At 43.9% G+C, this 117,691-nt stretch overlaps 2 protein-coding genes and 1 pseudogene across 2 annotated transcripts; 1 reads left to right on the top strand and 2 right to left on the bottom strand.

The window, feature by feature from the left end:
- The first annotated feature begins 23,049 nt into the window (after positions 1–23,049).
- LOC117040466 lies at positions 23,050–26,425 on the top strand (annotated as a pseudogene).
- A 6,317-nt stretch (positions 26,426–32,742) lies between these two features.
- LOC117039961 (MICOS complex subunit MIC10-like) lies at positions 32,743–33,024 on the bottom strand. Its single transcript, XM_033137424.1, has one exon. It carries the CDS (start codon positions 33,002–33,004, stop codon positions 32,771–32,773), a length of 234 nt encoding a protein of 77 aa, XP_032993315.1. The 5' UTR covers positions 33,005–33,024; the 3' UTR covers positions 32,743–32,770.
- A 16,939-nt stretch (positions 33,025–49,963) lies between these two features.
- On the bottom strand, positions 49,964–94,197 carry CHRDL1 (chordin like 1). The gene is made up of 12 exons (XM_033137654.1): positions 93,614–94,197; positions 88,610–88,711; positions 82,057–82,169; positions 81,103–81,196; positions 70,644–70,789; positions 68,860–68,953; positions 67,709–67,776; positions 64,391–64,565; positions 57,464–57,658; positions 57,037–57,204; positions 55,925–56,014; positions 49,964–50,776 (listed from the first exon to the last, which is right to left on the bottom strand). The coding sequence occupies exons 2-12, from the start codon at positions 88,704–88,706 to the stop codon at positions 50,646–50,648; spliced, it is 1,371 nt and encodes a 456-aa protein (XP_032993545.1). The 5' UTR covers positions 88,707–88,711; positions 93,614–94,197; the 3' UTR covers positions 49,964–50,645.
- Positions 94,198–117,691: the final 23,494 nt, after the last annotated feature.

Raw genomic sequence — 117,691 nt, 5'->3', positions numbered from 1 at the left:
TTAGCTGAGATTCCTGCGTTGCAGGGGGTTGGACTGGATGACCCTTGGGTACCTTCCAATTCTAAGATTCCTATTATTAGAATTATTAGATTCTAAGATTCTAATGTCCCCACATGTGTGAGCTCCTCTCAGAGACCTTCATGCACTGCATGCAAAAGTCTGAATGGATTTGACTGAATGTGCTTTGAAGCTTCTGTGTGATTAGGAATCTCGGTAAGGATCATGTGCAGGCTTGTAAGCATATTCAGCTGAACATGTAAACCACATAATAGGCAGGACTTATTTTCCAGCCGGAACTCACAGGAACTCAGTTCTAAGCACCTCTCAGGTGGGCGCCATTGGCATTCTAAGGGAACAAGGGAGATGTCCATGGTGAGTTCCGGCACCTCTTTTTCTAGAAAAATAGCATTGGATAGGCTTTCTAAAACAAACAAACAAACAAACAAACAAACAAAAAACCCAAACAGTGTATAAATCTTGTTAAATAATGAACAAACAAACAAATGAAACCCATGTAAAAGTCCCCTTCAGCTCTTCATGCTCACCCATGTGGGGACATTGGTGGTGAGGCTTGTCTGCATGTGTCTGCCATTCTATACACATTTAGTGTTCATGAAATGTGGTGGTGGAACTCATTGGGTTCTAGCCAAAGTCACATCATGTGCTGCTGCACTAAAGGGCACATAAGCAGGTTTGCTGGTGACTTTGTTGCACAACAGATTGCACAATTGGCTTTCCAATGAGTTTCTGCAAATGCAACAGTTGCAAATGCAACAGTTGCATTGGATTTCACCTCTCTATTCGTGCATGAGCCCTTGTGGCAGCAGACAGAGAACACTGGATGCAGACCATTGTGAACTCATTTGGAATAGATTTTTATTTTATTTTATTTTATTTTATTTTATTTTATTTTATTTTATTTTATTTTATTTTATTTTATTTTATTTTATTTTATTTTATTTTATTTTATTTTATTTTATTTTATTTATTTTCCCCCAGAAGCTTTGGAAAGACCAAGTTGCACACTGTGTTGAGGGTTGTGTCATTTTTTCTGCCTTAAGCACTCAAATGATTCAAGCCACCCCTCCTTTATGAACTTAACAAACAGCCGAAACCTTAATTAAGTTCTGTTACATCAAAAGGAACCTGGACACCTAATACCTTTTAATTTGTTTTCTAAAATTCCTGTTTGCTTGACAGACCAAAGTGTGGGGGAATTTTAATGAACAATACATCATGGAAGGGATACGATATGTTACAAGGGACAGATGTTAATAGCTAGTTTTTATCTTCCCTGCCTTACTCATTATTCCACACTTGCTCCTTGGAAACTTGATTAACTGGCTTGGGAAACTTGATTAACTGCTGCCCTTGCTAGTTTATTGATGCAAAGGAGCTCTCCCTACATTCTCCCATATCTTATCATCAGCATGGTCTTGTTTAGACAGTGCATGTTAGTTCAAGTATGAAGACATTTCCCTGCCTCCCCAAAGGTGCAATTAGCCAAAGGCTGGAAGGAGAAGGGGGAGTGTTGTTGCACACACTCCAGTTGCCTTATTCTGCTCTTAATCAGGGCGACACAGAAGGCAATACATACTTTTCATTTAAAAATGTGTTCCCAAAAGTTCTGGTAGCCAGATTGAGGCCAACATGACCTCGGGGTTCAACTTCCCCACTTGTGGGGACAAGACTGTGGTTTCTTTTACACAGGGTGGAGGGTGATCTTCCTGGAGAATGCAGCTGAAGAGGGAAGGACGAACCCAGGAATATTACTTAGGAAGATTACCTACCCTCCAGAAATTTATGCTTGAATAGAAGCTGAAAGGGAGGTGTGTGTGTGCATGTGTATGCATGTGTACTGCTGGGTGTCTCTGAGTGCCATACTAACTTTTGACTTGGCATAGCCTTGGTGGGCATTGTCTTTTGTTTTAGTGATCATGCCCACCATAGCGTGCAGCCTCCCAAAGGTTGGCTAAGAAGAAATGTGGCTCTTGGGCAGGGACTGTGGTGACTTCAGCTCCCCCCCCCAACGTATTTGATGGGGCTGAGTCCCCCTAAAGTTGATGTGCAGCCTCTTGCTGCCACCTCCATGAGGCATGTCAGGCCACTGGTGTGAGACCTGAAGTGTGCTTCTGGAAGTACATTGGATCCTCCTCCTCCTGCTGCTACGGAGAGGAAGCAACCCCTAGCTTGTGGCTGCGGTGGTGGCAGGAGCAGGAGGAGGAGCCACCAGCCATGGAAATGGCATTGTTGCATCTGGGCATTGTGTCTAATGTTTGGGTAGCACACACAATGTCGTGACGTTGTGCGTGATGCCGAGATGCAACACTGTGACATCTTGTACGATGTCAGCCCCCCACCCCAATCAGTGCACACTCACTTGGGTCAAAAATGGTCCCCACTCAGATCTTGTGTTGCTTAGGATGGGGCATGTGTGTGTGTGTGTGTGTGTGTGTGTTGTAGGGATGAAATGAGGGTGAGAACCATGTAGCCACCTAGAGTAAGGTGGGCTATAAAAGCTCAAATTTAAATACCGCACAGTACATACATCACGTAAAAACTGGTATTGACAGTTGGGGGAATGCCTGGCCTGAAAGGTACATTTTAAATAAGTTACAGAAAATCACCACTTTGGGTTCTTCTGTATTGCAACGGGAATTCATTCCATAAAGTAGACTAGCAAGGCTACCCATTTGGAATCTGATTTTCCCATCTCATCTACTGCCCCCAAGAATAATAATAATAAAAAACTTCTAAGGAAAATATTTAGCCTTCCCCCTGATGAACAGTTATAGGGCTGGCATTTGATTTAGAGTTTGCTGATAACTAGTGGAGAAACAGCATAAAATAGATTCCCGTGGGAGCCCATCTGACATTTGCACGAATAACAGATGAGTCCATTATGATCCTTGCTTATGAAAAGAATGGTGAGTGAATTCATAATGATTAGACATTTAAAATAACATAATATCTAAAAAAATATGTGTGGTCTGGCATTAAATAACCAGTTGCAGGACTCTGAAGAGAATGAAATGAAATGGCAGGGAGACCAAATAATGCACTGTGTATCAGATCATTTATCACAGCTCCTTTAACTTCTTACTAAACACACTGGCAAAATTTGTGCAAGCAAGTCTCTGGAATGTCCATATATTCAATGCTTTTTAAATAAATAAATAAAAAGGGGGCACTCAAGGGTATGCAGTACCAGCACCTCTTTTTTCAGGATTAAAAAGTGTGGCACTTATTGTAACAACTTCATGGTGCGTACCGGCACCTATTTTTCTAGAAAAAAAAGCACAGCATATATTTATTTTTACCTCAATAGAGGAGTTGCCTGGTGGAAAGAAAGAAGGCTTACATGGAACATAAAGGCACTAATGTTCAGGGAGTCAATGGCCTGGCTTGCACGTCATAGTAGGCCAAACTATGGCTTACTGAGACTGCTAAAATGTTCTGGCTTCTGGAAAGGAGCTTTACTCCTTCCTGGTCCTTTTAGCACAACATGGCATTGTACCTAAGCCAATGTTTGGCTTAGCATATGAGCTGGATCTGCATTGATCTTCTAAACGTTATAGAACATAACGTTGTAAAACGTTTAATGGCGGTTACCCTTTGCCGGTGGCTTGCTGCTCTTCCTGGTGTCACGTTTTAATTAACGTTATAAATGAAGTTTATAGTATGAACCAAGGTTTGCAGTTCAGGTGTCTGTTCAGGTGTGTCAGTTTACAAATTATTATTATTCGTGAGTGAGGGTAGAAACTAGCCTACTGTGCAAATGCAAAATTTACATTAATTGCTCTGTCCAGTTTTGCCCCTGGCCCTGTCTGCAACCAGCATGTGGACCCTGGAAGGTTGCTCAGATAAGAATGTGGCCCCAAGGCTGAAAAGGGTTCATTACTTGCCATTCCTAGAGACTGGTATCCAGAGGCATATCACCACTGACAGTGGAGGAAGAAGAGAGGCATCACTGCCACTGATAGCCCCATCCTCTATGCATTTACCAGATTCCATAAGCTTGCATTGAGATGGCTATTAAGTGTGGTAGTGACATTTGCTCTGGATTGTAGCAGCAAGAACACTGTCTTCAATTTACCACTCCATAACTCTTTTGCTATGTACAGTATTACATAAATGCATGCCTATTGCAAATGACTTTCTGCAGTCCCATGTTGGGCCAAGCAAGGTCTGTGATGCACTTCCTGAAGGTACCAAAGGGGAGTCCTTGGAATATTTCCATTAGTAAATAGCTTTTCCTCCTGTGAGGAAATGGATGAAATAGCCAGAGGTACTGGGATTCCTGTGGATTCCATGTCAGTCGTAGGGTATGGAAATAGCAGTTAATGATGACACCATTTGATTCCATGCAGATTCCCTACGTGTGACAGTCCTGGCCCTATGGAAAGTATGTTTTTAAATGCTTCAGGGAGTGACATATGATCACTTCTATTTAAAAACTTTGCCTCTGCAACTTGTCTGCAGGGGAAACATCAACTGTCTGCAGTGAAAGCTTTGACCAAAAATAATGCAATAAAATACAATGAACACAAATTATAAATGTCATTTGTAGAAGTCCAGACCTATAAAATATCCAGTGGGAGATAACAGGATAAGATGGAGTCTTGCTGAGAAGTATTTAAGGGAAAGTATTTGGGTAATAATTGTCAGAAGACGAATGGGTTGCTGTTGGAGAAACAGATAAAGGCAGTTTGGAGGTAGCATTAACAGATTGTGTCAAATGCCAGTCACTGGAGATAAGAAGAAGAGGAAGAAGAGTTTGGATTTGATATCCCGCTTTTCACTACCCAAAGGAGTCTCAAAGCGGCTAACATTCTCCTTTCCCTTCCTCCCCCACAACAAACACTCTGTGAGGTGAGTGGGGCTGAGAGACTTCAGAGAAGTGTGACTAGCCCAAGGTCACCCAGCAGCTGCATGTGGAGGAGCAGAGCCACGAACCCGGTTCCCCAGATTACGAGTCTATCACTCTTAACCACTACACCACACTGGCATACAGTTCTCTTCATGTATGAGGTCCAGTGTCCTCATCACCTTTTCAATACAGAGGAAGGAATGGGCAGATCTGCCAATCTCTCTTACCATCAGTTTCACATTTTTCAAATATTAAGTTCAGTTCTCCACATTTCCACATCAGCTTGTGATAATGCAAAGTTCACCTAACATACACATTTGCACGGAATTTGGCCTAATATGCACATTTTTACTAAACAATTTCCCCCTAACAGAGCACATTTTCATACGTTGTTTTCACTAATATACACATTTATATGCACACTTTAGTATGCATGTTTGTACACATTACTTGGCTGCATTGCATACTTCAGAGAAGTGTGAATTGCACACCCTGTTGGTGAGGGCTACTGGTACTAGGGATGTGGCCTTTTCATTGGGGGCCCCCACAATTATGGAATTCACTTTCCCATGCCAAGCTCCCTCTCTGCCAGCCATTAGACACACTTAAAAAACAAACAACCACAAAGCCCTTGAAGATTTATTGGCATTAGGGTGACTTATATCAGTGCATGGCTTTAATATGGCTTTTATCGTTATTTTATTCCATTGAACGCTGCCTTTTCGATTGTTCTACAAGGCAAGAAATAAGTAACTGAAATAAACAAATGAATGTGAATGGATGTAGGTCAGGAGGATGGAGCCCCCTCCTCAAACATTTAAAATGTGTGAACATAAAAATAAGAAGAGAATAACATCATCTGAATAGGGCTGGAGATAGCAAGTAGGCAACATGGGATGCACAGGAGTATTTTCAGTTAAGAACAGATGGGCTTGGTTTCAGTGGGAGACAGGGACTAACAGAGCAACCCAAACATCCGTTTGGATTGGGTGTAGGTGACCCTCTGCCCAGTTCTTCCAGCTAAGCTAGTCCATACCAGCTGCCACATTTTGGGGGAGTAGGTAGCGGTTTGCTGGTGAAATCTTTGCTTTTGGGAGCCTGTGGAAAGCCTGAAAACAGAGTGTTCCAAGGTGTGCTGGGCAGCCACCTGAGGAGCTGCTAGATCCCGAGCTGGCCTCACCACTGTTGCACAATGGCACCAGGCCCATCCCAAGACAGATCTCAGTGCCAGTCTAATCCTCCTGCCCGCAACTCCCTCTGCCGCTGTCGCAAGCAGTAGGGCTGAGAATGTGGTTGTGGCCCCCAACGCTCTGCAAAACCCCACACCAGGGTAAGTGAGAAAAGCCAGGTTTGTGCCCTAAAGGGATAAGCCAAAGACTTCTTAGAAAAGAAGGTTCTGAGAAGGGGTTTAAAAGAAGACAGAGAGAAGGCACCATATAAGTGCTCAGGGAAGGAGCCGCAGTCATACAGGACCACAAAGCAGAACTAGATGCAGTAGCCAGGCCAGGTTAATTATAAACGAGGTGTGACAATTTCTTTATGTTTGAGAGTGCAAGATGATATGTACCCAACCTGGGAGTGAGTCCAATTGAGATCAGTGGGATTTACTTCTGAGTAAACAAGCGTAGGAGATTCACCCCCTTGATCTGGTGATTATCTTCGCCTCTCTCTCACACCCACACTCAGTCACACCCTCTGACAAGATGTGCTACTCGTGCCTTCAAACAATATTTGCCAAATTCTGATGCACTAGGGACTGCAATGTTTATAATGGAGTTTAAAACTGGCCAACAATGCTGGATGGAAGAATTGCTGCTTTAATAACTCCAGAGCTTCCAATACCACTAACCTAAGAAGTATCAAAGCCTGCCTCATATTCATGGGATCCTTTTGGCTCTTTATAGTAATCAAGACATTTGTCTATCAGGCTACAATTTGACTTTGTCTCATGGGATGGTAATCAGGCCATGTGCCCCAAATCTGAAATGGTGCTGGATTAGGTAATGCTTTGGCACCCTCTAGTGGTGTGAAATGGCAAGGCTTGGCTTAGCTTCCCTGAAACCCGTCAAACTTCAAGCAGTCAATTTGGTAGATGCTCATTCATTTATGTGTATAATAATCACGGGCATGGATTTCATTTTAAGCTTTGTAAAAAAATTTTTTTAGTTTTTTTGCAATTCACACCAGTATAAAATAGTGAGCGATTCAACTGTCAGCCTGAATTTTGTGTTTGGAAGTTAACCAAAGGTTAGCCTGGCTAAGGATCCTGGGTAAAATTCCATGCCTGCACCATATTTGCCACAATACTTACCCCTTGATGCCTTACCCTCTTGCTGGCAAGGCCACTGAATGACAGGAACCTCACTGACTAAATCACCAGAAATGCTGAGTTGCAATAAAGATAACAAGGTAAAATAACAGGCAAACAAAAGATGATGAGATTCAAGTTTTGGAACCTTAAAACTCCTGCATCAGACTGGAAGCCCTGCTGAAATACAGATAGAGACCAGTGTCCCAATGCAGCTGCTCTGTCAAAACAAGAAGCCACATGCCACAGCAATTGTCCCCAACAAGGCAATCTATTCAAGAGCACCATCTTTGTTGATGGCATCCCATTCCACCTGTAAACATGCCCCTTCTGTGCATGCCCCATCCCTCCCCTAACTGCTCCCTCTTGTGTCATAATGTTCTTCCACTCAAATCTCGAACTCCTGTGAATTCCAAAATATGTATGTAAGACAAGAGCTAAGCATTGCTGTTCTGCTCTGTTCCTCTGCTCCCATTACCTTTCCATTCTCAAGGAACGTTGTAAACTTGCCACGGGATCAAAGGCTTGGTGGAGGGTCCATGCCTGTGATCCTGAAAGGCAGTTAAAAAAACCCCATTCAATATTTTATTCATTCGCTGCTGCTATTCTAAAATGTGTGTGTTGTTTTATGTGTTTTTAAAAAATGTTTTACTATTTTAAAGCGCCTTGGGTGGATAATTCCTTCTGAAATGCAACACATTCAATAGACAACAAAGAATTTTTTTTGTCTTGTTAATGTCAAGCTGACCTCCAGCGTTCTGACTAGTATATGTACATCCTTGCTCAAGCACAGACTTCACCCTCCTTCTTTCAGAGTGAAATCAAGCTCACCCCCTGATTTGCTAATGAGAGCTTTTTTAACTGAGCAGCCAAGACTGGTGTGCGATCCATGCCTCTGGCCCAGCTGCTGCTTGTAAATGGATGCCCTTGATAGGCCACACTGCTGAGGCCAGGTATGACCACCTTGCAGTTCCAGGGCTGGCCCAATACATTTTGGCACCTGAGGCAAACCACAAAATGGCACCCTCCCTCCCTGCCAGGGAAGAAGGGGTGAGGGAAGATCTACATCAGAAACCGGGGTGGGGGGTGGGAATCATCACCAAGATCTGCTGCCCCTGTGGATTCTACTGCCTGGGGGGGGGGTCGCCTCACCTTGCCTCATGGGTGGACTGGCCAAATGTAGGCCAAGTGCTGTGATCTCTCGCAAATAAGTGGGCTAGCTTTTCGTGTGCTTGTTTGGAATTAGCTGCCAAGTTGCCTCTTAGAATCTCACACCAGCAGGAAGGCAAATACCACAGTGAGAAGCTTTTAGCACCAAGGTCACCCTTCCAATACAAATACTGAAATTGATAGATTGCTTTCTGAAGTGCCAGCATTAAATGATCTCCTTACATGCTGCAGCATCTGCATAAGGATTCCCAAATATTTTGCAGCAGCTATTAAAACCCTACCCCAGCAATGGTTTTGCTGCGTAGCCTTGCAGAGATTTGGCTTTAGAGTAAATTTATACTCCAGATTGAAGCTGGTTCAATTGACCAAGAATTCCCAATTTATTCTACTGCACCCTAGGCACTTTAAGGTTCCCAGGCAAACTCATAACAGCTTAGAGAAATCAAAGCTGCTTTATCAAGTACCTGCAGGTGCTGCCCTGGGCTGGTCATAGTGGCAAATGAAAAAGTTTATGGAAAATAATCTTGGAGGGAATGGCTTGGTGAGAAATGTCTTGGACATAGTTTGAGTTAGTTATCCACTATCCCAAGAATCAGGAAAACAGTTGGACGGAAAGGATCTGATGGTGGCTTGGGGTAGAAATATATAGCCTGGGTCGTCTTCTGTATATAACTGACAGTGAAAGTCCTTTTGATTTGATAAAGTCATACCAGTGCTGTGTGCAAAGAATGAACAGTCTTTTTTGAGGATACTTTGATGTTTGTGCTAAATGTCCATGAGTGGAAAGGCAGCATAGGCTTTTCCAAAGGGCATCATCGCATAGTCTGGGTTCCAGTCCTCAGCCTGTTTTTTCCAACCTGTTTTTTCCACAAGGGAACACTCTTTCTCTGTTTTCCTCATATTTGTGGGCCTCTCAAGGATTCATCTGTAGTCTTCTGTTCTTCTTTGTCTGCACCCTGATCTTGCATGGTGTGGTCAAATCTCATGCCTTTTCGTGAGAGCTGCCAGCACCCAACTCTATCTCTCTGTGATTATAGCTAATGCCCTCCATCCAATCCCCGCATGTCCAACTGATTGTCTGATATCTCGACTTGGATATTTCATCACTGCATCCTCATATTCTCTCAATATTACCATTCACCATGTTCTTCAGGCATGAAGTCATTGGCTTCTTCATTATCTCTCTCTTCTTTGCTCCCCATATTGAATCTGTTGTAAAACCTTGCTGCTTTGAATAATATTGCAAAACATGACCTTCCCCTTTCCCTCCTCTGTTCCATGTTCTCACCTTCTTTTGCTTTGACTATTGCAACTTTCTCATCTCTGGCCTTAACTTTGACAACTCCATCTTTGCCATCATTATCATAATAATCCTGAAATCAGCCACCAAAACTGTTCACCATTTGTTAAGCACCCTTAAGTATACAAAACTTTGGGAGGTTTGCAGAAATATACAAATACAAATTTATGCAAAAGTTTACCAATGAAATACCAAAAATACCAGTCATAAAAACTAATGCATTGATAATCTATTTGAAACCAGTGCAGCAGCTAAAATATTAAAATACCTAGCCAATCACTGTGCTCTGCAGCAGAGGGTCTCCTTTAGCTATCGTCTAATCCTGAGCCCTGTTCTGTACAATGTTTGAAGTGCTCCTTTCATGTGGTGGTATCTGTCCTTAGGAACTGCCCCCCCATTACTTATCAGACAAGTGCCATCTCTGTTGTTGTTGTTGTTGTTGTTGTTGTTGTTGTTGTTGTTGTTGTTGTTGTTGTTGTTGTTGTTGTTGTTGTTGTTGTTGTTCCTATTGAAGGTCTTCCTTTTTCAACAAGGCTTTAAAGTGGAGATTATTATTTTAATTGAGTAGTTGTTGTGTTGCATTGGTGCAAATATCTAATGCACCAGATATATTTGCCCATTCCAGTTAAACTGGTTTGGAGAACAAAAAGCACCTAAAAAGCCATCTCATAGGCACCAGGTGAACCTTTCTAGGAAGTGCATTCCATAAATGAGCACCATCGCTGAAAAGGCCCTTTTCCTGGTAGCCATCAACCTCACTTCCTTAGGCAGTAGAACCTGGAGATGAATTTCTGTTCTGATGCTCCACCCCCAAACTCCTACACTCACTAGTGATATGCTGAAACATGCTCTTCAGTTATTCTAAAGTTTTCTTTCTCTGAAAAGAGGCTCTCAGGGTACTTTAGAATTCTTCCAAAATCTTGGTTGGTGTAGGGTTGAGCTTACCATATCATTGTGAATTGGCTGTGGGTGTTGGGTGTCCCCCCCCTTTCCATTAAACATTTCTCCAGCACCATGCAGCCTCCCCAGCTCCCTAATCTAAAAAAGGCCCATTGGGAAGAGTTACATCATGAGGTCTTCTGTGGGTTTTAGTGGAAGCTGGGGGAGTTAACTATCATCATCATCATCATCCTCTGATTTTTATTTTTATTTATTTTTAAAAGAAGAAAGAACTAACAATTCTTCACTTAAAGAAATAACTATGAACAGCTGTCATGGTAGGCAAATTTCCTGGTTCCCCATGCATACAGGAAAGCCCAGCTGAAGATGTCTTTGGGTTTCAGAAAGTGTGGGCACTTAGGAGAGGATGATGATTTGTGGGCAGAAAGGACGAACACTCAAAACCCACCCTTGGCCATCTTAGCCATAAGGAAAGCCTGGGGAAAAAATTCTGTATGCCAACCACTATATTTTCTCTTTCTTTTGCTAATTGCTGAATGAAGGTTCTTTTCTCATTAATTGATAGAGGATAAGAAAAACAAAACAAGATGCAGGGGAAATTTTCAGCAGTGAGCACACCAACACCGATTGGCCTTGGCACAAACTAGTTGAGCTTACCTTCAAAGTACCTGCAATGAATGACCTTATCTCAGTGCCAGGTCCACAGTTTGATGGGCCCTTGGCATGAGGCTGACAATGCACCCCACTCTCCTCCCCCCCCCCCGATTATCCCCTGACCAGGATGGGTATGGCTCTGCCTGCAACATGCATCTATGGAATCAATGCATTTTATAGATGTATAGGGTAGGGCATTATATTTTGGGTAACTTAAGATGGCAGCCAGGCACCATGGACAGTGAATGGCAACATAGCTGGGCTATGCTGGGCTAGTGAGGGGTCCTTTCAAGATTCTGGGTGCCCTTGGCCAATAGCTGACGCCATTTGACCAATAGCTGACGCCAGGCCTGCTTTATCTCTCCACCCTCATATCCTAATACCAGAGATGGGGGAGAAATTTGTTCTGTTTGCAAATCTACCCAATTCACACTTTCTGAAACTATACAATACATGAACCAAAACACAACCATTCTTAAAAATTCACATTTCCCTGAATCGTGTATTGCAGTTCTGCAGCCAATCAGTGTGTACAAAATTGAATTCACTAGCATAAACTGTAAAATGTATAAAGTAATAACAAATTGCATTATATTGGGAAGATTGTGAAAATGAGTATGTTAGATGAAATTGCATGTTAAAAGAAATCCACATTAAAATGATGATGAATTTTCCTGAGGTCTTTTTATACCCCCCCTTTGTTGCAAACTGATGTGGAAATGTGGAGGATTGAAATTAAGATTAGAAAAATATGAAACTGAGAGGAAGTGAGGCTGACATCCATCCATCTCTACTTACCAGTGATGGGACAAAGAGCACAGTCTCTGAGCTTCATATTTTTTTCTTAATTAGTTTTTTATTAAAGATTTTCTTGTGTTACAAATAAACATGGAAAAATATGCTTGATATTAAAGGCCTGGACAGATTCATATGGATATAAGTGATCCTTCGAACATTAATATCAGTGTTCTATACTGAGCAAAGAAATGAAATAATAAATAGCCAATTAACTGGTACAGAATCAATGTAATATGTGCTGGCCATTTTGCCACTACCAGATCATAGAATCATAGAGTTGGAAGAGACCCTGAGGATCATTTAGTCCAACCCCATGCAAAGCAGGAATATGCAGGCCCATATGGGGGATCAAACCTGCCACCTTGGTGTTATCTGCACCACTCTCTAACCAAGCGAGCTATCCAGACTAGTAACCTTGCAATTCCTAATTGTTTGGCAGGCTTAATACAGCATGGCTATGCTCTGAGTGGGCAGCTGGAAAATTATAGGAAGTCTAAATAAATGATCGTTTTAGTTACATAAGCCTTCCTTGGGCAAAGAAGCAAAGAAACACCAATAAAGTCAGATAGCACCATAATCATCCAACATCTTTCTTATCCTGGACTGCAGGTAATGTCTTGTATGTGGGATTGCTTTTGAAGATGGTTCAGGAACTTGAACTGGTGAAGACCATGGCTGCCTCAATACTCAAGCAACGCAAATCCTAAACTCGTTGTAAGTTTATCATGCAAACCAGGGCATTTCTGGGCCTAAGTTAAAGTGCTGGTTTTCTGTTGTAAAGCCCTAAAGTTTTGGATCAGGTTATCTGAAGAAATGCCTACACCCATCCAAGGATGGAATAATCTGTCAATTTTGGTTTCCCAAAGTTGTTATTTTCCCTGGCTCTCCTTCTCAATGCAAATCATGATTTCGCCTAATACAATGTATTTCTGTATGTAACTTCATGCATCTCTGTACAAATTATTTTGGTTGGTGGTCTGTATCGCAAAATCCAAAGAAATGCAGATGTTGAAGGATAGCTGGAATATAGCTCCGACCATCCCTTACCAGGAGCCATGCCGGCTAGAGCTGATTGAAGTTGTGCTCAAGCAACATCTGGAATGCCAAAGGCTCTCCACCTCTGCCGCAAAACAAGTTAAAGCAATTACATTGTGTGTATTTGCTGCTTTAGAAACATGTGAAGTAAATGATCAGCACTTAAAAATTTTGTGAAGCTGCTGTCTGGATTTTCTTGTTTCAAACATTTTGTGTGTGTTTCATGATTATGTAAGCTGTCTTGTAAGGGCAATGCCCTAGAGGGCACCCTGTAAACAAACAAATCGTCAAACAAGGCCTCCTAATTCCCTTTCTTCTTGTAGAGCTGCAATTCCCAATCCATTTGGGAATTGTTGTTCCATGAGGCAACAATAGGAGTCTCCTAGCAACTCTCAGCACCCTGAACAAACTACATTTCCCAGGATTCCTTGGGGGAGCCATGGCCGTTTAAATGATATGACACTGTTTTTAATGTGCAGTGCTGCTGGGACCCCACTAGCAGCAATTCTCCAGGGTTTCTGCACGAGTCCTTCCAAGACCTACCTGGAGAAACCAGGGATTGAACCTGGGGCCATTCGATCGATGCTCGACAACTGAGTTACAGTATGTGTAATAGGGAAATGCCAAAGAAAACCCTTTGCATCTGCCATATAAGGGCCTCTGCACATTTCACCTCAAATGTATAATGTTTCATATGTACACACAGCCCCCAGCTCAGAATGTGTGAATGTGACAATGACATCTTTCCAAACACTCATCTTGGCACAACGTCCTGCTGTATGTACACTCATGGGCAAACATGGGTTTGCTGCTGAGTAATGTGTGAAACAGCCCTGAAGCGTTGTTACTGCATTTGTGTTTTTTTTAGTTAGTTAAGACATCTATTTAAATCCAGCAAGAAGGCATCCAAACGCTGGAAGAAAAGCTTCTGGATAAGGTTGGCGACAGAAACACCACCCCAACGAAAGCGGTGGGTTGTGTTCCAGAAACACTTCTTCAGATATATCAAAGCACGAATAAAATGAGCCTTCTTTAATATCTAAAGCAATCCAGGCAAGCAAAGCAACTAGGATTCCATAAGGTTTTAGACAGAACGACGATGACGACGACAGCAAAACCCCGACATGCTTTTTTTCTGGGTAAGCTGAATGGAACTGAACAGCATCGGCGATGTGCGTCGTCAGTTTCCAGAATGAGGAGAGAGAGGAACGGCGAATCTAAATGTGTTACTTAAGGCTGGAAGATTTCAGAGGATGAAAATGGAGATTGGGACTGCCAGGGGCTACCTGCCATGCCGACAAATCTGATCTGGAAATGATGGATGCAAACGGGGTGGGTGGGTAGGTGGGAAGAACCACATTCAGTAAGCTCCATCAAACTGCCATGCAAAACTAGCCAAAAGTGCCCATGTCCTTACCGTGCTGTGGCTGACAGGCAATCCGTGTCTGGGAGCCTTCGGTCCCGCTAACTAGGCTCTGGGGATTTTGTTTGCAAGAGAGATTGTCCTTTATGGGATCGGAGCAGGAAAATGGAGATATAAAGAGAAATGAACACAACGTGCAAGGCAAATAGCTGCAGTTCTTTAACATGCTTCCTGCGTTATTGTTAAGCTGCATCCGCAGTCGAGGAGGCTACGTTCCCCAAAATAGGACAGGCTGCTGTCAGTGGCTTGCTTGAAACCTGAGCAAGAATTTGCGGAACGGTGGAGAATCTGGGTTGCTGGAGTGTACGACCACAGCAAGAAATTGCTGGCAGTAGGGAGCAAGGATGCTCAGAAAGGGAGTGAAATTGCGAATTCGCCACTGACAGGACATGAGCCGGCCTGTGCGTCCACCAACGCTTCCCTCCTCGCCTTAACCCTTAAGAGCCCAGCCTAAAAGGAGGAGGCGAACGCGCTCGAAGAACCACTATACTGTACTTGCCCTCATCATCCTTCTCTTTTTGGGTTGGGTGACGCGCTGAATTATGGCAGCGTCCCTGCTTCTGAGAATTCACAGTGCTCCAGTGTCCTGACATTGTGCAGAGGTCTGCACATTTTTAACCCATCAGTAGCAGGGCTTCCTTTTCATACTGGCTGGTTCTCCCTTGGCCTCTGGGCAGCTGGATAACGAAAAGACACTCTGATGCTGAGTCTGGAAAAAGTCTGCAGGGGCCAGGACCAGGTATTAAGTTCCCCCGTCGCTAGCGTTACTGAGGATATGGGATGGTCCAAACGAAAATAGACTGCATAAAAGAATTGATTCTTATTGGTAGCTGCCACTGCCAGGGCCGGGTTTTTTTTTAAAAGGGAGTGGAAGGTTGGTAATAAAATGTATCTTTTCTGACTGACGGTCGAATAAAGAATGATGATGGTGGTGGTGGTGGTGGTAATAAAATGGAAATGTTTAGAGGGCTAAAATAAGGATTTATGGAACAGTCAAATCTGGTTCACAGCTATTGCTGAAGAATTCATTCAGAACGTATGGCATAGCAGAGAGCAATGTTTGTTTTCAACTATGTGGCAGAAAGTTATTTTATATATAGATGAGGACAACAATATTAATACTGGTGCCTCCAGTGAGATACACCACTGTTTGGAATTTTTTAAAGCAACTCTTCATCTTTAAGTGAGAAAATTGTACAATCTGAGGACCACTACCTGATACCTACTTCAGTGTGTGTGGCCTGTATCTTTAAAGAGAAGTGCCTAGCCTGCGATAGAAACTCCCTCCCCTGTTTGGGTGTGGTTCCCTACATAGTTTCCCCGGGAACTAAGTTGGGAGTCTTAGGCTGTGAATACACCATAGCTTTAAAGCACATTCAAAGCACATAGACCCCCCCCCCTCAAAATAATTCATGGAATTACAATTCCCAGCAACCTTTAACAAATGACAATGGCCAGAATTATTAATATTTTATTGGGGTGGTGTGGTGTGTATGCAGCCACAGCCTTGCCTGCATAAGCAAGTCTTAGCTGCTATACTGAGTGTATTTGCTGTTCACCCTGTTGTACTTATCCTGATTCCTGCTGCTTTGTGGTATTAGGCAGGGCTGGCCCAATACATTTTGACACCTGGGATAGACCCCTCGCCACCAGGGAAGAGCAGGTGAGGGAAGTTCTACATCAAGAACAAGGGGCAAGAAAGATCCACAAAGGGATATACTGCCTAAAGTGGATCCTGCTGCCTAAGGCAATTGACTCATCTTGCTTGGTGGATGACCCCTGGTATTAGAGTAGACCCATTGGAAGGTTTTCTCACACAGTGAGTACCCTGCCAAAACCCATGGGATACTACATGGGGTCAGAAGTGGGACTACACCATCACTAAAGCAGACATATTTATACCAGAAAAAGAACCTTCCAGTGCCGATAGTTATACTTCCCAGGGACTGTGAATACAATTACCCAAAATATATGTTTAATTTCAATTTCTGTTCAATTATATATATTTTTTCTTTGTTGCTTTTTGTGCTACATGTTATTGAAATATATATATATATATGTGTGTGTGTGTGTGTGTGTGTGTGTGTGTTTGGTTAAATAGATAAAAAGGGAGGAGCTTTCTTCTTTGATCAGCTGTGGGCTCATGATGTTGCTTATCATTAGAACAATGGCAATGCAGGGAGAGTATAGATACGAGGGGCAAAATAAAAAATAAACAAAAATACCCCTGAAGGTGAATTCTAAACAGGGTATTGACTATTTATTATCTTATTTATTTATTTATTTATTTATTTTCATTTATGAATTTCTTCCCATGTTGCATCTCAGAGCAATTTACAGCATGGTAAAAATATGTGCAAGTACAACAGCATACATTAAACTTTTTTTTTTTTAATTTAAAAAAGCTGTTTTTTGTTTGTTTGCTATGCATTTGGACACCACTTAAGGTATCCTCACCAAATTTTGCAGAATGGTTCCTGAGATTAAGAAGCAGGTTTTCATCTGTGTTTGGATAAAACTGGGTGCCATTTTGATTCAAGATGTCACACTGAACCTTTCAATACAACACTGATTTCAACCACTGATTTCAACAGTAACAACAACAACAATGACTGTTACAAGTGGCACGCAGGAAGCCTGAGCTCTTGAACTACAACTCCCATCACCCCTGACCATTGGCCTTGTTAGCTGGGGATCATAGGGGTTGTATTCCAACAACAACTGGAGACCCAATTATGGGCATCCATAGGAATTTTTCCAGGGTGGTGATGCTGGAGGAGGAGAATTCCAGATTAAAACACACACAACCCCAAAAGGCAGCAGCAGGTGAGTTACTCACAAAACAAATGAGGATAATAGTGCCTGCACATTTTGCCTTGTATCTCAGCTTCTCCAAATGCTAGAAACATACCCTCCCCCATTTTTTTTTAATGAAAGCTAGTAATTAGGGCATTATTGTTCATCTGGGGCAGGGGGGAAGCTGCTCTTTTTGCCATGCTCCTGTGGATGCCCATGGAACCAAGATTTGTGCAGGCTGATCTAGACTAATGTGGCCCCTTGTCTCCTCTTCTAGCAACTGTTCTCCAAGGTCACAGGTAAGGGATTGTTCCAGGTGCTGATCTTTGATTTCCTTTTAGCCAGAGATGCTGTGGGAACTGTTTATGGGGCTTTCTGGATGCAAAGCATGTGCTGTGCCATTGAACTATGCACCCTTCCAAATCATTGGTGGGAAATAGAGTATGAGACTCTGCGTGTTATCAGAGAGCAGCGTCTGTGCTGAGGTGACAGGTTATGCAGAAATTGGAATGAGTATGAGCTGATTAAGGCAAGTCTCTTACTGTCTCCTTCACTGTTAAAAGGGTTGGCTTGCAGCAACCACTCAGCAATTTCTGACCTTGAGGAAGGACCGGATATTCTGTTAACCCCCTATACTGCCCTAGAAATGCTGCTTTCAGCAATATACTCAGAGAGCCTTGACTATCCATGCAGTCCCATGAAATAAAAATAACAGAAAATACTTGAGTGCAGACTCTGAAGAACCTGGTGCTCAGATTACATGGTGGGAGGGCAGCCCCCTTACCTGTGATGTCACCTTCTCTTAAGTACTGGTCCATTTTTGGAGATGGAGCTTGTAGATTTCATTAAGTGACCTCACCCACAACCTGCATCTGAGGGAAGGGGGGGGGACATTATACCACACTCTGGCTGGAACCAATTGCTATTTGGGCTCTCCTATCCTAGAGCCTCCTATCCTGGAGGAGACTCTTGAGAGTCCCATGGACTGCAAGAAGATCAAACCTATCCATTCTCAAAGAAATCAGCCCTGAGTGCTCACTAGAAGGACAGATCCTGAAGTTGAGGCTCCAGTACTTTGGCCACCTCATGAGAAGAGAAGACTCCCTAGAAAAGACCCTGATGTTGGGAAAGATGGAGGGCACAGGGAGAAGGGGACGACAGAGGATGAGATGGTTGGACAGTGTTCTCAAAGCTACTAACATGAGTTTGGCCAAACTGCGAGTGGCAGTGAAGGATAGGCGTGCCTGGCGTGCTCTGGTCCATGGGGTCACGAAGAGTCGGACACGACTGAACGACTGAACAACAACAACAACAACAACAACATCCTAGAGCCAACCCCTCACCCTAGAGTCATCCATCTAATCCCCTCCTCCTCCTCCTCCTCCTCCTCCTCCTCCTCCTCCTCCTCTTGGATCATGAGCCTGTGGGTAGGGTCTGCCATGTTTGTCTTAAATCCCTGCACAGTGCCCAGAACAGCTTCTGCCAACTTCGTGCGCTTCAGATGTTTTGGACTACAGCTGGGGTTGAAGGAAGTTCCAGCAGCAGAAGGGAGTTAACAGTAGCGCTTTGGGGGGGGGAAGGGGAGGGTTCTTGCCACCTGCACAGGGTTCTAAATTGCAGCAGGTCCCTGCTTCGGACTCCCTCCCTCCCCAACATGTAAATAGTACAATGGGCAGGAATGGTGAACTCCTTCACATGCGGGGAAAATGCCCCCCCAAAGGGGTAACAACAATTCCTCATCAGAATCCAAGTACTAATACACACTTACACTGTCTGTCCTTCCTTCCCTCATAAGGCTGTGCTGTGCCCAGTGCCACATTTACGTATAAGCTAAACAAGCTATAACTGAGGGCCCCATTCTCTTGGGGGGCCCCAAAAAAAATTAAGGGGGAAAAACTGGATGTACATTTCCAAAATATAAGATAAAAAACAAATAAAATAAAACCTACATACAGCAACAGTGTTTTGTGTTGTGTAGGCTCCTATGATGTAAGTAATGAGCCCTGCCTGCTAGCCTGCTCCCTAAAATATCACTGGTTTGCTCATTTCTATATACAGTGGTACCTTGGTTCTCAAACTTAATCTGTTCCAGAAGTCTGTTCCAAAACCAAAGCGTTCCAAAACTAGACTAGATTATGAGTCTTTGTAAATTGTGTTTCTAAAGGAACTTTTGTTATTGCCAAATGCCAATATGTTCGCATTATTAAGTTTATTATAAATAAAAAATCATTTTAAGTTAGAGCTTAATAATTATTTCACTATTAATATACATCTTCTTAATTGTATTTTACTATTAATATACTTCTTAATTGTATTTCAGTTCAACAATTACTTTGATAAAATACATATTTTGTTATGTGCAAATGGCTTTAGATTCCTATTAGGTGCATAAATTACCATATAGCATACATTCAACACAAAAAACAGCGACAATTTGTTGTTGACAAAGGACAGCTGGACATATAAAGGGCCCCATTACCTTCAGTAGCTTAGGGCCTCATCAAACCTAAATCCAGCCTTGGCTGTGCCACTTTTTAAATAGGATGTACCCCTCTCCTTTCAGGAAATAAGAGGTCACCCCCCAGAAGCTTTCCTGTTGTCCCAAAAGATTCTGAGGTGACCTGGCATTCCACAAAGAAAGGGGCACTTGCCAGATTTAAAGGGACGGGCAATTCTCTCCCACTTGCTCTGCTTTTGGCTTGGTCGCTTGCAGATGACCCATCTATTGAGTACTCTCCCCATTTGTGCCCCACAGCAGCTGCTTGTAGCAGGTGTTTGCAAGGGAGAGAGGTGACCCCATCCAGAATGCTGCAACTACCAGGCTCATAGCCAGCTTGACATGGGAGATGCACAGTGGGAAATACGGCAAGGGGAAGGGTGGGGGGGGGGGAGGAATGGGATGAGGAAGACTAGTTTGAAGCAGAAGGTGCATGTTGTGGGAGTACATTTCATTTAAAAAAATGCTTTGAATTTGCAGAACAAAGGGGTGGGGAAGGATTGGTGTGGTGAATTTTTCTACTTATGGTGGCACCTAAATTTTGGACTGACATTTTCGAAGAAGTAGCAACTATTATTATTTTAAATCCTTATCCAAGCCTCCCCACAACTTGTCCTTCTGAACTTGTGGGATGGTTAAACAGCAACTTTCCGATCTAAGAAACCTCTTATGTGGATGGTGGTGGCTGCAGAGAGAACTTCATTGATTCAGAAATGGAAAACACCGCAGGACTTCAACCTCTCATTGCGGTACAAGAATATGTGGAGTCTGGATTCATGTTTTATGGTAAGAAAGACCTGTAACATTTCTGCGCCGTTTGGTGGGATTTTATTTCTTATATGTCAAATTCAGATATAGAAAATTCTCTTGCCCAACCAGATCGGAACATTTGACTTTCATGACGTGTTTTCCTTTATTTTTCTTCATTGGCTGTTCTCCATTTATTTGGAAAATACAGCCTCTGTACTGCTCTTGTGCTTTGTAACTTTATTTGTTTTGTTTTGCTTATGGTTTTGATTTTACGTTAATAAAAACTTTATTTAAAAATAAACATAGAAAGCCCTCTAGCTCCAAATGGCTGTTTCACATTAAAGGCTAATTTTATGATGCCTCCCCTGCCACACAGGTGCTTTGCACATAGCCAAACCAGTTCCTTTGTTAAGGTAAAGGTAAAGGTACCCCTGACCATTAGGTCCAGTTGTGGACGACTCTGGGGTTGCGGCGCTCATTTCGCTCTATAGGCCGAAGGAGTCGGCGTTTGTCCGCAGACAGCTTCCGGGTCATGTGGCCAGCATGACTAAACCGCTTCTGGCGAACCAGAGCAGCACACAGAAACGCCGTTTATCTTCCTGCCAGAGCAGTACCTATTTATCTACTTGCACTTTGATGTGCTTTCGAACTGCTAGGTGGGCAGGAGCTGGGACCGAGCAAATACAAAGAACCCATCCACACCTCAGTTTAATGTGGAATATGTATCCCCTGTGCACCCTTTAATTCCCCTACCCCCGTCCATGCAATGGTCAACAGAAACTGCTGCTGTCCCCCATTTCTGCCAGCAAAATCCATAGCTTGCATACCACCAGAAAATACGAAAAGGATTTAAAAGTGCTCCTACCAGACTTCTTTGTCTCTCTCTGTGTTGCTGTTTTTTAAATGTGGGTAATTTTGGGGGGATTTTTTTTTTTTTTTAATGTGGAACAGCTTTTACAGAGGCAGGGTTTCCTGAAATGACAAATAGTGGATAATGGGGAGAATGAACATAGAGACTCCAGGTTAAAAATCACATCCAAATATATGTAGTTACAGGTAGGTAGCCGTGTTGGTCTGCCATAGTCAAAACAAAATAAAAAATAAAAAAAATATTTCCAGTAGCACCTTAGAGACCAACTAAGTTTGTTCTTGGTATGAGCTTTTGTGTGCATGCACACTTCTTCAGATGAAATAGGTATCTGAAGAAGTGTGCATGCACATGAAAGCTCATACCAAGAACAAACTTAGTTGGTCTCTAAGGATCCAAATATATGCTTGGGTATGGAATGTCAAAGGGGCAAATTGATTACATAAAATGTGGAATTTATGGGCAAGTCTGGATGGGCCCAAGGTTGGGGAGGGAAAAAGTACATAGAAATGAATAAAACTGCTTTTAGATGAATGCTAAATCATCCAAGCCCTGTTCTGGAAATCAGTTGCTAGGTGGCAGCATTGCATAAACAAAGATGAGAAGAAGCCGGTTGCTGACTTTCTTGTACTGGGTGGCTCCTAGTTTCAGCTGCATTTAAGGAAGCCAGCAGCTTTGACCCGATCAGTTTGCTGCCTCAGGAAAGGGAAAATGCTCCCTGTTAGCCCTGGAATTGTTAGAATAGAGTATGGTGTGCAGCCTTAATTTTTCTAGTTGGGGCAAGTCTGCCCCCCTCTCCTTTTAGAGTACTGTATTTATCATTATGTTATGTACTGAGTTGAATAGGATCCAAACTGCAGCAGGCTGATTGGTCCTAGAACAATAGGATTGAGATTGCAGCAGTCTGACTGGTCCCAGAACAATAGGATTGAGATTGCAGCAGTCTGACTGGTCCCAGAACAATAGGATTGAGATTGCAGCAGTCTGATTGGTCTGCAGGAGCCACCCAATCCAGCTCCAGGTGGAAGTGAATCCGCATTCCGATTGGCATACAGGAGTATCCCGGAATTAGCCAATCATGTGGGGCCCATTGTGTAAATAGTGTATATAAAGCAAACATTTTGGGGGAACTGCATTCCTCACTACTATGAGCTGAATAAAGAGCATGAAAATCACACTGGACTCCGAGTATCTTTCACTGGCGACGAAGGTGGGATCCCGCTGAGCTGACTGCCACACACAGCACCGCAGCAACGCCACCTGCCGCACAGCTGCCTCGCACCGTGTATCCAGGCTTCAGCTCCGGGTCCCAAGGAACTCAAGATGGCAACGGACAGCAGCTTCTCGCCGTTCAACCCAGCATCAGGAGACTGGGAAGGATACGCCACCCGTTTCACCTTTCTTCTAGAAGCTAAAGGGGTCACCAACGATGCCAAGAAGAGGGCGATATTCTTCAGCGTCTGCGGAGAGGAGACATTCGAAATCGCCCGGGCTCTCCTTGCGCCTGATGATGTCGCTACTGTTCCTTACAAAACAGTAATGGAACGGCTGAAGGGGCACTTCTCGCCACAGCCCTCGGTGGTGGCTCGTCGAAATGCCTTCTATGCAAAGCGGCAAGCCCCTGGGGAAACCATAACGGGGTTTGTGACCTCCCTCCGCCAAGCCGCTCGGTTCTGCAACTTCTCAGAGTTGGAGAACATGCTGCGTGACCGCCTCGTCGGTGGCCTGAGGGACGAGAAGCTGCAACGACGCCTCTATGCCAAGAAGGACCTAACGTTCCAGGTCGCTCTGGAGGAGGCCCTGGCAACAGAAGCCGCCGAGAGGTCGATGCAAGAGGCACGGCCGAGCGTGCCGTCCCAACCAAGGGTCCACCACGAGGACCTCATCGACGATTCAGGATCAGACAGGGAGGAGGTGCACAGAGTACAGCAGCGCACTCAAGCCGTGCACACACCACAGCTGCCTCGACCAGAAGGAGGGAACTGTGCAAGCTGCGGGGAGAATCACGAGAGGAGGACCTGCCGTTTCCGCAATGCCGAGTGCAGGCAGTGCAGAAAATCAGGCCACATCGCCCGGGTGTGTCAGGCTCGGCCCATCCGACGCCAGGCACCAGATGACCGCCCCAAGAGCCCCAGGTCCCGGGGCCCAACGCACCAAGGCAACTCGACGGAGACCACGGACTACCAGGTATACCAGTTGCCCCACCCCAACATAGAGAAAATCTATGTAGAGGTACAGATAGAGGGGGCCCCGTGCCGCATGGAGCTGGACACAGGTTCAACCCTATCCATAATCTCGGCACGGACTTTAAGGAAACTGTGCCCTAGTGGGGGTCCCAAACTCAGGCCAGCCCCATTCACCCTCCGGGACTTCCAGAAACGTAAGGTCCCCACAATGGGGGTGGGGACCTTCAGGGTGCAATATCGAGGGCGGACGCGGCAACTGGACTTGCTCGTGGTCAAGGGCTCCTACGTTAGCTTACTGGGATTGGCATGGTTTGGACCACTGGGGCTAGCCGTCACCGGGGTGAACCGCACTAGCTTACAAGTGGATGTGGACACCATATGCAAGGAGTTTCCGGCAGTTTTCGATGGGAAATTGGGACAGTATACGGGCCCCCCTATTGCCCTACAGCTGGACCCTGCAGTACGACCTATCAGGCTCAAGGCCCGCCGGGTCCCGTTCGCCCTGAAACCCCGTATAGACGAGGAATTGGACCGGCTCGTGGAGCAAGGAGTGCTGGAGCCTGTGCCTAATGCCACCTGGGAAACCCCGATCGTCACACCCGTCAAGCCTAATGGTTCGGTCCGCATCTGCGCAGACTACAAATGTACCATAAACAAGGCCCTCATGGCCCACGCATACCCAGTGCCAGTGGTCAGCCATGTCCTCGCCACCCTGGCTGGGTCAAAAAAATTTGGCAAGCTGGACTTGGCCCAAGCCTATCAACAGCTGCCAGTAGATGAAGCCACAGCAGAGGCACAGACAATTGTGACGCACAGGGGAGCTTTCAAGGTAAAGCGGCTGCAATTCGGTGTCAGCGTGGCACCAGGCATATTCCAGAATCTAATGGACTCGCTGCTTAAAGGGATTCCTGGCGTCACCCCCTTCTTCGATGATGTGTTGATTGCCGGGCCCACAGCAGAGGAGTTTGAGGACCGCCTTCGCACCGTTCTGCACCGTTTCCAGACGGCGGGTCTCAAGGTGAAGCGGGAAAAGTGTCTACTAGGAGTGCCTCAGGTGGACTTTCTGGGATTTATGGTGGATGCAGAAGGGGTCCACCCGACTGGGGACAAGGTACGGGCCATTTGTGATGCCCCAGCGCCCAAGGGCAAGACTGAACTTCAGGCCTTCTTGGGGCTATTGAACTTTTACCATGCCTTCCTTCCCCATAAGGCAGCAGTAGCAGAGCCCCTACACAGACTCCTGGACAAGCGGGCCCCTTGGGTGTGGGGCCAGCGCCAGGAGGCCGCATTCCAGGCAGTCAAGGACTTGCTCGTCTCAAACTCTGTCTTGGCACACTTCGATGAGAGGCTGCCGGTGGTGCTAGCATGCGACGCCTCACCCTACGGCATCGGCGCTGTCCTTGGACACCAACTCCCAGATGGAAGAGAGGTGCCAGTGGCATACTTTTCCCAGACACTCACCGCAGCCGAGCGGAACTACTCGCAAATCGACAAGGAAGGTCTGGCAATCGTGAAGGGAGTAAAAAAATTCCATGATTTCTTGTATGGGCGGCCCTTTACCGTGGTGACTGATCACAAGCCGTTGCTTGGTTTGTTTGCCCCCGAAAAGCAGACCCCCCAAGTGCTGTCTCCTCGCGTTCTCAGGTGGTCAATTTTCCTTGCCGGCTACCAGTATGCACTGATTCACCGCCCTGGGAAGGCGATGGGCCACGCAGACGCCCTCAGCAGGCTACCACTACCAGAAACAGGCCCCGACCCAGCACCCGCACAAGAGGTTATGAGCCTGGAGCTGCTTCCCGACTGCCCTATTCAGGCACAAGAAGTTGCACACCATTCCAAGAAAGATAGGGTCATCTCCCGGGTCCTGGACTGGGTGTGGAGGGGATGGCCCAGCAGCAGCCCCGGGCCAGAATTTGCTGGCTACAGAACCCGTAAACATGAACTGTCGGCCCACAAGGGGTGCCTGTTATGGGGAAGCAGGGTCGTCGTTCCTGAGCCCCTTCGCAAAAGGGTCCTTATAGCCCTACACGAGACACACCCAGGGGTAGTGAGAATGAAGGCCCTCGCCAGGAGTTATGTATGGTGGCCAGGAATTGACGGAGAGATAGAGACCTGGGTCAAACACTGCCAGGCCTGCCAAGAATCCCGCCCAGATCCCCCAAGGGCCCCAGTCCAGTCGTGGGAGTCCGCCCGAGCACCATGGTCACGCCTGCACATGGACTTCGCGGGCCCCTTCCAGGGGAAAACATTCTTCATAGTGGTGGACTCCTACACCAAATGGCTGGAAGTCGCACTGGTACCATCCACTTCTACGTCTGCAGCCATCCGGGTACTACGCAGGCTGTTTGCAACCCATGGACTCCCTGACACTCTCGTCTCAGACAATGGAACCGCATTTACGTCAGAAGAATTCCAGACCTTCACAGCGCAGAATGCCATCCGCCACATCCGCTCAGCACCATTCCACCCTGCCACCAATGGCCAAGCAGAGCGCATGGTGCGGACCACCAAGGACACCCTACGCCGCATGACGCAAGGGGACTGGGAGTACCGCCTTGCCACATTCCTTCTAGCACAGCACAGCACCCCTAGCTCAACGACTGGCCGGAGCCCCGCGGAACTACTAATGGGCCGGCGCCTCGCAATCAGACTGGACCGCCTCCACCCCGACAGAGCTCAGGATGAGGTAGTGGTGGGTGAAGGCAGGAACCCCCGGACCTTTGTGGCCCAGGATCCAGTGTATGCAAAGAATTTTGGGGCAGGCCCGGCATGGGTACCCGCCACAGTCACCAGGGTGACTGGCCCCGTGTCATACGAGGTGCTAACAGAGGGGGGGGCAATGCTGGCGCCGCCACTGCGACCAGCTACGGCGACGATTCCCAGGAAAAAACCAGGAGGAGGACAGGTCAGAGGAGTCCCAAGGGAACAGTGGGGCATTGAGACCCGTAGAGCAGGAGGGGCTGGCAGGGGAGGCAGAATCAGTAAATACTGAGAGGACCCGCGAGGCCGAAAGGGCACCGGAACCAGAGCCACGACAGAGCGAGCTGGTTGCGCCAGACCAAACAGTCCCATCACAACCAGCAGCCTCGGAACACGAGCCAGAACCAGAACCCCTGACCAGGGAACAGCCCAGGCCGCAACGCACACGTAGGCGACCAGCGTACCTTGAGGACTATGGATGCAACCTCCCAGGCACTACTGGAACTTAGAGGGGAGGGGTGTTATGTACTGAGTTGAATAGGATCCAAACTGCAGCAGGCTGATTGGTCCTAGAACAATAGGATTGAGATTGCAGCAGTCTGACTGGTCCCAGAACAATAGGATTGAGATTGCAGCAGTCTGACTGGTCCCAGAACAATAGGATTGAGATTGCAGCAGTCTGATTGGTCTGCAGGAGCCACCCAATCCAGCTCCAGGTGGAAGTGAATCCGCATTCCGATTGGCATACAGGAGTATCCCGGAATTAGCCAATCATGTGGGGCCCATTGTGTAAATAGTGTATATAAAGCAAACATTTTGGGGGAACTGCATTCCTCACTACTATGAGCTGAATAAAGAGCATGAAAATCACACTGGACTCCGAGTATCTTTCACATTACATGTTCATATTTCTAGTCCCTAAGCATGTGATACAGGGTTGGTGAGAGTGCCCTTTAATCCCCTAGTTTGGGAAGGCTCTTCTCTGGTCCTTCTATGTTGTGATTTTCCCATCTTTTCCTTGCTGGTTAATCTTTGGCACTTTATTGTACTGTCAGAATGGCATTAACATGAGGGAATTGCAGGGGAACAGAAGCACACACGTGAATAAAAGGGTGGGTTTCAGTGTGGCGTGCCCGATGACATCCACTGTTGTGTCACAGTCAGCATAGCATGGCAGTATAATTCCCATGTCTGAATTTTCCATTGGTCACGTCAGAGGGTCTTGTATGGACAGGACTCCTGATTGGCTATGACTCCCACATTCACTTTCACAGAGAAGAAAACATCTCTGTAAACATTGGGTTGTAGCCAATATTAGTCATACTCAGAGTAGACCCTTTGAAATTAATGGACATGACTAGCTCAGGTCCATTAATTTCAGTGGGTCTTTTCTCAGTGGAACTTAGTTGAATGGAACTCAATGCTTTCTCCATTGTAGCCCATAAAAGATTCTGGATTAACTACCCATATTACCCTGATGCATTATCATTATGGGATGTTTAAAGCAATTTAAAGCTGTCAGGTGCTGTGGAGACTTCTTTGGTTCTCTGAAGGAATCGAGAAAATTGGAGGGGGTGTGGATTGGTGAGCCAGGATCTCTTGTTTAGGTTGGTTAATGCTGGAGGGAGGATGGGAAGTTCCATTTGGGACAAGGATTGGGAACAGGATGGAATTTGTTTGGTCTGCTTTCTGAAGTGGTCCAACTCAATTTAAAAGCCCTGAACTTGCTAGTAGATAGAAATACAACTTCTAATCAGATCATGCACTTCTCTCAATTTTTCAATGTGGTTCTGGTGTGCAAAAATAAATATTTTATGGTGAAAATGCATATTTGACAGAAAAGTACATTGAATCCCCAGTTTATTCCTCATTAGCCAATCAACTGATCTGCATACACAAAAAATAAAACCAAAGCAAAATGGCTCTCTATGAAATACATTAAGGCATACTATATTAGGATTTAAATCCCATGGACTGCAAAAAGATCAAACCTATCCACCCTTAAAGAAATCAGCCCCGATTGCTCACTTGAAGGACAGATCCTGAAGTTGAGGCTCCAGTACTTTGGCCACCTCATGAGAAGAGAAGACTCCCTAGAAAAAACCCTGGTGTTGGGAAAGATGGAGGGCACAAGGAGAAGGGGACTACAGAGGATGAGATGGTTGGACAGTGTTCTCGAAGTGACTAGCATGAGTTTGGCCAAACTGCGGGAGGCAGTGAAAGATAGGCATGCCTGGCGTGCTCTGGTCCATGGGGTCACGAAGAGTTGGACATGACTGAATGACTGAACAACATAAATATTAGGATTAAAACTTGTATCATTGACATATCATAATCTAAAACGGTAAGGAACTTTAGCATCCCTAAAGCTAATGTAAGAAACTTAACAGTCGTATATGTCACATGGCAACAGAACAATGTTAGATGATTATATATGCTAATAATTGTCAATGAATGATTGTAATGGTATAATTTTGTAAACATATGTTAGTGTGTTGATAAAATACATATTTTGAGGGGATTGAGTGCAAAAATGCATATAATGCATGCAATTTATATGAGAACTCATAATGCATTTTCTCAAAAAACCTGCAGAAAATGGGATGAAATGGATTGATGACTGAGTGCCAGAGAAAATAAAATGGGACAGCCTTAGGCTGCTCTGTCTAACCCTAACTAGGGACCAACAAAGTGATCTCTACAGCCAACTCTCAGGCTGTTTTCATCCATTAGTGTTAGTATTTTAAAATGTTGCCTTTTTATTCTTTTCTTTCTTTCTTTCTTTCTTTCTTTCTTTCTTTCTTTCTTTCTTTCTTTCTTTCTTTCTTCTTTTTTTGCTGACTCTCAGCATGTAAGTTCTTCTGTTTGCTTTTATAGCCATATCTTCAGAAACAAAAGAAAACAAAATTTTAAACCCCCACGCATCTAGACCTTTTCCCTTTCCTTTTTTTTGCTGCCTTATTTTGTCATTCCCCCAAGAAGCATAAATGCAGATACACAATACTGAGTAAGTCCAATTATGCTTCATTTTTTCCAGCAAAAAGCAACTGAACATCAACATGGGAGAGCCAAATTAAATATGTACTTTTGTTTAGTGTAAGAGGAGCTGATGTTCTGGAATGTACAAGAGTGTTTCGGAAAGGAACAGCAGTTCTCAACATGCAGCCCTGCTGGCCAAAACCTCTGTTGTTTCTGTCTGAAATGCCTTTGTAAAGTCAGGATTTTTAATTTGGTGTTCTTTCTTTATTATTATTATTATTATTATTATTATTAGCCAGGAATTCCTAAAATGAAGCAAGGTGCAAAAATGAATGGTGTTCAGTGTTGTGACATAAAAATGCCCCAATTGCCAGGGAAAGAGTTCAGGGTGATGTGAATAGGTGATGTGCAACTAAACACCGGTAGATCCATTAGTGCAAGGATTTTCACAGGTGCAGCTGAACTTCCCCTTCCTCTCCACTGGGAGACCTTGGAGAACTGCTGCCAGTCAAAGTGAACAGCACTAGGCTAGATGGACAAATAGTCTGACATAGAGACATAGAATTATAGAGTTGGAAGGGACCACAAGGGTCATCTAGTCCAACCCCCTGATGTGTAAGGCATTGCTTTGCATTTCCATTTTTCTTGTTAGCAGAGGTTTCATTCATTAAAACTATGCTGCAAGGGATTGTGAACATACCTGCTTATTCACTAATCTGCCTGTTTCACAAGGGTTCTTCTGCTTCCCGCTTTTAGCCCATGCTGCCAACCTCAGCGAAGTTAGCACTATAAAAAGGGATGTACCTGCCCTACGTGCAATTAGATAGACACACGAAACCATGTTCAAAAAGTGCAAATGCCAAACTGTTTGAGACACTGGAGGAGGAAGAAGCTCTGGTTTTGTACAGCAAGCTGTAAATAAAAAAAGAAGCAATATGCTAGAAAACAAAATGCTAAGCATTTAAGCAGTGCATTTGAACAGCACATTTAGTACAAACCAACAATACATATTTCTGTCCTGAAGCAAGCACTGAAAAACGCAGCAATGTAATGTTTCAGTATGTTTTGCTTTGAACTGGGGAGAGGAGAGAATGGTGGTGGAGGGTGCCTATTGTCTAGCAGCTGTGACATCAAGAACACATCACCTCCTAATCCCTGGTACAGTTTTGCAACTGCTTTGAAAGTGTGTGTGTATGTAAACCCTACATGCATATATGCTTCTTATCATTTTTTTCTAGGGTGGACAGCATGCCTGAAATAAGGATGGTGCAAGATGGTTTGCTGAACCAGACTTGGCAGCAAATATATGTGGACAAGGCAAGCTGTGAAGCTGGGATAGCACCGCAGGTGAAAGAGTTACTCTACCCACTGTTAAAATCTCTCTTCCCAGAAAAACGAGATACCCACCACTGGATGTGTGAAGTTTTTTTCCATTGCATAAAAATGAGCACGGCATGAAAGGAATGTAGATGTTTAGATAAACATCTGTGCCACTGGAGGATCTCACAACTCTCCCAATTTTGTGTTTAGACAAAACAAATCTGATCTTCCTATCCCTCCTTTTTGGAATCTACTCTGTGAAACTAATTGGAAATAATGTCAAATGCTGCACTGAATAAATGTGTAGAAATGCAGGAGCAGAGAAATAGTGAAAATGGCGCTTTCTGGGCGCAACCCATGGAGCTCTGCTTCTTTGCAAATACCATTAAATGAATGTGGGACAGAGCAGAGGGAAGAAGGGCTTTCATTTTGGTGCACTGCATTTTCTCAATGTCTTCTCTCTCTCTCTCTCTCTCTCTCTCTCTCTCTCTCTCTCTCTCTCTCTCTTTCTCACTCTGTGTGTGTGTGCGTGCTTGTGTGTGTCTTCCAGTTGTCAAGAAGCAAAATACACATCCCATAAATATATAAAATGCACCTTTGAAATTCCATTTTTTGTTGCCCTAGTCTTGTGGTCTATGCGTGCAATTCAGTCCAGCCAGGCAACTACAGCTAAAGTCATAATTCCACTTAACCTCCACTTATCTAGGGAGGGAGCCCCATTTAATCCAACAGAACCAACTTCTGAGTAGACATTTCAAGGTCTAATAATAGTTGTCTAAGGTGTTCTGCTTGTTTGTTTTTTTAAGTAAGAAGAGCCCTCATCAATGAGTTTCTTCCAGTTGTTTAATGGTAGCTCAGCGAGGCAATGCTTTGGGGGAATGAAAAGTTCTTAGATTTCAAACTACTGTATATCCATTACTACCTGTATGTAGACTATTAAATATGTTAAACAATTTCTATCTTCCCAATCTGCATGAAGGATGTTGAGAATGTGGATATATAGGTAGGAATTCAGTGTTGTGCTATTCTGACCATTCCATCAGCAAATGTGTTTATGCTCACTAGGGCTGGAGAAAGATGATGGTAAGAGAGGCTTCACTTCCCATTATAAATGCCAAGAGAGATACCCAATTGCAGTCAAACTCAGAGTAGACCCACTGAAAGTAATGGACCTAAGTTAGTGATGACAATTAGTTTCAATGGGTCTAATATGAGTAGAGCTAACATTGGATATTTTCCATTTATTTCATTTGCCCAATCACTGCTGCTAGTCGGTGAAAATGGATTTAAAAACAACAACAACACCCTTCTAATTTAGTAGAGGCTAAAATGGGATGAGGAAGACATGTCAGGAGCAATCCTGAACTCAGCTCTCTGCAGAAACTGTTGTTGGTCTCCAGCACATACTGCAAAAAGGGAATGGAAAGTTTTACTCTTCTGTTTTGGTACAGAGCAACCTGATCTGCACAGGCTTGGCTATTTTTGTTCTCCTTTGTTTACATTCTCAGTGCCTTTTCCTTTTTTTTTTTAAAAAGACATGCAAGCACTTATCCTCACATTTACCCTGATCATAATGAATACATCATAGCCAAGCACATTCAAAGGTACATAAATGGTGAGAATCATTGCTGCATTATTTGAGCTGACACCCCCTATGCAGGCCCTAGAAAACAAGCTAGGTCAAATATGTCCCTATGGATCTAGTTTATCAATCAAAAGACCACTACATCTTCTCCTGCCCAGTCCCTCCCCCCTGCAAGCACTTTGCTGTGAATTTCTGACTACATTGTACCGGTATATTCCACACTCACTGACGCCAGCAGCACTCCTTCAGTGGAAGTCCTCTGAACCGTCCTAATATAGCTGCAGAAGCAAAGCTATTTATTCTAGCCAAGGTGGTTAATCTCTGACACTGTGGATATTTAAGTTTTGTTATATATGTTGGGAGGGAGCTCCTAACATCAAGTCTTTTTTTGTGGACTCTCGTTTTTATTTTACTTTCCAGAACAGCACCTTCCCCATTTTTGTTTCCAAAAAAGGGATTACAAAAAAAATTTAAATATGATATTCGGTTCCAGGTGTCGCAGGAAAAAAGAGCAACGGGCCAAGCACTTCCAAAGGCCGTTGCCTCAAGGCCAGGACGCTTTGACCTTCCCAAGGAATCGCCAAGGTGCCGCTGTTCCTCTGGCAAAAGAGAGGCGTGGGTCGGGCCTGCGTCATTGCTCCTTGACAAACCGCCCGTGGAGAAGGTAAGGAGACTGGAAGTCATGCTGGCAGTTTGAATAAGCCATTCCTAAGCCCATTCCTGACCCAAGAGTGATGGGCCACGTCTTCCTTTTGAAGAAGATGACCGAGAAGACGACACCCAACCCAAAGCCAGCACCCAGCTTGACGGCGGAGTCAGCCAAGCACCGGTCCCACTTCCTGCCCAAATCACCCTCCGACGCCATCTTGCCCACCGCCTCCTGCTCCCTCCCCTAACATCCAGTCTTGAATTGAAGGGAGATGTGTGTTAATCTCTCCAAACAATTTATGGAGATATAAATCCAAAATATTGTTGCTTCACCAAATCCAAAGCTTGCTTTCCACCTTGCTTTAGCTAAAATTCTATTGAGAAAGCCTGTTGTAGCTATCAATGTATGGACTAATTTAACCCAGCCACTATCTGGAATGCTAATGAGTGCTAAATCGGGTCCACCCTCAAAGAGTTTAAAAAAGTATACATTCAACATAATTAACAGGAAACTAAAACACTATCTTAAAGATTTCAAAACAAAACATTAAAAAGGTCACCACAGAATGCACATTTAACGCAGCAAAGTTAAAAACAGAAAACATTACAAAAGGAAATCAAATATAAAATGTGCATTAAAACAGCATAATTAGCAAGATAATAAATCAACTTATACTATGTTCTAAAGATGCAAACTTTGGCAAATTAGCCAATGCTGATAACAGGAAAGATAGTGTACAGTTGGGTACTTGAAATATTGTTCTCAGGTATTGATTTTGAAAAGATTCAATCGTTTGCAAATCTGTTACCCCAAAGCTATACTATACGGACCAGTTGTTACACTGCATTTGTCTGAAAACTTTAAGTGTAGGGTGACTTACTCAACCTCCTTTGCCAAAATAAGAATTGACTATTACCTTAATTTGGGATGCGGGTGGCACTATGGTCTAAACCACAGAGCCTAGAGCTTGCCGATCAGAAGGTTGGCAGTTCGAATCCCTGTGACGGGGTGAGCTCCCATCGTTCGGTCCCTGCTCCTGCCCACCTTGCAGTTCGAAAGCACGCCAAGTGCAAGTAGATAAATAGGTACCACTCCGGCGGGAAGGTAAACGGCGTTTCCGTGCGCTGCTCTGGTTCACCAGAAGCAGATTAGTCATGCTGGCCATATGACCTGGAAGCTGTACGCCGGCTCCCTCGGCCAATAAAGCCGCAACCCCAGAGTTGTCCGTAACTGGACCTAATGGTCAGGGTTCCCTTTACCTTTATTACCTTAATTGTTTGGCCAACATTTTCTCTAGTTGAATATGCAGGCACTTTCAAGTACCCTGAACTAGTAAAAGTGATCTCTCAATATTTAAATTGTTTAATTTGAGCTATGATAGAGTTCCATTCATAGTCCACCAACGTTGTATCCGATCCTTCCCAACCCACATAATCTGTGCTTTACCATAACTGATAGCTAATAGTTCAGATGCAGAGTCACTTCAAAAAGACAGAGGCAAAGGCTCAATGTAGCTTAAAAGTCAGGGGAGGGGAACCTCCAGCCTTCAAGTAAAATTTAGCCTGCCAGGCCATGAGCCCCAAATCATGCTCACTTGCCCAACATCTGCCATTACACCTAACAGTTGGATCCGTGTTGGAAAGCAGACCAGACTCCGTGTTTGAGTGGCCCTGAGGAGACCAGAGAAGAAATAAGCTTAATCAATTGTCACCATCTAGCTCCCATAGTGGGCCTCAGCCCCTCAATGGTCACCATGGGGGCACCTGAAGAACCATCTTGCACTGAGGAGAGGGGAGAAGAAAGAAGTTTGAGGAATTTTCACTATTTAGTTCCAGCCACACTCTCTTTCCTCAGAGCTAAACCTGTCACTGGCCTCCTTTCTGGTTGGCATGTGTCCTCGAACTCTGATTATGAGTCTTGCTTTCCTGGACGGATGATAGAGAGAGGGGTGTGTGTATATGTGTGTGTGTGGGGGGGAAACTATTCTACCACACAAAGGTAACATTTACATTTGTTGCTCTACCCACTGTTGTGTATTGATTCAAGGGTTATCATATCTGTATTGTCTCTATTCACATTAGGGGAAAGTAACTGCCTTCCTGTTCCAGAAGGAACAGCTACTATTGGTTCATTCAAGTTGCTGCATTTGGATCCTCAGTCTTATTGGTTCCCACCAAAAGGCAGCTTTGTGATTGCTTGAGATTGTTCCCTCCAAAGTGTATCCTTTCTAGCCAGTCTACTGTCCCTATAAATGTAGCGTCCCCCTCCTCAGTTCCCCAGTCTTGTTTGCCTGAATAAAGAGTGTTACATGAAGAAGCTGTCTCCTGCCTGCTATGTCAGAGCTGAAATGACTATCCCCACACTACTACAACTGGCGATGAAGGTGGGATGCGGAATGCTGAGGAGCAGTTAAATGCAGCCCTGCCTCAGAGTCCAGATTGCAGCAGAGAACAAGATTCACTGGCCAGCTGAGAAGACGACCCTTCCCCTTGGAGAATGGAGAGTCCAAGGGTATTGGAGCCCTTCCAGCCATCAGAGCCCCACACGTGGAAGGACTACGTTGAATGCTTCGAGTTTTTCGCGGCGGCTCAAGAGATCACTGATGCCGGCAAAAGAAGGGCCACATTCCTGAGTTGCTGTGGGCCCGAGACCTTCAAGCTGGCCAAGGCATTGCTCGCCCCAGCGAAGATGAATGAGACATCTCTCAAGGATATTCTTTTCTGTCTAACAAGCCATTTGGCACCTACTGAGACCAAGATGGCCAGGTGGATGGAGTTCCATAAGAGACAACAGCGTGCTGGGGAGTCTGTGACAGCATTTCTGGCTGAACTCCAGAAGCTCGCTCAGCACTGTAGCTTCCAAAATCTGGAAGAGACTCTCCTGGATCAGTTTGTAGGGGGCCTGAGCAGCAAAAAGGCCCGGAGACACATTGTGGCCAAAGAAGAGGTTACCCTTGCTTCAGCCTTGAAGGAGCCACCGCCACAGAGAATTATGAAAGAGAGGAGCTTGATGTCAGTCGTGAGGCCACAAAGCTGGAGATAGAAACTGTGCATGCCATGGACGAGCTAGAGGCTAGTCCGAGCCAGAGCCCAGTCCGCAGGGTCAAGTCAGTGCATCAGGCCAGCACAGCACACAAAGCTCGCCGAGGCGCTTGCTCAGGCTGTGGCGGAAACCATGAGCGGAAGAGTTGCCGTTTCCGGGATGTTATGTGCAGGACATGCAGGAAGATGGGGCACATCGCCAGGGTTTGTAGATTGGCGAAGTTGGAAGCGACAGGATCACCTAGATCGGCGTGTCGCAGACCACCCACCGCAACTCATCTTTTAGAGGACTGCAACTACGTCACGGAGATCAACGGGAAGACCATGCAGTTCCCAGCGCAAGGCAAGGCACATGTGAAAGTGAAGATTGAGGGTCAGCTGTGCGTCATGGAGGTGGACTCTGGATCTGGATTCACCATTGTGTCGGACCAGACCGCAAGGGCATTCTTCCCTGGGGGTAAGTTTCCCTCTCTGGAGCCCTTCCCGGCAACCTTGCAATCATATACAGTGGGCCGTGTCCACGTTCTGGGAATGTGTGCCGTGAAAGTACAGTTCCGGGACAAACAGGCCGTGCTCAAACTGGTGATTGCAAAGGGAAGTCGCCCCAGTCTCCTGGGCACTGACTGGTTCCCTGCCCTGGGACTGAGTATAACCGGGCTTAATTCTATCCAAACTTCCCCTGAGATGAGCAAGGTATTATGCAAGGAATTTGCTGGACTCTTTAATGGGAAACTGGGTTGTTATAAAGGGCCCCCAATTGACTTTGAGCTGGACCCCGGGGTGGCCCCAATCTGACTCACACCGAGGCGAGTGCCATTTGCACTGCAACCCAAGATTGAGGTGGAACTGGATAAATTGGTCAAGCAGGGAGTTCTCTCACCCGTGGAGTCTGCTAAGTGGGAGACTCCAATCATCACACCCCTTAAAGCAAATGGGGAAGTCAGGATCTGTGCAGATTACAAATGTACTATCAATAAGGCAATCAGGGGAAACTCATACCCCATTCCAGTCGTCTCACAGCTGTTGGCAAAACTGGATGGGGGCAAGGTTTTCGCCAAAATTGACCTAGCACAAGCTTACATTTCCCACCACCTTGGGCAACTGGCCCCTGAAAGGTTTCTCTTGGCCTGGCAAAAAAGGTTCCCCACTTCTGGTCTATATCGATGGGCAGCAGTTCTCTGGCGGTTCAGGGCAGAACCTTCCCCAGCCTTACCTGGATGTGATAGAGACTGAAACACAGGCCTTTTCCATGCTCTACCCCTGACCTATGGCCCCCTCCAGTAGTGGAGGAGTTTGTGTCCCAGAATGACTCCTCCAGGGTGAAGGTTTCCAAGTGTGGGTCTTGGGCCATGATCCGATGGAAAAATTTTCATTCTGCATTTGCACCCCCCTGCTTGGAAAATTTTCCATGACTATATTTTTCCATGGAAATGTTTCCACTTTTGGAAATGTGCTGTTTCATAAAATTAATCAGTAACATAACATGAATTAACATAACAGAGATCAAACTGGGCACCAGTAGAGAAATAGGAATAGTTGGTACAAATTATAGATTCCCCCCCATTTATTTTCCTCATTCATGACTTACTTCATTTGTGTATCCCCTCCCTACCCTTTTCCTTGCAATTTTTTGTTAATACTCTTTCATCTTTTTTTTAAAGTGTGTGTGTGTGTTATATGTTCATGATGTGTATTTTGTTTTTCTTTTTAAAAGCAGTAAAGCTGTTGAATTAAACATAAACAGTTAAAATAATTTTTTTTAAAAATGTTTTTATTACAGTAAATATTTCTTAAATATACAAAAACAGTGTGATGTCTCTTTCTTCAAGTTGTGATTTCTACAATTCAGTTGCATTTGTTATGAGACATTAATGATACATACAATGTTAGGTTAGGGAGAAAAGAGGGGGAAAGAGGGGAAGTGGTGCGTGGGGTAGTTATGTTTCTGTGCTTCTGTTTAGTGTATGTGTGGGGTTTTGTGTCAGCGTTACTTGTATGGGTTTTCTTACTACCGGTATTCACTTGTTGTGTTTCCTTGGTGATGGGAGAGGTAGAGGGTGGCCTAGGGTGTGATTGGTTGTCCTTGGGTGGCTGTAGTGAGATTTATTTGTGTGTGTGAGCGGGGTGTGTGAGTGTGTGTGTATATATAGTTAATCAGGTTAACCAGATTGATTTGTATGCTGTTGGTGGAGTTTTGTCATTATCTTGTTGGGGAGCCATACTGGGGTGAAGGCGTCTTCTATTTGTCCCCATGTCAGTTTCAGTTTATTGGTTAATTTTTCTAATAGGGCTGTTTCCCATACTACTTGATACCAAGTTACTCCTGACAGGTCTCTCCAATGCCTGGCTATGATGATTCTGGCTGTGTATGTGTGTGTGTGTTTTACAAATTAAATGTTCTTTTCTGCAGGGGAGGTCCCGTGTTGTGCTCGCTTCACCCGGGGTGTCCTCAGGCGCATGGCTTCCCCCGGGCCCCAGCCTGCCCTTGTCGTGCTAGGCCGCAGGAGAGGCAGGCTTGGGGCGGGCCTGGGCTAGGCCCCGTGGTCGCTCGCGGCCCCCCTGCCCCTCGGCGGTAGCGGCAGCCGTAATGTCTTTTCCCCTCTCTCCTTCCCTGCTCTGTCTCCAGGCCCCAGATTGGGGGAGGGCTTGGGGGCTCTGGGTGGCCTCTTTGGTTGTTGCGCTGGGCATGCTATCCACACCTGCAATGGCTGGATCAGTTGTTTAAGCAGTTCATATTACTGGAATGAATTAGGCAGGGGGGTGGGAGGGCCGCATTCTCTTCTTGGCCATTTTCAGAGGGCCACATGCTTTATGGGTGGGGCCACAAGCAAAAAGGGGTTCCTCAAGCCTGTTATACCCTCCTAACCTGAACTCAATGGGACTGACTTCCGAGTAGTCATGTTTAGGATTGCACCATGGAAATCCTTTGACAATTTACCAATTTGTAGCCACTACAATGGTAATGAATTTCTGATCAGTAACATTTCATTTTGAGGAAGCCTCTGTTTTAGTTCAGTAAGTTATTCTTATCAACCTTTGACTAGCATTACTGGCAATATTTCCTGATACAGTGCAAAACGTGTCACATGAAGATCTAATCATGTTCTTAGTTGTAGCTGCATTTGTGGAAGTTGCTCACATGCATTTTACTCTAATGTTTTGGTGGAGTAAGATCTGGGGATTTAGTTGTGGAGTAGAAATTGTCAGAGCACAATAGACAGACTAGAGGAGCTCAAATATGGAAATCTGTCTTCATTACCTGGTACAGTACCCCTTCACTGTTTATACAATATGAATAAACAAGATGGTAAATTACTTCCTCTGATTTAGCGAAGACCCTTGTGGTCAGACATGATTCCTAAGCATTACTGGTCATTGGTTTGATGAGAACTTAGCCTATTTTACATTCTATTGTGCATTCTGCCTCAGTTGTGAGAGTTTACAGCATCAAATATCAGATCTGTACCAAGAAACGAAAAACTTCCTTAATAAAGGATTGTGGTTGGGGGAAGATACGTAATAACACCCCATTCATTTTTTTTCGGGGGGGGGACTTCACATGGAAACATGCACACTGAGTCACGTGTGCACAAAGGCACATTCTCCCATTTTCCAAAGCATTCCAGATATTTTCCTTTCACAACGCCACCAAGCATCAAAAGGACAGACTGCCGGCTCTTTGGGACAGTTTTGCAACAACATAGCTTCTGCAGCTGTTGAACATAATGGCTTAACACCACAGAAGGGTAACGTTTCCTTAAATAATTTGCCTAAACAGACGGCACATGGCTGAAAGTAATGCCAACATTTAAAAAAGAACGAGACAAGCAGGAAAATTCGCAAAAATAGCCATGCTGTCTGCAGGGCCAGCACAAGACATTTTGGTGACTAAGACAAACCATCAGATGCATCCCTTCCTGCCATGCAACCTGACTAGTACATTTTCCACATTTATATAGCACCAAGCATTCACCAGAAATTTGGTATCTCCACAGTGCTGAGCTCCTGACAGCAATTATAATAAAGAGGAATATTTCCATGGTTGTACAACAGCAAGCACTCTCCAGCCCCTAGGCAGCATAGCCAGTGGTCAGGGATGATGTAACACTGAAGAGTCAGTGTGGTGTTGTGATTAGAGTGTTGTACTAGGTCCTGGAAGAGCAGAGTTCAACTCCCCATTCAGCTATGAAATTCACAGTAATACCGGTAAATTAAATCACAGTTACCCAGTAATGTGCTACTCTGGTTTAATGGAATGCCAGGAATGAAGTGCAAAACAGGTGAACAAGGCAACAGAAGAGCATACCACTTTTACTCTTGTTACTGGGTTCATAAACCATGGTATGTATGAATCTAGGAAAGATCATTCAAACTTACCGGTAGCTCGTTCGCATTTCCACTTGTCTTGTGACTTCCACAGGTCCAAGAAGTTTTGCCTTTGCCTCACTGCTTTCCTCTGGAAAACCCACTCTTTAGTGATAAATCTGAACAAACAGCAATTGATTGCCGTTTGTTCTGATTCCACGCTAAACAGTGGGTTTCCCCAAGGGAAAGCAGCAATGCAAACTCAAATACAGTATGGATAAGCCCCCAGTCAGTGAGGGCTGGCAGAAATGGAGTCAAAATGACCCAAAGGACAGCATACTTGGAGATCCTTGATATCTTCCTTTTTTAAAAAAAAGAAAAAGAAAGGAACCCTTGGCATATGTATCAATGGCATTGCAGTCTTCTGAAAATATTATAGATTTTATTATAGAGATTGTGAAACTATCATTTCCAGACTGACATGCATCTTTTGTTTTAATTCCCCTTCTTCAAATGTTGACACAATTTTAAAGTTCCCCCCGCTCCCGCTTGGAATAGGAATAAAAGGCATCATTTACTTCAATGACCAAAGAAAGGCTTTTCCAGGATTTCTAAAGACACTTTCCAGTTGACTCACTGTTACGTTAACGTGGTTTTTGTTTTGTTTTTGTTTTTTACTCTTTTTTTTGGAGTTGGGATAGGGGATGAGAAAAGAGGTGGAACATTATTTGCTTTCCTTGATTTTTATATAATACTGGCTAACCCCACCCCAAGAAACCCCTTGTTAAACACTATCAGGGTCTCTAGGCATGGTGTTAATGCTGGTGGCACTTTGAAAGACAGACGTGGGTAGACAGCCAGCCTATATAATCCTTCCTAGGCTGCCTTTAAAGGTCTATAAAATGTAATAAAAGGAAAGAGTCTCATTAGTTGGAGGCAGGGGGGCTGATTGCATTGCCGGCCACACTCAGCTTACAGCTGCCTCATATGCAACTGTTTACCCACACAGCAAGACATAGGCTTAATTCACTTAGTAGACATACCATTTTTATTTTTTTACCTAGTGCATCTTGTTCCATATTACCTAGCACATGTATCTCACACTGCAATCCTAAACCGACCTACCTTGGAGAACACCCTTTGATTTCCCTTCCAGCTCTAAAACTCTATGGTTCTATATGGTTCTACTTCTGATTCGACATGGTTCTACTTCTGATTCGACATGATAAGGATTACTGCCTAAGTGAGGCTGGTGGTCCTTGTCTCATTTCAGTTTAGGTCTCTTCTGTGTTTGAATGCATGTTCATTTTGGATGCACTCATCAGAATGTCATTTCTGACTATGTGGGGAGCAAAGGAGATTCTCAGGGAAGTTTGGAGGTCTGCTTACTGTACATATTCTGTGGCCCCTTTTAGGCAGAAACACTTTTCTTCCTCTCTCATAATACTGGGACTTGTGAACATCCCACGAAGAATGTTGGAATATTCAGGACAGATAAAATAAAGGACTCCTTCACACAGCACATAGTTAAACTATGGAACTCACACCTACAGGAGGCAGTGGTGGCCACCAACTTGGATGGCTTTAAAGATTAGACAAATTAAGGGAGGGCAAAGCTACTAATGGCTACCACCTGTGATGGCTATGTTCTACCTTCACTGTCATAGGCAGTCTCTGAATACCAGTTGCTGGAAAATTACAGGTGGGCAGAGTGATGTTGCACTCATGTTCTGTTTTGGGGCTTCCAACAGACATCTGGTTGGCCACTGTAAGAAAAGAATGCTGCACTAAATGAGTCATTGACCTGACTCAGCAGGTTCCTCTTCTGTTCATACAAACTGACTTGAACTATATTGGAGAACAACAGGAAGTAAAGCCTAAAAGCAAGTAATCTACCAACAAGTTAGTTTGCCTTTCTGCCTGTTCCCGCACCCACCCACCGGTTCAGGTAAATTTTGCTTTGCTCCCAATTAAAACAACATACTGAGTATTGAGAGTAGGGGAACAAGTGTGCTAGCTCCACCCTTCATTCCTGATGCCCTCCACAAGTTGGAGGGCTACCTTCTTCACCAGGGAGCTATTCTATCATGTAGCTTCCCTTGCATGACACAGAACCCTAGAAAATCAGGGTTCTACGTTCTAGAGCAGGCATTCTAGAGCACTGCAGGCAGAGGGCAACCAAGAAGGCAAGTGTGGTGGGATCTCCACTCCCACATCTCTGCTCCCCCTCATGTAGTGATTTTATTCAGAAGACTAATATGTGAAAGGGGATGCCATTAACATCACTTCTAGCTTGGGCCAGAGAGTAGAGAGGCCATGGGAAACAAACATCTGGAAAGCTAGGGACAGATCCTGGAGGAAATTGGGAAGGCAGGAGTGGATACAACATTGGTTCTGGAGAGTGCAGGGAAGGGCAAAGATGAAATCTGACAAAGTTCTGATCACTGCCATAACTTTGATATTACTGGATTTTCAGACACTAATACAGGCAGATACAACACTGGGCGTGATTTTATTTTTTTAAAGTCATTGGATCAGCAAAATACTGGCTGCGTTAACAAACAACGAGAAAGCTGATCACAGCAGCAGAGGATGCACAAATTAACAGTCACCGTTGGCTGCAGTGGCAGAAAAAGCTTGCTTACTTACCAGTAGCTGTTGTGCAATTAAGCAGATCCTTCCACTACCTTTTTTAATTTTACACTAACTCTAGATTATATATTTGGGATTAGGATTACTTCCCCCCTGCTGCCTGCCCAATATGTAATAAATCTATTTCTTCTTCATCATAAACCAGCTGGGAAAAGAGCCACTGTACTTGAAGTTGTTTGTCTGCTTTTAGTGGCTGACACATTAGCTCTTTTATGTTGTGAAATAAGACTTCATTTTCTTAACATCAGCCAGGCCTGGTACATAAACCTCTTGCCCTGAGGGAGGCCTTACCTCTGACTGCTTAAGTGGCAATGTTTTTGAAATTCCACCCCAGAGCTAAACTGGGCTTATTATCATCCCAGCATGCATTGCACCCATGCTGATGGCACAGGGCCTGTGGGGATGAGGTGAAATGATGCTGGCAAAATCCTCAAACTCTGTAAATTGTATTTCCACTTACACTGGCTTAAAGGTGATTTCAATTGTACAAACACAGATTGGCCTCTCCTCAGATATATCACTTCAGACTGTAGTCATAGTTGTGGGAAGCTTCCCATGCATCGTTGTAAAAAACAATAAAGCAAACTCTCTCTGCATACCAGCAGCCAGAAAAACCATCTAATCAGGAAGGAGGCTAGGCTACAACGTTATCCATCCATGCATCCATGCATGCATGCATGCATGCATGCATCCATCCATCCATCCATCCACCCACCCATAGTTATAGCCCAGCCTTTATCAAATGGTACCTGGGTCTCTGACTTACAGAAACATCACACTTAAAATAAGCACAAGTTCATTTAAAATAATAAAGTAAAACCACAGACACCACCAATAGGAAGATAACAAAACAGGGGGACAGAACTGCTGTGCTCAGCCATGCACAGGAATACAGGAGGATAGTAAACAGCCATGCATGCAAACAAAGGCCTGGGAAAATACCAAACAGGGTATGTGTGTCTTGACTGATCATTGAAATAGCACATGGTGATGGCCCAAGAAGCATCCATTCAAGAAATGGGGAGTCACCACAGAGAATGCCCTCTCATGTGTCACCACCCCTTGAACCACAGAGGGTGGTAGCACTTCCAACAGGGCCTCCCTTGCTGCTCCCTTCACACCTAGGCAGGTCATTATGGGAAGAAGCACTTTCAGATAAACCTCTCTCCCTGACTTTCTAGCTTTTCATTCAAAGTAAAATGGAGGTTTTGTATGGTTGTTTACAGCATGGAGGAGCACTCATGAAGGACAGTACTATGTATGATTCCTACCTATTTGACTCCATATTTAGTCCTGCTGCTAAATTGGGTTAAAAAGCAAGGATGCTGGGTTAAGTGACATCTGCTGTCATTGGCTGCATTCACACAGCAGTTTATTCCATTTTCCCGATGTTTCTCCAACAGTTAATTTCTGCATTATATCTGAGTATAAAACACAGCATAAAAGCCACTTCTGGAAATATAGCACAATACTGTATAGGGCACGTTTAGCTCTTATTTCCATGTTACTTGTTTTCAGAATAATCTGTTTGCAAATAACACGGAAATTAGCACTAAATTATAAGTACGTATGGTAAGAACAATATATTAACAGTTAACTATTCTGAAACCACAGTACTTGTTTGTTTGTTTGTTTGTTTGTTTGTTTGTTTGTTTACATAGAGGAAATTCAGATGCTTTGATTATATGGGGCACAATAGAATTGAACAAGTTTCCTCCTATAAATATTTGGGCATATGGTTTCACGAAACTGTAAGGGTGGAGGGTATGGGAAAAATATGCCAGGACTAAAGTGGAACAAAAACAATTTTCTAAAAGGACGGGGAATTTCTTCCAGTAGCTATCCAGGTTTATAAAGCCAAATATTATTTTGGGGGCACAAACATGGTTTCCTGATTTTAAGCATTCATTCAAAGGAACTCAAACTTCCCCCCTTAAGGTTAATATTCAACATTTCAAGGCATGCCACTTGAACCACCCTTAATCTGGAAGCTAACTCGAACTCTTTAAAGTGCCTAGTGTGGATTTGTTCTATTCATTTTTTTGGCTTTGCTGCTATTTTGTGTTTACTCCCAATGCCTTGGCTTCTAAGGTAATGTTCTGTTCTTTTGAAACACATTGGCTGAAAGCTGTGGTGCAAAAGGTCACTTCAAGGGTTTTTCACCTTCTTACCTGTTAACTTGGGATCTAAAGGGTGCCAAATCAATTGTTTAACTGAGGCTTTCTGGATATAGATTTCCAAGCGCTCCAAGAATTTGCACAGGGATCCTGCTTCCCCCAGCGGATGTGGTTAATCATGCCTCCCCTGCAGAGATTGAATGCCATATTTGGGATCCCTGAATGTAGGAAGGTTTTATCTATGGCAAAGTTTAATGTTCTTCCTTCCAATTTGTTAGAAGGTAGGTACCCAATGAACCATAGATGCTGCCCTTGTAACAAAGTTGAGAAGGAGTCTATCTTACATGTCTTTTTCTGGCAAGGGGTTAGGAAAGACCTAATACAGGGGCCAGCAAACTTTTTCAGCAGGGGGCCAGTCCACTGTCCCTCAGACCTTGTGGGGGGCCAGACTGTATGCACACATTCTACTCATGTAAAAACACACTGATTCCCGGACCGTCCATGGGCCGGATTTAGAAGGCGATTGGGCCGCATTCGGCCCCCGGGCCTTAGTTTGGGGACCCCTGACCTAATAGATCCCATTATACAGTCACTGCCTGGCCACTCTTCTGAATCTCTTATGGTCAGTTTCCTCCAGGGCTCCAGTCAAGGGGCAAGTGGCAAAGTGTTTGACTATGTCCAGCCTTACTAGACCACTTTTGACTCTATCTCTCTGTATCTAATCTATCTATCTATCATCTATCATCTATCTATCTATCAATCTATCTATCATCCACACACACACACATTTAGCATTATAATTATTTGTTATTCAGTTGTATTAATGTGTACTTTTATTACTTTTAGTAATTGTCAATTTTTATAAAATTAAATGGTCTGTTGAATGCAAATAAAGTGTTGATGATGATGACTACTGCAATGCATTGTTTGTGGGGCTGCCTTTGAAGACAGTTCAGGAACTACAGCAAGTGTAAGAGGTGCTAGCTATATTGTTAATTGGGACAAGCAGGCACAAGTTCTAGCCTTACTTCACTGACTGCTAATTTTGTTGGACCCAATTTAAACAGCTGTTTTTGACCTTCTATGGCTCAGGGCCCTGATAGCTAAAGTCGCCTTTCCCCATGTGAACTTTCCTAGACCCTGATATCATCAACTGAGGCCCTTGAGGGAAGTCTGGTGAGTGAAATTGAGAGAACAGGCCTTCTCTATACATGTATTAGTAACTCATCTACAGAATGCTCTACCCAAGGAGGTCATCTGGCATCAACTTTGTTTATCATTTGGTACCCGGCGAACATGTTTTTGTTTCCCAGATATTTGGGTAGCATCAATGAATGGATGTTTTACTCCGGTTATGTTTCAATATGTTTATGTATATTTATTACTGTTTTACATTCCTGTTGTAAATCACTGTGGGACTTTTGTTGTGGGAAGCGATTCATAAATTTAGTAAACCTAACCCAGCTAAGCCTGTCTTTCATTGGTCACCAGCAGTCACTGACTAACATGCCTCGTGGCGTTGTGGTGATGACCAAACAGATGGGGAAGTTATGCATGTCTCCCTCAGTTCCTTAGAGGAAAGACCAGGATAGATAATGGAAGATGTTTGGCTCATTCCGCAGACAAAGAATACATTAAGTAGGTGTTGGTTCTGAGAAACTGTCAAGATTAGAACATGTGTTTTCTCTTTTGTGTCAAAGACTGCTTTTCAAAATGACAATTGTCTAAAACAATTAAATGCACGTTAGGCCCATTCCCATGAGAGAGAAACTTTCCTGTTTGGAACAACTTCAAGTTTATTAACTTATAAAAGTGATAGAACAAATACATAAATAATGGTTACAAGTATGTGTCTTGGGAAGTGGGTGGGGAGAAGCCCAACCTAAACCCAGGCTATGGTGTATATTTGTTAATCTTAAGCAAACTCACTATATTGGTGCTTCCTTTTCGTTAAAAAGTTGTTATCATACAAATAAATACACAGTCTGCACCCCACCTTTCTTGTCACAAATACAGAAAGTAATTCACTTTTCTTTCAAAAATAAAATAAAATAAGTACTGTACACTTTCCATGAACTTCCCACCTCACAGTGGTATACTCCAGAAATAGGTATACCACACCTTATCTGCTAATAATTAGGCGTAAGTGCTCGTTAAGTTTCTACTGAGAGAGGTGCTTGATGCTTCAGATTATACTTCCATGTCTGGGAAGAATCACTTTGTAGACCACTCTGGCTGTGGTGGGGGCTAAATCCAACACTTCTCTTCTGTTCGCAAAACAACTCCCACTTGCACAACATAACTTCCCCTTCCTCTCCTCCCTGCTACAACCCCCTCATGCAAAATCTGTTCCAGAGGGTTTAGGGGGGTGGTCCTCTGGAACAACATTTGTGTGTGTGTGGGGAGAAGCAGAGGAAGGGGAAGTGGGGTGTTGGATACAACTCCAGCAATGCACCTGACAAAGTAGGGCTTTGGCTATGACAGCCCACACAGCAGACTTCAAATGTGCACCAGCTGTTGCCGTAACTTTACTGTGACACAGGAAGGTGCCTTCTGCCAAGTCAGTATCCTCTACAACAGGGACAAGACAACATGGTGTCCTCCAGGTTGCTAGACTACAGCTTCCACATCCCTGACCATAGGCCATGCTAGTTGAGGGCTGATGGGAGCTGCAGTCCAATAGCCAGGGCCATCTTAGGGAGATCGGGTGCCGTGACACGGTGATCCCTCCGGCGCCCCTGGCAGGCCGCCTCTCCGCCGCCTCCCTCCCGCGCTTGCCGCCCCTCGGGAAGGGGGGTGGGCAAGCAGGGGATGAGGGGCATGGCGCTGGAGTGGCGCGGGGCTCTGCGCGCCCTTCCAGTGCTCCCGGGACGGGAGGCGAGGGCGGCCAGCTCGCAGCCCGCCTGGGAGCGGCATGGGCGCCAGTGGCTGCGCTCGGCCACCAGCCCGCCCATGGGGGCGGGGGCGGGTTGGGGAGGGGGGCGCCCAGTATGCCGGCGGGCTCGCGGGGACATCCCTGGGGGGCCCTGCGCCCTGGCGCGCCGTGCCACTAGCCCCTATGGATGAGACAGCCCTGCCAATAGCATCTGGTGGGCTCCACATTGGCTATCCCTGGTCTGCACTACCGACTGGCAATGACTCTCCACAGATTCAAGCAGGTGTCCCACCCAGTCCAGTCTTTCCTGGAGACTGAACCCAGGGACCAAACCTGGAGTAAAGTGTGAGTTCTATCACTAAGGTAAGGCCACTTCCTTGCTGTGGCATTTGCCAGTTTTGCTGAGCGCTACCTTCCTGAAATGAATCAACCCTAAAATATTGATCAGCTCCTACCTTCCGTTTTACACGGTGTCAAACAATGAACAGAAGCTGACGGCAGGGAGGTTGCTTAGAAAGCCATGTGCAAATGATATAGCAGTGAAGCCATTAGCATAGCTGAATGCATGAAGCAGGAAGTGGTATAGTTAAAAGGTTCGGTGGGAATGTGGCCTGCAGTTCTGGCAAAAAGTGATGCTTCCTTCCCCAGGCCAAACTGGGGGCTCTTCAAGACATACTGTTTACAGCACTATAGCTATTGTTACACCTTGTTTTCTGGAGTGAAATTGTAGCAGACTGCCCACCCCATTGGTCACTTGTTACTGTTCTTTGAAGGGTGATATGTTTTCACACTGAGAAAAGTTCTGTGCCTATAGCCACACCTCTTCCATTCTCTTGTTCCACCAACCAGAAAATCTCAGAATTATAAGCACAAACACAAGTTACTGATAGGCTTTTTGCAGCTGGGGTGTCTGTATGCATGTAGGTATATAACACTTGGAATTCTGACTTCGGGAATTTAGGAGCATAGGCAGCAGGAACTACTTGAGTTCACTGCGTCAGACTGAGCTATCCTCTAGTGTCACCCTATCAAAAAGGATAGGGAAAATACGGGAAACAGAAACTGCTGAAACTCACCCCCCCCCCAAAAAAAAGAAATTGGGAAATTGCATGACATCTTCCTCACAATGCAGATCTTGCAGAACTGTTCCAGAAATTCCACAAATGTTGGAAATTTTCTGACGGAAGAAAAGTAGTCTTGATGACTGCAATGTTGCAGAATAGCTATGGAATAACAATGATGCCATGTGGAAACACTCAGAAAAATCTGGAAAAACAGCAGCTGAAGGTATGACTGGTAGGTCCCTTAATGATACTAGTTAGCAATTGTGTGAATGCATTTTTTAAAGACTAAATAGCAGAAGTATGTATGTAAAGGAGCTGCAACTCTTCATTTCTCAATGCATAGGATTGGGCCCCCTGGTCTACTATTTACTCTTTAAAAAATTGTTCACAAAATGCACCCTTTCTTTTTTCCCCTCTTCTCCATCCCTGCAGAGCATCATAAACAATTTAAAGTTCTTCATGTGCTCCAGGGATTATGACTTCATTAAGGCTGCTTAGCGGCCAAGATGTATGCTAAAAGGGACCACAGGAAAACAGCTTTGAGCTACCTATACCGAGCTGGAAATGAGTGAAATGATTTTAAAAGGAGCCTTTCCTTCTAATTAGTAGAAAAATAGAGTAATTTGTGCTAATGTCTGCTATTTCAACAGTTAACAGGAAAACTATGCATTACACGCTCATGCACGCAACAATACCCTGATGCCAGTTTTCGGAAAGCAAGGTTAAGAGTGGATAAGCAGAGGAAGGGACAGGGAGTGCTTAAACTAAGGTCAGAGAACCTCGGGTCCAGAGGCAAATTATGCCCCGCCCCCGCCTCTCTGTCTGTCCCTTGGAACTCTCCTCAGGCCACACTCCCATCATCCTGCCCTACACTCTCCTCCAGTTCTGTTGCCTGGCTGGAATATGTCCCATGAACTGTAAAAATGTCCCTGGCCTGCTTGGATAGAGAGGTGCACGCCCAGAAAGCAGCATGGCTGGACTGGAGCCTACTCTGTAAAGGTAAGAGTCACATCCATGGCCACATCCGCTCCTGGCAGGTTGTGCATGTGGAAATGTGACACTTCAGCTGAAAAATGTTCCCTGCATCTGGCTTAACCCTTTCATCACCAGCCTTTTTGATGATGATGATGATGATGATGATGATGATGATGACTAAAATCATTTCTCCAAGCTACTTCCACCCGGGCAGGGGTGGGTGTTTTCCACATGTGTGTTTATGAGGGATAAGCACCTTTCCTGCTTGCTTGCCTGCCTGCCTGCCCCCACTCTTGAAGCTGCTTTGCTCTTAAAACAAAACAAAACAAAACAAGACCTGCATCAAAGCAGTATTGTACATTTTAACATGTGATGTGTCATTAGCCCCAGAGGCACTGCACCAAAAGCCATGGTACCTGTTAGTCTGAAATCTCATTTTATATTCCAAGCTCTCCAATATTGCTGTCAGGGTCATTTCCAGTTCTGCATATAGAATATTTTCATTTTTGTTGTTAGGCCTTTTCCTTGATCATTATGCTTGCCGGATCTAATTACTATTATTATTTTTCTCAAACCAGTAAAGCCATGACCCTTTACATGAAGCTGAACCCTCCCGTTGTCTTCTGCCAGTAACACAGCCTCCTAAGTCTTCTGGAGAGATACTGAAAAGTATGAGACAGATCTACACGAAGGAGCAGGTTACATTGGGCATGAGATGAATATTGACTTGCATTATAAGTTTGGCTTTTAGGGCTTTTAGGAGAAGCAGATTAAGCCCGCAGTCCAGCTGCAGATCCATGCCTTCATCGGCTTTCTGGTGTTTCTCTCTTAGCAGTGGTCCTTCTCAGACTTCTCCAGGTACAAAACCTTTACCAAATCTTCCAGCTCTGTCCTGCACACCCGAGCTTCACACATTTGGCTTATCTGAGCTTCTCCCTCACTGAATATTTTCCACTGGCCTAAAATAAAACACAAACAAATATTTCACTTCAAAGCAGGGGCACCAAATATTTCACAGCTTTTTAATCATGTGGAATCACATCTGAACCCCAGAAGGTTGATGGGAAGAGCCTCTATATGTTCATGTCTTTCCTAAGAGAATTTTCACCCCAAAGATATTTGGGTCTGGCATGAGTTTGGCCAAACTGCGGGAGGCAGTGGAGGATAGGGGTGCCTGGCGTGCTCTGGTCCATGGGGTCACGAAGAGTCGGACACAACTGAACGACTGAACAACAACAACAACAACAACAACAACAACAACAGTTTACATTAGCATTGCACAGTTCCCCAAAAGATCATGGAAACTGTAGTTTGCCCCTTACAGTTCCCAGTGCCCTTAACAAACTACAGTTTCTGGGCTTCTTTGGGAGAAGCCATGTGCTTGAAATGTTCTGTGTTAATATGACCTATAGCAGTGGTGGCGAACCTATGGCACGCGTGCCAGATTTGGCACGCAGAGCCCTCACTGCTGGCACGCGCACCATCGGTCCATCCGTGCTGTTGTTGTTGTTTTTTCCCCAGGCTTGCGTCCACTGTTGAAACCTTGAACTTTTTTTTTTTTCCTAGTCGCTGGAGATTGTGTTCGGCGATTGATCTGTTTTTCAATTTGCTGCGTCAGTAGTTGTTTCTGATTGGGCATAACAGCATTTGTTTTTTTAACCCTTATTGTGCTGTGTGTGGTTTTTTTTTGGCGCTTTGGCAGACGATGATGTCGGCGCTGCATGTTAATTCCAGCGAAGGTATTATTTGTCATTTATTTCTGTTCTCTTCCCCCCCAAAAAGCTCAGCAGCTTTGGGGCACCCCCCCCCCAAAAAAAAATAAGCAAAGCAACTTTTGTGTGATCCCCCCCAAAAAGCTCCAAAACTTTTGTCGGCAGCTCCCAAAAAAAAGCTCAACAAGTTTGGGCACTTTGTGATAAATAAGTGGTTTTTGGTTTACAGTTTGGGCACTCGGTCTCTAAAAGGTTCGCCACCACTGACCTATAGTTATCATTGGAAGAGGACATGGCTGCCTGTCTGGAAACTTGAATAGCAGCACTTCTGCTAAGAGGTGAAGAAACACACGGCAACATTTTGTTGTAGATATAATACCAATGAAAGAACTACATATTGACTCAAACCACAAGGCTTTAAGGAGTCAGTCCATCCATTCAGTTGCCTAACATCAACTCTAGAACTGTGAAGTGCAGAGAGATTGAGAGATGTATGTGCAATGGTGAACTTTACATGCCTACCTTGCTACTTTTTGCTGTAGCCTTGATGTCAAACTAGGCATTTTTTGGGAAGCCCTTGAATAAAATCTCTTGTGGGTTTCAAAGGCATTAATAACGGCTACAGACAGAAAACAGAAAACCCTGTTTGCTATTTGTTCTTTCCTACAACTAACTGTGGAAACATATGAAGCAATGCATAGACAGAGGCAGGTGCTTTCCTTTTTGTATCAGGCTCATTCAGTGGAATCTACTGTATTCGGATACCTCCAAGGTCGCCTTTACACAGCAAAAAACAACCCAGAGGTTGCAATTTGAGAGCAAAGGCATCTGGCAGCACAGACAAGGAATTCTAGGGTGTTCTAGTTGTTGCTGACTATCTCTGGTCAGATTACAATTTGGCTCTAGGGGACTGTGTATCCCACCCACTTTCTACATATCAGAAATTCCTGGAAGAGATCAGTTAAGAGGGCTTAATTTTGCCAGTCATTCTTGACTTTCAGTAGGCTTCAGCTTTTGACTCACTCCACGTACATGTAAACAAATCAGAGGCTGAAAAGAATCAAGGAATTGTTTGTCTAGTACCACTGATCATGTAAACAGCCCCTTGATTCACACAAATGAAATAAAGATCAGAATATTTTCAAAAGTTGCATCCTTAGAATTTTTCTTGGTATGGTCAGATTGTGGGCTTCTCTAGACAACCTGTTTATTGAGCACCCATCAGGGTCGGATTTAGATGAAGAGAGGCCCTAGGCTACTCCACTTGTGAGGCCCCTCCCAATCCCCCACACTCACGACTAGAAGAAAATGGAAGAGTGTTATAAACAAAATTGAGTGAAGCCAAGGATGATGATGGGTATTTAAAATTCTGGAATTCACAATTTCTCCTCTAAAGGACATAAGGTATTATTGTTAAATACCATGGTGATTTTAAAAAATGCATAAACGTTAAAATTGACACTGAAAAACTTTTGCAATAACTGAACTTTGTAAACCTTTCGTGGAATAAGTATTAATTTTTAGGAAAATGGTGTTGTAATATTATTCTTAAACACACACACACATTGAGTTTACAAATTGTATTGCCTGGGAAGTGTAAATAATATGATCATGGTTACCTGACAGTGTGGCACTTTTAGAATCTACTTTATGTTGTCATTAAACAGTCAGTTTTAAAATACATATTAAGAAGTAAACTACAACCATCAAACAAATGGTAAGTAAGACTAAAAATGCCCCCCCAGCCTTCCTTATAGCAAAATCATCCAAAACTTCATTCAAATTTGTTTGTCTAAGTTTGTCACTTTCAATGTACAAAATGCTCAGTATGGACAACATCTCTTGAGACATCGTGGCCCTTAATTCATTTTTAATTCTTTTGAGTCTTGAAAATCTCCTCTCTCACAAGCAGTTAGTGACCATAAGGCTAAGAAATAGCCACAAGATTGCTTCCACATTAGGAAAGGCTAGCTGAATTCTTTTCGTTGTATATAATTTATAAAGGTCTGTATGAGACAGAGAGTGCTCTGCTGTAAGCCTATGGCTTTGTCTCATGGAAAGGTGAAAGTGCAAAAGCTTATCAAGAAGTTTCAGGTCAATATCTTCTGGGTATGCTTCCATCAACAGTTCAACACCTTGCTGAATTTCTTGCTTAGATGCTGTCAAATTAGCAAGAATGGAAAACAATTGTGCAACATCACTGTACACAGCACACTTCTTCTTTTTAAATTGGCTTCAAGTGCATCTAATATAGGAATTAAGGATTTTATTCTAAACCCATCTCTTGAAGATAGTGCAGCTAAGGCAACAGGTGCACTTCTGTCATTTCTTTGCCGTTCCCTCACTCTTTGTCTCCTTGTTTTGTAGCTGACATTTGGCAAGGTTGCTTTTGCTTGTTTCTCAGGCTCATCAAAATCATCTCTAATTTTCCTTTAAAAATCCAGAAGTGAACTGTACAAACTTCCACAAGAACTCAATAACAGGCCTGGTTTCTGAGGGGCTTTGCTGACCTTTGAACAAGCAGGACGCCCTCTCTCAGCTTGCAGCTGAGAGAAGCAAAGGTGAAGCCTGTTCCCCTATGGAATCAGCTTCACCACATGTAAATAGATTTATCTAAGCTTATATGCCTCTTTGAGCCTGTACTGTAACTCATGGATGAATGTAAGTAAACTTTTATATCTAATAATCAGTACTGTATTGTGTCTTTGCTTTTAAGAGGGAAGAAGGGGAATATACCAGGAATATATATTTCTTATAGAGGCTTTTGCAAGCCTATGCAACGTTTTCTGCTGTGTTTTTAAAAGGGAATGTAACTCTGCTAAGTTTGGAGCTTGCTCACACAAGCTGGGATTGAGATATATAAATAATATATACTCATCCACACTCCTAAACATTCCCACATGCAATTTTGGGAGAGGGGAAACTGCCTGCTGGGGGGGCGGGTGGACTAGGGAGGCCCCCTAGATTTAGAGTCCCTAGGCTTCAGCCTACTTAGCCCATACATAAATCCGGCACTGGCACCCATCTTGATTTGCTTGCAGAAAGCTTCTGTGGAAGTTAGATTATATCCCATCTAGATTCTGATTTGTTTGCCTTGTGAATATATGACAAAGGACATCCTGACTTGCTTGCAGGGTGTTCATGGGTCTTCCTATTATTTGTTCACTCCACACTTTCTAATGCATTTCTGTCCCACTTTCTAAACTTCAAAAAGTCAAGATTCTTTTTTTTAAGTGGTTTTGTTTTGCTAGGGTGACAAAGCCTTTAACTGTGAAAATCTAAAGTTCTGATACGTGCTTAAATTTCTCCCACAAAATAGTGACAATTTGGAAGCGCCCTTCATCAAGACATTGGCAAGCAAAGTTAATTTGCTTGATGTGCTAGTTCATATAAGCATGCAAGAACAGCCTTCTGGATCTGCTCAATGACCCATCATCCTGTTCTCAAAGTGACCAGCGAAGCATGCAATCAGGATTCAAGCACAAGAGCACCCTCCCCTCCTGTGATTTCCAGCAACTGGTATTCAGACACATTACAGTGGTATCTCGGGTTACATACGCTTCAGGTTACATACTCCGCTAACCCAGAAATAACGCTTCAGGTTAAGAACTTTGCTTCAGGATAAGAACAGAAATCGTGCTTTGGCAGATTACAATTTGGCTCTAGGGAACTGTGTGAGGCCCCATTAGCTAAAGTGGTGCTTCAGGTTAAGAACAGTTTCAGGTTAAGAACAGAACTCCAGAACGAATTAAGTATGTAACCAGAGGTACCACTGTACTGCCTTCAACTGTGGGCTGTGGCATCTCCACTATGGCCAGTAGTCATTGATAACCTTCTCCTCCATGAATTTGGCTAATCCTTTTTTAAAAAAGTTATCCAAGATGGTGGCCATCACAGCTTCCTGTGGAAGCGATTTCCATAGTTCAACTATGTGCTACATGGAGAAGTACTTTCTTTTGTAATTCCTAAATTTCCCAACATTCGGCTTCATTGGAAGTCCACAAGTTCTATTGTAACAAGACAGGGGAAAAAACATTTCTGTAGCCACTTTCCCCATGCCATGCATAATTTTATAAATGAGGGCTGCCATACATCCAGATTTTCACTTTTTGAAATATGGCAACCCTATATAAACATCTATCATGATCATTTTGCTTTATGTTCCAAAATGATCAGATCCAAACGTCTCAGGGACTATGGCACAATTAATCCAATTAGTTAACTGAGGATGCAACCCTACGCACACCTTGAGATCAGTGGGACTTTTTTCAGACTGAAGACATAATGGTCCAGGCTCTGTGTATGGAATGTGTGTGTGTGTGTGTGTGTGTGTAGGAGAGCATATTTCTTCACAACTAAGTTTCTGTGAAAAATCAAAGAAGGTGTTTGACTTACTCAAAGTGGTCTTTGTGATCTGCTTGAAGTGGTGTAGTTCGCTGAACTCATCCTTGGATACTGTTTCCTTGTCAAAGTGGCTCAGGATACCTGCAGCAAATGGTTAGAAGAGCACACTTAGAGTTGGTGCAGGGGGAGTGGGAAGACATTAACCTAGATCATGGGTTTCCAAAAATTTTGGACCAGAGGGCAATCGTTTTGGACCCATCACAGAATTGCTGCTGTGCAGGAATTATCCCAGATGGATGTTGAAGGGACATATCATAATGGCTGATCCTTGTTAAAGAGAGAGGGGACCACAAAATGCTGCAGGCATATCCCCCACATCAGTAGGGGGAGAAAGCACCTACATGAGCCACCAACATGCTCTTTACACCTCTTCTCTGCTCAGAACAGAACTAGGCATCAAATGAAACATGGGTATGTTGAAGGGGTCATATTCAATGTAGGACAGGCTGAGCCTGTGCAAAGAGGAACTGAGCAGGAAGAACAAGCAGACTCTCCTCTGATGTGAATTTTAAAGGGGATATTTACTGAAACCTTTTGAAGGTATCATAGAAGGTTACTGGCAGGCACACTGGTGCCAGTTGGCCCCATGTTGCTGAACTCCCACCTAGATACTGGATAGAATGCCTTTCTCAAATTGTTCTACATAGGCACTGCAATCTTCTGGGGAGGTACTTCTTAGCATCTTGTCTTGTTTACTGTTTTATTCCCCCACCTTAATGGATTGTCCTAAATGTATTCCTTTTGCTACTCCAGTTCCTCCCCTCTCTTCCTGCCACACTCTTTCTCTCTCTATCTTCTCAGTTTTCCTCACTTTCTGCTACTCCTTTTATCCCTTTCTTCCCAATTCCCCCATTCTTTATCATCTGCGTAGAATAAGGCTGAGAACCACAGGTTGCCAAGCTCTGCTTTAAGTTCTTAAAAATACTGGACTCCATTTTGTTTGCTTTAATGCTAAAGTCCAAAACCCACTTGCTTGGGAGTAAGCCTCACTGAATTCAATAGAACTTCTGAGTAGGCATGGTTAGGATTGTGCTGCAACACAGATCCATACCTCACCCCGAAACACACGCCTTGATCACGGAAAGAGAATGTTCTCAGCTCACCTTTTCTAATAGTCCACATGTGGATTTTGACTTGCGGTGGTTGATCTGTCTCCAGCGCTATCTTGCGTATGGTTTCTCCTTCCTCAGAGAGAACAGCTTCATAGACAGGGAGCATCTCTTCACCACAGAAGTAGTCTTTGCTGTCAAGGTTCTGACTTCCAATTTCATCTATAAGGGAAATAGGTTGATGCATTCATATTTTACTTATTACATTTTATTCTCTCATTTACTCCAAGGATTCCATGCCCCCCTCCCCTGTTAGACTCACAACAATCCTAGGTTGTAGGTTAGGGTTAGGTTAGATTGAAATGCCTGCCAGGTGGTGGCTGTTCCCCTGTGCCCTGTTCCACAGATGCTAAAAGTCTCAGGGTCTGAGAATGGGGTTGTGGGCTGCTCTTTTAAACTCAAAGCAACCTGTTATCCATACCTGGGCAGACTTTACAGCACTTCCCTTCAATTTTCCTTGGATGCTTGCAAGGATATTGATCGGGGCAATTAATTTTTTTGCATTCTTGCTTGGTGACGTTGCAGGTGCACAACACACACTCCACGATTCCGTAGGACCGAAGGTTAGGATGCCAGGATTCTCCATGGGAGTAGGTTTTTCCATTGGAAACACAAACTGTGATGAAAAATGAGGGTGGGGGGGGGAGGACAAAACAAGTAGAACTTAGATAGCTGCAATAGGGATAAAGTGGCCACGATCTTGCCCGTTGGTTACTCAAAAACCATGGTACATTTTACCAGCCCATATTTTACCCACTTCATCACAAGAATATTGTGTGGGACTTTATCAAAAGCCTTACTGAAATCAAGATACATTGCATCCACAGCATACTCCTGATCCAACAAGCTTCTAATTCTATCAAAAAAAGAAATGAGTTTTGTCTTGCATGACTTGTTTTTGAGAAACCTTCCTCCTGCAACTGTTGGCTACTTGTGTATACTCTTCCTTTGTGATTTCCCCATTCTTCCATTTCTTATACATGCCCTTCTTAAATCTCAGCTCATCTTTAAGCTGCAAGCACACTGGTTTCTTTGGCAGGGGGTTGGACTGGATGGCCCTTGTGGTCTCTTCCAACCCTGTGATTCTATGATTTTAAATGCTTCCCACTTTTCTTTCTTGTTAGAATTGACTGCCTTGGTGCCTTCAATATTTCACCTTTAAGAAGCTCCCATCCCTCTTGAACTCCCTTCTCTTGGAGCATTTCTGACTATGGAATCTCAACCAATAGTCCCTTAAAAGCTTTTTGAAATCAGCCTTCTTAAAGTCCAGAGTGCCTGTCTCACTCCACTCCACTTTCCCTTGCCACTGTATAATGAAACCCAGAAGGACATGATCACTTCCTCCCAAGGTTCCCTGTACTTCCACTTCGTTAATCAGTTCCTTCCTGTTGGTGAGGACCAGGTCCAAGACCCCCTTGCTGCTTCTTTCACCTTCTGGGAAATGAAATAGTCAGTGAGGCAATTGAGGAATTTGTTTGACCTTACATTCTTGGCAGAGTTTGAGTTCCATCAGATATTGGGGAGTTGAAGCCTCCTATGAATGTTTGGTAATCTGCTCCAAGTCTTCAGTCTGGCTTGGTGGTCTGTAGCATTAAGGTCAAGATTCTTTCCCTCTCCTACAATTTTTAGCCATATACTCTTAATCTGCCTCCCATGCTCTAGGATCTCTCCACAGTTGTTCACATCCTTTACATATATGGTCTGCAACTAAAAAGCCAATGATGCAACCGCTTAAAAACAAACAAAATGCACAACAGACCATTGAGAACTGAGCATGCTCAATAGCCATGGAATGCTGAAAGTCAGTGGGGTGGGGGAGCCGAATACCCTGTCTGAGCCTCTAACATGGCCAACAGGTTGGGATTCCGAACAGGAGCACTCCTGTTAGGAGGTGAGGAGGCACATAGCAACATTTTGTTGCAGTTTTATATGTCACTAGTAATCTTAAAGGCATGTTCTAATGCTTAATACAGTACTATCTAAACCATGAGTAGGCAGCCTAAAGCCCGTGGGCCAGATGCGGCCCAATCGCCTTCTCAATCCGGCCCGCAGACGGTCCGGGAATCAGCGTGTTTTTACATGGGTAGAATGTGTCCTTTTATTTAAAATGCATCTCTGGGTTATTTGTGTGTAGGAATTCATTCATTTTTTTCTTCTTCCCAAAATATAGTCTGGCCCCCGACAAGGTCTGAGGGATAGTGGACCGGCCCCCTGCTGAAAAGGTTTGCTGACCCCTGATTTCTAAACACATACAGTATGCATGTGTGTTTAGGAGATCCATAAAAGTTTAACAATGCAGTCCTGTGCATGTCTACTGAAATGTAAGACTCACTAAATACTCTCAAGTAAGGTTGCAAACCTAAGCATGTCTACTCAGAAGTAAGTACCACTGAATTCAATGTAGTTATCTGCCAGGTACCGTAAGTACAGCTGGGATTGCAGCCCAAGCATGTGTAGGACTGCAACCTAAATGCGTCTCTATTTAAATAATAATAATTACAGCAATACTTTCTGCATTAGGACTTGAAAAAGCCATGCACATCTAGCTGTGAGAAGTCTACAAACCCAAGCCGAGTAACAAATTTGTCTGGCTGGCATCCAAATGTGCCTTTCAGACCTTTCTAAACATCTGCAATGAACTTCATGGTCATTGATTTGGTATTTCAGGAATCTGGAGTTGTGTCGTTTGGCGCCAAATGTGTGACAATAAGATCGTGACTTCAAAGGGGAGTCTCTCACCCAATGAGATGTTCTATCCCCTCTTTCCCCTGGATGAAGTAGCCAACCAATCAGATAGCAATATGTCTGATCTATTTGCATGGGCTTAATAGCAAGCCTCATGCAATTGTTCACTTGTTGACTGATACAGCTGCCTCCATGTCTCTGCCAGCTAGAGGTGATCACTTAAAAGAAGTCCCAAAAGACTTTTCTATCACCACCAAATAACCATAGAAAACTGCCTTATTCCAAATTAGATCATTGGTCAACCTGGCCCATAATTTTTCAACACAGACTAGCAGTGACTCCCCAGGGTTTCAGATAGGGGTCTCTCTTCCACCCTCAAATCTGGAGATGCTGGGAAGCTTCTGCATGTGAAGGATGTAGTCTGACACAAGGGATGTAAGAAGGCATCATTTTCCATTCTGCCCTATATTCATCACTAGCAAACAGAGATGTAGCAAGCCCAAGTGGTACCTGGTGTGGATTCTTTTTGTCACCCCCCCACATCCGCCCAAACCCCTTCAAGTCACAGTGAGCGTTTTGCGTTTTCCCACAATGTGTTGCGGCGCCTCATTTGCATATATGCAAATGAGGTGCCGCAAAGCATTGTGAGGGAACGCAAAACTTGAAGGGGTGTGGGTGGATGGTACCCCAGGTCTAGGTGCACTGAGTAAAGCAAGTACAGCTAATGCTTTTGTAGTGCTGTGGTGAGTCCTAAGCCCAAAGCCACTGGATTGGCTCTGGCTTGTGCTTGAGGCTCTAGGTAGAGGTGCCAAATGTCACCCCTTGAAGATGGTACCTTTGTACCCTCTAAGAGGGCAGTGCACTGGTGAAATGTGCCAAGCTGCTGGGTGGAGCCCTGGCTGGGCAGAGCTGTGTTTCTGTGGCTCTTCCCAGCAGGAAGGAAAAAGCAAAGTGTGTGCTGTGGAAGCCAGCTGCTGCACTGAGCAACTTATGAGTTGTGGGGTGGGCATGCTGAGAGTCACCCCCCTCCCCTGGAACCTGGGATGCCCCCTAACAACGCCCCTGCTTAGCATAACTGTTACCACTATGCTGCAGTTCAGCATCCACCAGAAATGATGCTATTTATTTCACATTCTTCTGTGGAATAAGTATGTAATTTACATAATTTATTCAATTCAATATGTCAGTTATTATGTTATTCCATTCCATTCATTTCCATGCAAAGGAAATGCAATGCAAATGAGGAAAATACATAATCAATGATGTATCATTTGCAGATCGAAAGAAGCAGCAACAGTGAATACTAATCATATTCATTGGTTTGATTTCTGTAGTGGACATGAATAAGTAAACATTGGTAATCTCCACTACCATTTCTATTTTCATTGGAATTATTGGACATCCTTATCTCACAGTTAGCTTTTTACCTTCCCCTTGTATGTTCCTAAATTAGGGATGTGGCTCTCAGTCTTACTTTCAAATTAGTTCTCAGGTAAAATCTGACATTTCAACCACTACTATTGCTGATATTTGGATTCCCTGTTCTACAAATACCCCGGCACAGATGCCTGCATTTTTTTTTTTTTAAAAAACAAGATTTTGGGCAACTTCCAAAAATCATTGTTGGAAGTGGGGAGGAAGGGGGAGCAGTGATGTTGGCATGCCCTTCTCTCGCTAGATATGGTGGGTGCCTGTAGAAAGTGGAGCCCTTTGTCTGCATTTACAATGGGCCATAAGAATCTTGAATCCTATGGCATTCATGCCCATGACCTTTTTGAAGTTACCTCTCCAGTTAATTAATAACACTCATACTAATTGCATAGAACAAAAGGAAAAGACCTCATCAGCATTCTTGCTTCCATCTAGGGGGAAAAAAATCTTGGACTCTGTGAGAAGCACATACAAGCCCCCCAAAACTGCCCCCCTCATTGATGTGGTACAGTGCATGGGAAATGTGCTATTCATTTGGAGGCTTTTTATGTACTGAAGCAAATCAGTTAGAAATTGCTTTGATGATATCTTCCTGTGTGAACTGGAGGTCGGAGACATTGCAGCGGGAGGGGATTTCTTGCTTTGAGATCCAACATGAAACATCGGCCTGAGCTGAATGTTATTCCATGATTGTTCAGGTGGATAATAGACTCTATAGCCAACATTCCTTCAGTTAGTTAATACCTTGAAAGATTAGCTGGCCATAAATCAAAGGCTTTTACCATATTGCAGGCCACTTTTGAGAGCCCGTGGACTGTTGGCTTTGTGCAGAACTGCTTTTTCTACTTCAAAACCTTTTTACTACCCTTTTGGGTTTCACTTTGCAAACCTCCAGGCTCATTCACACAATCACTAGTGGGAAATCCTATGCATGAGTCGGGGGGAGGGTTCTGCTGTGTGTGTGTGTGTGCGTGTGTGTGTGTGTGCACAATATGCAGACATCCTTTAGTCTGCATATTTTGCTGCAGGGGTAGCCAATATGGCTCCCTCCAGACAGTTTGTTGACATTCCAGTTCCATCTGCTCCATCCAGCATGGCCAATGGTCAGGGCAGATGAAAGGCATAGTCCAACATCTAGAGGGCACCACCTTGGCTGCCCTTGCTCTGCTGTAACTAAGGATGCTTGCAGAATTCATTCTGCATGACTTCTGATCTGCAGCTTGCAAACTGGAATGTGGTTATCCTGTGACACAGTTAGAAATGGATGAATACCTGTTTCTGGGAACTGCATGTGGAGAGTTGCTGTTTTGCTCATGTCCAGCTTGCAGGCATCTGGCTGGCCACTGTGAGAATCGGATGCTGGACCAGATGGGCCACTGAGCTGGTCTACAAAGCTCATCTTATGTTCTTATGAACCTGTTTATTTGGCTTTCTTTCATTTTCTCATTTTTCCAGCCTTAAATTCAGTTCACTATATATCCATATTAGTTTGTGAATACTTTTTCAAATGTCCTCATGAAAATTCACCAGGGTTTTAGTGTGACTTCATTTGAAGATACACATGTTTGCATGCAATTTGACCCAATGTACACATTTTTGCAGAACTGCTTTCCCTAATATAATGCAAAATTTGGAGAGGTGTGCATTTTGGAGGACAGATCTTTTTCAGTTTGTATATTGCTTTAGAAAGTGTGAATTTGGTGGCTCTGCCTTTAAATGCAAAACAGAATCAAATTTCTCCTTCACTCCTAGGTACAGTAATAAGGTACATGTAAAAATGCATGTTTTAGGATACAACAGGGTTACAAATGCATATTTTTGTGAAGATTCTTCAAAAAGTACATACTGAAATAGCAATTTTAATGCAGAGTTGTTGTTTTAAAGTAGCAGATTCATGCAGAAATGCAATGCAATAGACTTAAGAATGAAAATATCTGAAAAACCAGAAAGAGAATGCTTCATCCTACCTAATTTTAACAAGCTTAAGCCCATGTAACTGGGGGTGGGGGGTGGGGGAGAAATTTATAACCCTATCTACCCCTACTTCCATCTTCTTCCCCCCTGTGCTGAAATTTAGATTGCAAGCTCCTAGAGGCAGGGACCTTCCCTCTTATTCTTTGTAAAGCGCCATGCACACTGATGATGCTCGACAAACAACAACAATAATGCATTTATTATGCAACACATGACACAGTATTTGTGTGGGCATAGATCTGATGGGGTTTGTGTCTACTCCCTGCAAATTCTTCTCCCATAAAAAAGGGTGGATATACTGCTGGAATCAAGCACATGAGATGTACATGCATGTGGGCCTGCTCTGCACTTGATGCACAGGACCCCTGGCTGATAATGGTGTGAAATGGCCTTCAGCTATTTCACATGTATTTCTGCAGTTGTACTGTAGGAATCCTACCACCTTGCTGAAGCTGCGCAAATTGGAAGAGGCATAGCATAGGGCAGTACTGAGCCAGAGGGACCAATGAATCTGAATCAGTATAAGGCAGCCACCTATGTAGGTAGCTGCCTTATACTGATTCAGATTCATTGGTCCCTCTGTCTCAGTACTGTCCACAGTGATGGGCAGCAGCTATCCAGCATTTCATGCAGAGGGCATTCCCAATTCTACCAAGAGATGCCTAGGATTTAACCTGGAACCTTCTGCATGCAAAACAGATGCTCCCTCGGTCTGGTCAGTGCCTGGGCATTTGACTACTGGGTACCACATGCTTCGGGTTCCACGATGGAAAAATGTGGGATATAAATGTAAGCAAAACAATAAATATACTAAAATTAAAGCCTGCCCCTTCTCCCTGCACCTGGAGAACAAACATTCCATTATAATAAAATGCTGACTAATGTTTGACAAAACAAGGCACCATTCCTGACCAGTGTAAGTCACTCTTAGCTACACCTAGCTCAGGACCCCACCCCTCCCTGAAACTTTCCAGATAAAAGTGCAGCATGGCATGCTGAGGAGAGAAAAAAAATGATTAAAATAAAAATAAGCTGGGGAAACAAAAATGCTTTCACTAATCAACAAAAGCAAGCTACCAAAGGTGTTTGTAGAAGCTCCATAAAATGTGCAGGAATCCCAGAGATTGCCCAGAGGAGCCCCTCCAGGCACAGACTTGAATCTGGGGCCTTCTGAGTTGTGTGTAAGTGGCGATGGGTTCTTTCCTCCAAACCCTCTAAGAGGAAGACAATTACAAAAAATAAAAGACATTTCCCTTACCTCGCCCATGCTTCTGTTTGCTGTTAAGTACAATCTGTACAATAGTCCCAGAGGCCTGTTGCATATCCGGCAGGGCTCCTCTGTTACTTCGGCCACCAGGGGCCCGTGGAATGTTGGCTGCCTGTCGGGAATTGCTGGGTGGAGGGTCATAATGGGAGCGATGAGGAGAGTGCCTCTGCATGAAAGAGAGGGGGGAGGGAAACTCTGAGAACAGGAATAGGAGAGCTTCATGAGACTGAAGGTTTTAGAGGAACAATCTTATGACCTCCGTTATGGAGCCTCTGTTGTCAGGACCACATTCCAGGAGGGTAGCTCTGTCCACGGGTTCCTCCAGACTGTTGGTATTTTGCAGGAAGGAACTTTAGGCTTGTGCATTTAAAGTGGATTAATGTGCTCAGTTGCCCTAGCATGACAAACCCATTGCACAAAAGAAACAGACTTTGCAGTTAGGAAAGTACCGGTAATGGAAAAAGGCATTGAGAAGTGTGGGATGAACTAATGATTATTGGGAAGAAGTTTAAATGCCACTTAAGTAAATCAGGATGAATGTTGACTGAATGTGCTTTGTTGAGAAACCTCCCAGCAATCTGAGCTCCTTGCAGGCTTTGCGCAAGGATCCATGCTGGCTGGGGCTAATGGGAATAGGATGCTATCAAGATGCTAAATGGAAATAGGTTCATAAACAGCATGTCTTCACTGTACTCTTTTTGGTGCATGCTAAAAACATTTTTGCTTCAGCAAGCATACCTAGATGTGTAATAATGATAATGATGATGATGATGATAATTTTATTATTTATACCCCGCCCATTTGGCTGGGTTTCCCTAGCCACTCTGAGTGGCTTACAGCATATCTAAAAACACCAAGCGTTAAAAGCCTCCCAATACAGGGCTGCCTTCAGATGTCTTCTAAAAGTTGTGTAATCCTTTACAGTATCTCCTTGACATCTGAAGGGAGGGCGTTTCACAGCAAGGGTGCCACTACTGAGAAGGTCTTCTGCCTATTTCCCTGTAGAAGCCTGACGCATGTTTTAATCTGGTTTTTAGCTTATTGCAGATTTTAATTATGTTTTGAATGTTTTAAACAGTTGTTTTTAACTTTTATTTATTTTTTTACTCATGATTTTCTTAATACATTCTTTTTGCAAACCGCTTCGAAGTTTTACTGCAATCAAGTGGCATATAAATATTGCGAAACAAATAAACACTAACAGCAGCTATACCTGGAGGGTCACAGGTTTCCCACCCATGCACCAATACCTTTAGTACAGAGTAATGTACAACCTCTTCATCTCTTGGACTTCAACCATAATCCACTTTTGGGGATGTTGGGGAGCTTTTCAGGGAAGAATAATGCAGCTGCCTGCCCCACTTATCCCCAGGCAAGGCTACCATATGCATAGTCTAGCACACCACAAGCTACTTTCATAAGTGCTTTCCTATGGATGGAGTCTTACACACCTAAATCTCAGCCTATTCTGATTTTGCCCATAGTTGTCATAGATACTTCACAAATGCATTTTGCTAAAGGCCTTAATATCACATAGGGATGGCTCTGGAGTTACAGGAGCTCTCAATAAAGTATTGTCTGGTAAGTCCCCATAGGGTTTGTGGTGGACTTTCTTTGGTGATGCAGCACTGGTGGGCCAACCCAAGTGGCCAATGAAGAATCTTCCATGTTTTGTGTGTGTTTAAAATGGTGGTCATTTCTTCCTCGGTAATGTCCTGGATACTGTTCTAACTTGTTGGTGTTGTTGGGTGGAGGAGATGTTGGCAGCTGGGAGATGGTATGAGCATTAAAAAAAAGAGAGAGTCTAGGGCAGGGATCAATTATTTGCTCTAACACACGGGGTTCTCAGATTCTCCCCCTTGTCAGATTAGGTAGTAATTTGGGGTTCCTTTCCATTTCTTGCAGAGTTGAGGGCACTTGAGTCCATTGATTCTAGTGGACTTTGGTTTGGATAAATCTGTTTTGGATTACAGCCATTATTTTGAGCAACGAAAACATTCATCCTCCTCCCCCTTCTCACACACACACACACACACACACACACACACACACACAGAGAGAGGCATTTGTTTGTTTTTGTTAGGTTTTGCTTCTCACATTTCAAAATACTGAGCTTTCATTTCAAGTTACTCTGTTGTAACAATCAGTTCTGCTGGACTGAATATCTGACAGTTTGGTTTCACAATACAGACACCAAAATCACTGCAGACCCAGGTTTAGTTCCTCAGAATGAGTTGGATATACACCCTCCGAGCAAGGACTTTGCTCCAAACTTCTGTAGCCCTGCAGCTGTGCTTGGGGAGGCATTCTTTATCATCACTAGCCAGAGGTCAAAGAGCTGTTGTGGAGTTCTGCTACCTCCATCTCAGCAAGAAGGCCAACACAGGAAGGGGAACAGCAACAGCTCATTAGTAGAGCATCTGTTTTGCATGCAGAAGGTTCCAGGTTCAATCCCTGGTGTCCCCAGGTAGGGCTAGGAAGGTCCTTATTCCAAAATCCTGAAGAACCACTTCCAATCCTAAGATCAGCCTGTCCCCAACTGGACACAGAGTCATGAAGTCAGAAGGGACTTGGAATGCCACCTAGCCCACCCCCCTGCATTTCTGCCAAAGGAGAAAATCTGCTGCTACCACATCACAGATTGGTGGCCATCCAGTTTCTGTTTAATAGCCTCTGACAAAGAAGAGCCCACCACCTTCTGAGGCTGTCTGTTCCATTTTCTGCTTTTGACCTTTGAAATTTATCACTCTACCACTGCACTCCACCCCAAAAGTCTCCCCAAACGCTTGCTGATTCAGTGGCCGCAGAAATGGATACAGACGCTGTTCTGATTGGCAATTCAGTATACTCCAACCACAGAGAATAAGCAACTGTTTATGTTTCCTTCACTGCTAATTTTTTTCTTAAACAAAGGATGTTTTCTCCCCTTCCCTCCTCCCCAGATACATGAGATATACTCATGCCCTTGATTGCATTTCAACTATTCATGGGCTAAAAATTTTTTTTGATACATTTTCTTTGTCTTTTTTTCCAGGAAAAGAAAGCCAGGCCTCTTCCAGTTTCAAGCCAGTGAACTTCAAAACGAACTTTAAGTTTTCTATCAATTTAGTCAACTCTTCAACTACCAGAGGATGTCCCAGTCACAAAGATAAGTCTCGCTACTATGAAAACATCTGCCAGAAATTCCCCTTTTGAAACAGCATGGGTGTGAAATGAACAAAACACACAACAGTCATGTTTGCCTTGGGTGTGTGCACAACTCAGTGGGAGAGTTCTGTTTCTTTTGATGAGATCAGGGACTTCACTTACAGCTTCTCTGTTGGCTGGTTGCCGAAAGATGTCACCATCCGAGTTGTCCCACGAAGACTCCCTGTCTCCTATAGTCAAGAGACAATGATGTCAAGAATTACTGGAGCCATTTGTGATCCCCACCCTGATGTCCATGTGTGTAATGAAAGTGAAGATATCAACATGGAGGAGTTACATTCAAATGATAGCCTGAGGACATCTCTATGCAGCTTTCTACTGTTTAACTAAACTGGAATCAGAACTGTCCTAAATTCTGAAACAGTCTCAACCTCACTCTTGAATAAGAGATTTGACTTTTGGCATGTTTCTGGGGTCTGGGGCTCCAGGTCTTCATGGTTTCCAGGCTCAGGCTCAGTATCAGGACTTAGGCCACACACTTCTGCATCTAGTACTGGTGGCTAGAAGTGCTTGCGGATTTCAAAGCACACCAAATTGGCTCACATTCACAACATATTTTTAAACCACTCCCATGCCACTTGAAACAGTCATAGCTTCCCCTAAAGTTCTGGGAGCTGTCCTTTGTTAAGGGTGCTGAGAGTTGTTGGGAGACCTTTGTTCCCATCACAGAGCTACAAGTCCCAAAGTCGTTTTGCCAATCAATTCCTCTTCCTAGGAAACTCTGTGTTGACAACTAAGTATTGTGATTTCTGCATTGCAGGGCTAGATGACCCTTGGGATCCCTTCCAACTGTACAGTTATCTAATGCTATGACACTACTTAGCTAGGTGGACCGATGGTCTGGCTTCTTGGCAAGGCAAGTTCCTGTGTAAAAGTAACTTTAGGGGAAGGATCATAGCTCAGTGCTTAGAGCTTTCACAACATCTTCAGGTAGGGTTGCGAAACACACCCCGTCTGAAACTCTGGCTGGCTGCTGTCAGTGTCGACAGAACTGAGGTCAATGGACCAGTGGTTTGACTCAATATAAGGTATCTTCCTTATACTTATGTTCCTAAGTTTCCTTCTACCTTAGTGGAAGTTGCTGATAAGGCTGCTTCAGCTATAGTAGTAATCCTGATGAATTCAGTATCTGAAGAAAACAGTGACATTCCAGCTGCCTGAATCCCATGCTTAATTGTTGAGCTCTCTCAAGACATGGGCAGGTTGGGCTTGGCATGTAAGAAATTGCATATATATATATATATATATATTACCTCTGCAAACTGGGCAACATGATTCTGGTGTGGACACTGGAGAAGTGCAAGTTAATTTGGGACATGTCTTCAAGCCACAGTATACATTTCCTTCCTGCCATTAAACACACACACAAAAAGACAAAAGTAGGGCTAGTTAGTGCATGGTGCAGGCACACAGATTCAAATGGCAGGTGGTTGCCATAACAGCAAAACAATCCCATGCGCATTCTTTACCTTTTATGAAGCGTTATTTAATTGCAACGAAGCTTAAAATGATGAGCTGCTGTCTCTCTCTATATATATCAAAGCTCTGGAATCCTCATAACACTCTCATGTCACTGACCTCTCAAATAATCAGATGTAGAGGAGGACTGAGAATCTCAGTAGCAACAAGAGGTGCATCCTACCTATTCCCTTCAGCACTATGACATGTGTGACAGGCTGAAACTGCCCAGTTGCCTTATTCTTGTGGCTTTCGAAAAGTATTTTTTTTGGGGGGGGGGCACTGGAGTTCCTTTGAAGATTATAAATTCCTTAAAGCAGGGATGCGGGACATGTGGCCTTCCAGATGTTGTTGGACTACCAACCTCCATCAACCCCAGCCAGCATGGTCAATGGTCAGGGATGATGTAGCTTGTAGTGTAGCAACATCTGCTCCATCACTGGTTCTGCAGCCCAGCTGATAACTGTTTCTGAGAAATGTTCCATGTTGGATACCTCATCTTTTAAAATAGAGATTGGAGCAAAGAATCTCACTGGTCCAAAACCAGAGGTCAAAGTGACTTACAAAGGATATATATGGCTCTCCACACCCAACTGGAGAAGCTGTGTCATAGATAGTTGAAGCCTTGGCAATGCATTCACTGATTCAGTTACTTGACAGTGCCCCTGCTCCATTTCCCTTCTATTATTAATAATATCAATAAATTTATTGGTCACTTATTTGCCACAGCAATTCAAAGTGACTTGCAACATTTTAAGCAAAAAACAAATGCACACATTAAAATCAGCATTAAAAAAAACCTTCCTACATTAAAACTTCCCGCCCACAAAAAAGGCCATAGATATTTGAAAGCCAAAGGCCTGATTGAAGAGGAATGATTTTGCCTTGGGTTTGAATATATGCAACAATGGTGCCAGGTGAGTTTCCCTCAGCAAAGTATTCCACAAGTGTGCAGGCAGCACTGAGAAGGCCTGGTTCTCATATTGCCACCATCCAGACCTCCTGTAGCAGGAGCACATGTAGAAGGGCCTCAGATGACAAATTGCAGGGGCTGGGTTGGTTCACATGGGGAGGGAAGGTCCTTGAGGTACTGAGGACCTGAGCTACATAGGTCTTTATAGGTCAAAACCAGCATTTTGAAGTGGGCCCAGAGACTAATTGGTAGCTGGTGTAGTTAAGCCAGGATTGGTGTTATGTGCTCAGATGTCACTGGTGTGCATGTGATGCTCTGTAGGTTTTGCTGAAGTTGACTGATGTCATTCTATTATAAAACTAATAAAATATTCCACACACACGAAAATAATTATCCCCAGACCACACACCTTCTCCTGGTTCAACTTTGTACCCTAAGTATTTTTTGCCTGGTTGGAATGCATCCTTGAGCTCTGATAATCCTTCTTGCTTGTCTGGATGGAGATGCGTGTGGATGTGGAAACTAGCCTACTGTACAAAGGTAAAATTAACATTCCTTGGCTTGCATTTGCCTCTTGCCCTGCCCACCATTGGCACAAAGCCCTTGGAAAGTTGCTCAGAAGGGAATGTGGCCACAACACTGGTTTAACACAATCACGTGACTTACGGAACAGCTGCATTGGGCACACTGGTTGGCTTGTCTGTTCTGGAAGAGCCCCTCTGCCACAAACATCTCCCCGTGGTAGTAGGTTGTGCCGTTGTACTCACAGGACTTCCGGGTAATTTTACTGCCAGTAGAAAATAGTGAATCATCTGCAAGAGGGCAGGAAGAAGAAGCAATTTACAAAACAAAGTTATCTCATGTGTCTCCTCCACTGTGGCAGGTAGAAGGGCTCCCCAACTCACAGAGGGAACATTCTCCTCTCACTCTGCCTGGATCCCTGCTCACCTCTCCCAACAGGGTAGTAATGGCAGATTAATCCATTGAGAGACTGCCTTATCTCTCAAATCTGTTGTCTCACTTTCATTAAGAATATCAGAAGAGCCCTGCTGCATCACACCAAGGCCCACCTAGTCCATCACTCAGTTCTCACAATGGCCAGCACCAGGGTTCAAACCAGGGTTCTCTTGGGCAATCAGGAAGAGCACCACCAGCTAAATCAGGAATACCACCGTGGTGTCCTCTGGACATTTTTGGACATTGGCTCCCATCATGTCAGGCATATGGAGAAGCGGAAGAACCAGATGGGTCTAATATGGTACAGGTGCCCCAGCTCTGGAACACTCTCCTCTTGGAAGCATGGATAGTCACAAGTCTGTTGGGAGTTCAACGTTCAATGGAAGTTTGCTTGCTCTCTCTAGCTTTTGGTAACTATGGTTTAGAGCCTTGAATTGGTTTTATTTTGCAGTGCTAATTTTGTGGTTCTGTTATTTATATTGATATTGCTTATATTTTGCTGCCCTCTCAGCTGTTTTCTGTGGTTGCAATTTATATGATTTTATTTTTTTAAAATGTAAACTGCATTTTTTAGGTCACTTGTGACAAAAAGCAGCATATAAGCACCATAAATTAATGAAGTGTATCACAGAATTCTTAGAATCAAAGAGCTGAAAGGGATCACGAGGAATCTTTCACTCAATATGGGGCTTGAACCCACAACCTCTGAGCTATCATGCCTGTCCACTGGCCCTGCTGGCTGAGGTTGATGGGTGCTGTAGTTGAAATGCACCAGGCTGGCTTCATTAACAGATCTTAGCTAGCATGGCAATGAAAGACCCCTATCTGAGACCCTTGTTAAAGGCCAGCCAAAGTGGCACCCTCCAGAAGTTGGCAAATGAAAGCTCCCATTATGATTGTTCATGATGTCTGGAGCTGATGATGGCAGCTGTAGTCCATGACATCTGAAGGACACCATTTTGGCTATCTCTGTCCTAGAACCACTGTGTGTCACAGCAGGCAATACAAGGCTACTTGGACAAGGGTTCCAATCATCCCACCTGTTCATTTGAGTTTGTGTCTCTGAGGACTTCACAGAATAGAATTCTGGTTTTAGTAATCTCAAGCAGCAACTTATTCCTTGCTAGTTCATGCTCATTCTCCATGTTAGTTCATGCTCAATCTCAGCATCTCCAGGTATGGCTGGGAATGCTCCCAGCCTGAAATCCTGGAGAACTTCTGCCAATCAGTATAGACAAGACTGAGTTGGATTAGTCCATGGTCTGACTACAGCATCTTTCTATGTTTCCTAATTTCTGTTCAATGTGCTTCTAGAGCATAGGATTAGTTAGCCTCCCCTACACACTGGAAATATTATACGTTTGCTTTCATGCACAGCCATTTGAAATAAAAGCTTTATGTAGCACTAAGAACAAAGTGTTTGTTTGTTAGAACTGAAATAATGTTGGCATGCAAGGAATTCATTGGGTTTGGAGGCTCAGTGCAAAAAGATGCCCCCCCCCCAATTGGGTTTCCTTGACCTCCAGAATTCACGGGTGACTGCAGTTCTTTTACATCAGTGGCATAAAATCATGTAAAAAGAAACGCTCCATAATTATTGTGCTACTGAGGAATGCATGAGGTTTTTTGGGTCCCCCCCTTCTTCTTCTTCTTCATTTGTTAAGCTGGGCACTCAACCAAAGGAGCAAGAGGTTTCAGGTTTTAGGCATATGAGCTAAACAGTGACATTTGGAGGGCTCTGTGAACCATTTACTTTGTCATGCGGGCACCTTCAAAGCCTTTGAACCACCTTCTGAAGTAACAGGAAAAATAAATGCCAGGACCTCTGTGTTGTACAAAATCCAAACAACTTACAGCCTCACATGCCTGTATGATCCCCTAAATCCTAGATGGCTCCTTTTGTTATCTATATGTCCCTGGTGCATTTTTACTGCCACACATCCCATGCCCGAAATATTAAAATATTCAGCACTTTGAGACCCAGTCCCAAAGCAGGAATCATGCCACTCAGTACATGTAAAAGGGTCATATAGAGCTATACTATGAAATATGAAAATGGTGCACAGTGTGAAAATAGATATGGGGTTCAGGAGACACCGCTCTTAAGATGTTCTAAAGCTAAAATGGCACTCAGGCAAGGGCAAACAGGAGCAAGTGCAACTCAAATGTAGAGTTCCCACCCGCTGGACCGGTGAGGGTTTTTTCCCCCTGCAGATGTAATTCTGCAACATAATTGGCACAATTATAGTGCATTAGTTGTGGATTTATACAGGATCACACACACAGTTCTGCTTTATTAGCAATGCTTCCCCAGTGTTATTGTATTACAGCTACCTGGACAGGGACTCTTGAACTATAGCACAACAAAAGTGAGTAAAAAAATGAATCAGAATGTTTGTGTTATGAAAAATTACAGCATTTCAGGAAAACTGCAGGACGTGCACCGCTTGGAAAGGAAGCAGCATGACAGTCCCAAAATCTTTCCACTGCAAACATTTTTGAAAACAGGAGCACCTATAACCTATATACTACCATAATACCACCATGAGGACAAATCTTCATAAATGTATTATGAGTGTTTGGACGTACGTGGGTTTGGTTGATCCCCTGACTTACTCTGGGAACAGAGTTGCTCAAAATTTACTCTAACTCTTTTATTTTCTTTAATCCTGGTTGATAAATGCAATGTATATCCTTTTTTGAAGATGTAACAGGGAAATGGAAGGAATCTGATGCTAGAAAAATTGTATTTGCCTGGCTAATCTCTTTAAATTTCTAAATGACAATAAAATTAAAATAGCAAAAGGTTTAAGCACTGAAAGAAGAAATGATATTAAAACCAGGAGCATAAACTCCCTGAAAGTAAGTAAGAAAGAAAGTAAGAAAGAAAGAAAGAAAGAAAGAAAGAAAGAAAGAAAGAAAGAAAGAAAGAAATACTCCTGATTTTTTTTTTCTAAAAGGGGAGTTTGTTTTTTTACTAATTAACATCAGAGCTACTGGGCAATGTTATTTTCAAAGCCAACGGGAAACTTTCCAAGGATTTAAACGTGCTTTGAAGCAAATGGGGAATCCATCTGCCGATAAATCGAACCCCAGCAGTTCCAGCCTCAAATCCTTCAGCATGCTGTAATTTAATATTTAAATAAAAATACAAAGTGATTTGGGTGAGAGCCCAAGATTTGCTTTCTAGAGTCAACTCACTGGGTTACTTTTTCAGCAGTGGCTGAGAGCAATGAGACAGGATTGGGAAGCGATCCAGCATCAAGCAACTGCAAATGTGGATGCTAACTGCCTCCATATGTGCAGCCTTAAGGCGCAGGTGTCAAACACATTATGCTACCCAATGCTTTTTGAAAGCAACTTCAAGGGCTCCGTTAAGCTTGCAAAAGCCAATCTATTCCAGCAACTTGTCCTTTAACACAGCCAGCCAGTAGCACACGAAAGATCACCCACCGCTTGGAGTGATTAAACCAGCGTGCGGGACGTGGCTAACCCAACTGTATCAAGTTATTGGTGAAGTTTCAGTTCTGATGCTCAGGTTTCTTCAAGCTTTTCCTCCTCAATGGTTTAATGTTTGTGGGTGCACATGTGGCTTAATTTCCTGCGTTTTTCTTTTTATAGTGGTCTAAATAAATCATTCAAGGAGAGCATGAGGAAGCCTCCAGTTCGATTTGCCCCTAGACTCAGGCACGTCCAACAGGTAGATCACTGGCCGTCTGTGGTAGATCACTGGTAGATCACTAGCTCCTCCCAAGGAAGCTCAACAACCTTGACCTGAACCCCTAAAAAACAGGCCTTCCTCCTCCCTAAAAAATAGCTCAACAACTTTGACCTGAACCCAAGTTTTTAATCGCAGTCTCTTGGGAGTTGGCCACCCCTGCAGAGGATAGAAGATTCCAAGCAGATTCCATGGGGAAGATTCAGCCTTGAACTAGGGTCAAGGGGAGGCCATCCTCTCAGTCCCACCACCCTCACAGATGTGCTTGGTGGGGACATGGGAGAGGACCCTTTCAGTGGCTGCTCCCAGACTCTGCACCAAAAGCAGCACAGCAAAGTCACCTACCTAATGTCCAAAGGCAAGGAGTTCCACAGTATTGATGCTGCCACATTGAAGGATTGTTGCCTTGCAGCAAACTTTATATGGCACTTGGAAAAGTGCCAGTTCCATAGATCAAAGTGGACATACATGGGGTAAGGTGATCCTTAGAAAAGAAATAAAAAGCTTGTTCCCTCAAGCTTGTTAAGGGCTTTACATTTCAACATTAACACCTTTACTTTGGCCTGGTAATGAATTGGCAGCCAACACCACTCTCAGGGTGGAGGTGTAATATGCTGGCAGGGTCTCACGCCCCCGTTGGCAATATTTAAAAAGCAATTTAAGCCACCCAAGAGCAGCTCCTGCTGCCGCTTGCATTATTTAAAAGAAGTACCTCCTTTTCTCAGTAGCACAGACTTTGAAGCTGAGGCTTGGAAGGACAAACATGCATCAACTAAAAGCAAAGCACACAATCGCTGCTCCTCTCAGTGCTTGGCCACTCCAAGAAGGCAGTTGAGCAGAAAGGAAAAACAAGGAGGATGAGTTGGGTCAGGAAGCTCCAGAGATCAGCAGTGGAGCCCCTGTTGGGCCACAGTCGGTGCCCAATGTTGAAAAGTTCCTGGTAAAAAGTGCCCTTTGTCTAGGGATGGGCCTAAACGCATCCTCCATACTGGGCCAGTTCATTATGAGATGGAGCTAAAGTCTGTACCCTCTTATTTCAATGCAGGTTTCAAAGAACAAATTAATATAAATACTTTAAGATATGCATGGGACACATTTATGAAAGAAAAGTAAAGGTTGTCTAAAGGCTGCCTATCTGGCTTCTTTTGCTGTTTTACGAAGTGATTTCTGTTCCCTAAGAGTAGCTAGCTAGTTTATGGGACTCCTGTTGCCATGACGCACGTTGAAATCAATGTAGCAAGTTTCCTGAGAGTGACAGGTTTTGATGATGTGTTGTCACTCTCTGGGTGGAATTTATGTATTTAGCATATTTACATATTTTATGTTCAATTTCCCTTTAGTCTTGGAGTGAATGGAATGCAAAATACATGAAGTTTACGCGAAATATGTAAAAAATTCCCCCTTAGAGCAATGACACATTGTTAAGATCATTTGCTCCCAGCAGTTCTTGCCATGTTGATTTAGGGTGCACATGACCGCAGGGGCCACATGCACTAGATAGCTGCTTGTAGGTGGCTGAAATTACTTGTTAAAGATTGACAGCAGGAGTGAAACCCTGCCAGCATATTACACTTCTGCTCCAAGAGCTGCTCTGGCCACCAGTTTGTTACCTGGCCAAAGTCAATGTGTTACTACTGGTATATAAAGCCCTTAACAGCTTGAGGGGCACCTTTTGAGCCAATCCAATCAAAGGGCGACTAATCCATTAAACATTGCAGCAATCATAATCATGCTGCTGATTTATTGCCTGTCCCAGGAGCTAGAGACTCCCATGTGGTGAGTCTCTGAACTGCAGGTGACAGCTTTCTCAGTGAAAAGCTTTCTGGGCTGACTTTGCCCACCCTATACTCCTACCGGAATCTGCTCTTATCCCCTGATGGACCTCAATGCCTTTGAAATGGAAAAAACAGATTCAGTGTGGGGAATCTTTGGCCAGGGTTGTGGCAGGCAGAGAAAGAGTAGAACTCACAGTGTTTCCCAAATGTGGGTCTCCAGCTGTTTTTGGACTACAACTCCCATCATCCCTAGCTAGCAAGACCAGTGGTCAGGAATGGTGGGAACTGAAGTCCGAAAACAGCTGGGAAACATTGCTCTACATCTAAGGCTCGGTGTGTTGATTGCATTTGGCCAACTCAGTTTGGCCTTAAATGCCAGTCAGGGAGATGAGAAAGTAAGGATGATTTAGAACCACGCTTTTCAGTGATTGCTGAAACTATTTTTGTCTAGGCAAGTCTACCCAGACACATAGGTATTGATAGGATTTTAATCATTTTTTTACTGTTAATTTTTATCATCTTTAAAGGTTTTCCATTTTTCTTAACTGATTTTATTGCCGATTTTGATATTTCTTCTAAACCGCTGAGAAGTTTTACCACAATCAAGCCAGTATATACATTTTGTTAAATAAAAACAAAAACACCAAATGCTGCATCCAGTCTCAACTTCTCCTTGTCCTTATGTGGGTGATCAAAAACTCTTATCTGTCCTGCTTTTACTTGCTTTTTTTGTTCTTTCCATACTGGAATAGCAAAAGAATAAAAGGGAGGGGGGCTGAAAAGTGAGAAGGAAAACAGGTTGAACTTGAGACGTCCCGAAAAACCATAAATTCACAGGAGTGTGAGCATAAATATGTAGCTAATCATAAAAAGTTCCTGGAAGGCTGAATATAGTCTGGGGCACAAGCTGAAAAAAGTTCTTGGAGCCAGATGGTCTGACCCACATGGCGAAAGATGGTGGTATCCAGTCAAATATAACTGAAGATCAAAGCAGGAGGTGGAAGACCCAGTGGCAGTGCTAAGGACTACTGTGCACAGGTCTTATTTATCCCTGTCGGAAATTTGTTTGACTTCACTGTCAAGCAGCCATGTTAAAATCCTAAAGATTTTTTTGTTAGCTGGATTAGTAACACTTAGTTATTTTCAGATGTAAAAATGAAAGCCTGAACATACCTACCATGCTTATAGCAAGTCTCTAAAAGTATGAATGGTATTAATAATAAATCCCATGTGTGACAGTATACATGAAGAGCTAATGAGATTCATGGGCACGTGCCAAATTTATGGTGCTATTTATGGAAAGCTGTGGGCAAAAGGCTGGCCTGTAACCAACATAATGTGACCAACATAATATGAGACAATTAATTGATAGGCACCCACAAATAAATGCCTCCTAAGCAAGACCCTGTGCATACAACACTTTGGAGCACCCAAACTTAGCACTAAGCAGGATCACAAACTTTCTTAGTGCTGGACTCAGGAGAGTGAATGGGCACACTAGGGAGCTCCCTGCAAGGAGCTCTTGGTCACGTCATCATCATCATCGTCATCATCGTAGTAATAGTAGTAGTGGTAGTAGTAGTAGCTGTTGTTGTTTATAACCCACTCATCTGACTGGGTTTCCAAATTCCAGACTGAAAAGGAAAGAAGTCTCTTCCCTTCCCATTTAAACCCAAACTTGTTGTGATCTTAAAGAGGGATGGAGAGACTCCCAAAACCTTTCCCTGGTGCTGGTTTTAACCTTTAAAGCCCAGGGAGGTTAGTCTGGCCTCGACCAGAGCCAGGGCTTTTTCGGCAGTGGCCTCAATCTGGTGGAACGCTCTGTCACAAAAGACTAGGGCCCTGTGGGACTTGACATCTTTCTGCAGGGCCTGCAAGACGAAGCTGTTCCGCCAGGCCTTTGGCCAAGACACAGTCTGACCCTCTCTCTCCTTCTGTAATCCTCATAGAACTCTAACCCAATGGTTGCCATTAATTTGATTCTGAATTGATTCTAGAATGTATTTTAATTAATTGACTGTGTAATTTTATGTACACTGTGCTATTTCTGCCTGTTGTTAGCCGCTGTGAGCCCAGCTTTGGCTGGGGAGGGCGGAATACAAATAAAATTATTACTATTATTATTATTATTATTATTATTATTATTATTATTATTATTATTATTTCCCTCATATCCATGTGAAGCCTGACCTTAAGGGGTGGATGAAGAATCACAAATGTTCTCAAAAGCCTTTGGAAGTCTCCTTCTTTCTTTAAGACTGCAACAAAATTGGGCTTAAAGGGGATGTGGAACTTCTTTCTCCTTCCCCATTCAAGCCTGATTTCTCTCTGATGGGAGCAAAAGGTATTCTGATAGGTGGGTGGCCCTGCCCATCTGTGAAATTTGACCCATAAGGGAGATCCTGATAAGGACCTGGCCCATGGGGACAAAAACCGTTCCCACACCTGCTCCAGATGAATCCACCTATTCAACCTAACTAGGGAGAGCTTGCACTTGCCACATGGATCTTCCCACAGGCAGGAGGAAGCTGAATGAAATTGCCCCTCTCTCTGCTCAGCCTGAGCAGCTGTTTTGGTCTCAGTGGATAAAGATGAAATTCTGCCCACGTGAATTGTTAAACTGGTACAAGAGTCTCTGCTCAGTCCCAGTGTTCTGTCCTGTTCTACATTGGCGGCTATCAGCAACAAAGCAACCCTGTAGCCCTCTGGAGAATGCTGAATAAATACCTCCTTTGCAACCCTGTGTAACTAATACCCTTTTAAAACTGGAAATGGGGAGCTGGAGAGACGGTGGCAGGAGCAGAGGCCAAGCATCAAGCCTACCAGACATTAGGCCATGTCGGGAATTTTGCAACAAATCCAAGAGAGATCTCGCTTCGTCTGCATTGTACAGTGGTTCTTAACAATGAGCATATAATAAATGTACAGTCTGCAGGAGTTTATTACGCAGCGAATGACCCAGTTTATATAGCCATAAACATCACCAGCTCTCTGCTTCTCTGATTTACAGTTCCCCAGCCTAATTATGAAGCTACGTTACATTGCAAGAAAGGCTCCAGTTGTATATGGCTTTTATTTAGGGTTACTGCCTCTCCCAGACAACCATTCAACAACAATTTTCTGCTCATTTGGGCATGGGGCCAGCCTTTGATATAGTCTGCCAGTAGGATTTAGAGCAGGACCCTGGGACTGGAGGACAAGGAATTTAACAACCCCCGAGGGTGACATCTTCAGTGGCTCCCCAGATGTTGCTGACCTGCAACTCCCATCAATCCTAGCCAGCATGCCAAATTGTCAGAGATAGTGGGAGTTGTAATCCAGTAACATCCAGCAATATATGTACACTGGGCACCATTTTGAATCACAATGATGGACCAAAATGTCACTTTGGCATGACTGATGTAGGTTTGACTGCCTCTCAAAATATCACCGCAAAATTCAGCACAAGCAAAGTAGTGGAGGAAGGGGAGCGGAGGGGGTGGGGCTCCCTGGGTGGCACTGGGGCTGCAGGGCGCCCTCCAGCATAGGATCTGACGAAGGACACATGTCACCGCCTGCCTCCTGGCCGCCCTCCAGCTGAGGGGGAGGTGGCGGGCAGACTTCCTGCAGGCTCCACACAGTGTTCCCTGCCCCAGCTTGGCCTGCCCAATGGGTGGCTAACCCCATCCATGGCAGCTAGCCCGATCCCCTGTGTGTGGCACCTGCATGCCAGGCATGCTCACTGCCCCTGGCACCCAAGTGGCTAGCCAGGCCACTGCACAAGGGGCCCTGAGGTGAAGATGAAAGAGATGTCAATGTATGGGTGCCATTTTGAAACAAGATTGTGGACCAACAATAGGACTTGGGCATTCTTGCACAAGTTTTTTTTGGCATAGGTTTGACTACCTCTCGAGATATAATTGCCAAACTTGGCACGAGGGTTCCCAAAGTGGGAGCAGCAAACTTCACTGTCGTTTGGATTCCAGGTGTCATTTTGAATCAACATGGCAGACCCAAACATCACCTTGGTGTGACTTCACCCTCCCCCCCTTTAAATATAGGTTCTCAGAGTGGTTTAACAGCCAATACCTCTTCACAGGGAGCTCTGTGGATTGTAACTCTGTGAGGGGGAATAGTGGTCTTCTAACAAAACCACAGTTCCCAGGATTCTTTAGAACACATGCCTGTTTAAAGTAGTATAATAGTGCTTTAAATGTATGCTGCATGAATGTGGCCCAGATGGGTCTTTGGCCTGATCCTGCAGTCAGGCTCCTTTTGCATTCTAATGAAATACAATTCCTAGGAAAAACAGGGTTGTGCCTGAAAAACACCTCCTAAAAGGTGGATTGTAGTGCAAGATAAACAAAAACCGAGTGCTCTGCATGCACAGAGGAACAGCACTATTTGATGTGGGATATATCTAGCCAGCTTGCTCTGATAAAATGAACAGAGGCCATATAGACATGGTACTGACGGCTTGTCGGGAGGGCTAGGCTCCCCTCCAGGCTCCCTCAGCCAGTCATCTCCTGAGAATATGGGCCTCTCTTGTCATAAATGGAGTGTGTAACAGCGTTTGCTGCATGAAAGCATCCCATTGTTATTTTTAGATGGGGAATGTGTCTGTTTGCTCTGCCCCAGCAGCATCCTGAGCCAAGTGCAGTTAAGGAGCTTTGTTATATTGGAAATAAGTCTTTACCTGGACACCGTGGGCAGCAGAGCTGTGGCACATGCACTGGGTTGGGGCAATGTAAGTTCGGGCACCTTATTCTGTTGCACAACACGTTCCCATTCTGGGGAAATAAGTTGAAGAGAAGAAGGGTTATTTCTGTTTAGCACCCTCAGCATGCAGAGCGCTTTACCATCCCAGCCTTGCAATAGCTTTCCCATTTTATGGATGAAGATTCATAAACTAAGCAAGATATCCTTCCTAACTTCAGGCAAGTTCATGTAAAATTCCACTATGGTGAGCAAGAAATTGAGCCTAATGTAGAGTTATGCAAATGAATGGGTGGAATTTATACAGACATTGGTCATCATGATCCTCAGTAACTTCCATTGAATTCTATGGGGCAAAATAATTAGGGTTCAATTTGAGATACTCTAAGGAGCAGGGATGGATTGATGTGCCCATTCAATGTGTCCATTCCATTCTGCATTAATCTATCTATCTACAGTATCTATCTATCTATCTATCTATCTATCTATCTATCTATCTATCTATCTATCTATCTATCTATCATCTATATCTATCTATCTATCTATCTATCTATCTATCTATCTATCTATCTATCTATCTATCTTTGAATATATACACTTCTAAATCTACAGTCCCCAAACACAAATTTTAACATGCATTTTGGTGCATTGTTGAGTCAAGATTGAGCCGAGGCATGCAAAACCCAAACGATAGCTGTGCCCCTCTCTACATATTAGCCAGGGCAGTACAAATCAGGTTAATTCACTTCAAAAGGCAAAACTGAATGACATGTTTTAGTTGGATCGCTAGCTAAATTGTGAAAATCAGGTTTATAGCAATCCCTACGACACATAGCCTGCCCATCATAACCAAGGGCATACCTCTCTTGTGCACAATAGTCACCATCTGATTGTCAGGGCTGAAAAGCAATAGAATTAGCTTCAAGGAACGTACCTCTGAGCAGAGACAGTTAACGCAGTAGACAATCCCATAGGGCTCTAGGTACGGATGCCACCTTTCGCCTACACGATACTTTTTATCTTGGAACACACAGTAAGTCTCTGAGTCTGCAAAAGAGAAGAGGCCAAGCTGTGAAGGGTGAGCAAAGGGGTCTGTGCAAAAGCAGAGTGGGTAACCATCATTTTAGGAACATAAGAAGCTGCTGTATACCAAGTCAGACCATTGGTCCATCTAGCTCAGTATTGTCTACACTGACTGGCAGCAGCTCTCCAGGGTTTCAGGCAGACGGAAGACACCCCCAGTCCTACGTGGAGATGAACTTAGGATCTTCTGAAGGCAAAGCAGATGCTCTACCCCTGTGCAATGGCCCTTGGGGATATCTTACTGTAGAGCTAAACTTCCACATGTTTATTAATTTATTTAGCAAGATTTAAATCCTGCTTAATCCACAAATACCCTCACATGGCTTCCATAACACATAAGAAATTAGTGGTAAAATAAAACTTTTAAAGCAAGTAGGCATAAAAACATGGTCAAAGTATAGATAACAACAGCAGTTGCACATTGGAAATTGCATTTGGAAATTGATCTTACTTTTGTAAGTTTCCATTCTCTTATTGCATATTTTATTATTCCATTCTATTTTAGATTCCAATTAAAAATGAACAGAATGTTTTGTGGAAAACGAAATGCCATTTTTGAAGAAGAGGAAGAGAAATGGGGAGGAGGAGGAGAAACATCCTGCAGAAGAGGAAATTCAGAGTGGAATGGCAGCAGTGGGGTGCTTAACACTTTTCCTAACTCCCCTTCCCCTCCCTAGCTCTAAATGCACCCTGCCAGCATATTAACATTAAAAGAATTTTGTCCACTACAGCATTCTGTTTTCCCACAGTGGCCAGAACTTGTTTTTTAAAAGATGCCAAACATTTGCTATTCAAGGAAACGGGGAAGAGAGCAAGCTTCCATTTCTGGTTGCATCTTCTAGCCTTTGTCCTTAGCTTTGCCTAATCTCCTGTTAAGTGATGAGCCACTGAACCTGATTGTGTCTCTCTGTGTGCTGTTTAACCTGCTTGCCGTCCTTTCTAAGACGCTGCTCCTCTCCAGGCAGACATAAAAGTAAAGGTACCCCTGACCATTAGGTCCAGTCGTGAACGACTCTAGGGCATAGCTGCCAAATTTTCCTTTTTTAAAAGGGAAATTCCCTTATTCCGAATAGGATTCCTTGCAAGAAAAGGGAAAAGTTGACAGCTATGCTCTGGGGTTGCGGTGCTCATCTTGTTTTATAGGCCGAGGAGCCGGTGTTTGTCCACAGACAGCTTCCAGGTCATCTGGCGAACTTAAAACAATAACAACAACAAAACCACCAACCACCTCAAGGTTGTGCTATAGAGTAAATGTACCCAACAACCCACCCACATATAGCGTCCTCCTTTATAGAGAACAAGCTGCCAGAGGACAGGCCTCCATTTGAAGGCATTCTCTATTTCCAGGGCTGCCTGGCCCAAGTCTTGTTTAAAACTAAAGAACACTAAGAAGGGAGAGCAGGAGGGCACTTGAAGTTGTCCATCAACAATCAGCACTTGGATAGCAGACTGGCCATAGGAACACAGGAAGAGCCTGTTAGATCAGGCCAGAGGCCCATCTAGTCCAGCAGCCTGTTCTCACAGTGGCTGAACAGATGCCTTTTGGAAGCCTGCAAGCTGGACATGAGTCCAACTACACACTCTGTCTATTTGTGATTCCCAGCAACTGGTATTCAGGGGACAAAGGCCTCTTTCAGTGGAGGCAGAACATAACTGTCATGGCTATTGCCTTGTCCTCTATGAATTTGTCCAATCCTTCTTTCAGAGTTGGTGGCCATCACTACCTCCTGTGGGAGTGAGTTCCGCAGATTAACTATGTGCTGTGTGAAGTACTTTCTTTTGTCAGGCACAGCAACCACCTGGTCACAGTCTCTCTCACTAGCATGACATATATTCCTGTTTAAATTTGCATTTATACATAGAAATCATTATAAGCAAATGTTATGCAAATCTGTTTTCTCTTATTTTGGCAACACTCTGCCCATGGTTCCACCTTGAACCCCACTATTGTTCTGAAGTATCTCCACAAGAGATGACATACATCACAGCAGTGGTTCTCAAATGTTTTATTTTTTTAATGGTCACTCCCATGGAAATTGCTGAGGGTCTTGGTGAACCACTGAATAAAGTTTTTGTTTGTTTGGTCTACAAATCAAACCACACATACAACGCGTATTTTAGTGGCTGTGGTCTTCTCTTTCTAATGGAATGGCCTCTTGTCAGCAGAGGCCTGTGACGCAGGGTGGAATTTAACTTAAAACCTCAACTCAGGTTCAGCATTCATTCTGCTTCTGTATTTAGGATTGAGGGTGGCAAAGGATGAAAAGCCCATGCTGTACTTTGGCTTGAGCAAAGCAGTCTCAATCTCCATTGTCAGGAATAAATAAAATCAAATGCAGGGCCAAATAGGTATATTCACAGGTCTCGCTATCTGAGCACAATGCATTCTCAGGAAATTGTTTGTTAGGTGAATGTTCGCATAATGAATTGACAATTTTCATTGATCCCTATTGGAAAAATTCTGGACCATAGAATTTTGACCCCAAAATGATTGGGGACGGAAGGACCCATGAAGACCCTTTGAAACTTTGCAAAAGGCAAACAAGAAAGGGGGGGGATTCTCTTATTTGTCAAATCTCCCTCCCTCCCAAACCACCCACCCACCCACCATGGTTTCTAGCAACAAAGCACAAAAAGTAATGCTTGTTTAAGGTTGCTTATTTGTTTACAGTACTACATACAGCCCCAACTGTTTGGATATCTGAATCTGTGCTGTGTATAGCAAGGTTTGGGTACTAATTCCTTGTGTTTGGATAAGTGAATTCTTAACAGTTCTGCAAGTTTCCTGAACAGACCTCAGATTGATTACTTCTGCACCATAGAAGAGTTGTTGAGAGATGGTCATTTAAACCTGGCCAATATGATCTGCTTTCCTTCCTTCTGTCTAAAAACAGAGTGTGGGCTGTGTGGGGCACTGTGGTGGTTTGTGTGAAAAGACCTGCTTCCACTTCAGTCGGCTGTGGGATGAATGAGGCTCTCATGTCTGAGAAGCAGTGAACTGGGGATGCCACCGACAGCCCCTTGGTGATGCTCCTACTTTAGACAAAGCTATTTGCACAGCTCGTTCTTGTGAATAAGCTCAGCCGAGCAGAGAGAATGTCTCCCTTGGATCACGTCCATCTCCTCCTTCCCTTTTGTATCCCTCTACTTGCCAGGGAAGTTTGGTTAGAGTTGGGAAATATGCTTGTTCTATGGTCAACTACTATCACATAACGTTGAGCAATACAAGAAATAAGCCAGAGAAAAGTGGCACCTACAGGTACGGCAGAGAATTCCATGGTTTCCAAGTAGCTTCAAATGAGATTTCCATGGCTAGCCCTACCATGAGGCAGAGTGAGGCAGTGGCCCCAGGTGGAAAATGCTATGGAGCTGAGAGTGGACAGAACTATGGGAAGAATTCAACATTGTGCTCTTCCAATTGATCTGTCAGTGCGAGCGTTTCAGCTTGCCCAACAGAATGATCTCCCTCACCTCCTGCCATGCACTGCTCTGGTGGTTTCCAGACTCCCAGATTTTTGGGTGGGTGGTGAGGAGAGAGGAAAGAGAGGAGTGGGGGGGGGAGTGCACTAGTGGAATTCATTTTGCTGGTTCCTTCTGGCACATGTATATCTAGCCCTATGTCTTCTACATGGTCTGTCTAAGGTGGGAAATGTTGAGGAAAAAGGCTATCTAAACAATCAAAGGGGATGGAGCAACTCTCCTGTGAGGAAAGATTACAACATCTGGGGCTTTTTAGTTTAGAGAAAAGGTGAGTAAGAGGGGACACAATAGATGTGCATAAACATATCATTGATATGCAAAAAGTGCATATCCTGTCTCATAATACTAGAACTCAGGGTAATTCAATGAAACTGAATGTTGGAAAATTCAGGACATTTATTTGCACAATGTATAGCTCAAGTGTGGAATTTGCTCCCACAAGAGGTGGTGATGGCCACCAACTTGGATGGCTTTTAAAGAGGATGAGACAGATTCATGGAATGCTATTTGCACTCAGGGCTTGCTGCTTGCAGGCTTCCCACAGGGGTATCTGGTTGACCACAGTGAGAACAAGATGCTGGAATAGATGGCCCGTGGTCTGATTCAGGAGGGCTCTTCATATGTTCTTAAGCTAATCTGCTTTGCTCAGGTGCAGTGGAGGGAATGACGAAGCAAGATTCAACTGTCACCCAAGTCTGGGGTGGGGTTGTACATGGAATGGGGGCAGCAAAATGTCTTGAACAATTTCCAGTGATCACCAAGTATGTCACCTACCATTCATGACTTTTGGATAGCAATGTCATGTCTCATAGTTTGCTAAGATTGGTAAAAACCATTCTCAGATATATATTTTTGTTTCCAAAGACCTCTTTAATATGTTTTACTAACTGCCTGGGCAATTTGTTTCCTTAAATGGTATTGCATCTTTTATTTGATTTATCTTGGATAAATATGACCTGAAAACTTCAACACATGATTTCAAACTTATGGGATGGAACCCAGGTAACCTCGGTGATGTGTATAGCAGCGCTTAAAATGGAATGAAGCAAACTCTGCATTTGTTATATCTGAGGTAAAACAGACCCTCCAGCTATTGCATTAGATTCTTGACAAGGTAATGAAAAATATACTCTCGGGGAAAACAAAGAGTTCATTCAAGATAAAATAAAATTTATCAGCTAGCTAAATAGAAAAAAGTTAAACATGCTTAGCATAAAGGCAAATGTAACAGTAGGAACATGCAGAGTTAGGCAATCTTGTGGGGAAACCAGTCCCAAATTATTAAATGTGAATCAGTCCTCCCCCATTCCCCACTAAGTCCCTCTGAACTCAGTGAGACTTACTTCTGAGTAGACATAGATAGATTTATACTGCAAATGTTATATTCAAACAAATTCAAAGTTCAGTTTTGGTATTAGTTTTATTGCAGTGCTTATAAATTTGTTAAGATTATGAACATGATAATTTGACCTTTGCTGGAAGAGTTGTGCACCTAAGTATATGTATTTCCTAGGGATGGTCACCTGACATTATTTAATTTGCAGATTTCATTTTGGATTGGGCTGGCATTGCATGCATTTCCAGATGCTCAAGTTGGCTTGCATCATATTCATTCATTATGTTAGTAATTAATTTTATGATTGATGCATTTCTACAAATGGAAAAAAAAAATCCATGGAAAAATAAAGTAGTGGAAAAAGTTGCAGAACATTTCCCCCCTTTCCTTTCCCCAACATTTCCCTCGGAGAACAGTCTACCCCACATCACTGCTTTTATCCTGGGAGCTTCAAACCAAAACTTGTGCTCTATTGGCCAACTATTAAGACTCTATTGGCCAACTATTTCATTTTCCTTCAATGTTCCTGAATTCATTGTCTGTAGAAGGGAAAATTCTGTGGGTGGGCATTCTTGCTGCCAATCAGCAGTGAATGAATCTATCAATACCAGTTGCTGGTGAGCACAAGTAGTTGTTGCACTCAGGTCTTGCTTACAGGCTTCACTTTGGGGCATCTGGTTGAGCACTGTGGGAAGAGGATACTGAGCTAGATGGTCCTTGGGTCTGATCCAGCAGCCAGCCTCTCCTTATGTTAATCTACAGCTCTACCTGCCTCTCCATCTGGAAACCTAATATCTAAGCTGTGTCATCATCTGCCAGGGGACAAATAAGACCACCCCTATCCATGGATCCCCAAGATCATCCTTCCCCAACCTGGTGCCCTTTAGATGTTTTAGACTACAGTTTCCTTCATCCCCAGCCAATACAGATGCGCTGTTGAGAAGAGTAATCCAAATAAGCCAGAGGGCATCAGGTTGGGGGAGGATGTGTTATATTCTGTATTTATGATGGATTTTAATTGTTGCAAGTTGCTTTGGAGATCCAGTCTTGATTGAAAAGTGGGGTTTAAATAAACCAGTTAAACCAACCTTCATATCAGCTTTAGAAAACATTTATATTTCTAGAGTACATCAGAACAAAATAAAAAATTGTTTCCATGTGCAATACTGTCTTTGCAAAACAATAATGACGACTGTGATCCCTTGAGAGAACAAGAGAACATCACCATCTTATCATTGGATCATTTTTTTCCCACTTCTCTGATGAATCAGATGCCCTTGCTCTCATAACTACTGTTTATTCAATTCTTGGAGCCACCCATACCATAGGCTCTGCGCTTTGCAGGTTTAAGGGCTGTGTGTGTACAGAACCAATTGATGTACACCACATGCACATTTTTCCAGGGCATGGATTGTGCATGCAGGAGCTTACATGTTTTCAGGTGTAAGTACACCTGGAGGTTGGGATGAGTCCTGTATCCACCTTTTCAATCTTCCTCCCTATTCTACACAGATGAATGCATGGTCAGGGCTAATGACACCAAGGACAGCAGGATTCTAGCTGGGCCTTCAACAAGAGTTTTACTCACATTTTCCTTGTTCTGTTTTACTTCCCTCAATGAAAAGGAGGCAGAGCACACACGCCAAAAGGAATCTAACGTTTTCCAGTGTCCACTTTTTCCTCATCTTTGCTATAAAGAAAAGGAGGGGGGAGGGGAAAAACACATTTGCTGTCAAAGAAAGCTGGAGCTGTAGAAGAAAACCCAAAGGCTATTTACAATGAAGTCCTCAAACATTATTAGACTCAGACTAGAAATTAGATGAACTGCTGGAGCAGGAGAAAACTCTGTAGAGGTCTTTTGCTAGTGTAGCATTTTTCAAGCTTCCTATCCTCTAGGAACTCCTGATACATTGATTTGTCCACTGCAGAATATCTTTGGGATTGCAAAAAATTCTGGGATTCTAGGACACACTTTCATCTTATGCAAGGCATGAGTATAGCTTGGTGCAGATACAATGCTAAATGATGGTTTAGTGCACAGTTGGGCCAGCTATGGCCCAACCTCAGCCTCATCTTAGCCTGCTCAAGTGATCAGTTCAGATCTCTAGCAAGAGTAAACTTTCACTTCCCTGGCTGCCTGCTAGGGGAGGATGGAATGGAGATTGTGTGTGTGTGAGAGTGCTAGGTTAGGTCTGGCCCTTCCCACAGTCAGAATGTGGAGTTGTTCACATCTAGTTTACCATCATGTGAATAATGCCTTCCCCCCCTCTCCTCACTTCTTATTTTGCACACTGCAAGGAGGAGATAGGAAACTTTAGCTTTTCATTTTCAGTTAACTGCAGTTTAGCTACGGTTTACTGAAACAAGTTTAGACTAATCACAGTTTGTTGAGGTTCATATGAAAAGACAAAACTCTGGTTAGTTAAAAATAGAAGCAAAAACTTCTGTCTCCTCCTCACAGTCACTTCAGAAGAGGGTCAGGGAGTACTTGAACCTAAAGATCTTGCAGGCTCATTCTCATTATATAATAAACCACAATTTATCATTATATCTGAGGGAGGACAATGACCACGCCCTGCAAGGTACCCAATCCTCTGCTGAGGTCAAATTTGCAGGGGAAGAGCAGTCAAAATAGACATTGATCAAGCTCTGGCACCACCAGAACTGGAATTATGCCTTGAGCAGATCAAAACTGAACTCAGCATTTTTGCTTGTTGGTGTCTCAATATATATGCATGGTTAATGGAGACATGTGTGGACTTTTTTTTTTTTTTAAACAATTGGAATTCTAATCTGGGTTTTTTTTTTAGTGTTACTTCTTTTAAAAACCTTAGAGCTTCTCATTTCTTATCAAACACGTGAGATAAAAAGGTGGTGATGAAACAACAGATATCTGACACTATTTCGTACAGATTAATGAATGCTTCTGAGAATTAAAAGAAATTAAAATTAAGAGCTATATTCAGTGCATGCTATGTTTTGGAATTTCTGATGCAACCTTTAATCCCATTCATCCTCTTTAAAAGTTGCTTAATGAGAGGAATGCTACAAAAACCAGAATTTCCAGAAGGCAATGCTCTGCATGTGCATAACTATTTGTTAATTTCCTTTTTTTTAATCCGAAGTTTCCACTCTTATAAATATGCATGATTAATTTTAATTAGAATCACGTGGGGTTTTAAAAAGAGTTTTCAGCAATAGCTTCTTTAATTCCCACTTTTGCAACTGTTTCCACCCCTCTTCATCATCATCATCAGACCGGCACCCCCCCCCCTTTCACAACAGCTAAAAACTGGGGAGGAACATCTGCTTTCAAGGAAATGGATTAGCCTGTTAGTGTACAATATTACCCAATACAGTGTGCGACAGCTTTTACTAGTCCATTGTCCTCCAGATGTATACGACTACAGCTCTCATTAGCCCCAGCAAGGCTGGCTGGGAGTGATGGGAGTTGTAGTTCAAAATATTTGAAGGCCACCAGATTGAGAAAGACTGGAGTATGGCAAAACCAAGCAAGTCATGTCTCTGAGTAGGCCAACCTCATCTTCACCACTGTCCCTGCTCCCCATCCACATGCTTTCTCTATCCAGACCCAACCCAGGGGAGAGTGCAAGGCAAGCAGAGAGAGCAGATCTATCTCCTCAACCTTGTCCAACTGGAGGAGAGTAGGCATGGACAGATTATTGCATTGCATTTATATTCCGCCTTTTACTCCAAGAAGTTCAAGGTGGTGTACATGGTTCTCCCCCTCCCCATTTTATCCCACACAACAACCCTGTGAGGTAGGTTTGGCTGGGAGGCAATGACTGGCCCGAGCTCAACCAGTGAGCTTCATTGGGATTCGAACCCTGGTCTCCCAAAATGCTGCACTACCACTGACTCCCAGGAGGAGCAGCAGCAGAAGGAAGAGGAGGGACAGGAACACTGAGGTCACCAGTGGCAGAACTTGGTGTCTCAAATTTCAGTGACACCCTGTGCGATTCCAGAATCCAGCATCTCCCCACCTCTAAAATGACCTTCCAACATGAGGAAACTCCCTAATACCTGCTCAGATCATTGGCCCACCTAGCTCAGTATTATCTACACATTCAGGCAGCAACTCTCCAGGGTTTCAGATGGGGCTGTTTCCGAACCTTACCTAGAGTTACAAAGGCGTGAGACTTGTAGTGGTTGTTTTTTTCTGCGATATGTGCTCAGCCAATGAGCTCTACAGGCTCTTGCTCATCCCAGTGGGGCTTTAGATTTGTCTTTCTCAAATCCCTTGGCAGCAGCACTGGTCAGAATTTTGCAATGTTTTGAAGTAGTTCTGGGTTAGTCACTCCCTCCACCTAACCTGCTTTACAGGGTTGTTGTGAGAACAAGTGAGAAAAGAAGGGCAAATAATTGTACACGTTGTGAAGAAAGCACTGCAAAAGAAATTTCTAAATACTACTTCTATCATGGCTTAGCTGAATTTCTACCATGCCTTTGGAGAAGATCTCACAAGGTCTGTGTCCAATCTTAGGATGGAAACCACAAATCTTTAGCCCTCCAGCTCTGTCTTCTTTTAGCAAGAATCCCTTATTCGATCTAAGCTTTTTTTTTTCTTTTTTTTTTAAAAAAACTCAATTACCTGCAACTTTGGCGACAGGGCAGATCCTTTCATTTAGCTGTCCCTATATTCTGACTGTGTTTTATGCCAGGATAGCATTCCAACACCATGTTACCAAGATCATATATCATCATTTAAAAATTGTTGGTGGATTTTGATGGAATGCTGCCAGGGGTGGTATGGGGATTCCCCCGCCACTGCTCCAAAAAGAGATACCAACTAAATAGTACAAAGAATTTGCAGATATGTATCCAATCAGCTCAATTTGAGCTGGGGGTTCCTGTCACTCACCCAATCTCAAAAGTTTACATTTGTACCAGAATCCACCCTATACAGTAGCTGTTTCCAGTGAACCTGGTAGATTTTTACAAAATGCTTTCCCCCATCACTGAGCTTCAGAAACCAGTACCTAAGCTTCCCCAGTAAAAGGCATGGCTTAATGAAATGCAGAACTCAGGGGCAGTTTAATTCAATGCCAATGCTTATCTCAGTGTTAGAGCATCTGTTTTAAGTGCAGAAAGTCTCAAGTTAAATCTGAAGCATCTCTAGGTTGGTCTGGGATGCTCCCTGCCTGAAACCCTGGACAACCTTTGCCACTCAGTGGAGGCAATACTGAGCTAGACAGACAAATGGTCTAACTTGGTATACACCAGCTTCCTTTGTTATCTCTGGAGCATGTGCCTCAGATCATGTGCAGAGTGTTTTTCCTCATCACTGGCTCATTGTAGGTAGCTTCTTTGTATCTTGGATTGAGCCTACTGGTTTCTTAAGCAGAAAGGATGCTTGGGGGATTGATTGTACCTTTCTGCTCAGTGGGGCAGGTGGGAGGCAGGTAAAAAGGGGCCAGGAGGACAAGCTGCAAGGTAAAGAACCATTCAAACACATGCAGCAGCCAATCCATCTTTACCCAGATGTAAGCACCACTATTTTCAATAGGACTTCCCACCAAGTGAGTGTGCATAGGACTGCAGCCCTAATGTGCTCCAAGTGTATATTGAAAGGGCGGGAATGAAAGAAAGGTTTGCTGCCACACACACACACACACACACACGAGAGAGAGAGAGAGAGAGAGAGAGAGAGATTGTCTCACTGCATCTTAAAGACCCACAGTTTCATTTTGGCCTTTTGCCACAGTTGTCCCAAGGGTACCACAAGATTCTCTTTCTCTCTCCCCCCCCCCACCTCTCTTGTCTTTTGCAAGATATTTCAAGCAATATACAAAGGGAATTTTTTTAAAGATATCGTTCCAACTGCAGCTAGGCAAACAATATCCATCTCAAAGGAAGCAATGCTAACCTCCCAGAGCCTATTTACATTGGAGTGACAGCATGCCCCCACAAAATGACTTAAGAACTCAACTGGATCGTACCAAAGGGGGCCCAGCTAGTCCAGCATCCTTTCTTCACAGCTGTGACCAACCAGATGCTTTTGGGAAGCCCACAAACAACAGGTATTCAGAAGCACAGCCCTGTTAGGCTGCTGGAGGCAAGCAGAGTCTTGTGCCATCTTAAAGCGCGTGCCTAAAGCTACTCCCGAATTCAGTGGTACAGACTTACTCCCAGATAAGCGTGTGAAGGATTGCAGCCTGTGAAGCGTTACCTGGAAGGCAAGTCCCAGTGAACTCAATGGGGCTTGCTTTCATTGTCGACATGCGCAAGGCTAGGGGTGTGCTGTAAAACTGCGGTCCTAAGCACACTCCCCTTGGAGCATGTTCCATGGAACGCATTAGCACTTGCTGCTGAGTAGACATGTCTGGATTGTAACTCTCACACACCGCGATCCTAACCATTTCTAATGGGAAGGAAACCCTATTGGATTCACTGGCGCTTCCTCCCAGGTAGGTGGCGTTAGGATTGCACCCTGAAATAGATGCAACGCGTGCAGCTGTCTAGGACCAAAGACGGGGGTCCTCCGCACTTTTCTGCGGAGGCAAAGCACAACCAGGTTGGCCGTTGACTTGACTCTGCTCAGTAAAGAGGGACCGCCGCCCGATATACTAACCTGACTTGTCAATTTCTAGCGTGATTCTTGCGCACCCTCTGAAGCGGCAGCCACCGCGACTTTCCCTCAGCCCTGAACTGGTCCAAAACGCCGGGCGGGAGGCGCGGCTTGTTCCTTAAAGCGAAGCGCTCTCTCCACGATGCACACACGCACGGAGGGCTCCTGCTCCACTGCAAAGGGACGAATCGCACCGGCCTGCTCACTTGGTGGTGTTCACCATCGAAGTGTGTTTGTGTGGAGGAGGAGGAGGAGGAGGAGGAATCTCACCGAGAGCAGCCTTCAGAGAAGCAGCTGCCGTTTCAAGAACAAACACGGAGGAGCAGAGGCGAGCGGTGTCGGGGCCGTCGGATCTCTCCAAAGCTTTTGGAGTGGCCAGAGCTCAGGGAGGGTGCGAAGGCTCTGCTTTTCTGGAGGGGGGCGGAGAACGAGGGACACCTGCTGTGCCGGCCGCCCACCGCCGCTGCCGCCGCCTTCCCCGCCCCCCAATGTTCTTGCCAACGAGAGCCGTCGAGTGGATGATGCGCGCCTCACCACGGATCCGCCTGTCGGGGCGGCTCTGCAAGCAGCCGCGGGTGACTGAGTGCTGAGATGCGCCTCCCACAGGCCTAGCTTTTCTTTCTCCTCCTCCTCCTCCTGCTGCCGCCGCCCCCACCCCACCCCCCCCACTTTCTTGGCACACAAATGGCGATTGACAAAGGTAGCGCCGGGTGGGGTTCCTTTCCTTATTGCCAGTGAAGGTGGGGAGGCGAACGAGGACCGGTGTGTGTTGTACAGTGCCACTGCTAGAAAACATTGGATGGAGTGGGTCAACAAAGTGCATGGGGAGGGGTAGAGCGAGGGAGCACACCAACGTGTGTGTGTGTGTGTGTGTGTGTGCTTTGTTGTAGCCCGGCAAGTGAAGCAGCCAAGCAAGAGAATGGTGCCACTTAAACAGTTACTTATTTATATAGTATTTAAATTATTTATAACCCACTCTTCATTGTTTGCACAATCCCAGCATGAGGATCCCATACAATCCCATACAGTGAAACATACAATGTGCTTCCCTAAAACAACTTAAATGGAAATCCCTCATTAGGAACCAAATGCTGGCATCTCTCATTCCTGATTTGCACCCTCAGAAAGCTCACTCTTATGCACGAATGACATGAACACCCTTCTTAGTGCTAATATCCTCACCTCATAGCACACACCTTTATTTATTTGGACACATTGACTACATGATTGGTTGTTAAGGAAGGTCACTCCGACTCAAGAGTCCCCTGAGCATGTGAAAACTGTCTTTCCTTACAGGTTGCTACAGGGATCTCTAGCAAGGTGGGGCATGCAGGTGCTTCCCCCCCTCTTCTCTCTCTAACCTGGCCTGTGATGTGGTAGTCACAATTTCCGTGCATTCTGAATGGTGAGCTCAGTTGATTGTTTGCCAGGGAAATTAGGCTGAAGAAACCTAAGAGCCGTTAAAAAGAAAGATGTGAAGGAGACAGATAGACCCCCTCACCAAGTAAAAGATGCCATCCCCTTCAGTCTCCTTCTTGCCACATACCAGTCTGGACACAGGGTGAATGAACAAAAGCCACAGGACACAGGAGCTGTGCGTTGTAATCACAATCTACATAAGATGAGAAATGAAGAGGGGTGGAATTGTCCTCTTGATTTTTTCTTCTTCTGGCAAGGGTTCTCTGCTTCTAAAAGCTGTACAGCAGAGAGATGTTCAGCACTGGTGGTGCTACCAGGACAGGAATTTTGAGGTGAAGGCCAGGGACCAGCAATGCAGAAGGAGCAGGGTGGGGGATGGGAGCCCAATGCAACAGCAGGTCCCTTCCTGACTTATTGCCTGCATAAAAGTGTGGTTCAGTTGTCAGTGTTGCTGGCTTCTTTGTTTGCGAATAGGAACATAGGAAGCTACCTTTTACCAAGTCTTTGCTCCTACAGATTGGTCTATCTGGCTCAATAGAGTCTGCTCTGATAGGCAGCAGCTCTCCAGAGTTTCAGGCCAGAGCTTTTCCCAGCCCTGTCTGGAGACACCAATAAACAAACCTGGGCATATGCAAGGCAGATACTCTACTACTAAGCTTGTTCCCCACACAAGATGGGGTGCCATCTTGTTGTTGTCCTCAGCAACAAATTTCTTGCACCTGCTCTGCAGAATGATGTCCCAATGTAGATTTGTGGATGTGGATGGGTCACGCAGCTAATTCTCCCTTTCCCATTCTTCATTGTCCATTTAGATGATTGGGTTACTCTTGTGGCCCTCCAGATGTTGTCAGATTCCAAATCCCACCATCCCAGACCACACTGACCCTGCTGGCTGGGGCTGAATTGGCACCCCACCACATCTGGAGGGCTGCAGATTCCCCATCCATGGGTTAGGAAGTGTCAAGGTCACCTTGAAATTCTATCAAGACTGGATTAAATTCCTGACTCACGTCACATCATATGCTTGGTCAGACTTGGACGTCTCTGGGCTTGTTGTGACCCATGGAACTAATAGGAAGAGATCAGGGAAGAAAGCCTGAGCAATGATCTGAGAAAAAGGGTGAGAAGATCTTTAAAAGGCATCATTGTCTGGAGGGAAACAAGTGACAGCTTATTTCCCCCTCCCCTTAATTTGGTGGCAGGGCATGGGAGGCTTAACACTGCTGGCAAGTCAGGAGTCCCCCTCCCCTTGACCCCAAGACAGGCAGTAAAACTGAACACTGTGTATAGCTTGTCTCCCAGGAACTTAAGACCTTAACAAAGCCCAAGAATGACGCAGTACAGGGCAGTTAGAATTTGCCTAAAGGTGTTTCTCAGCTTCCATTGTGGTAGGCCCTCTGATCAATGGAAATGTGTGTTATGGATAGAGATAGGGAAGAAAACCAATTTTTTTGTCTGCCTTTAAAGGCAAATCCTTTATGAACTTCCTGAGATGATACATGAATTGGAGCACAGCCATCCTTTGAAATATGCACATCTCCAAATTTCACAATGTAGTTTAAAGTAGTTGTTTTTAATTGTATGGGTTCTTTTTACTGAAAATTTCAATATTTTATTCATTTTGTAAACTGCTTTGAGTTTTTTGTTTTTGTTTTTTTACAATCAAGTTATATATAAATTTTGTGAAATAAATAAAATAAGATATAGTTGTGGACCAGAGTATCTAAGAAGTTGCCTTTCTTCCGACATCCCACATGGCTTGCTTAGATCTGTGGATGAAGATCTGTTAATGGTACCACACACCCCTGCAGTAAAGTGTGCGTTGTGTTGAGCTTGTCCTTTTATTCATTTATTTACTGCATTCATCATCTACCTTCTTCTCCCAGGAGCTCAAGGCGGCAAATTGTTCTCCCTCTCCTAACTTAATCCCCACAGCACCCCTGTGAGGGAGGTTAGGTTGAGAGGCAGTGGCTGGCCCAAGGTCACCTAGTGAGCTCCATGACTGAGGCAGGGTTTGCACCCTGGTCTCCTGGGTCCTAGTCTAACCACTATACCACACTGGCTGACACTGGCTACAGTACCAGTTCTCTGGAATTTTCTTACCAGTGGAGGTAACCCTCAACATCATTATGTTTTCAATAGTTGTTGTAAATGGCCACTTATCCTATTCCAGGTGGGCCGTGGTTGCAGCCCCCTCGCAGGTCAGCCACCATTCCTGGCAGCCAGGACCACACGGACTCACCCAGCTGTTGAAAACTATCCAGCTGGCCACATTGCACATCAGGAATTGCCCGTCAAAACTCCAAATCTGAATGGGCCAATCAGGGGGCACTTTAGTGTGAGGGGCCTCGCTGGCAGACCGGGAATCGGATGTTTCCATCTTGGTCCACCAGTCACTATTCTTTCTTCCAAACCTTCCCAAATCAGTCTGAAGTTTCAAAGACTGTTTTTATTACCTATATTACATTTTATATTCTAGTTTTGTGTAATACTTGGGGATTTTCGAATATGGAGCAGGTCTGAAATAAAATACAATGATTAAAACAACCAGACCTTAAGTTGGCTCTGGCAGCATATTGGCAACTAGTCCCGATCCTTAAGCCAAAGGTCAAGGGAATCTAGTTTAATGCTGATGAAAATCTTAAGTAGGTGCTGGATAAATCTTAAGAAGTTCTAGCAAGCACCTATAATCCTATTACATGAAAATGCAAAAAAAATAAAAATAAAAAATGATTAGAAACCCTAAGGGAAAGAAACAGTTAATACCAGTGTTTGTAGATGTGTGTGTGTGTGTGTGTGGTGTGTGTGTCCATTTGCAATATTAAGGGTCCTGTCACACAACAACCGTTTCTTTGATTCATTCTGTCCTGCCTTCCACCTCTCAGTGTTTAGCTGAACACACAGGCTGTGAAATTATCAGGCCTGGACTCAAGCCAGTACAAACCAATTTATTGGGGTCCAGCAATTAACTAAAACCTAGAAAGCTTGATTAATTATGGCATCACTCAGCAGGGAACATTGATATACAGAGGGAGGGGGAAGGGAGATCGGGTGTTCTTGCACAATTTCTATTCATTTCAGTGGGGCTTGTGGAGGAGAATTTCGGGAGGGGGTGTGGTGCCCCCAAACAAATAATTTATGCTGCCAATAAACAGCGAATTCCCAGAGTCATAGGATGGTCGGTTGCATTTAATACTCAGAAGCTGCTTAATATAACATGTTCCTTTTTGTATCCATCGTAAGAGGTTAAAATGGAGTAAAGTTTCTACTACCAAGGCTCTTAGGATCACAGCACCGGTACGTACTTTTGAACACTGTTGCTATTGAAATCAGGAAGGAATCTACGATCCTGCTGTTTTGTCGCCCTGCTGAAAATGTTTTTGTTTTCACCCAGGAGTTTTAAGAGAAATTTTTTCAGTGTTAGTCATTTGTCTTGCATCTTACTATGTTACACATTTATTACGTTTAAATGATGTTATTGTTACCATTACTACAGTCTTTTTAAATTTATTTATTTTGCAAATTTATAAACCACTTTCAGAGCCTGAGGCTATCAAAGTGCTGTGTAACAAGATGAAAATAAGATAAAATACAAGTTCTAAAATCAATTAAAACCATTTCTATAAACTCTAAAAAACCAACAAACTCTCTACAAATTCTGAAAAGTAGTGAAACCATTCCTGCTGATGGCATTTTGTGAGTTGGCAGACTATAAATATTCTAAGGAATTAATTGACCTGAGTTGTTGTGTCTATTAATTTATACTATGAGTGGAATTAGCATTGGGTACAAGCACTGTGGCATAGATTTCATGTGAAAGACATATTACAAACATAGGAAACTCCATTTACTAACAGGTAGGTAGCCGTGTTGGTCTGCCATAGTCAAAACAAAATAAAAAAAATCCTTCCAGTGGCACCTTAGAGTTTGTTCTTGGTATGAGCTTTCGTGCACACTTAGTTGGCCTCTAAGGTGCTACTGGAAGGATTTTTTTTTATTTTTTATTTTGTTTGTCCATTTTACTAAGTACATCACTGGCCATGCAGGGCCAGATCTACAATGAAACTAACGAAGCCTAAGCTTCAGGGCCCCTAATTCCTGTACGAGCCCCGGAAGTGACTTCAGTCCACGTTGCTTAAAATGTTTGTGTCTAGTAGACCCAATTTGAGTCACATGACTCACATTGATACTTTTTGTTGTATATATTTCAACAATCTCAGAGTTTGAGAGTCAGTACTGCAGATGTTATAAAGGTATAGTCATCTGTTGGGGAAAATATGTTGACTATCTAGATAAGGTTTGCCAATTGTGAAATTTTGACATTTAACTCAAGGCGTATAAAGAAACAGAAAGAAGAAGACTTAACAACATTAAATAAGTCAATGAAATGACAAGAAGTGATCAAATGGAAGTTGGGATTTCATAAGTTGTAAAGGGTGAAAGGGAAAGAGGTGTAGAAAGGGTGAGCAAGGTATGAGGTAATGTAATAAAAACGTGTAAATAATGATGGTATAAAGAAGGCATAACAAGAAAGAAGGGAAGTCCAAGACTCCAAGATTCAGCAAGATATTTGTGATATGACTTTTTATTTTTCAAGCTATTCTTCAATGTATAGTTTTTGTAAACAATTTTTTGTACTTATGTTTGTATGCATATAAATCAATAAAAATATTTGGGGAAAAAAAATAAAGGTCTAGTCATCTGTCATGGAATAACCCCACTGTTGAAGATAGCAGTGGTTACCCAGACCTTGTTGTTGATTGCAAAGGGGCCCCTGTGACAGGTCAGCTTCAGGGGCCCAAAAATGTAGGTCCGCCACTAGGTCCATGTTCTATTGTTCCACACTGACTGGAAGTGCTGCTCCGGTTTTAAGGAGGTCTCTCTCAGCCCTATCTGGAGATGACAGGAACGGATTGTGGGACCTTCTGTGAGCAAGGTAGATGCTCCACCACTGAGCTAGGACTCTTTCCTCTTCTTCCACCTCTCCATCTTCTTCTTCTGCTCCTCCTCAATTACAACTACTTTTTGGTTCCATTTTGGAAACTGGTAGAGCAAAGTAGTAAAAAGATTAAGTTATAAATCAGGAAGTTCCCAGTTCATATACCACCTCTCTTGTCAGGAATTCACATTTTGGTCTTAGGCAAATCACTCTCTATCAATCTCATTCCCCACATCTGCAGTATGGGGATAATTATACAGGTACATATTTACCTTGTTTACATGGTTGTTGCAGGGATTACAGCTAATAATGCATGATAGTGGGTTATTAGCAGCAGCAGTTGTTGTTATTTTCATATGTTAAACTATTCAAAAATAAAGCCTATCAGCTTTCCCCTACCAGCAACCTCCCACAGACCTATGAAAAGCCTTTCCAGAGATGCACCCCAATAGGCAGGAGCAAAGCTGCTGGAAGAAAAAACTGTTCAAACTGCAAACAAGATTAAAAGTGCATGACCATTCAGAGTGTGGACAGGAAGCGTTGCCCTTACTCTGAACTGGCTCTGTAAAGTTGTCACATAGCCAAAATACATTTCCTACATGGTGTCACAGCACTGTCACATTCGCTATGTGATTTATCACATTCACTGTGTGATTTTATTTGCAGGAAGAATAAGCTGCAGCTAGGAAAATGGCACCGAAGCAGTTATAATTCTTTGGGGCTGACTGCATCTTTCTAAGGCTCCAAATCTCGCTGAATGCAGAACTGTTGAATTGTTTTAATATAATGTATCCTAAATAACAGATTAAGGCACCTTATTTAATTATAGCTGTAGTTGCTGTGTTAATAACAACAACAACAATAATAAATTTGCTCTGATACAGGTAACTGTGGCAACAATGAAAGATGGTCACCAGATAAAGGGCCTTTTTTAGGAATCCAAAGTTGTTGAGCTTTTTTATTTTCATTTTGGTTGCGGGGGGGGGGCAGGATCCTACAATCAACCCACGATCGACCACAGACCCCTTGCGATTGAACAGTAGATTGATCGACCTGTGGGATGCCTTCCCCAAGGAGGCTCATCTGGTGCACACCTGAATGCCTTCTTTTTGCTGCTAAGTAAATATTTCTTTTTCTTTTTAAAAATTCATACATTTTTAAAAATCTGTACTTTTAATCTCCAGTATTGTGTGGTGCTCTGGTTGTTTAACTCATGAGTTGTTTTTGTTTTTGTTTTTTAAAGGTTTTGTATTCATTGCTTTTTGCTACGAGCTTTAGATTCTTTTCTCTGGCTCAGGCTGATGGTTTTACTTTGTAGAATGTTGTTCCTTTGGAATGTGCCATTTTAATTTGTCTATTGCTGCAGATCATGTGGGAACTATCATTATTTGGGTGTCTGACAAACAGAATGGACAAACTCATAAAAATATATGAGACATTGCACACCCACCCACACCCAGGCTACAGGAGAGGCAGTGGGGCTCATTCAATTGGCTCTGCTGAGAGACTGGCTGAAATGCTTCCATTCAGGCTGGTTATTCTCAGAACAAGCATAGGCATTCTAATCCCCCTTACAGATCGAACCACTCAAACAAGAGTAGAGGTGAGCATGCCAACTTTGCCCTTCTCACGGTCCTTGTCATGTTCTGTGACAGGCATGGACAACTTCAGGCCCACTCTCCAGGAGTTATTTGTGCAACTCATGGAGAGTGAGAGAAGCTGAAGGCAGATCTGTCATGCTCCTTCCCACTCTTCCTCATCACCTGTGGGATTGGAAACCCAGACAGAACATAAGATCTGGTTCCTGAATCTTCTTGTTTCCCCCTCCCCTCCCCATCCCCTTTCCCTCTTGTGCCATGCCTGTTAGATTGTAAACCTTAAGGCAGCATCTGTGTGTTTGGTGTTTTTTTAAAAAAATCTGTACAATGTTTAGTAAATGTTAGGCAGTTTATAAATGAGATAATAATGGTTATGATGACATGATAATAATGGTTTTCACATTTAAGTAAAGTTGTGAGACATAAATGATCCCAGGGCTCATTTATGAGGGCATCCTCCTGAACCACGTTCACAGGGCTGATGTTTTGGGATAGCCAGTGAGATAGGAAAAGCTGCCTCCTCCAATTTGGCTATGGACGTTGAGGATTTGAAGAATGTTTTTTTTTCCTCTCTCTCCCAAAGATATTGGCAGTGCAAATGAGGATTTGCGGAAGGTCATCTAATTCAATCTTCGGTTCTGGCAGTCCTTCACAAAGGCTGCCAGAGAAGGCCATGGTTTGCTAATGTTTAACTGTGAATACCCAACAGGGGTCCTCCACAGGGCTGAATAGAGTCAATTGTGATATTTTTCTAAATATGAGTGACTCAGCTGTCTCCGCTTGTGAAGAGCTGCCAGGGTCACAGATACAATCAGACAAGCCCCCTGCCTTCCCTTACAACCAGTGGGTGGAAAGGAGGGGGTGGTGATGGTGAGGACCAGCCATTAACGAGACTTGGCTGGATCCTAAGAGGCTGCTGCTGTGGACTGGCTGGTTCTGTTCCCAGAGCAAAGGCTCACATGTAGGGATGGGGGAAGAATTTGATTCACTTCGCATTTAAAGGAGAACCTGAACCTACCTAATTTTCACTTTTCAAAACCACAGGAGAACTGAAACACAGTTGTCTTTCAAAATTCACGCTTCTCTGAATTTTGCAATCCAGTCAAGCAGTGTGTAGCAAATGTAGCATGTGTATCAAAATGCATATAATAATGAGAATAACGTATTGGAATGTTAGGTATATTAAGTAAGATTGCTCTGCAAGAATGAAGCAAAATTGCATACAAAATTATATATTAGGAGAAATTCACACTAAAATGCTGATGCATTTTCATGAGGACTTTTTAAAAAAACAAGAACAAAGAGATATGAAAATATGGAGAACTGAACTTTAAGTGTGGTGTGTGGGGGGGGGGAATCCACCACCACCCTTGAGAGAATAAAATGGACAGAATCACCCATCTGAGCTCTTAGGACAGGTGGCCTGACTGAATTGTAAATTCTCCTTGCTTATGATAATGTTGGAGGTAAACAAAAATCCTGTATGCATTGCTTCAACAACTCACTATTTCATAATTCTCACTCCTCCTCTCTCTCAATTTTGCCTCACTCCCTGAAATCTTAATGCCAACTACTGTCCTTTCATACTGAAATTTATCTCCTGTGAGGATTATATGGGGGTGGGGTAATCAGGTTTCCACTAGTTTAATTCCACCCCAATCTGCAAACTGGACTCCTGACCCTAAGCAGGTTTTGTCCTGGGATAACGGCTGCCTTTTACAGTTTGATTGTATTTTGCTGGTGTCAATTCCCAATCCTTTGAGACATGGATCGCCTAGATCTTAATTAAATCATCAATCATTTTCTGAAGCGGGGGACATTGATACTAGGGACAAGGCATTGCTCTGATGTGGTTAGCCATCTAAAATGTTAGATTCTTGGGAACACAGGAAGCTGTCTTATACTGAGCCAGAGCACTGGTCCGTCTAGGGCAATCAGGTCTGACTGGCAACAGCTCTCTAGGGCAGTGTTCCTCAAACTTGGGTCTCTAACTGTTTTTGTACTACAACTCCCATCAGCCCTAGCCAGTGGTCAGGCATGATGGGAATTGTAGTCCAAAACCAGCTGGAGACCCAAGTTTGGGAAACACTGTTCTAGGGTTTCAGACAGGAGTTTTTCCTCGCCCTCCCTGGAGATTCCAGGGATTGAACCTAGGATCCTTTGAATGTAAATATGCTGCCCACCCTTTGTATTAGCAACTGGCCCACTAAATGTGGACATGTTGGCTTGAAATAAGCTGCACAGTCAGTTTGGAAGATATGGTCAAATCATTCATATCTGGGAAAGGACGCAGAGTGGCTGATGTCACATTGTCTCTGCTCTCAGAGAACTTTGTTCTTAGGAGCACAGTGCTTTTGAGAAGCAGGGTACAAAGGTGAAAATTCCTCCTCAAAAGCTAATTACCTCTCCATGACTCTCAGCTTAGCCTGAAGATGCCAGTGTAAGCAGTCCACATGGAGCTGGACCTTCTGATTCCTCTTCTTTCATCCAACAAGAGGATGGCAGAGCCTACCATGAGTGAACACTGAGGGCAGATCTGCAGCTGCAAGTTGTTCAAAAAGCAAGCTGGAATAATGTGTGCCCCTCCACCACCTCTTGCCCTCCACGGGCATGCTTTTATAACATGTTCACAAGAAGCAACGGACAGAGATTAGGCCAGCTTTCAAAACAATATGCATTAATGTTTTCAGATAGCAGAAACGTTATGTGGCAATTTCTGCATTCACTGGTGGACTCCAAATTGTAGCCAAACACACCCTACTCAGAATAGAGCCTTTAAAATTAATAGTCCTTTAATTTCAGGGGGTGTGCTCAGAGTATGACTAGCATTGGATACAGACCAATTTAAATTTTCAGAACACTGTGAAACCATAACTTAACTTAGACAAGAACCCATATTTCTTACCCTACTCACTAAAAGACAACCAATTTATTATGGATTTGTATTGTTACTGGCTTTCCTCCTTAAAACTACCATAGTGCGTTAATTTAGAGATAGGGAACCTGTCCCCCCCAGATGTTGCTGGGAATGAAGCTCCCATCAGTTCCAGCCAACATGGCCAATGGCCAGGGGTGATGGGATCTGTAGTCCAACAACATCTGGAGGGGATCAGGTTCATCACCCCCAATTTCCCTTATTTATTCATCTAGATGGTGTTTTCAATTTCCCTGCACAATAAATCCTAACCAATGAGTTCACTTCACTTCATGCAGCAGACCTGGGCCCAAGGAGTAGCCCACTCAGATGCCACAACCCCCTGCTGCGGTTCCCCACTAGCCATTTTATGATGTTATACTTCTTAAATGAAAAGGGGGCATAGGTATCCACAAGTCTGCTGTGTTTGCTACCTTAATTATTGCTAATGCTATAGTTTCGCGGTACATTTGATGTTGTTCAGCATCCTGGAATCTATCAGCTGAAGGGTGGCATATGAACGAATACAAATGAATGGATAAATAAAATGTACTAAAATAAATAAGTGGAATTGAAAAGCATCCTATAAATGATTGGTGGATGCACAGGAAAGGTTTTGTGTGTGTGTGTGGTGTGTGTGTGTAGACTAGCATCCAGATGTGGTCCACCAAGTGGGACCTTGTGCACTGAACTGACCTCCCCACCACCTTTTGTAATTGTTAATGCATTGTCTTTAAATGCCATCATATTTATTCTTCATGAGCATAGTTTTACCATGGAAAAGCAGCATGCAAATAAACTTACGATGTTGATGATCTTGCTTCTAGAATGATCTCACTAGGTAGCCTTAAGCAAGCCATTCTTTCAGTCTCAGTCCTCCCTTTTGTAATATGGAGGTTGTTATTATTGACTTTACAGGGCTCTTGTGAGAATTACATGGTAATAAATGTGAAGCATCTTCAGCAGTGAAGGGCACAGTATAAAATGCCAGGAGTTGTATCCAGCTAAGTTTTACTCAAAGCAGACCCATTGAAATTAATGGACCCAATTTAGTCATGTCCATAAATTTAAATGGGTGTACTCTGAGTAAGTATAGCATTGGATAAAACCGCAAGCATGTAAAAGGCAACATTCTTCAAGCAGACATCAAATAGATTACCTATTTTATAATGTTTACTTTGCTGCTAGGGCAACGGATTTTGAAAATTCTGCTTTCTAACCAGGGCAGTTGTTTTGGAAAACTCTTCAGCCCACTGGGATTGCAAAAATGGAGCAGATAAATGAGTTACCTGCCAAGGCACATTCTGTGGGGCGGTTTATGATAAAAATTTAAAAGGAAAGGATTCTCTTGGAGCAAGATGCCTCATTTAATTGATGGTTAGTGGCATCTTGCTGTGATGGCAAATTCAAAATAAGCAGCACTGCAGCCCATTGTGTTATGAAGTAGTAGCTTTTAAAAAACAAAGCATTAAAGAGTACAAAGACTCACAGGCAATTAAAAAGGCATTATCCATTGTTAGTTACAGTGGTACTTGGGGACTTTAATAGTGTCCCTCTCTGGTTTCTTAAGAGGGAATACTGACACTTAGCGGAGAAATCCCAGCATTACAATTAAGTAGTTTCGATTGGCTCATGCTGGGGTCCCACGATACATGAAACATGTTATTTTATTTAGGCAGGTCACTAGTGTCATGATGTTTAAGCACCTACTGAATACAATTTTCTTTCCAAAGGTTTTCCCTGCGGCGTGACGTCAATTTTATATCTGAAAAATAATATTTTACCCTTCCCTCTTGCTGTGGTCTAGACAACTACTACCACCACTATTAAATTGTTGTCCCTTCCCTGAACCTCCTGTTTATATTAAGGGGAGGAAATTCTTATTGGTGCATCTTTGGGGCTACTCCAGATCAGTGGCCCAACTCAGTGCAAGGCACGTTCAAATGGATCCTTCTAGCAATGCATTAAGAACATGATTAGCAGGAAGTGAATTAGGCAGATTAAAAAAGAGAGAGAAATATAGTTCATTATTTTAAAATATTTTATAGTGTGTTGTTACACACTCTCCAACATGCAGCAGAGGAAAAATGAAATGAGTTTCTTTGAGGGCTGCGCTCCTCTGTGAGTCATGTGACTCGTGCAAGAACATGCTCAACCCCCCCCCCCCAATGTTCTTCTTTAGGGGCTGCAATCTTGCAGGAGCCAAAACAGAGCAACCCGGGAACCAATCAGCCAGGATGGCTTCTGTACTTCTAGGATGTCCTGCAGAAAGTGGGACAGTTGAGGGTATTGTATTTAGCCCATTATTTTGAACAAGTTTCACCAGCCTTTGCCAATATGGCATTCTCCTGATGTTTGGAATACAACTCCCAGACTGTAGGGCTCTCCAGTCCAAGTGCAGTTTATCTTATGGCCAAAGAACCATAAGAAGGGAGAGCAAGCAAGGGCCTTTAAATCGCCCACCAGCGGTTAGAACCAGGACAATAGACTGACCAGCCCCACAGGCACCTGCAGGCTATAGTCTTCTCTACTAGAGTGAGGTTTATTTCTGTTTAAATCATACTAATTATTTCTAAATTTGCACCTATACTTATAAATCAGCACATGCAAATTTTAACTTCAAATTGCCTTAAGTTAACCCAGCTGCACAGAGCTTGTCTGAAGCCAGGGGTAGAAGTCTGGGAGGCATGGGGCATTCTTGGCATGACACAATAAGCCTGGCAGGCCCTTGGCAACACCCCTCAACCAGCTTAGTCCTCCAAGGCCCAGGGCAAGTGTACCCAGCTGCCCTGCTCTTCACAGTCCTGCAGCTGGACGTGGCCTCTCCTACTCATTCTGTTGAATAGGAATCCTCAACTTGTGCCCCAAAGTACTGTTCTGACTGGTGTAAAGTTTATTCAGGCACAACCCAAACTATGGATATTGCCTGGCAGGGTTTAACCAAGTGGCAGGATCAACACTCTATCTGCATCCCTGTTGAGGATATATCCTAGGTCAGGGGTCAGCAAACATTTTCAGCAGGGGGCTGTTCCACTGTCCCTCAGACCTTTTTGGGGGCCGGACTATATTTTGAAAAAAAATATGAACGAATTCCTATGCCCCACAAATAACCCAGAGATGCATTTTAAATAAAAGCACACATTCTACTCATGTAAAAACACGCTGATTCCCAGACCGTCCGTGGGCAGCATTTAGAAGGTGATTGGGCCGCGTCCGGCCCCCGGGCCTTAGTTTGGGGACCCCTGTCCTAGGTAGAAGGTGTGTTGTTGTTGTTGTTGTTGTTGTTGTTGTTGTTGTTGTTAGGTGTCTGGCAAATAACTGCAGTCTGGACCTGGTGCAGCAATTGGATTTGATGCCATGGCCAGCTCAGGTTCCAATGGAATCAGGCGAACTCAGCCCTTTCCCACTGTGCAATGCCCTATTTCAGGACTCACCACTGGTACGGATGCTGCCAGTTGCACTTTCGCCACCCTCATATTCCTTAAAAGGGATTGTGGGGAGGTGCGCCCTCCCCCCCCCAACAACCCACCATGTTTGTGTTTATACAGGACACATTTTGGGGATAGGAGAATTTGCAAGAAAACAAATACATAGAAACTTAAAAATGGAAATAAATGATTTTGGGTGGAGAAATTCTACAATTATGAAAACAGAACTGGGAGGAAAAAAGCAACATATAATGTCTCCAACACAGATACAAAAACTGAAGGGTCAAAAGCATTGGCTTTGCATGCAGAAAGTCCCAGGCGGAGCTAGGAGTCCCCTTGCTTGAAATCATGGAGAGCCACTGCCAGTCATTGTGCACAGTACTGAGCTACTTGGACCAAAGGCTTGACAAGGCAGCTTCCTGTGTAGGAGAGTAACTTCAGGGGAAAGGCCATAGTTCAGCAGTAGGGTACATGTTTTGCAAGGTCCCAAGTTCAATCCCTGGCATCTCCAGTTAGTGCTGGGAGTCTCCCTTGGCTGAAACGTTGGTGGGTCACTGCCATTTAATCTGCACAGTACAGAGCTAGATGGACCAAGTATCTCAGGAAGGGTGGTCTAAATGGTAAAAAGAACTCCCAACCAGCTATCATTGTGCAGCTTGAATTTGTCAGTATTTGAAGACATGCACTTTAGATATAGTGTGAGTGCAGCCTCTGTTAGCCATGGTGGTGCATATAGGAATGCATTTTGAATAGGCCTCTGCTGCAGTGTGCAAGGCAGCGGCTGTGCCAAGCAACCATAGGAGGTCACTAAGGCACTACCTACCACAAGGGAGTGAAATATATTCTGCGTGCAGGGCAAGCTTACAGGAGCAGTGTTAGCGGTTAAACACCCACTTTTTAACCTCAATGTGATCTTGGCAAGAAAACCTCAATGCATCTATTCATTTTTTCTGTTGAACTAAGAGATGCCATCAATGCATTACTTATTTTGTTCCCTGCAAAATAAGTATGCAGCTCTGCCCTTGAATTTTGATAAGAGCTGCCCCTCATACTAAGGTGAAATTGAGTATGCATATTGGTGTGATTGCTCTGTGTGTGTGTGTGTGTGTGTGTGTGTGTGTTCATTGTTGATTGAGATTTTTTTTCAAAACATGCTGAGGACAAAGGGTACATGGTTTATATATAAGTTTAGAAGGCTTCTTCTGAGCTGCATGCAATATATATATAGACAGACAGGGCGAAGGAAGACGTGATGCCCGGGTGGACGTCGCTAAGTACGACGCATGCGCCATACGTAGCAACGCCACTCCAGCGCTGCATAGCAGTTTGCCTCTACAGTGCCGTACGGATGGTGCCGGGATCCCTCCATTGCCGCTGCAGCTGCACTTAGCGGTTTGCTGCCAGTGCCAGGATCCTCTGCTCACAGCTGCAGCCGCAAACGGAGGATCCTCCACATGTGGCTGTGGTGGTGCGATGGCTGCTCGTGGTGCTGCGAGCCCCGCAGGGTGACTTCTTGTCACCCCCACAGACATGGAACCTGGGGCATATTGGCCCCCCCCCCGCCCCCATTGCGACACCACTGTAGACAGATATAGTTTTTCCAAAAATATTATATTTAATAAATTTTAAAATGCCTTTCAGGATAAATTATCCTCCCAATGTGATTCCAAAATAGTAAAGAAAACACCACAGTAAGGTGACATATTATTAAAACAACAAAATAATGAAACAGCATTAAAATTATCAGAAAAATAAACCAATCAGATAAAATGTTCAGCTGCAGATAAAATGACAGCATTAAAACAGCAGCAGTAGATAAAACAGTTGTTGAAATGCAGCAGCATAAATCATCCAAATGCCAGCTGGAGCAAAGCTAAAAGATCTTTGGGGCTCTCCAAAAGGCAGACAAAGAAAGAGGGCAACAAATGTATTTTTCTGGGGGCAATATTCTCCTAGATGCTCTGGCCAAGCCTAGCCACCCCCCCCCTTGCAGGGCAATATTACAGAATATTAGCCATATTTACCTATAGATGTGGGCGGGGCCAGCTCTATCATTAGGTACAGCAAGGCAGCAAATATGGCAGCAGATTTTGGGAAGGGCAGCAACAGCTGCAGGTCAGAGCTGTTTGCCATGCAGTCTGCCCTGTGGCCAATAAGCCACCTTAGGGATGGGCAAGTCTATCAATCTCCATTTCTTGCATCAAGTTAGTGCTAGAGGCTGATTTGCGCTAGAGACCGATTACTTTGTGTGTGTGCTTTATATCTCATACATTTGAATTCTATTTTTCTTCTAAGCTGAATTGTAATGTTTTAATCTGAAGTTTGAGCACCAGTTTTCCGTTGGTGGATTGTGACCTGATCCAAAGTGTGCTACAGCAGGATCACATCCACCATGGAAATATATGTTAATAGATTAAGAAATGGGTCCCCAAATGCATGTTTTGGTTAAAAGTGGGTCCTGGGACTGAAAATGTAGAAGATACCTGTTTTAAAGGATACCCTGTTTAGTTGCTAATTATGGTGTTTGAACATGTGGGGTTTTCATTGTTTTGTGGTTTGTTCTCATGTGCAATGCTTTCTTCTGGTGCTTAATATTACTTCTGTAATATTCTGCAATGTGGGATTTTCATTGCATTTCTTTGTATTTGATCTCTCTTTATGATGTTTTAAGATATGTACATTGTGCACCACTTAGATATTTCCCCTCCAAACACAAGGTAATGTAATAGAAGTTCATAGGATGATACCTGACCTGGGAAAAGTGGATAGAGAAATATCTATTCTCCCTGTCTTGTAGCACTGGAGGAAGCTGAATGTTGGAAGATTCCAGACAGATACAAGAAAGTCCTTTTTCGTGTAGCACAGTTAAACTATGGAATTTCTCTCACAAGACTTGGATGGCTCTAAAAGAGGATTAGACAACTTCATGGAGGAAAGGGATCTCCATCTCTACTAGTCACAATGGCTATGTTCTACTTCCACAGTCAGAGGCAATGACGCTTCTCAATTCCGGTTGCTGGAAACCACAGGAGAGAAGACTGTTGTTGTGCCTATGTCCCGCTTGCAGGCTTCCCACAGGCACCTGGTTGGCCACTGTGAGAACAGGATGTTGGACTGGATTGGCCATTGGGCCTGATCCAGCAGGTTCTTCTATGCTCTTAAGCAGTATGTAAGGTAAAGGTAGAGGATGACTCTGGGGTTGCGGCGCTCATCTGTCTTTACAGGCTGAGGGAGCTGTCCACAGACAGTTTTTCTGGGTCATGTGGCCAGCATAACTAAGCCACTTCCGGCACAATGGAACACCGAAATCAGAGCAGAACACTGAAACGCCGTTTACAGTATGTAGACTTGTTAAATAAAATATGTAACAATAAAATATGTTCAAAGGGACAGCAGGGTTTTCCCATTTTTTTTAATTGGTCCTAGCATGCCGTGTTGCATGCTAAAATATTCTCATGCCCCAAGCATGGTCAAAGTAATCCAATAAATGATGGAAGCCTACATATCTACTCAGAAGTAAATCCCATTGAGCTCAATGGGGCTTACTCCCAGGTCAGTAGATTCCAGCCACTTTCTCTGGTGTAACACATAAACATAATTCACCTTAACATTATTAGGTTCGGGCTGCATGTCTGCAAAATGGCTCATTCTCCCCTTGTATTCAGTGGGACTCACTACCTGGTGAGCGAGCAGAACAAGATGGGGCGGGACGCAGTTTTATTGCTATGCACCGGATTGCAAAGAGGCTCCTGCCAGCGCACCCTCCAGCCACCTGTCTTGGCGCTCTTCGCCTCTGGATGTCAGCCCTGCCTCAAAACCCGGCTCCTTCCTTCGGGCAGCTGGTTGAGAGCGGCGAGTGAATTGCCTGCCTCGCGGCGCGATGATGAATAGGGGGAGTGACCCCCTTTCCTCCACCCGGCTGAGCTCTCAGGAAGGGGAAGGGTTTCACTTCCGCCTGGTTGCAGGAATCAAGCCCCCCCCCCTCAATATTAGAATAATCCCAATAGTCATCTCCTCGTCCCCAGTCAAAAGGGGAAAACGTCCCCCTCACCAGCCGTTCCTATGCGCAATGGGAAGCGGACGGGGCCTTAGATATTTCCCCGTCCCGCCCTCCGCAAGCCAAGCCCTTGAGCATCCTTTCTCTCTTCTCCCTCCAGGAGGCATCTGCGCGGTGCTCTCCGCTCAGCAGCGCCAGGGAGGGCCGACCGGTGTCTCACTCCAGCGCAGAAGAGGCGAGAGAGAAGGTCTGTAACACTGGAAAAAGGGGTGGATGATGCGTTGGTTGCTGGAGATGGTGCCGCCTCTGTTTACCTAGCCGGCTCGATCGCTCTTTGCAAGGGGCTACTTACTGTCTTTGCGCGTGCCTGAGCCTCTCTGTGAAACAACACTTGGTTTGAAACAAAGCAAAACAAACAAACAAACAACAAACCCACACGGATGCAAATCAAGCAGCAAGCCAAGGCTGTTAGTATCTGCTCTGAAAGAGAGCCTGCCTCAACTCCCTCTGCAGTCCATGAGAGAGGGCATCCCCTGGCCAATTTCATCCACTTTGATCAAGTGCAAAATGTCCCCCACTTTCTCCAGGTGGCAGCCCAGCCCTGTACACAATACTCGGAAGTAAGTTCCCCTGCGTTCAGTTAGTCATGCCTCCTATGAAGAGTGCACAGGACTGCAGCCAAGCAGACCAAGATATTCAATTATGTCCCACTGAATTAAATGACGCCCAAGTAATATGCCTCAGGATCGTGGACCTCAGTCCCTTGTGTACATACATCTGATTCATGTTTGCTTGGAAACAAAACCATCCTAAATTATGTGGGGTTTACCCACTGAATATTTATATGCCGCTGTATCGTGAAGTTTTATTACAGCGTTTACAACAATATAAAACATAAAACCAAACAATAAATTATAAAAAAGGTGAAAACAAGTTAAAAGCAAAATAAGTTAAAGCCAAATATCAACAGACCATTGTGGGGGATGTACTCTTAATTGCCTCCATAAGCCTGGCAAAACAAAAGCATTTTCAGCAGGCATTTAAAAGTTGGCACAGAAGGCACCTGCTGAATAAGGCAGCCTCCCCTGTTTCTATTTAATTAAGCCCTTCATCCATGAAGACTGGAATCTTACTTCTTCTTTTTAAGAGAAGGAGCCATAGCTCAGAGCATCTGTTTTGCACACAGAAGGTCCCAGGTTCAATTCCCAGCATCTCCAGGTAAGGCTAGGAGACACTCCCTTTGTGAAATCCTGGAGAGCCACTGCCAGTCAGTGTAGACAATACAGAGCTAGGTGGAACAATGAAGATCTTACATAGTAAGACCTATGTCAGCAGCTTCCTATTTTTCTACGGGAGGAACCTTACTTGCTGGAGATACTGTGGTGCTGTACATACATGACAAGAGTTAAGCACCACCAGTGCTGCAAGTACAGTTAAAAATGGTTTTGAATTACATGCTGCTTGAATCTGTGCTTCAGTACCAATTGAGGGTTACAGTTCATGCATCTGATGAATGCCCGTGCAATGGTCAAATGTATTAGATTTTAAAGTGCCATGAAGTTCCTTGTTGTTGCTTTTTAGCAACAGACTCACATGGCTAGCCCTCTGGAATCTCTTTGTGAAGTAAGGCAGCGTGTCAGGGAGAAAACTACTGTGATCCTTATCTTACAATCCTTATAGTGTGTGGATTTTTATGTAGGAGAGGGTTCCACTATATGCTTGCCTCATTCGCATACTGACATGGTACGATCCTGGGAGGGCTGTGCTAAGTGTTTGTTTTCTCCTGAACACATGCACACGTGTCTTTTCATGTGCTGAGATGTGAAGTTCTGCATAGGAAACTGTGTGCCAATTGCAAGTGCCTGTGTTTCATCATATGAATATGTATACTTATATCATGCATATGTTCACTTCAGCAGCAAAATGGGCATTTTATTTTATTTATTCACTTGCAGGGTTGCCTTATCCCATATATGCCCACCTGACAGATTCAATCTGTGAAACTACAGCTGCCACATAATAATCTTCCTGCACTTATAAGAAATCAATCTTTCAGTGTTGCTTTGGAACTCCCTGCCTGTTGACATCAGGCATATGCCTTTGCTCTTTTTCAGTGCCTATTTTTTTAAAAAATGTTTAGGCAATCCTAGCCGGACACGTAAAAGTAATATATGCTATTTCTTTTTAGCTCTTGTAACTTTATGTGGAAGGTGGGGCAAATACCCCCTTTTGTTGCTGCTTTTGTTAAACAACTCAGAATCAGAATCCCTTCTGATCTACTGTAAATCACTCAGAGGTCTACCAGTAGATCCTGATTTACATTTTGCCCACTTCTGCAAATAAGACAAAGGAGTGCATTGGATATTGAGCAATGATCCACATCACTGTCCCCAGACTAGTCTTGCTGGCAGGCCTCAGAGCTATTAAAATTGCCCAGCAAGCACATTGGACTTTTCTTAAAATTCGTCTCCCCTGAAAGCCATTGAAGGCTTGCTGAGCTAAATCGATATCTGTCATGGGCACAGAATAAATGACATAACTGAGGAAACACAAGAAGTGTGTGTCAGAGTGAGAAATAATATAGAAATCTTCTAATGGAATCTGCAGGCTCTCTTTATGAATCATGTCTCCAGCTTTTCCTTGGTCAGGGCAGACTTGGCCACAGTACTCCTGCTCTGGTAACTTCCAGACTGGATTATTGCAATGTGCTCAATGTGGGATTGCCCTTGAGATGAGTCAGAAATTTCAGCTGGTCCAAAATGTGGTGGCTGCAGTTGCCCTGGGCCTCCTATAACCCCTGTTCTCAAACAGCTGCTTTTGCTTCCTGGCCCAGTTCAATTTGATCAGTTTAATGCACTAAATAACCTGGGCTCCAGATATCTGAAGGACTGTCTCCTATAGATACTCCTTACCCAGATCAGCAGAGCCGACCCTCTTGGTCGTTCCACCTCACCTCCCTCAGAGGGTTGCCATGGGAGGGAGGGAGGGAGGGGAGGCGAGGCTTACTTGGTAGATGGCATTCTCTATGGTAGCACCTAAATTGTGAAGATCTCCCCCGTTGAGGTGTGCCTGGCTTCTTCACTATGCAGCTTTTGCCAAATGCTGAAGATGCACCTCTTTACCCTTGACTCCTGAGATGTGTGTTTTCAGCCTACTCCTGTGATTGCAATCTGTTTTAACAGTTTTCAACTCTGAATTTTCCATTGTTGTAATCTGTACTAGGACCTGCTAGTGAGGGGTGGGTAATATAATTAATGACATTAACAACAACAACAACAACAACAACAACACAACAACAACAACAACAACAACAACAAATAATAATAATATAATAATAATAATAAAATAATAATAATAATAATTTGGGTGGCTGCTCTTCCTTTGTAAAGAAGATGGAGATTTCTTAAAGAGAGAAATTCTTAGCTCTATTGAGATTTAGTTCAAGAGACAGAGTAAGGTAATAAAAGTATTACCAAAGGTTTAAACTCTTGCTGATGGTATTATAAGCCCCAAACAACTTGAGACCCGTCTATTTAAGGAACTGCCTTATCCTGCATGTGCCCGCCAGATTACAGCAGTCTTCAGGAGAAGCAGATTTGACCATACCACATACCCCTGAGGTCCCTTTCATGACCATCTGCAGAAGGGCTTTTCCCCAGCACCTATTTTGTGAAATTCAGACACATGGCGAGCAACTCAATGCTATGCCTTAGCTCAGGGCTAGGGCACATTTTTCAGCCCAACACTTGCATTCCCTTCCAGTCAACATTCTAGGGACCATATGCCAGTGGGAAGGGCCAGAAGCAAAAGTGGGCAGAGCAATGAATATTAGTTTTTACCTTTGTACAGTTGGCTAGTTTCTACACACACTTACACCTTCTCTACACTCTGTCCAGAAGAGCAAGGTCATCAGAGTTCAAGGACTCATTCCAGCCCAGGAAGGTGCGAAGCAGGGCTGGGGTAAGTCCTATGGGCCAGATAAAGAGACCTGCTTGCACAGAACGTTGTATTAATGCAGGCTTACCCTGTACCCAGACATGTTGTCTGTACTATTGCTTTACTATTTTCCTGCATTTTATTTGCATTTTTTTCATTAGAAGTATAAAAATCCCTCTATTTCAGTACCATATAGAAATTGAGCATTGTGATTGCATTTTAGTTTTCATTTATTTGTTGCAAATCTTTCAGAGATATTTGTTGTTACCTTATTGCTGCACTTCTCTATTGATGCTCTTGACATTCATAATGGTCAGTGTTTGTTGGAAGCTTGGGTGAAGCGCAGTTGGCAGGTATGGTCTGGTGTCCCTGGCATCTGGTGCAATGAATTAACTCATTGAGAGATTCCAGCTAGCTTGCCACCTTTTTCCTCTGTAAATGCCCTACAGCTTCCCCACTTTTATTTCATTTGATTGCCCAAGATCTAGACCACAGGCTTCTTACTTTCTTTCTCAGCCAACAAAAGCTGGGGAGGGGGTTTCAACTTTTGTAGCTAAATGCTGCTCCTAAGCAGCTTATGGTGAGAGCCCGGCTTAAGCTTCAACGAATGTTAAGAATGAACTATAAATTGCAGATCTCATCATGCTAGTATATATGTAGAGAGACAAAGCTGAAGATCTCCTGTTTCCTTTGTCAGCTTCTTTTGGAGGGGAAAAGAAAGCATAAATTTGTGCCCATGCTGATTGGGTGGCTGTAGGATGCTGGATACAGAAATCCTAATGCAGAAATAGAAATGGGTCTACTATGCAACTATGAATGATTACACCACTGATTTTGACAGGTAGGCAAGATAACCCACCTGACAATCGCATGGTGTTGGAATGACATTTAATGACAAAGAGCTGGCCCACAGAACCGAAAGGTTTCCTTACCCCTGTACTAGATATTAAGCTAAACATGTGGCTACTAGTGAGAGCACCAGTACCTTTCTCAGGTCCCCCTCCATGACCTCTTGTTGCAGCTTTTTTTTCTTCCCCGGCATCATGATAGCAGGAGACCATGTGGCTGATGTCAGCTTGGATCTTAAGATGCTTTGAACAAAATATTCAGATAATGGCTCTCCAAGCTCTCAAGTCCTGCTCAGCCATGGACATCGTTATTTTATTTATTCCAACTTCATATCCCACCATTCTGTAGCAGCGTAGAAACTTTAAAAGGATGCAATGAAACAAGCTGTGATTCCGTCGGAAAACAATGGCAAAGAATGGCAATAAAATTGCAACTGTAAAGTATACCAGCTCCAGCACTAAAGTGCATCATCTGGATACCCTTAATTAAAAAGAAGAAGAAAAGCCCACTTCAATAAAACCATTTTCAATGTGCACTTAAAAGCAGGCATGGGAAAAGCCAGATGAACCTCTTTTGGGTGGCCGGTCGATTATTTCCATTATTTGGCAACACATCCAAAAGGATACTCTCTGTCATACCCTTTAATCAAGTTGTGTCACGGGAGAAAGGAATAATCTTTTATTCCGTGCCCTTTACGTTTTCTCTTGTTAAAATTGTTTTAATAAAAGTTAAGCTTGATTGGATATTAAGGATTGCATCCACAGCTCACACTGCAACTGCTTGGTTTCAGGTATTTCTTTTAATGTGAATCAGCTAGCTGAGCTGATTTGGCCAGTCAACCTGTCGTGATTGAATCTGATTTGGCCAGAGGGATTCATGCTGGCACAGACCTCTACAGTGTATATTCGTTCTGGGTAGAGCTTAGTCATCTGGGGTACCTGTCCTAAGGAACCTCTGATTTTGATTATGAATCCTAGAGACTGGAGCTTGATTCCCCCAAA

The sequence above is a fragment of the Lacerta agilis genome, chromosome Z, assembly GCF_009819535.1.
Source record: "Lacerta agilis isolate rLacAgi1 chromosome Z, rLacAgi1.pri, whole genome shotgun sequence".
Lineage (NCBI taxonomy): Eukaryota > Metazoa > Chordata > Lepidosauria > Squamata > Lacertidae > Lacerta > Lacerta agilis.
Note: the sequence above shows the minus strand (reverse complement) of the source record. Positions and strands in the feature narration are given on the sequence as shown.

What these genes read in the sequence shown, in the direction of transcription:
- LOC117039961 (XM_033137424.1), bottom strand. Translation starts at nt 33,004, where the DNA reads ATGGCGTCGGAGGGTGATTTGGGCAGGAAGTGGGACCGGTGCTTGGCT.
- CHRDL1 (XM_033137654.1), bottom strand. Translation starts at nt 88,706, where the DNA reads ATGAGGAAAAAGTGGACACTGGAAAACGTTAGATTCCTTTTGGCGTGT. An exon ending in TTAACTGTCTCTGCTCAGAG is followed by an intron (nt 81,197 to 82,056) that starts GTACGTTCCTTG and finishes TTATTTCCCCAG; the next exon opens with AATGGGAACGTGTTGTGCAA. An exon ending in CAAACAGAAGCATGGGCGAG is followed by an intron (nt 57,659 to 64,390) that starts GTAAGGGAAATG and finishes TTTTCATCACAG; the next exon opens with TTTGTGTTTCCAATGGAAAA.